Here is a 144,179-nt window from a genome sequence, read left to right as displayed (position 1 = left end):
CTATTCACAATTTCCAGGAAATGAAAAGATCCTAGGTGTTGACCAGCTAATGAATGGATAATAAAAATGTGATATATTTATACAATGAAATACTATTCAGGTGTTAAAAATAAGACTATAAAATGTTTAGGTTTGGTGAATCAACTTGATAACAAGCTAGAGTCATCAGAGGAAGGAGCCTCAGTTGAGGAAATGCCTTCATAAGCTCCAACTGTAAGATATATTCTCAATTAGTGGTCAAAAGGGGGAGGGTCCAGCCCACTGTGGGTGGTTCCATCCCTGGACTCGTGGTCCTAGGTTCTATAAGAAAGCAGACTGAGTGGGCCATGAGCAAGCAGGCCAGAAAGCAGCACCCCTCCATGACCTCTGCATCAGCTCTTGCCTCCACGTTCCAGCCCTGCTTGAGTTCTTGTCCTGACTTACTTCCTCCAATGATGGATTATGATCTGGAAGTGTAAGCCAAATAAACTCTTTCCTTCCCAACTTGCTTTTTGGCCATGGTGTTTTGTTGTAGCCATAGAAACCATAACTAAGGTGGCAGGTAAATATATGAAACTGGAAACAATCATCCTGAGTGAAGTACCACAGATTCAAAGGACAAACATGACATGTTTTCTCTCATATGTGGATATTAACTTTTACTCTTTAGATATGGGTGTTTTGTTTGAAAGAATCACAGAAGTTAAGAAACAAAGGAATGGGGTTGGGGATTTAGCTCAGTGGGAGAGCGCTTGCCTAAGAAGCGCAAGGCCCTGGGTTCAGTCCCCAGCTCTGTGGGGGAAAACAAAAAAAAACCAAAGGGGAAAAAAAGAAACAAAGGAATGAAGGAATCTTTCAAACAAGGGTAAATAGAATATGTTACAAAGGGAAGAAATGAGAATAGAAAGGATTAAAGGGGTTGGGTGGGAGGCAGGCAGGGTAGAGGAGAGAATTAGAGAAAGACAAATAACACTAAAAGCATTTTGAGGAAGCCATAAAGAAACCTACCAGAAGAGAGAGAGAGAGAGAGAGAGAGAGAGAGAGAGAGAGAGAGAGAGAGAGAGAGAGACTATAATGGGAGACAATGCTCCAACATGGAGAAATCAAGTTGACACTGATTTAGAAGTTCCATCCTTATTGGTTACCACTAATAATGCTAGAGGATGCTATTTCCTGTGGTTCTCAGCCTTCCTAGTGTTGTGATCCTTTAATATAGATCCTCATGTTATGATAATCCCCAACTATAAAATTATCTTCATTGCTACTTCAGAACTGTAATTGTACTACTGTTATGAATCATAAAGTATATATCTGTGTTTTCTCACGGTCTTAAGTGAGGCCTGCAAAAGAGTCTTTTGACACCCCCAAATGGGTGGAGACACACAGGCTGGGAACCACTGCTATACACACTGTGGGAGGAGAAAAGTAATCATCAGTCTCACCCAACTATGAACTTTACATGCTATAATAATGATCTATCTGGCAAGATATGCCCATTAGTGCAACAGTGGCATAAATGTTATGGGATTAACCATCCATTTTTGACTGGATCTAAGGCCCCCTTTATAAGGTGTAGCAAATATCTGGCACTGTTAATAAGACCAAGAACCCATAGCTAGACAGGTCATAGATCCTAACAGAGAGCCTACTACTATTATTCTGCTAAATGGATGCAGCATTTAAATAACTCTTACATTTTTGGTTGTGAGCCTAGCCTTTAACGGCTGAGCCACCATAGATCAGTGTATCATTCAACACTCATTAGAAAAGCTTAGTCTTTCAGTGGATGGTGATTACCACAGAAATCCACAACTGAAATCAGAGAATAAGAAACTGTAGAATATCCATCTGTAAATGAGGTCTATGCCACAACTCAAGGCCCAGGGATATTCCTGAGGGTTGGGGTGGAAAGATCATTAGAGCCAAAGATGGTGGATGACATAGGGCATGGAGTTTTCTACACATAAAAAGCATGCCTGCAGGAACTCAATGATTGTGGCAATATACACCAGATCTGAGAAAGCTCAACTCAGACAACTTCCCCCAAGAGGTGTGATGGGGTGGCCATGTAGTTAGTTCTACTCTTAGCTGAGCGTTAATTGACATTTGACAGCTGTTCAAAAAGGCATTCATTTTCTTTAATGGTGTAAGCCTTGATATATTGACCATACTCTAGGGTAGGACCACATCCACAGAGGTTAACCAATGCAACCTGAATTTGATGAGTTTAAAAAGGGAGAGTGCAAGAGGAAATGTAAGAAAGGGAAAACAAAAAAGTTGGATGAGTAAGAAGTTTGGTGAATCTGGGAGAAATAGAGGTGAACGTGATCAAAATACATTATATGGAATTTCCAAAGACTTAATGAACTGTTATTTTAAAAATATAAAATAAAACAAAACCAAAAGAAAAATATGAACCATCTCTCTGTTAACCCCAGGAAATACATACATCTCATCACCAAAATTAGATTTTACTTTAAGGTGAGAGAATAGAGAAAAGTATTACAAGCTAACAGAACCCAAAAGCAATCAGGAATTGCTCTTCTAATAGACTTCAAAGAAAACTACTCCAAAGAAATCAAGAAGGTCTTTATGCTGATTAAAGGCAAAAAAAAAAAATCAAGAGGACATTACAATTATAAACATACATGTATCAAATACAGGCACACTCAGTCTCATTAAAACAAATACTACAAGCTATAAGGTCACAGATTATGATGAGTAGTATTAACTGTCAACTTAACAGAATCTAGGATCAGGCGGGAGATGTGTGCATGCCTGTGAGGCAGTATTTTGATCCTTTTAGTTGAGGTGGGAAGACTCGCCTACTGTGGGTAGTATCAATTCCTTGTTGGGATCCTGGATTGTACAAATAGAGAAGGTGAATTGAAGTGTTTGCATTCATTCATTGCTCTCTTCTGATTGTGGATGTAATAAGACCAGCTGCTTCAAGCTCCTGCTGTTTTCACTTCCCTTAATGATGTACTGTATCTTGAACTCTGAGCTAAACTAAAAATTGTATCGATTAAATTCTCTTTGTTTAGAATATTTTGTCACCGTAACAGAAAAAGGAACTAAAGCGTAGACTAACAGCGTGTTTACACTGATAGGGGATGACTTCAATGCCTTCACCATCCTTACCCTTAGACACAGACATCTGAACAAAATGAACAGAAACATCTGAGTTAAATGTAATCAAAGGTCAAATGGACTTAATACATATCTACAGAAAACTCCATCAAAATACTACAAAACACATATTCTTCTCAGCAACCCATGGAATTTTCTCAAAATAGATCACATATTAGGACTCAAAGTAAGCCTCAAAAAGTATAGGAAATTTATAATAACTTTTTGCATTATATCTGACCTCAGTAGAATAAAGCTATATATCAACAGCAAGAAAAACTATAGAAAACATACAAACTCTTAGAGATTAAACAACAAAGTAGGGTATGATGACAGTGTAGTAGAAGAAATCAACAAGGAAAATTTAAAATTCTTAGAATTGGATCAAAATGGAAACCTATGGAAAAATAATGAAAGCAGTTCTATAAATACATACTCATTCATAAATTTTTATTTATAATATTTACATTACATATTATTTATTTATATTAAGTAATTAAAAATCAGAGGATACTCCAGTACATAACCATGTCCCTCACAGCCTTAGAGAAACAATAATAAGCCAAATCTAAAAGGAGTAGATGGACATAAATATTAAGATAGGACATGCTGAGTGATGGTTGTGCATGCCTTTTATCTGAGCACGCTGAAGGCAGAGACAGACAGATCTCTGTGAGTTGACGGCCTGCATGGTCTACAGAGAGAGTTCCGGGACAACCTGAGCTACAGAGAAAAATTCTGTCTTGAAAAATAAAAAACAACAAAAAAGTAAAAATTAACAAAAAAACAAAAAAAAACAAAAACAAACAAAAAAATAAAAAACAATGTGACTTAGAACCTAAGCCATTCCCCCACAGTTAAGGAAAGTCTCTTAGGCCAAGTGTATACCAGGGAAGTCCCTAAATGGGGATCCAGTAAGTACACTGAGTAAAGTTGTAAAGATGTATTATGCATCAAATTGGAGATCCCTAGATGTTGAAGAAGCCAGAGCCCTGGGATACCTGCCAAGAATTGCTACAGACAGGTGTAGAACTAGCCCAAGAAAGAGAAGTGCATTACAGTCAAAAAAGCTGAAAGGAGTGAGATTGGAAACACTGACTAAGTCAGTGTTTGAAGTTTGCCTTCGTTGGGTTTTAGTCTTGCTTTTAGTCTGGTATCTCCTCACTGTGTCCCCTTAGCTCCCCTTACCATGACCATGGTATGGTACCTTATATTCTGTGCTGTTGTATGCTGAATGTATGTAATTTGCTTTTTGATTTTACAGGAGTTTACAGGTAAGAGAATGTCATGAGACTCAGAAGAGACTTTAGACTACTTACCTGGGTTGTGATCATAGGACTTGTTAAGTTAGAATGAATGCATTTTGTGTTATGATATGGCTATAAGCCTGTGAAAGCTAGGGAGTTGAGTATGGTGGTTTGAAAGAGAATGGCCCCCATAGGCTTATATACTTGGATGTTTGGTTCCCAGTTGGTGGACTTTTAGGACAAGGAGACAGCTAGGTTGTTTCCACTTTCTGGCTATTACAGACTAAGCTGCCATAAACACAGTTGAGCTAATGTTGTGGTATGGTGAAATATATTTTGGATATACTCTCAGGAGTGCTGTAGCTGAGTCTTGAGGTAGAACTATTCCCAATTTTCTTAGAAACTGCCAAATTTATTTCCAAACTAATTGTACAAGTTTTCCCTCCCACCAGCAATGGAGGAAGATTCCCCTTCCTCCACATCTTTGCCAGCATGAGCTGTTGCTTGAATTTTTTGATCTTAGACATTCTGATGGATATAAGAAGAAATCTCCGAGTTGCTTTGATTTACATTTACACAATGTAATATTGCTCAGATATTAAAAAATGAAATTTGCAGGCAAATAGATGAACTGGAAAATAACTTCCTGAATAAAGTACCCAGACCCAGAAAGATACACATGGTATGTACTCACTTCTAAGTGGATATTAGCCATAAGGTACAGGATGACCATGCTACAATCCACAGACCCAAAGAAGCTAACAAGGAGTTCCCAAGGGAGGATGCTTGAATCTCACTGAGAAGAGGAAATAAAATAAACACTGGGGCTGAACCGAGGGAAGGAACTGAGTGTGAGAGATGGTCAGGAGGGAAACAAGGGGGATCAAGTGTTGGGAGGACAAAGGGAGAAAGAACTGGGAGACAGAACTGGGTTTGGAGTGAGCATCACTGGGACAAACTAGAAACCAAGACAATGTAAATGCCCAAGAACCTCAGACTCCTAGCAGTAGAGGAAATAGAACCTGAAAAGGCCATCTCCTGTAACCAGGCAAGACTTCCAGTGGAGGGATGGGGACACCAACACAGCCACAAAACCTTTGACCTGCAATTTGTCCTACCTACAAGATGTGCGGGGATAAAGATGAAGCAGAAATTGAATGGCCAACCAATGACTGGCCCAACTTAAGATCCATGCCATGAGAGAAAGCCCACTCCTGACACTATTAATGAAATTCTCCTATACTTCTAGACAGGAACCTAGCATGACTGTCCTCTGCGAAGTTCATCAGCTGATGGAAACAGATGCAGAGGCCCACAACCAGACATTGGGTGTAGCTGGGGAATCTTTCTTTTTCCTCACTAGTGTATTTATTCACTTTACATCCCGATCACTGCTCCCCTTCCTCCCAGGCCCCCCTCATATGATCTCTCCTGCTCCACCCTCCCCTTCTCCTCTCAGAAGGCGCCCAGGTATTCCTCCACCCTTGAACATCAAGTCTCTCCAGGGCTAGGTGCATCCTCTCCCACTGAGACCAGACAAGGCAGCCCAGTTTGGGGAACAGGATTTTGGGGAAGAAGGACTGAAGGAGCCAGAGGAGATTAAGGACACCACAAGAAAACCTACAGAATCAACTATTCTGGGCCCATATGGGCTCACAGAGACTGAACCACCAACCAAAGAGCATGCATGGTACTAACCTAGGCACCCTACATATATGTAACAGATATGCAGATTAGTCTTTATCTGAGACCCCTAACAACTGGAACAGGGACTGGTTCTGACTCTGCCACCTGCCTTTTGACCCCTTTCCTCTAACTAGGTTCCCTTGTCTAGGCTCAATAGGAGAAGCCTGCAGCAACCTGATATGCTAAGGCAGGTTGATATCCACCAGAGGCCTCCCCTTCTCTGAGGAGAAAGGAAGAGAGAGATGGGGGTAAGAGAGGAGAGAGGGAAGGACTGGGAGGAGAGGATAGAGGAGAAGCTGCTACCTGATCAGTATGTAAAGTAAATAAACTAAAAAAGAGAGCTAAATAAACAATCTCAGCTGAGGAATATCAAATGGCAGAGAAGCACCTAAAGAAATGTTCAACATCCTTAGTCATCAGGGAAATGCAATTCAAAACAACCCTGAGATTCCACCTCACACCAATCACAATGGCTAAGATCAAAAATTCAGCTGACAACAGATGCTGGTAAGGATGTAGAGAAAGAGGAACACTCCTCCATTGTTGGTGGGATTGCAAACTGGTACAACCACTCTGGACATCAGTCAGAAACATACCTGAGGACCCAGCCTACCACTCGTAGGCATATACCCAAAAGGTGCTCCAACATATAACAAGGACACATGCTCCACTATGTTCATAGCAGTCTTATTTATAATAGCCAGAAGCTGGAAAGAACCCAGATGCCCTTTAATAGAGGAATGGATACAGAAAATGTGGTACATTTACACAATGGAGTGCTATTCAGCTATTGAAAACAATGACTTCATGAAATTCTTAGGCAAATGGAATGAACCAGATAATAACACCCTGGGTGAGGTAACCCAGTCACAAAAGAACACACATGGTATGCACTCACTGATAAGTGGATATTAGCCCAAAAGCTCTGAATACCCAAGATACAATTCATAGACCATATGAAGCTCAAGAAGAAAAAAAGACCAAAATGTGGATGTTTCAGTCCTTCTTAGAAGAGGGAACAAAATACTCATGGGAGGAAATACAGGGACAAAGAGTGGAGCAGAGACTTAAGGAAAGGCCATCCAGAGACTTCCCCACCTGAAGATCCATCCCATATGCAGCCAACAAACCCAGTCACTATTGCTGATGCCAAGAAGTGCTTGCTGACAGGAGACTGATATGGATGTCCTGAGAGGCTCTGCCAGAACCTTGCTGATACAGATGAGGATGCTTACAGCTAACCATCAGAGTGAGCATGGAGACCCCAGTGGAAGAGTTAGAGAAAGGACTGAAGGAACAGGAGGGGTTTGCAATCCCATAGGAAGAACAGCAATATCGACCAACCAGACTCTCCCCCCACCCCGCCCCGAGGTCCCAGGGACTACTATAGAATGAGAAGCTTAATAAGTGAACATTTGTTTCTCACTGGTCTGTAAGTTAGAAGTTCAAGATTAGGATTGTCACATCATTAGATTCTGGTTGAGGGTCCCTTTCTTGTTTTATAGACAGATGTTGTATATTCACATTGTAGGAGGAGAAGTTTCTGTTCTCTCTTCTTCCCATATAGAGGTCTATTGTCATTCGAGAAGACTCTCCTTCCATTACCTAATTACCTCCTCTCCTATATTAGTCATCTTTGCATCACTATAATAAAAATATCTGACATCATTAACTTCTTTAAAAAGGTTTATTTTGGTTCATGGTTTGAAGGTTATAGTCCAAGATGAGGTAGACACATTTCTCTCTGCCTCTGTTGAGGTGCCAGAGAGTCACAGACAAGAAATATGGTAGAGCAAACTGCTAATATTATGAACTAGGGATCAGAGAAAGGGGAGGGAGCTCCCATTATCTCCTTTGTGAATTCAGCCTCATTACCAAGGGCCCTAAGTAATGTTCTACTGCCTAAAAGTCCAGAATGCCTCCAAATAGTGGGGATTGAGCTTTTCTGGGCATGTATTCCAATCAAGAGCATCTGGACTCCATCACATTGGGCCTTCAAAATAAGAGTTTGGAGGCATATAAGCATGTTGAAGAATTGTTCATTTGGCAGCATAATGATATATATCCCAAATAGAAAACTTACTCAAATTATAAAATTATCAAGATTTTTGTAGCTGTGGAGACATAGTTCTAAAGATCTTCTGTGGGAAACTGCTGTGTGACACTATTCCTGAGAAGATGCACACAAATATATTTGCCCTGTGCAGGGAACTGGTTACAGACAAAATCAATGGCACCACGAAAGTATAGCTTCATAGAGCAATGAGTTTTATTGAGGTCACGTACAGGAAAATAGGTGATGGTTACTTAGAAGTAGCAGGGGTGATGCAAAGGTTGCTGCATCACCAAAAGCCTACCCCAGCAAGGATGAAAAACCATGAAAGCTGCATGACTTGAAGGCAGCTCAGCAGGTTTAAACATCTCTTCCAGGCAGCTCAGCTGCTCTGAGCACCTGCTAAGCACTCCTTGCTGCTAATGGAACTTTGAGGAAGGTGCTCCTTGTACAGCCTGTCAATTTGGGAGACTTCCTGTTTCTTTTTAAATTTTATTTTTAAAGTTTTAGTTTGGGGTTTATATATTTATTTACTTTTTATATGAGTGCTTTGCTTGCATGGACATAGGTGCTACACGCATGCCTAATATTCACAGAGACCAGAAAGGGGTTTCAGATGCCCTGGAACTAGAGCTATAGATGATTGTGAACCACCACGTGTGTACTGGAAACCTAGACCTTCTACAAGAGCAATAAGTTCTCTTAACCACTAGGCTGTGAACACAGTCCCCAAAACCTCCAGAATCTTAAGGGACCTCCTTTAGAACATCTTGGGTCTTGAGGAGCTTCAGAGGAAATTGCTACATAGCAAGAGCATGACCAACTCATAGCTTCTACCCCACACCTGGGCTTCCCCCAAGAGAGAGCAACAAGCTCTTGCTTTCCCCAGATTACCACTACCTAATCACCAAGTGTGGTCAGGGCAATAGATGCCCATCTCTGCAAGATACAGAGTTATAACGAGCAATTTGGAGTCCGGGATTTCCTGTCTTCAGTACCTCCTCAGAACTATGTTAAATCTTGAATCTCTTCCTGCCCAATCTTCTCTTCTTTACGCAATATCAGACTTTTACTGTGACCTGCTTGGATTATTGGAATTCCTGTTTTATTCCAGGCACCTTTGTCTAATTTTTCCAGTCAGTAACTATGGAGTATGACTGATGCTGTCTTGACATCTGCATGACGAAGAGCCTAGACTTCTTGGTTTTGTCTCTGTCTCACTCACAGGCTCATGTTTTCTTATAAGAACCTAAGGCCACCTGCCTAGGGAACTGTCCTTAGTTGGCTGGACTCTCACACATCAACTAGTCTTCAAGACAGTCTGCCACAGACATATTCACAACCCAATGATATCTAGACATTCTTTAACTAAGATTTACTTTCCTGTCAGATGATTCTAGGCTGTCAAGTCAATAATTAATACTAATTCCCTACGGCCACTTAAGGGCTCAGGAGAAGACTAGCGGGCATTTTGTTTTTTGACAAAAGTGCAGAAACATGAAACTTAGGCTGATCCACAGCTGTGCTGGAGAAGGCATAGAGAAAGTGAGGAACAGACAAGAAGCCAAGAGTGACACCTAGGCTTCTTCTCAAGGTCCCACTCTTGTGATTGGATTTGGTCCCTTAAACTGGTAAGATATTCTCTCTCTCTCTCTCTCTCTCTCTCTCTCTCTCTCTCTCTCTCTCTCTCTCTCTCCCACCTCCCACACACTCCCTTCTCCTTCCCTCTCTCTCCCTCTTTCTCTCCTTTTCTCTCAAACACACACATGCACTTTCGCATTTTTTTTCTTTTTGTAAATTATGATTAAAAAGTTTACCAACTTTTTTTGGGAAACCCGATCTTGTTTCTTTTCCCCCCAGGCTGGTCTTGAACTCCTAGGTTCAAGTGATTTCTCCAGCCTAAACTTTCCCAAGTAGCTGGTATGAACTATTTGTAAGCCTGGACTAAAGCAGTATTGACTTCAGTCTGTGCAAACCCCTATTTAATCTGCCTGCTTTATACACATAAAACTGTAGGTTGTTCATTTGCCTGGAATTAAATTTCTGGATTTTAAGAATTCAGCAACCTAGTTTTCACAGGTCAAAGTGTTAATGGCCAAAAACCCAGCAAGCTAAGTTTGATCTGCTTTTAGCTTAAGGTTTCTTTATTTTAGCCTTAAAATTATATAAGAATTACTCTGGAAACAGAAGCAGGAGGGTTATAAATCAAAGGACAGCCTGGACTATATACCGAGTTCCAAGTCACCTTGAACTATCTAAAAGGCCTATCTCCAGTGAAAATAACAAAACCAAAATTCTATACCTGTGTGGATATAGAGTTTTTCATTTTTTTAATTATTAAATTCCCAGTAATCATTTTACACATAGTTAATTTGAGAAGTTGGTTTGGTTTTCATATATTGTTTATAACAAATTGATAAAAATTTTCCATTTAAACTACCAATACCAATAAAAGGAAATTACACTAAGTATGAGTAGTAGCTAATTTATTACATTGCCAACTTGTTCTTTGAGTCATTTAAATAGAGTATTTTATAACTTCATTTTAGATATATCTTTAATTATATGTGTATTTTAGCCAGGGCTCTCAAAGGAACAGAACTGATAGAGTGAACTAATGTGCATCTATATATTATATTATTATATTTATTAGAACATTGTATAGGCTGTGGTTCAAGAAGCTCTACAATGTGGTGGGATTGCAGACTGGTACAACCATTCTGGAAATCAGTCTGGAGGTTCCTCAGAAAAGACATTGAACTACCTGAGGACCCAGCTATACCTCTCTTGGGCATATACCCAAAAGATGCCCCAACATATAACAAAGACATATGCTCCACTATGTTCATAGCAGTCTTATTTATAATAACCCGAAGCTGAAAAGAACCCAGATGCCCTTCAACGGAGGAATGGATACAGAAAATGTGGTACATCTACACAATGGAATATTACTCAGCTATCAAAAACAATGACTTTATGAAATTCATAGGCTAATGGTTGGAACTGGAAAATATCATCCTGAGTGAGGTAACCCAATCACAGAAAAACACACATGGTGTGCACTCATTCATAAGTAGATATTAGCCCAAATGCTTGAATTGCCCTAGATGCACAGACCACATGAAACTCAAGAGAGATGACCAAAATGTGAATGTTTCACTCCTTCTTAAAAAGGGGAACAACAATACCCTTGGCAGGGAATAGGGAGGCAAAGTTTAGAACAGAGGCAGAAGGAACACCCATTCAGAACCTGCCCCACATGTGGCCCATACATATACAGCCACCAAACTAGATAAGATGGATGAAGCAAAGAAGTGCAGGCAGACAGGAACCAGATGTAGATCTCTCCTGAGAGACAAAGCCAGAATATAGCAAACACATAGGCGAATACCAGCAGCAAACCACTGAATTGAGAACAGGACCCCCATTGAAGGAATCAGAGAAAGGACTGGAAGAGCTTGAAGGGGCTCGAGACCCCATATGAATAACAATGCCAAGCAACCAGAGCTCCCAGGGACTAAGCCACTACCCAAATACTATACATGGACTGACCCTGTGCTCCAACCTCATAGGTAGCAATGAATAACCTAGTAAGAGCACCAGTGGAAGGGGAAGCCCTTGGTCCTGCCAAGACTGAACCCCCAGTGAACCGGATTGTTGGGGGGAGAGTGGTAATGGGAAGAGGATGGGGAGGGAAACACCCATATTGAAGGGGAGGTAGAGGGGTTAGGGGGATGTTGGCCCGGAAACTGGGAAGGGGAATAACAATCAAAATGTAAATAAGAAATACTCAAGTTAATAAAGATTAAAAAAAAAAGAAGCTCTGCACTGGCTGTCTCCTGATAGAAAGGCTAATAATTCAGTAGTTGTTCAGTCCACAAGACTGGTGTGTGAGAAGTCCCAGTCTGATGGAGTCCCAGGGAGGTCCTAGAGAGCTGCCAGTTGTCTGTCAATCCTTGTTAGAATCCTGAAGAAGTAGGTTCCAACAACAGCAAAGGAATGGGTCAGGATAGATGTGTTTGGCAGTGAGAGTGAGGGCAAGCAGATAGAAAGAAGAGCTTCCTTCTTTCATATTCTTTTACATGTTCTGCCACCAGAAGGGATGGTCTAGATTTAAGGTGCATCTTCTCACCTCAAATATTCCAGATGCAAGGTGGCTTTTTCCACCTCAAATAATACCACGAAGAAAAATAATCCCTCACAGGTGCACCAGGGTGCTTGGGTTTTAGTGAATTCCAAAAGTAGTCAAGTTAAAAACAAAAGTTAGCCATTAAAATGTATGTTTCTGTGTGTGCACATGAATGCAGATGTCCTTGGAGGCCATAAGAGGGAGTGGGATCCTCTGGAGTTAGGTTAACAGGAAAGTATGAGCATCCTGGTGTGGATGTGGAGACTGACGTTGGGTTCTGTGCAAGAGCAAAATGGGCTCTTTGCCACTGTTCTATCTCTCCAGCCTTCAGGCTTGATTTCTTGATCATATCGCAGAGTTCTTAGATGTCATGAACAGTCCTCCCCGTCCCCATTGGTGTTTAAGAGTAGTATTTTCTCAAATTTGTTCTGCATCCCTACTGTTCTGCATCTTCTGTATGATTAAGTCTATTGATCATATTTTCACCTCTAAGTTTGAGCCCAGTCAATAATACATCTTTAAGAGTAACAAATAACTGATCAGACCTTGAATCTCGGAGAGAGAGAGAGAGAGAGAGAGAGAGAGAGAGAGAGAGAGAGAAAAGAAAGGTTAAATAAACATCAAAGGAAGAGGAATTTTTTTCTAGTTCTAATTCTTCCTAATATTTGAATAATATTAAAAATATTTTCTTATCCTTTAGCACTGGATATGCATATAATATATTCACTAGCAAAAATGTTGAATACAATGTGAGGCTCCACAGCTTCAGAATAGGCTACTCTAAGCCTAAAACGTCACTGAAATGTTCAGGCTGTACGTCTGGCTAATTGTAGTGTGTGATACTTATTACATTTGCAAAATTTTTAAATAATAAAAGTTTATAGAATTAATTTTTAAAGTCAGTAGACAAAGTAAAACTATTCCTAAAAAAAAAAATAAGATAAAGAAAAAGAGAGGTCAGTGTGTAAAGGAAAATGGTTCAGTGTGAGAGCAGCCTGGAGAAGCAAAATGGAAGCAGATATAAACAATCTTCACCATGCATCCTTACATAGATAAAGGTTGTTATGAATATTCTGAAGAGATGAGTGTTACAGGATTTTGTGCTTTTTTTGATATTTATTTGTTTATTTATTTATTTTCTCCATCTTTATTAAATTGGGTATTTCTTATTTACATTTCAATTGTTATTACCTTTCCCGGTTTCCAGGCCAACATCCCCCTAACCACTCCACCTCCCCTTCTCTATGGGTGTTCCCCTCCCCATCCTCTCCCCATTATCACTCTCCCCCCAACAATCGGTTCACTGGGGGCTCAGTCTTGGCAGGACCAAGGGCTTCCCCTTCCACTGGTGCTCTTACTAGGCTATTCATTGCTACCTATGAGATCAGAGTCCAGGGTCAGTCCATGTATAGTCTTTAGGTAGTGGCTTAATCCCTGGAAGCTCTGGTTGCTTGGCATTGTTGTACATATGGGGTCTCGAGCCCCTTCAAGCTCTTCCAGTCCTTTCTCTGATTCCTTCAACAGGGGTCCCGTTCTTAGTTCAGTGGTTTAATGATGGCATTCGCCTATGTATTTGCTGTATTCTGGCTGTGTCTCTCAGGAGAGATCTACATCCGGTTCCTGTCTGCCTGCACTTCTTTGCTTCATCCATCTTACCTAGTTTGGTGGCTGTATATGTATGGGCCACATGTGGGGCAGGCTCTGAATGGGTGTTCCTTCAGCCTCTGCTGTTTTGATGGGCAATTGTATCTTATCAATTGGATCAGAAAAAAATGGTTCGGTGTGTAAAGGACCTTACTGAGCAGACATGGTGACCTAAATTCTATCCCTGGAACTAATAAAAAAAGGCGAGCTGGGTGAACTGACTTCATAACATTGTCCTCTGACCTGGCACACAAATTCTGTCTCCATCATGTTTCTCTTACACAACAAATTAACAAACAAACAATTGTTGGGAAGATAGCAAATTTAGAAAAAAAAAACAAAAGGGGAACTTGAAGGGCAACAAATTTTTTTTAAAAACTAAAAAATAGTAATACAAATGTATTAAGGGGAATAAAATTGAAAAATAAAAATTCTTTTAAAAGTATAAACACAAACCTAACCCTGCAGAGGTCTGCTACACGTGGGGGTGGGGATACTTCAGGGGCCCCAACTTCTCAGAGTAGAAAGGGAGGAGGGATAGGGGAGGTTCTTTTGGAGGGGGCAGTATTTGGAATGTAAATAAATAAATAATAAAATGTATAAGCACAGTTCTAAAAGCACAGTAAAAAGAAAAAGTAAGCACACAATGAGAGAGAGAGAGAAAATAAAAGGAAGGAGGTTCTGAAGGGAGGAAAAAAGAAGGAAAGAAAGAAGGAAGGCAGCCAAAGTGGTAGAGCAGCTTTCTTCTGGGCCTTTAGAAATCAGAAAATAAAAAGTAAGTAAGAAAGAAAGAAAGAAAGAAAGAAAGAAAGAAAGAAAGAAAGAAAGAAGTCAGAAACTAGCTGAGCATGGAGCCCCATGCTCAATAGTTCAATAGAATCAGTAGTTCAAAGGAGAGCCTTGGCCTATACAGATAAGCTCACAAGATAACTTGCATCAAAATATCATCAGGAGGGGAAGAGGAAGGAGACAGATGTAGGGAAGGAAGGGAACTAAAGACTGTCCCTAATATAGAGAGATAAGGAATGAGGTTAATCATTGAACTTCTGGACTCTTTTGTTGGTGTTATTATGTTGATAAGGGGTCTACTTTGTGGATCAAACTGACTTTGAACTTACATAAATCCTTCTACCCTATAGCAAGTGTTTGATGTCTTCAAGAACTGCCTTTGGGGAAGTCCCACACCGGCGGATCCCGGACCGCAGCAGCTCTCTGCTCCCAAACCCCGTGGGAGAGAGACCCCACCGCCTGATCAGGTGGGCACTCCTGAGGCTGCAGAGCGGAGGAGACCACCAACACTGCCCACCCCTGCCCACATCCCTGGCCCAAGAGGCAACTGTATAAGGCCTCTGGGTTCCCGTAGGGGAGGGCCCGGGAGCGGCAGGACCCCTGCGCCTGAGACACTGCCGGAACCTGAAGGAAACAGACCGGATAAACAGTTCTCTGCACCCAAATCCCGTGGGAGGGAGAGCTGAACCTTCAGAGAGGCGGACACGCCTGGGAAACCAGAAGAGACTGCACTCTGTGCACATCCAGGCGCCAGAGGAAAACACCAAACGTCATCTGAAACCCTGGTGCACGGAGGCTCCCGGAAGGAGCGGCACAGATCTTCCCGGTTGCTGCCACAGCGGAGAGGACTTAGGCAGTACCCCACGAGCAAACTTGAGCCTTGGAACCGCAGGTAGGACCAATTTTTCCCCTGCAAGAAACCTGCCTGGTGAACTCAAGACACAGGCCCACAGGAACAGCTGAAGACCTATAGAGAGGAAAAACTACACGCCCGAAAGCAGAACACTCTGTCCCCATAACTGGCTGAAAGAAAACAGGAAAACAGGTCTACAGCACTCCTGACACACAGGTTATAGGACAGTCTAGCCACAGTCAGAAATAGCAGAACAAAGTAACACTAGAGATAATCTGATGGCGAGAGGCAAGCACAGGAACCCAAGCAACAGAAACCAAGACTACATGGCATCATCGGAGCCCAATTCTCCCACCAAAGCAAACACGGAATATCCAAACACACCAGAAAAGCAAGATCTAGTTTCAAAATCATATTTGATCATGATGCTGGAGGACTTCAAGAAAGACATAAAGAACTCCCTTAGAGAACAAGTAGAAGCCTACAGAGAGGAATCGCAAAAATCCCTGAAAGAATTCCAGGAAAACACAATCAAACAGTTGAAGGAATTAAAAATGGAAATAGAAGCAATCAAGAAAGAACACATGGAAACAACCCTGGACATAGAAAATCAAAAGAAAAGACAAGGAGCTGTAGATACAAGCTTCACCAACAGAATTCAAGAGATGGAAGAGAGAATCTCGGGAGCAGAAGATTCCATAGAAATCATTGACTCAACTGTCAAAGATAATGTAAAGCGGAAAAAGCTACTGGTCCAAAACATACAGGAAATCCAGGACTCAATGAGAAGATCAAACCTAAGGATAATAGGTATAGAAGAGAGTGAAGACTCCCAGCTCAAAGGACCAGTAAATATCTTCAACAAAATCATAGAAGAAAACTTCCCTAACCTAAAAAAAGAGATACCCATAGGCATACAAGAAGCCTACAGAACTCCAAATAGATTGGACCAGAAAAGAAACACCTCCCGTCACATAATTGTCCAAACACCAAACGCACAAAATAAAGAAAGAATATTAAAAGCAGTAAGGGAAAAAGGTCAAGTAACATATAAAGGGAGACCTATCAGAATCACACCAGACTTTTCGCCAGAAACTATGAAGGCCAGAAGATCCTGGACAGATGTCATACAGACCCTAAGAGAACACAAATGCCAGCCCAGGTTACTGTATCCTGCAAAACTCTCAATTAACATAGATGGAGAAACCAAGATATTCCATGACAAAACCAAATTTACACAATATCTTTCTACAAATCCAGCACTACAAAGGATAATAAAGGGTAAAGCCCAACATAAGGAGGCAAGCTATACCCTAGAAGCAAGAAACTAATCATCTTGGCAACAAAACAAAGAGAATGAAAGCACACAATCATAACCTCACTTCCAAATATGAATATAACGGGAAGCAATAATCACTATTCCTTAATATCTCTCAATATCAATGGCCTCAACTCCCCAATAAAAAGACATAGATTAACAAACTGGATACGCAACGAGGACCCTGCATTCTGCTGCCTACAGGAAACACACCTCAGAGACATAGACAGACATTACCTCAGAGTGAAAGGCTGGAAAACAATTTTCCAAGCAAATGGTCAGAAGAAGAAAGCTGGAGTAGCCATTCTAATATCAAATAAAATCAATTTTCAACTAAAAGTCATCAAAAAAGATAAGGAAGGACACTTCATATTCATCAAAGGAAAAATCCACCAAGATGAAGTCTCAATCCTAAATATCTATGCCCCAAATACAAGGGCACCTACATATGTAAAAGAAACCTTACTAAAGCTCAAAACACACATTGCACCTCACACAATAATAGTGGGAGATTTCAACACCCCACTCTCATCAATGGACAGATCATGGAAACAGAAATTAAACAGAGATGTAGACAGACTAAGAGAAGTCATGAGCCAAATGGACTTAACGGATATTTATAGAACATTCTATCCTAAAGCAAAAGGATATACCTTCTTCTCAGCTCCTCATGGTACTTTCTCCAAAATTGACCATATAATTGGTCAAAAAACGGGCCTCAACAGGTACAGAAAGATAGAAATAATCCCATGCGTGCTATCGGACCACCACGGCCTAAAACTGGTCTTCAATAACAATAAGGGAAGAATGCCCACATATACGTGGAAATTGAACAATGCCCTACTCAATGATAACCTGGTCAAGGAAGAAATAAAGAAAGAAATTAAAAACTTTTTAGAATTTAATGAAAATGAAGGTACAACATACCCAAACTTATGGGACACAATGAAAGCTGTGCTAAGAGGAAAACTCATAGCGCTGAGTGCCTGCAGAAAGAAACAGGAAAGAGCATATGTCAGCAGCTTGACAGCACACCTAAAAGCTCTAGAACAAAAAGAAGCAAATACACCCAGGAGGAGTAGAAGGCAGGAAATAATCAAACTCAGAGCTGAAATCAACCAAGTAGAAACAAAAAGGACCATAGAAAGAATGAACAGAACCAAAAGTTGGTTCTTTGAGAAAATCAACAAGATAGATAAACCCTTAGCCAGACTAACGAGAGGACACAGAGAGTGCGTCCAAATTAACAATATCAGAAATGAAAAGGGAGACATAACTACAGATTCAGAGGAAATTCAAAAAATCATCAGATCTTACTACAAAAACCTATATTCAACAAAACTTGAAAATCTTCAGGAAATGGACAATTTCCTAGACAGATACCAGGTATCGAAGTTAAATCAGGAACAGATAAACCAGTTAAACAACCCCATAACTCCTAAAGAAATAGAAGCAGTCATTAAAGGTCTCCCAACCAAAAAGAGCCCAGGTCCAGACGGGTTTAGTGCAGAATTCTATCAAACCTTCATAGAAGACCTTATACCAATATTATCCAAACTATTCCACAAAATTGAAACAGATGGAGCCCTACCGAATTCCTTCTATGAAGCCACAATTACTCTTATACCTAAACCACACAAAGACCCAACAAAGAAAGAGAACTTCAGACCAATTTCCCTTATGAATATCGACGCAAAAATACTCAATAAAATTCTGGCAAACCGAATTCAAGAGCACATCAAAACAATCATCCACCATGATCAAGTAGGCTTCATCCCAGGCATGCAGGGATGGTTTAATATAAGGAAAACCATCAACGTGATCCATCATATAAACAAACTGAAAGAACAGAACCACATGATCATTTCATTAGATGCTGAGAAAGCATTTGACAAAATTCAACACCCCTTCATGATAAAAGTCCTGGAAAGAATAGGTATTCAAGGCCCATACCTAAACATAGTAAAAGCCATATACAGCAAACCAGTTGCTAACATTAAACTAAATGGAGAGAAACTTGAAGCAATCCCACTAAAATCAGGGACTAGACAAGGCTGCCCACTCTCTCCCTACTTATTCAATATAGTTCTTGAAGTTCTAGCCAGAGCAATCAGACAACAAAAGGAGATCAAGGGGATACAGATCGGAAAAGAAGAGGTCAAAATATCACTATTTGCAGACGACATGATAGTATATTTAAGTGATCCCAAAAGTTCCACCAGAGAACTACTAAAGCTGATAAACAACTTCAGCAAAGTGGCTGGGTATAAAATTAACTCAAATAAATCAGTTGCCTTCCTCTATACAAAAGAGAAACAAGCCGAGAAAGAAATTAGGGAAACGACACCCTTCATAATAGACCCAAATAATATAAAGTACCTCGGTGTGACTTTAACCAAGCAAGTAAAAGATCTGTACAATAAGAACTTCAAGACACTGAGGAAAGAAATTGAAGAAGACCTCAGAAGATGGAAAGATCTCCCATGCTCATGGATTGGCAGGATTAATATAGTAAAAATGGCCATTTTACCAAAAGCAATCTACAGATTCAATGCAATCCCCATCAAAATACCAATCCAATTCTTCAAAGAGTTAGACAGAACAATTTGCAAATTCATCTGGAATAACAAAAAACCCAGGATAGCTAAAGCTATCCTCAACAATAAAAGAACTTCAGGGGGAATCACTATCCCTGAACTCAAGCAGTATTACAGAGCAATAGTGATAAAAACTGCATGGTATTGGTACAGAGACAGACAGATAGACCAATGGAATAGAATTGAAGACCCAGAAATGAACCCACACACCTATGGTCACCTGATTTTTGACAAAGGAGCCAAAACCATCCAATGGAAAAAAGATAGCATTTTCAGCAAATGGTGCTGGTTCAACTGGAGGGCAACATGTAGAAGAATGCAGATCGATCCATGCTTATCACCCTGTACAAAGCTTAAGTCCAAGTGGATCAAGGACCTCCACATCAAACCAGACACACTCAAACTAATAGAAGAAAAACTAGGGAAGCATCTGGAACACATGGGCACTGGAAAAAATTTCCTGAACAAAACACCAATGGCTTATGCTCTAAGATCAAGAATCGACAAATGGGATCTCATAAAACTGCAAAGCTTCTGTAAGGCAAAGGACACTGTGGTTAGGACAAAACGGCAACCAACAGATTGGGAAAAGATCTTTACCAATCCTATAACAGATAGTGGCCTTATATCCAAAATATACAAAGAACTCAAGAAGTTAGACCGCAGGGAAACAAATAACCCTATTAAAAAATGGGGTTCAGAGCTAAACAAAGAATTCACAGCTGAGGAATGCCGAATGGCTGAGAAACACCTAAAGAAATGTTCAACATCTTTAGTCATAAGGGAAATGCAAATCAAAACAACCCTGAGATTTCACCTCACACCAGTGAGAATGGCTAAGATCAAAAACTCAGGTGACAGCAGATGCTGGCGAGGATGTGGAGAAAGAGGAACACTCCTCCATTGTTGGTGGGATTGCAGACTGGTAAAACCATTCTGGAAATCAGTCTGGAGGTTCCTCAGAAAATTGGACATTGAACTGCCTGAGGATCCAGCCATACCTCTCTTGGGCATATACCCAAAAGATGCCTCAACATATAAAAGAGACACGTGCTCCACTATGTTCATCGCAGCCTTATTTATAATAGCCAGAAACTGGAAAGAACCCAGATGCCCTTCAACAGAGGAATGGATACAGAAAATGTGGTACATCTACACAATGGAATATTACTCAGCTATCAAAAACAACGAGTTTATGAAATTCATAGGCAAATGGTTGGAACTGGAAAATATCATCCTGAGTGAGCTAACCCACTCACAGAAAGACATACATGGTATGCACTCATTGATAAGTGGCTATTAGCCCAAATGCTTGAATTACCCTAGATCCCTAGAACAAACGAAACTCAAGACGGATGATCAAAATGTGAATGCTTCACTCCTTCTTTAAATGAGGAAAAAGAATACCCTTGGCAGGGAAGGGAGAGGCAAAGATTAAAACAGAGACTGAAGGAACACCCATTCAGAGCCTGCCCCACAGGTGGCCCATACATATACAGCCACCCTATTAGACAAGATGGATGAAGCAAAGAATTGCAGACCGACAGGAGCCGGATGTAGATCGCTCCTGAGAGACACAGCCAGAATACAGCAAATACAGAGGCGAATGCCAGCAGCAAACCACTGAACTGAGAATAGGTCCCCCGTTGAAGGAATCAGAGAAAGAACTGGAAGAGCTTGAAGGTGCTCGAGACCCCAAAAGTACAACAATGTCAAGCAACCAGAGCTTCCAGGGACTAAGCCACTACCTAAAGACTATACATGGACTGACCCTGGACTCTGTCCCCATAGGTAGCAATGAATATCCTAGTAAGAGCACCAGTGGAAGGGGAAGCCCTGGGTCCTGCTAAGACTGAACCCCCAGTGAACTAGACTATGCGGGGAGGGTGGCAATGGGGGGAGAGTTGGGAGGGGAACACCCATAAGGAAGGGGAGGGGGGAGGGGGATGTTTGTCCGGAAACCGGGAAAGGGAATAACACTTGAAATGTATATAAGAAATACTCAAGTTAATAAAAAAAAAAAAAAACCTGCCTTTGGTCCAGTAGTTTATTTTGTTTGCACAACAGTGGCCTCTGCTGGCCACATTTAGTTCTGCAGTCCATGGGAGGGATATATTCTCCCAGTCTCTGGATATACTGGAGATGACGGCTGATATTCTAGCGGAGGTGTCTTCCAAGTGCAATAGGTGCAAAGGAAAGAAGCCAGAGCACGGAAATCTCCTTAGGTTGACCTGATGTACTTTCAAAATCCACTAAGCATTCATCACTCATTTGGAGGGATGGCTCTATAAATAGCAGGATGTCTGCTTGAGCTTCAGAGTTCATGGAGTCTACAGCACTGAACCTCAAAGCAAACTAATCTACCTGATGACCTCATGCTTAGGGATATCAAACTCCAAAATTGCCCCCAATTAATTTCACCTGCTCCTCAGCACCTATGTGTGTCACTGCCTGGGCTAAGCCTGCTTTCCCCTATAATTCTTGGTTTGTTGTTTTTATTTTATTATTACTCTTAGAGCATGCTGTTTTATAGAAAACATTACATAGATTTCTCATGCACAATGTTTCCACACCTTTATCAGAGAGACACATTTATTAGAATTGATAAGACTACAGAGACATGTCATTATCATACAGAGTCCTGGTTGATGATAAGGTGATGTGCATTCTCTTGGGTTTAAAGAAATATAGAATGATATGATATCATTATTGGAGTGTTATTCAGTGTAGTTTCACTTAAAAATCCTCTGCTTAGAGACCATAGGAAAAGTCAATCAATAACCGGCCCAACTAGAAATCTATCCCGTGGGCCAGCACCAATCCCTGACATAAGGATACTCTGTTAGCTTGCACACAGGAACCTAGAATAACTGTTTTCTGAGGCTTCTGAGAGGCTTCACCCAGCAGCTGACTGAGACAGATGTAGATACCACAGCCAAACATTAGATGGAGTTTGGGGACACTTATGGAAGAGCTGGGGGAAGGATTGAATGACCTGAAGTAGATATGAACTCCACAGAAAGACCACCAAAGCCAAAAACCTGGACCCTAGGAGCTCCCAGAGTCTGAGCCACCAACCAAAGAACACACAGGGCTGGAAAGAAGCCCCAGGTACATACAGGACAGACGGGCAGCTCAGTCTTTATGGCTGCCTTGTTTTGTCTAAGGGGAAGAAGCTGCTCCTAATCTGACAGAGATTTGGTGTGACAGGATCGGGGATACCCAGGAGGACCCCAACCTATCAAAGGAGAAGAGGAGGGGCTGGGGGATGGAGGCTGTGAAGGAGGAACTGGGAGGGGGAGCATCATTTGGATGTGGATGGATGGATGGATGGATAGATGATAGATAGATAATTTTAATTAATGAATCCTCTGCTTAGCTTATTCATCCTTTCTTCCCTCAACTTAACCACTGATAACCACTGTGAATATTTTTCAGTGTTTTGTTTTATTTGTTTTTCAGTTCTCTAATTTTTTTATATTCTGTATCACCATGCAGTAGGAAATTATACATTATAATTCCTTTGAAACTGGCTTCTTGGGCTGGAGAGATGGCTCAGTGGTTAAGAGCACTGACTGCTCTTCCAGAGGTCCTGAGTTCAATTCCCAGGAACCACATGGTGGCTCAAAACCATCTGTAATGGGATCCAATGCCCTCTTCTGGTGTGTCTGAAGACAGCTACAATGTACTCATATAAATAAAATAAATAAGTTTTTTAAAAAAATACTATGTAAGAGGAAAGAAAGAAAGAAAGAAAGAAAGAAAGAAAGAAAGGGAGAAAGAAAGAAAGAGAGGAAGAGAAGAAAGAAAGGAAGGAAGGAAGAAACTGGCCTCTTTCACCTAGCAGCATTTATTTAAGCTTCTGCCCTGACATTCGATGACACAACAGTTTTTTTTTCAACACTGAATAATATTCTATCATGGGTATGTACCATAATTTATTCATTCACATTAAAGAAATACTGGTCTTGTCCAAGTTTGAGTAAATATGAATAATATCACAAATTCCCATAGTCTGGATCCTGTGTGCTTCTTGTTTTTATCCTTTTTGGGTAAATACCAAGGAGCACAATTTCTGATTTTTATATAAAAATTTAGAAGAGTTGGCTTAAATTTGAAGGCAGTTGTACAATTTTATATTTCCCACTCATAAATTTAGTTCATCTCTGTATCTTAAAGTGCTTAAATGTCTTGGGCATTCAAGTGGACCTTTAGTGCACATCTCACAGGAAATGGGGTGAATGAATCTTGTGTTTGTTTCCCTCTAACAGAGCTAAGCACAACTCAGGTGTCTGAAGCTGACCCATGAGCCACTTCTTGGGAGTGTGTCTTAGTCAGGGTTTCTATTCCTGCACAAACATCATGACCAAGAAGCAAGTTGAGGAGGAAAGGATTTATTCAGCTTACACTTCCACATTGCTGTTCATCACCAAAGGAAGTCAGCACTGAAACTCAAGCAGGTCAGGAAGCCAAAGCTGATGCAGAGGCCATGGAGGGATGTTTCTTACTGGTTTGCTTCCCCTGGCTTGCTCAGCTTGATCTCTTATAGAACACAAGACTACCTGTTCAAGGATAGCACCACCCTCAATGGGCTGGGTCCTCCCGCACTGATCACTAGTTGAGAAAATGTCTTACAGCTGGGACTTATGGAGGCATTTCCTCAACTGAGATTCCTTTCTCTGTGATAACTTCAGCATGTGTCAAATTGACACATAAATCCAGCCAGTACAGAATGGTATTATCTTTCCAATAAGCCAATTTATAGCTCTTTCTCCTCAGAAAATCTTCAGTGTTGCAATAACTAATATGATAAGATAGCTCCTCACTTACTTGAAGGATGAGTAAAAGAACTGTGGGTTAATTAAAACTTATAAATAAGCCATAAAATTAGGGAAAGTTAACTCAAAGAAATTTTGAGCTGCTAGCAATGAACCCAGAGCCTACATATGCTGGGTAAGCACTCCTAACCCTGCTTCAATATTTTGTATAAATTAATCAAAAATAGTTTGTTTCCTTCTTAAAAAATATCTGTGTCACTTAGTCTGCATGCTTCTTAACAATTCAGAATTTCCAGTGTTGAAAGTAGGCAGATTCAGACAGTGAGCTGTACAGCATTGGTAAAGGAAAAAGTTGATGCTGAATGCTTACCTCTGGATGATGGTGGGGTAGCAGAAAGATCAGTTGAAAGAGGGATGCCTGTACCATGAAACCTAGTTCAAAGTCAGCATGAACAACAAAAGAATATCCGTGAGACTATAGCAGCCCAAACAACTTTCTATAGCCTGGTAATAACAATATGATGATTCTCAGGGAAACTGGATAGTTTCACCCATTCCTGCACATTTCCACATAACTCTCTGAATTCTGACTGCTTTTATTCTTCTGGCCAAAGTCGAATCTCAGTAGCCCAGCCTCCATGAAAGTTCACTTCATCATTAATCAGTTCTTGATATAGTCATCCATATCATCTTCTAAAATGCCATTGGATAATGCCATTTCTTTTTTTTTTTTAAAGATTTATTCATTTATTATATATAAGTACACTGTAGCTGTCTTCACATACACCAGAAGAGGGCATCGGATCTCTTTACAGATGGTTGTGAGCCACCATGTGGTTGCTGGGAATTGAACTCAGGACCTCTGGAAGAGCAGTCGAGTGCTCTTAACCGCTGAGCCATCTCTCCAGCCCGGATAATGCCATTTCTTAGCAATATTTGCGCTCTCTCTCTCTCTCTCTCTCTCTCTCTCTCTCTATTTAGCCAGGAATACAACACTGATTTCAGGCTGCTAGTGACTTGACGGGTTTTGTTTTGTTTTCTTTTGTTTTGTTTTTGTTTTAAGTAGGGCAGAAGGGACAGGAACAACGTTGGTATATATCTCAGACTGGCCTCAAACTCATGATCCTCCTGCATCAGACATTTAACAGCTAGAATGACAGGCATGAGCCATCATTCTCCCCCTCCACTGACATACTTTCCAGTTGAAGTTCACTATTCCCTCTCCTTGGAGAAGTGACTTAAAGATCCTTAGACACCATCACTTGCACTCCATAAGTAAAATGTGTAAGACCATAACTAATCATTTGTAGGGAGCTGCGACGTGCCGCGCCTCAAAGATGGCGCTGGTTTCTGCCTTCCACCCTCCCGACGGTGAGCGCTCCTTGTAGTAAACAAGTCCTTATTTGGCTATGCCTGCCTGGCCTGCTAGCTTCCGCATAGTGACAGCCTGTCTGCATGACCCACGTGGCATGTTGGGGTTGGTTGGCGTTGGGTACTTAAGCTGATGTAGGGCGTTCCCCGGGGTAGAAGATTGTATCAAGGTTCCTGAATAAACTGCTTGAAGAAGATCTCCTCTGGTCGTGTCCTCCTTGCTGGTCGAGGTTGGTTGCAACAATCATTAAATCCTGAATAATAGTTATTTCTTCTGCTTGGTTTTCAAAGATGCAATGCATTCATAATACATTCATATTTTCCTGTGAGGCTTTTATAAAAATCTCAATGGCCACATTTTCCCATGAAAAATCACAATTTCACTGCCTAGAATGAGTCTGAGTACAGCTGCGTTTTAAGTGTTCACACACTATGTGGGTACTAGAAACTGAACATGGGTCCTCTGGGTCCTCATCAAGCACTATTAACAACTAAACCACATTTCTAGACACAAGGCCTCTTTTACTTTTGAGACAGGGTCTTTTTCCCCACACTATATTTAAACATTTTAAATATATGCCCAACTGTCCTTGAAATAGAAATTCTCAGCCTCCCAGACATTGAGATTTAAAGTAACATTTCTTAATAAATATAATTATACATATCAAAAAATGAGCTGTAAACGGAGTCATGGCAAGCATTTTACCTACTAAACCATCTCCTCAGCTCTAAACTGATGATTTCATTAAAAGATATATTTATTTTATGTATAGGACTATACTGTAGCTGTCTTCAGACACACCAGAAGAGGGCATCAGATCCCATTGCAGATGTCCATGAGCTACCATGTGGTTGCTGGGAATTGAACTCAGGACTCTGGAAAAGCAGTCAGTGCCCACTGAGCCATCCCTCTGTCCCCAACTGATGCTTCTTGCTCAAGTCTATTTTTCTTTGTATGGGATTTTTGCAAGCTAAAATTTGTTGTTCTTCACCCACCATTAGCCCTCCAGAAAGAGGAGGAACACTGACGTGGAGAACCTTTCACTTCTGGCTGGGAAAGCACAGTGTCTGAGTTAAGCCTCAGTGTAGGGTTGGAAAATGAGGCTGACAGGAGAGAGTGGTGCTACTGCCTCCTTAGTTACCTCAGGTTACCATGACCTGCGGAGGAGCTGGAGGATTCTCTCTGATGCTCCTCTAGCACTCGCTATTTTCTCTCTTACTTCAGTGTATGTTGCAGGTACAAAAATCACCTCCTGCATAAACTAACATCTTATTTTTTAAAATGTTTTTGTGTGGCTACCAGATCTCACTATGTAGCCCTAGCTGGCTGTCTTAGTTAGGGTTTCATTGATGTGAAGAGACACCATGACTAAGGCGACTCTTAAAGAGAACAACATTTCACTGGGCTGGCTTACAGTTTCAATGATTCAATCTATTATCATCATGGCAGAAAGCATGATAGCCTGCAGGCAGACATGGTGCTAGAGGAGCTGAAAGGTCTACATTCTGATTCGAAGGCAACCAGGAACAGACTCTTTTCTGTTCTGGATGGAACTTGAACAATAGAATCCTCAAAGCCCGCCTATGGAGTGAAACACTTCCTCCAACAAGGCCACACTTATTCCATCCAACAAGGCCATACTTCCTAAGGGTGCCACTTCCCATGGGCCAAACATAATCAAACCACACACTGGCCTAGAACTCCTGTAGACCAGGCTGACCTTGAACATGCAGAAATTAAAAATGTGAGTGACCTTCATTGAGCTATTTGACTTTTTGCATAAGACACTATTTTCAATTAAGGCAAGAAGAAGAAAAAAAAAAAGCACTGACGAGACAGTTCACTTTCAGTAATCTGGGTTTTTCCAAACAGTGACATGACAACTAGTCATTATGAAATGGACACAGAGTTCCTCTTCAAGAAATGGAAATGTAGGTCAGGGCTCTGCTGACGTTTCCACTTGCCTCATAGGTAAAAAATCTGAAGCAAATGCTGACAGGCAGGCAGTGGGAAAGAAGCACAGCCAGGAGGGCAGCTGCTTGATTCTGAAGAGAGAAAGTAATGCAAAGAAATGAGAAGAGAGGTAAGGAGACCCTAATTCCTGAAATACTTGGAGACGGCTGTGCTTTTCTTTGGAAATAAGCAGGCCAAATTGCTTTCTTTTATGATTTCTGTGATTTTCTCACGTAATGCCACTGATGAACGATGAGTCTCTCGGACTGCCAGCCATCATACCTCTTTTGCTGCTGGCCTCTCTGGTGAGCAGTCGACTTCTGGTGAGGCAATTCTACAACCTCTTACAGAGAAATATGCTGTCACAAATTAAGAAAGGGTTCTCCATATTCATAAGCCACAACAGTATAATCGTGTGGTTTATGATATTTGATGAGCCATGAGTTGTGTTTTGAAGTTCTTTAATATGAAAACGGGGCTTAACTAAGTTGACCAAAGTAATAATAATAATAACTATTATTGAGTAACTGACTTATTCTACAACTAGACTGATGAATGGAAAGCAAGGCTCCCAGTGTAAGCTGGGGACAGTGTCGACAGTATTTCCATCGCGTGTCTCTTCTGAGGCCTAGAGATAAAAGGGCTCCCTGCACTTCTTTGCTTCATCCAAGAAGTGCAGGGAGCCCGGATGTAGATCGCTCCTGAGAGACACAGCCAGAATACAGCAAATACAGAGGCGAATGCCAGCAGCAAACCACTGAACTGAGAATAGGACCCCCGTTGAAGGAATCAGAGAAAGAACTGGAAGAGCTTGAAGGAGCTCGAGACCCCATATGTACAACAATGCCAAGCAACCAGAGCTTCCAGGGACTAAGCCACTACCTAAAGACTATACATGGAAAAAAAAAAAAAAAAAAAAAAAAAAAGAGCGGCAGGTCCACAAGTCCTCAATGCCTTCTCCAAACTTCACTTTTGGGGTTGGGGATTTGGCTCAGTGGTAGAGCGCTTGCCTAGGAAGCGCAAGGCCCTGGGTTCGGTCCCCAGCTCCGAAAAAAAGAACCAAAAAAAAAAAAAAAAAAAAAGGGCTCCCTGTAGGTTTGACTTTTCATAGTACATGCCTTTGCCTTATTCCAGTTTTCCTCACTTTCTACCCACTTATCTTTAGGACGTCTGAAATGTTCTGCTTTTCCCAACTTTTTTTCATCAAAAACTGGTCTTCCAGATAATGATGGGTATGAACCAGTCAGACATTAACTGAAGTTATAGCAGGGAAAGGAACTGCCTGATGAATGACAATAGAACAGCAGGAACTGCATTTTAACAGGGGTCTAGTGACCTCCGAAGTTAATCTGCCTTGAGGCTGGAAGGCAGACATTCTACCTTTATGCTCTGTTTAACTGCCTTTTGATGAACTTCCTTAGAGAATGCAGCCTCTGTCTGCCCTGTTTCTGTTCTTCTGAATGAAAGGATCCCATTAAAGAAAATAATTATGAGGAAGGTAATGCTCATCATCTCTGTAAAATGTTACAATATAAATATAAATATTTTTCATCTTTTTCCAGAGAGAAATGAGAGGTTTCTACTACATTTGGGACATGAGTCACGTCGCACTTCAGTTGCACGTGGTAATAGCCCTTTATGCGCTCTTCAGATGGGGTCATGGAGGTATAGTATCTTATATATCTGCCTAAATTTTTATTTAACAAATAGAACATTGAATTGTTATCCTTTTCAAGCCATTATATCATAATATCTGGAAAATACAAAAGTTATTAAACTGAAAAAAATTAATATGGAATGAAACAAACTAAAAATAACCCAACTTCCTTTCAAATGCAGGTTGTTCTCCCCCCATCCCCCAGATACCCAAATGGGCACTCTTCTGTCATACATGAATGTTTCCACAAAAGACACCATCTTGAGTTGAAATGTTCTATTTTGGGATTATCATTACTGTTAAGTAACTCAGCCAAAACTTGTATTCACTTCAGTTCTGAGAATTACTCATTGATGATTACAACAAGCTCTCTATTAGCTTTCAGTCCCTGTTAAACGCCATTGTTTTGCTGTTGTTATTTCTGTCTTATAACTCACAAAACCTTCAGTAAAACAAGTTTCTTTGACACCGCAGAAGTTCAAGGACGGGTATGGTTGGGAGCAGCTGTCTCCTGGGCAAGGGTACAGATAACAGAAGACAGAAAGTATCAACACAGCGTTCTGAAGAGTCAGTGACATTTTTCAGACTAGGTGATTCAAAATAGTAACAAACGTGTTTACTTTCTTTCTTTCTCTTTCTTCCCTTTTTTCTTTTTGCTGCTGCTGCTGCTGTAGTTAAATGTGAAATGCTTGACAAATTTGTAAGTCATTCTTTCTTGGGATCATATTGACTATAATGCTCATCTCTAGGCAGGGACACAATTATGTTGGAGCTATAGATGTAGATGTAAAATCTTTCAGCGAGATAACTGAACACTTCAGAGTCAGATTAACAGCTTTTCCACAAGGTTTAGGAGAAAAGATGCCATTTGCTTGACTGTTTATGCGTCCAAATGATGAGTACACGTGAAATGAAGTAAGATATGGTATTAGACGGTGTCTAGACTGTGATAGGACATGGTGTTAGACAGTATCTAGACTGTGATAGGACATGGTGTTAGACAGTGTCTAGACTGTGATAGGACATGGTGTTAGACAGTGTCTAGACTGTGATAGGACATGGTGTTAGACAGTTAGACTATGATAGGACATGGTGTTAGACAGTGTCTAGACTGTGATAGGACATGGTGTTAGACAGTGTCTAGAACTGTTGTTCACTCTGCAATGACTATTTTAATAGAATACAAGTGACATCTGTCCAAGTTTTCACTAGGATGGTGTTAATACATTTCAATAGCTTTACTGGCCAAGTGCAGAGGCACACATTTTAATCCTGACTCTCAAGAGGCCAAGATAAGAGAACTGCTGCAAATTTGAGGCTAGAGTGGGCTTCAGAATGAGGTTGAGGACAGCCTGGTACAAACAGCAAAACTATTCTGCCAGAAAATTAATCCTTAAATAAGCAAAAAGCTTTACAAGTATTTTTTCAAAGTGCACTGCACATTTCAACAATGAGTTAAACACTTCTAACCAATCTAATAACTGTATGTTAAGAAATTCAGTTAGCTGGCCAAGTAGTTCATGTATATATTATCATCATGCAGGAGACTGAGGCACTAGAATGGAAGTGAGTTCAAAACCAGCATAGGCTACAACGTGAGATCCTATCTAAAAAAGAAAGACAGAACAAAAGACAGAAGTAACAAGTTAACATGATCTACTCTTTTATAATCTGTGTTTGCCTCTCCCTGATCACCAACTTGCCTTCACTATGTTCTGAAAAGTCATTTCTAAAACTCAGGACATGTGATCAAATCTTTTGATTCTTTTCTATATATTCTAAAAATGGTTTCACAATGAGTCATGGAATTATGTTTTGTCTATATTTGAATTATCAAACTTATTTAAAATAGCCAGGTATTTCCTTTAAAAAGAGAAAGAGTACTTCACAAATCTGTCTGCCATCTTTACAGATGACTCATGCTGATCTACTCAGGGTTGCCCCCATTTACCTTCCTCCTCTGTCCATTTCCTCTTTCATCCCCATATTCTTCCTTTGCTTGTTTTTCTAAGACCAAGTTACATTTTGCACATGAGCCTTGAACTTGCTGTATAACACAAACTGACTTTAAAATCTCTACCCTCCTGCTTCAGTTGCCCAAATGCTAGGATTATAAGCATATGCTACCATGACCTGACACGTCTATTTCTTTTTAAGTATTTTTTCACATTGATTTATCTGTTTGTGGAACAGAGTGTGAGTCATGGCACAAGGGAAAGATCAGAGGACAATGTGCTCCTCTCTCTCTCTTTTTACCATGTGGGTTCCAAGGATCAAACTCATGTCCTCAGGCTTGGTAGCCATCTCACCCTCTCATTTCTTATTGTCTATTCCAGGCTAGCTTAAAAGTTATAATCTATGTAGCACAAGATTACAACTCGAGGTCCTCTTCCCTCAGTCTCTTGAGTCCTGGGTTTACAAGAGCATGTTTCTGGTTCCCAAGGACCAGCCTTAGTCTGGAGAGGAGTTCTTGAGAGCAGGGTGTCTGGGAGCAGCAAAACAAATGACTCAAAGTCAAATCATGGGTCCAAGATGGCTTTGCAGATTTCTCTCTCTCTCTCTCTCTCCCTCCCCCCTCCCCCCCTCTCTCTCTCTCTGTATGTTCTGCTTGAGAAGACAGCTTGTCAGATCATTCTCTGTGTTCTGTTCTACTGGTTTTCTTTTGCTATTCTAAAAACTCTCTGGATGGCTCATCTCTTACAGACCGAAAGCCCAGTCTTTTATTGACATATCAGTTCAATCTTAACCCCAGATTCTTTTTTGATTATCCCATGAATCAGCCATGAGCTGGTAAGATTTTCACATTTTATTTTCTACTCTTTTTATTAATAAGGATCTACCCCAGGGCCTCACAGTCAGGCAAGTATTAACACCAGGTTACACACAGCCCCAGCTCACACAGCCAGGTGATAGCATCCTACAGCCCCAACCCCTTGATTCTTAGAAAGATTCAGCAATCACCAGCATAGTCAATAAGATAGCTGAGTGGGGCCCTGCCCTGACATTACCATATTTAAATTAGTGCTGTCCCAGGCTAACCTTGAACTCAGGAATAAATCTATCTTTGTAAACTTAAACAAAAAAACTCAACTGGGTGGCATCTTGCCTTGTGGTCACCACTCTCTAAATCTCTTTATCTCCTTCCTTTGTATCTTTCTGATAAGCTGGCTCATAGTACAGTTGCTTCGCCTTTAAATCTATGAAGCTCCTTATACAATTCATATTGCATCCTTATATTTTACAGAGTTGAGAAATCATATATATTTGAACTCATATTTTCAGCATTCTTTCCCCAGCCTTAAAGGTTGTCCTGAAGGTCACAACATTCTACCATTTTGCTGAGATATAGACACACCCTTGCCCCTGGACTTGTGATGTCTCTGACTATCATTGAGTCATTAACCTTGGCAAAGAGGGCATTCCTCGAAAGAGGAACATGAAGACATGTATACTATTTTACCAGCAAACTTTACATGCACAGCAACCATCAACACTCATGGAGGTCCACGTCCTGCTGGCTCTGTTCTAGGGGCAGGAAACCAAGTCACAGTGTCCCTTACACATGGCCAAGTAGGACTCAGCATCTGGTTCTATTCCTATTGATGTTGTAATTATTTTACTACTATTTCCCCATTTAAATATTTTAATGTATGTGTAACTGTTACTTAAACAAAAATAAATCATAAACTATATACTCAATAAGCCAGCTCTTTAAGTTTTGTACTCCAAAGATGAAGGCCTTTTTAAAAATCAAATACTTATCTATTCTTATTTTAATTAGGTGTAAATATATTTTAATACAAGTATTTCCATGAAAAGCTAAAACAAATTTCATAAAACTTGTAGAGTTTTTTTCTAGGTAAAATTTTTTTGGTTTGTTTCGTTTTTTTGGTTTTTTTTTTTTTCCTCTTTTTCTTTATTAACTTGAATATTTCTTATTTACATTTCAAATGTTGGTTGGGGATTTAGCTCAGTGGTAGAGCGCTTGCCTAGCAAGCACAAGGCCCTGTCCCCAGCTCCAAAAAAAAAAAAAAAATTTCAAATGTTATTCCCTTTCCGGGTTTCCGGGCCAACATCCCCCTAGCCCCTCCCACTCCCCTCCTATATGGGTGTTCCCCTCACCCTCCCCCCATTACCGCCCTCTCCCCAACAATCACGTTCACTGGGGGTTCAGTCTTAGCAGGACCAAGGGCTTCCCCTTCCACTGGTGCTCTTACTAGGCTATTCATTGCTACCTATGAGGTTAGAGTCTAGGGTCAGTCCATGTATAGTTTTTGGGTAGTGGCTTAGTCCCTGGAAGCTCTGGTTGGTTGGCATTGTTGTTCATATGGGGTCTCGAGCCCCTTCAAGCTCTTCCGGTCTCTAGGTAAGATTTTATTTTATTAATATTTCATTCCATTTGACTTTATATAAATGACTTTAATGTTAGGAGAGGCCGGTGGGACTCTATCTCAAGGCAAGCACTGCTACTGAGTTTTGAGTTAGTTGTGTAGTGAAAGTAACACACTCACTGGATAGTGTTTGAGTCTCAGACATATGCAATTTAAAATAAAAATATTAACATGAAAATTAGTGTTGCTAACAACTTCCTGTATTTCTCATTGATTCACCCATTATTTGCTCCTTTCCAATGCTGAGCTTTTATAAAATCATCTTTTGTTTTACAACTTGCATTTCAACTCAACAATGCATCTCGTATCCTCTATACTGTTCAGTTAGTGTTGAATTTTATGTGGCTATTAAGTATTCTCTTATTGTCGTTGCAAGAGTAAAGCCATCAAGATAGTCACACTATGATGATAGAAGTAGATTTTATCTCAAACAAACAAACAAAAAAAAAAAAACATTCCCCATCCCCACAAACCACAAGAGATTGGTTGAATATCAAGACCACCGAGAATGATTGAGTATCAAGAGAATGGAATTGGACCCTGCCATGACCAGTATTATTTTGAGTCTCGTCTTTGAAAAAGTGCTGTCTCTTCATAATGCCTCCATTTTCTACCTTAAAGTAGAAAAGGAAATCATATTTGCTCTCTAACAATGAGCAAAGTTCAAAGGTTACATCCTGCCACTGGCCATCAGTGGAAACATGATTGAAAACATACAGCAGTTTGTCAGTTATTGTCTACTTATTGAAAGAATGAGTTTTACATGCAGTAGCATATTCTTCTAAACTTATTACAATATTTTACATACAATTGATTATTTCGTGTGTTTGTTTCCAGGAATTGCAACTATAAACTGCTCTGGTAATATGTGGGTTGAGCCTGGTGAAATTTTTCAGATGGGTATGAATGTTTCTGTATATTGCCAAGAAGCTCTTAAGAACTGCCGACCAAGGAATCTTCACTTTTATAAAAATGGCTTCAAAGAAAGATTTCATATCACAAGGATTAATAGAACAACAGCTCGAGTTTGGTATAAAGGCTTTTCGGAACCTCATGCCTCTATGTATTGCACTGCTGAATGTCCTGGGCGTTTTCAAGAGACACTCATTTGTGGGAAAGACATTTCCTCTGGATGTAAGTACTACAGAGTATCCTAATGGTTAACTGATAGCTGCTGGGCTTTTACATAAAAATGGAGGCAAATCAATAGAGTTTATGTATCAGATTGGTTTAAAAGTGGGGCTCAACCCAAATGTCTACAGAGTCATGTTGGTGAAATATGAATTATAGGGACTGGTGAGGCTTGTACAGAGAAAAATGATCATGGCTCACTGGGACAGCCACCACCCCTTGGGACTCAGTGTGCCTTGATCTGCTGAGTTTTCAAAAGAAGACAGAAGTATGGAGGTTTGATATGAACATCAAAAATTTTAAATATGGCAAATGTCCCCAGAGAACAATTTTCCCCCACTAGTCTGAATGAACACAGTCTATGTGAAAGGCAGCCGCGCTTTAGCTGAGATACTGCTCTTAGCTAAGAATGCCAGTATATACCCATAATCCAGCACTCTGAATGAAGAGGAAGGAAGATAGTGAATTCCCGGTCAACTCGAGCCTCGACCACAACAAAAAGTTTAAATGATACTCTTTCATCTGGTTTTTATTTGGCTTTTGTGTGTCTATTTGCCAAATCAATACCATTAATGTTTGGCTGATCCTATTAGATTTTTGAAGCTAAGACTCAGAGTGCATTTCAAAACTACTTCTGTGTTCTCACTATTACGGTCCCAGTGAGTAATCTTGGGGAATTTGCTTATCTGACCTCAACCTTCATTTTGTGGAATAAGAGAACCTATAAGCACTCTATTTCAATAATTTATTTGAATATATATTAAAAACTTTAAAATATGTTAGTGTTAAGTCCTTATAAATGCATGTTTTGATAAAATATAGGGAGATTCTCCAGATGGTATGGTGGTCTCTGCCTTTGATCCCAGCACATGGGAGTTCAAGGCTAGCCTGTTCTATATCAGGGATTCCAGACCAGCCAGGTTACACAGAGAGATTCTATTTCAATAAACAAATAACTAAACATACATATGGGAGTCTCGTACAATCTCCTGTTTCTTATCTTATAGCCCCTGTTATGAATTACCATTACTGTCATTATTAAGAAAAACTTTACTCAAATCAATCTCAACACATTCTAAATCAGTTTGTATTCACAATATTCTGAAGACGTGTAAGTTCCTGTACTGATTTGTACAAATATCTATGGACGTTTTGTTTCTTTTATGTATATGTACCTGTGATTATGTCTGTTGGGGTATGTGTGTGTGTGTGTGTGTGTGTGTGTGTGTGTGTGTGTGTGTGTGCGCGCGCGCGCGCGCATGTGCGCACACGCTTGGGCAGAGGCCCGAGATAAAACTTTGAGATTATTCTGAGAGAGTCTTTCACCTTGTTTTTTTAAATACCTGGCCTCATACTGTGACCAGAAGCTCACCAATTAGTCTGGCTGGCCAGTGAACCTTAGGAATCCTCCTGTTGCTAGGATTACAAGTTTATGGCACAATGCCAGGCATGTTATGTGGACACCAGGGAGGAACCCATGATTGCACAGCAAACACTTTTCTCACTAACTGAGCCATTTCCTGTCCAATTTTCACTGTTTTAAAGCAGAGAGTCATTCTCCAGTACAATTTTGCCATTGGGGCTCAAAGGTCAGAAGAGCTCCCTTCCCCCATACTTATGATAATATTATATGAAGTTCTTGCTTCTTCCTTGGTTCTAGAACATAGATAAGAAAAGCCAGACCAGCCCCCACTACCACTTGGCATTGAGACTGGCCACCTGAAAGCTAGGAGACTTTCTTGTTCTGTAAAAAGGCCACTGTCCTACTTAACTCCAGGCAGCTGACAATGCAGGCATGTCTCTCAAATGAGACAGCTACAGGATGGGGTGGAGGAGAGTTGGAAGAAAAAGTAAGTTTTAGACTTTAATAATGACCTTGCTATGTGCACTTTAAATTACTGAACTGAACAGTAAAAGGTGCCTACATTGTGAAAATCAAACCGTAAGCAGACACCTCATTTGATGTATGAAGCCTTGCCAATGTGTCCATATCATCCTCTCAATACGCCAGTGCTTCAGTTTCCCCTTTGGGGACTGATGTTTGAGTGGACATGCTATGTGATTTCGTCAGAGGGAAAGTGAGAAATCTCCACAAGCTTCAGGGAAAGGTGAGCTGTTAGTCTAAACGAGAGGGCAAAATTGATCTAACGTAAGTATCACCTTTATTAAAAGAAAAAAACAATCCAGCAACTGTGGTGTTCAGTTCCGAGTCCTCTTACAGTTCCTGAATGAAAGAGCACCTCATCCTGTAAACAGACAGAGGCTGTGATGGGGATCAAGCATGGTTTTATAAGATGGAACAAGAAATCAAAAGTTGCCACCATGTTACAGAGCCATTAAGATGGGACGTTGTTGAGGCTCCTATTTTCAGGCAAACGTGGCCTTAAATTTCAGTTTGTCACTCACTGAGCACCTATCCCTTCATTTTAATTTAAACTGCTAGTTTGTTTTCCTATTGAAGCACCTTCATCCAAAACAACAGCAAACATGTTTTTACATGATTTTCCTTAATATCCCTTCCCACTGCTGGAGTGCAGGTGACTGATAACTTGCTGCTACTCTCCTGCTGCTGGTTGAGAAGTTTCTGCCCAAGCCCAGAGCATTGGCAGGTGTTTCTTGTCAAGGCTCTTTCCATTCATTAGTTTATGGGCTGTAATTCCTCACAGAAACCTCAGATTATGAGTGTGCAAACTCAACTGCCAGGCAAGAATTTACTCAAACTCTGGGGTTCAAGCTCAATGTGCTTTTGGGACTGAGTTCTCAGCAAACTTACTTCCTATTAACTAGGTCAAAAAAGGGGGCCTTGAGGGTTTTGTGGTGTTCTAGAAAGCACATTGCTTTCACTGAGCTGCTTTGATACAGGATATTTGTTCTGTAAGCTTTACGATGCCAAGTAGTGGGCACTGTTTTGAGCAGAGTGATTGCAGGCATGCCGATGCATCACGGAAGGTGGAGAGCGAGTGAGTCAGTGCTTTCCCTGAAAAGATCCAGGTATTTCAAAGTCTCTCTAATGAGCAATTTCTGAAATATCACTATCACAATTTCCCCTGTAATCCACAATCTTAAACACTTCTTAGATTCTTATCTCTGCTAAAATGAGAACAAATTATGGGAAATGTGTTCAAATAAGGGTCATTGAAAAGTGTCAAATTAAATAAACCAGGTAGGTGACACTTCCACTTAACCATTTACTTAAATTTTTAAGCATTTTTTTTTGCCTTAAAGTTTTTCAGTCTTTCATCTTTATTTTTGGTGATGAAAGGATTCTTATCCACTTAACTCCTTAAATATTCATCTTCAGAGTTGTTCCTTGCATAATTAGCCTGGCCTGCACCCTCCTGCAGGTGCTCAGTGAGCTCCTGAAACTTCACAGCTCTCCAGCTTAATCTTGTCAGTGCCATCTTTTGAATTGCCATTCAATTCGAGGGATAAATTTCAGTGGTTGTTTTACATATGTACCAAAAAATATGCTAAGCACTAGAAATACAAAGTAAAGAGAACCACAGACCCAGCCCCTTCAAAAGATCTCAGTGACAAAGAATCTTTGGCTCAGCTGAATTAATTAGTCTCCTGGTAAATGATCAGGGAACATTCTAACAACCATAGCGAGGTGGGATAGGTGTGAGAGAAGAGAATCTGAATCCTCTCTGTGTGTTCAGGATATGCTCAAGATGTGGGCAACCATTTTTATTCTTGGATATTTATAATCTAGAATCAGATCATACAATGGGATGCTCCTCTCACAACTACTCTCTAGCTCTTTTTTTTTTTTTCTTTCTTTTTTTTTTTTTTTTTTTTATTAACTTGAGTATTTCTTATATACATTTCGAGTGTTATTCCCTTTCCCGGTTTCCGGGCAAACATCCCCCTCCCCCCTCCCCTTCCTTATGGGTGTTCCCCTCCCAACCCTCCCCCCATTGCCGCCCTCCCCCCATAGACTAGTTCACTGTGGGTTCAGTCTTAGCAGGACCCAGGGCTTCCCCTTCCACTGGTGCTCTTACTAGGATATTCATTGCTACCTATGGGGTCAGAGTCCAGGGTCAGTCCATGTATAGTCTTTAGGTAGTGGCTTAGTCCCTGGTACTCTCTAGCTCTTTACTCTGCTCCCCACTACACAGATCAACAATGGAATGTTTCTCCTGTGAACTTACTCTCTAGCTCTTCGCTCTGCTCCCCACTAACATACGTTGCTCACTTGCACATGTACAGAGTTGTCACTTTTGTCCTTTGCAGAGTTCATGCCAACCATGCATTTATACTCCTGACCATTTGCTTCATGGAGAAACAAAGTCCAGGGAGTTGACATTTGTCTTCTGTGATTTTTAAATTAACTGTGTTCTCTGCCAGAAAATAGCAAAAATGAAATGCCTATGGAGCCCACGAGCCCATCATCCTACCCATGACATAGCCCCACTATTAGAATCCACAAGCTCTCACAACCCAGAGTACAGAATGGTGTAAAGTACTGTTGCCATGTTTACCTCCTTCGAGTTCAAAGGAAACTTAACACATTTCCTCCACCTTGTGGGAATGCAAGTAAAGGAACTTAAGTTTCTCATTAGAACTTAATGCTACCACTCACCAAACTCTTACGAAGCACTTTTGTGTAGTCATCATTACTTCTTGACTTTTTTTTTTTTTTTTTTTTTTGGAGCTGGGGACCGAACCCAGGGCCTTGCACTTACTAGGCAAGCGCTCGACCACTGAACTAAATCCCCAACCCCCATCATTACTTCTTGAAAGTAGCTTTTAAAGAGAAAATTGAGTTGTACACATGTAAGAGTGCATGTGTGTGTGTGTGTGTGTGTGTGTGTGTGTGTGTACATGTGAATGTGTGAAGGCTAGAAGAGGACACTGGGTGTTTCCTCTCCACTCAAGTTTTCTTGGCCGGGCTAAAAGTCAAGTCAGTTATTCTCCCGGAGCTGGGTTTACAAATATACATTCCATTCCTAGCTCATTACATGGGTGATGGGAACTAAGTTCCAGGCTACGTAATTGTTCAACAAATGCTCTTAACCTCTCAGGCATCTCTATAGCCAAGAACACAGATTTTAAGAGTAAAGTTGATTATATTCAGCATACAAAAGTTAAAAAGCTTTCGTTGAGTAAAAATAGACATGCCTGTCAAGCCCATGAGTCCTTCACTCTGCTCCTGACAAGGTGTCTTTGAAGTTTCAGGATTTATCTTTCTCTTTTTCTCTAATGAAGATGCTACAGTATATCACTTTGTAACATACTTCTAAAGCCACTTTATCATATGCTCATTATTTAGTAATACATTTCTAATGACTTGTGCACAGGACATAGTGACTGATGTCCTTGGGCTGGGCTTGTATAGAGAGGGAAGCTAAGGAGACTGAAGAAAGTATTGCTTCTTATAGGGAAAAAAATGTTAGCAGACCAAAAAAAAAAAAATGAGGCCATGGAGAGGAAAAACTGAATAGGGGTGGGTGAGTGGGAGTGTGGGTAAGGATGTGGGAGAGCAAGAGAGAGAGCGTGCCTTGAAAGAGTTCTCTGAATACCAACCCTTAAAAAGGAAAACAACTTTTGATGTGGTGATGGTAAAATGTGCACAGTATAGTCTGTTTACTTTTGCCGTGTTTAAGGGCTTGTTTCAGTGCTGTTCACTGCATTGGCGTATATCTTCCCAGCACTCTCTTGCTAGAACTCTTCTTGCCACAGGAAATTATCTCATCCATGGACTTGCACACACTGCCTAACCGCACAGAGGGACACCACCATCATTCCACCTCTTTGTTTTATGATTTTGACTATTTTAGACACATCCTATAAAAGGAATCATGCAATCTATTGTGTCCAGCTTATTCGGTACACAGTATCCTCAGGTTTTACCCATATTATAACATTATTGGAAGTTTCCTTCCTCTTACTGTTAAATAGTTGTCCTTCCTGCATGCAAATAGCTAAATTTCAAAGGGAAAAGTAGAATGTATTCTCCATAAGAGGAAATAGGCTTCCAGGGCAATAGGACAAAGCTAAAGAACCTTTCACAGAACCTAGCCTTGAAGGAGAAAGTAGGAAGAGAATCAACTGCCACAGAGCTCAATAACAATGATGTAATTCTGATGGGACAGTATGGAGTTTCCCAGATAGAAAGTCACTGTCACTTTAATAAATGTGGCTTTGGTAGAGCTCTGCAAACTAAATTCTGAGTAAGTCAGAGAGGCAGGGAATATGGTTCAGTTGCCAAAGTGCTTGTCATGAAAGCATGGGGACCTGCATTTGGATCTCCAGCAACCACAGAAAAGCCAGGTAGGTGGATGCCTGACTCTAATACCAGCACTGGAGTGGCAGAGGAGAATCTCTAGGGCTTGCTGGTCTACCAGACCAGCCAATCCGTGAGCTTCAGGTTGAGCGAGAAAAACTGTGCCTCAAAACAAACACAAAAGCAATAACAATAGCAACAAGAATATAAAAAAGGTAAGATGGTTCAGTGGTTAAGAGCACATACTATATTGTACAAGTCCCAAGTTCAGTTCCTACAACCCCGATAGGACCATTTACAATAGCCTGGAACTCCAGATGTAGACGATTCAACATCCTCCTCTCGCCTCCAGAGACACCTGCACTCATCACAAATTCCCACACAAACATACACAGTTAAAAATAGAATAAATAGTTTTCCTTTCTTTAAAAATTTTTTATTAGATATATTTACTTACATTTCAAAAGTCATTCCCCTTCCCGGTTTCCTGTCCATAAGAATCCATTCCCTCCCCTCCCCATCCCCCTACCCCTAAACCCTCACCCATGAAGGTATTCCCCCTATACATCCCCCTTATTGCCCCCCATATTCCCCTGCACTGGGGGTCCAACCTTGGCAGGACCAAGGACTTGCCCTTCCACGGGTACCCCAACAAGGCTATTCTCTGCTACATAAGCAGTTGGAGCCCTGAGTCAGTCCATGTATAGTCTTTCGGTAGTGCTTTAGTCCCTGGAAACTCTAGTTGGATGGCATTGCTGTTTTTATGGGGTGGCAAGCTCCTTCACCTCTTTCAATACTTCCTCTAATTCCCCCCAAGAGGGTCCTATTCTCAGTTGAGTGGTTTGCTGCTAGCATTGACCTCTGTATTGGACATGCTCTGGATGTGTCTCTCAGGAGAGATCTATATCTGGTCCCTTTCAGCATGCATTTTTTTTAAGCTTCATCAATCTTATCAAGTATTGGTGGCTGTATATATATGGACCACATGTGGGGCAGGCTCTGAATGGCCAGTGCTTGAGTCGCTGCTCTAAACTTTGCTTCCATATCCCCTCCGATGGATATTTTTCCCTTTTAAGAAAGAGTAGGAGCATCTGCATTTTGGTCATCCCTCTTCTTGAGCTTCCTGTGGTCTGTGGTTTGCATCTTGGGTAACTGGAGCTTTTTGTCTAATATCCACTTACCAATGAGTGCATACTAAGTGTGTTTTTCTGTGATTGAGTAACCACACTCGGGATGATATTTTCTGGTTCATTCCATTTGCCTATGAATTTCATGAAGTCATTGTTTTTGATACCCTGAGGAGTACTCCATTGTGTAGATGTACCACACTTTTTTAATCCATTCCTCCGTTGAAGGGCATCTGGGTTCCTTCCAGCTTCTGGCTATTATAAATAAGGCTACTATGAACGTAGTGGAGCATGTGTCTTTGCTATATGTTGTAGCATCTTTTACGTATATGCCGAAGAGAGATAGAGCTGGGTCCTCAGGTAGTGTAATGTCCAATTTTCTGAGGGACCTCCAGACTGATTTCCAGAATGGTTGTACCAGTCTGCAATCCCACCAACAATGGAGGAGTGTTCCTCTTTCTCCACATCCTCACCAGCATCTGCTGTCACCTGAGTTTTTGATCTTAGCCATTTTGACTGGTGTGAGGTGGAATCTCAGGGTTGTTTTGATTTGCATTTCCCTGATTACTAAGGATGTTGAACATTTCTTTCAGTGTTTTTTGACCTTACAATAATCCTCAGCTGAGAATGTTTTGTTTAGCTCTGTACCCCATTTTTAATAGGGTTATTTGACTCTCTGGAGTCTAATTTCTTGAGTTCCCTGTATATTTTAGATATTAGCCCTCTATCGGAAGTAGGATTGGTATAAATCCTTTCCCAATCTGTTGGTTGCCATTTTGTCCTAATGACAGTGTTTTTTGCCTTGCAGAAGCTTTGCAGTTTTACGAGGTCCCATTTGTCGATTCTTGATCTTAGAGCATGAGCCATTGGTGTTTTGTTCAGGAAATTTTCCCCGATGCCCATGTGTTCGAGTCTCTTCCCCACTTTTTCTTCTATTAGTTTGCGTGTATCTGGTTTAATGTGGAGGTCCTTGATCCACTTGGACTTAAGCATTGTACATGGTGATAAGACTGAATCGATTTGCATTCTTCTACATGCTGAGCTCCAGTTGAACCAGCACCATTTGTTGAAAATGCTATCTTTCTTCCATTGGGTGGTTTTAGCTCCTTTGTCGAAGATCAAGTGACCATAGGTGTGGGTTCATTTCTGGATCTTCAATTATGTTCCACTGATATATCTGCCTATCTCTGTATCAACCCATACAGTTTTTATGACTATTGTTCTGTAATACTGCTTGAAGTCACGAATGGTGATTCCCCCAGAAGTTCTCTTATTGTTGAGTATAGTTTTTGGTATCCTGGGTTTTTTGTTATTCCAAATAACAAAATTTGCAGATTGCTCTTTCTATCTCTATAAAGAATTCAGTAGGAATTTTGATGCATTGAATCAGTAGATTGCTTTTGGCAAAATGGCCATCTTTACTTTATTAAACTCGCCAATCCATGAGCATGGAAGACCTTTCCATCTTCTGAGATCTTCCTCAATTTCCTTCTTCAGAGATTTGAAATTCTTGTCATACAGATTTTTCACTTGCTTTGTTAAAGTTACACCAAGATATTTTATATTATTTGGGACTATTGTGAAGGGTATCATTTCCCTAATTCCTTTTTCATCCTGTTTATCCTTTGAGTAGAGGAAGGCTACTGATTTGTTTGAGTTAATTTTATACCCTGACACTTTGCTGAAGTTGTTTATCAGATTAAGTAGTTCTCAGGTGGAACTTTTGGGATCACTTAAGTATACTATCATATCATCTGCAAATAGTGATATTTTGATTTCTTCTTTTCCGATCTGTATCCCTTTGACCTCCTTTCGCTGTCTGATTGCTCTGGCTAGGACTTTGAGTCCTATATTGAATAAGTAGGGAGAGAGTGGGCAGCCTTGTCTAGTCCCTGATTTTAGTGGGATTGCTTCAAGTTTCTCTCCATTTAGTTTGATGTTAACTACTGGTTTGCTCTTTATTGCTTTTACTATATTTATAAATGGGCCTTGAATTCCTGATCTTTCCAGGACTTTTATCATGAAGGAGTGTTAAATTTTGTCAAATGCTTTCTCAGCATCTAATGAAATGATCATGTGGATCTTATCTTTGAGTTTGTTTATATAGTGGATTACATTGATGGATTTTTGTATATTAATCCATGCCTGCATATCTGGGATTAAGCCTACTTGATCATGATAGATGATCGTTTTGATATGTTCTTGGATTCGGTTTGCAAGAATTTTATTGAGTATTTTTGCGTCGATATTCATAAGGGAAATTGGTCTGAAGTTTTCCTTCTTTGTTGAGTCTTTGTGTGGTTTCGATATAAGAGTAATTGTGGCTTCATAGAAGGAATTTGGTAGTGCTCTGTCTCTTTCAATTTTGTGGAATAGTTTGAACAGTATTGGTATGAGGTCTTCTATGAAGGTCTGATAGAATTATGCACTGAACCAATCTGGCCCTGGGCTCCTTTTGGTTGGGAGACTTTTAATGACTGCTTCTATTTCTTTAGGAGTTATGGAGTTGTTTAGATGGTTTATTTGTTCCATATTTAACTTCGGTACCTGGTATCTGTCTAGAAAATTGTCCACTTCCTCCAGATTTTTCAGTTTTGTTGAATATAGGCTTTCATAGTAGGATCTGATGATTTTTTTAATTTCTTCAGATTCTGTTGTTATGTTTCCCTTTTCATTTCTGATTTTCTTATTTTACATACACTCTCTGTGACCTCTGGTTAGTCTGGCTAAGGGTTTATCTATCTTGTTGATTTTCTCAAAGAACCAGCTCCTGCTTTTGGTTTGATTATTTCCTGCCTTCTACTCCTCTTGGGTTTATTTATTTCTTTTTGTTCTAGAACTTTTATGTGTGCTGTCAAGCTGCTGACATATGCTCTCTCCTGTTTCTATTTGCAGGCACTCAGAGTTATGAGTTTTTCTCTTAGTACCGCTTTCATTGTGTCCCATAAATATGGGAATGTTGTATCTTCATTTTCATTAAATTCCAAGAAGTCTTTAATTTCTTTCTTTATTTCTTCCTTGACCAAGTTGTCATTGAGTAGAGCATTGTTCAACTTCTACCTATATGTGGGCTCTCTATCATTACTGTTGTTATTGAAGACCAGTCTTAGTGCATGGTGATCTGATAGGATGCATGGGATTATTCTATCTTCCTGTATCTGTTGAGGCCTGTTTTGTGACCTCAATATGGTCAATTTTGGAGAATGTTCCATGAGGTGCTGAGAAGAAGATATATCCTTTTGTTTTAGGATGGAATGTTCTATAAATATCTGTTAAGTCCATTTGGTTCATAACTTCTGTTAGTTTCTCTATGTCTCTGTTTAATTTCTGTTTCCATAAAGTGTCCATTGATGAGAGTGGGGTGTTGAAATCTCCCACTATTATCGTGTAAGGTGCAATGTGTGCTTTGAGCTTTAGTAAGGTTTCTTTTATGAATATAGGTGCCCTTGCATTTGGAGCATAGATATTTAGGTTTGAGAGTTCATCTTGGTGGATTTTTCCTTTGATGAATATGAAGTGTCCTTCATTATCTTCTTTGATGACTTTTGGTTGAAAGTCAATTTTATTTGATATTAGAATGGCAACTCCAGCTTGTTTCTTCGGTTCATTTGCTTGGAAAGTTGTTTTCCATTTACTCTGAGGTAGTGTCTGTCTTTGTCTCTGAGGTGTGTTTCCTGCATACAGCAAAATACTGGGTCCTCATTACGTATCCTGTCTGTTAGTCTATGTCTTTTTATTGGAGAATTGAGTCCGTCGATATTGAGAGATATTAAGGAATAGTGATTATCGCTTCCTGTTATTTTTGTTGTTAAAGGTGGAATTACGTTTGTTTGTCTCTCTTTGGTTTCATTGCAAAGAAATTATATCTTGCTTTCTTTACAGTGTAGTTTCTCTCCTTGTGTTGGAGTTTTCCATCTATTACCCTTTGTAGGGCTGGATTTGTAGAAAGATAGTGTGCAAATTTGGTTTTGTCATGGAATATCTTGGTTTCTCCATCTATGTTAATTGAAAATTTTGCTGGATACAGTAATTTGGCCTGGCATTTGTGTTCTCTTAGTGTCTGTATGACATCTGTCCAGGATCTTCTGGCTTTCATAGTCTCTGGTGAGAAGTCTGGTGTAATTCTTATAGGTCCATCTTTATATGTCACTTGACGATTTTCCCTTACTGCTTTTAATAGTTTTTCCCTGTTTTGTGCATTTGGTGTTTTAACTATTATGTGATGGGAGGAATTTCTCTTCTGGTCCAATCTATTTGGGGTTCTGTAGGCTTCTTGTATATTTATGGGAATCTCTTTCTTTAGGTTAGGGAAGTTTTCTTCTATAATTTTGTTGGATATATTTACTGGCCGTTTAAGTTGGGAGTCTTCACTTTCTTCTATACCTGTTATCCTTAGGTTTGATCTTCTCATTGTGTCCTGGACTGCCTGTATGTTTTGGGCTAGGAGCTTTTTGCCTTTTACATTAATTTTGACAGTTGTGTCAATGTTTTCTATGGTATCTTCTGCCCCTGAGATTCTCTCTTCTATCCCTTGTATTCTGTTGGTGATACTTGTATCTACGGCTCCTTGTCTCTTCCTTTGGTTTTCTATATCCAGGGTTGTCTCCCTTTGTGCTATCTTTATTGTTTCTATTTCCATTTTCAATTCCTTCACCTGTTTGGTTGTGTTTTCCTGTAATTTCAGGGATTTTTGTGTTTCCTCTCTAAGGGCTTCTACTTGTTTACTTGTGTTTTCCTGCATTTCTTTAAGGGAGTTAATTATGTCTTTCTTAAAGTCCCCTATCATCATCCAAAAATGTGATTTTAAATCTAAATCTTGCTTTTCTGATGTGTTTGGATATTCAGTATTTTCTTTGATGGGAGAACTGGGCTCTGATGATGCTAAGTAGTCTTGGCTTCTGTTCCTTAGGTTCCTGCACTTGCCTTTAGTCATTTGGTTGTCTCTGGTGTTTGTTTGTCTTGCTGTTTCTGAGAGCAACTTGACCCTGCTGTAGGCCTCTGTGTCAGCACTTCTGTAAAACTGTTTTCCTGTTTTCCTTCAGCCTTTCCTGAAAATAGGTGTTCTGATTTCAGGTGTGTCGTTGCTCCCCGGAGACTGTCTGCCAGCTCTAGGTGCGGGCAGGAATCAAAGTGTCCTGCCCCTGATTGCACCCAGTGGGCACCGTTGGCACTATGTGATTCCCTCTTGGATCTGGACTGTGGGCAGAGGATATTCTCCTCTGACTTCTCAGGAATATCCACACTTCTGAGGGTCCAGCTCTCTCCCCCCACGGGACTTGGGTGCAGGGAGCTGTTTGGCCAGTTCAGTTCGGTCCTGGGCACAGATCAGAACCGCGGGTACCGGCGGCTGTCTGTTCCTATATCCCTGTGTCCAGAGGCACTGGGCAGTTTCCCCTTGGACCGGGGATGTGGGCAGTGGTGTGCAGAGGTGGCAGGCTGTCCTGCGGTCCCAGAATGTCTGCACTCCTGGGTGGTCAGCTCTCTTCCCCACGGGATTTGGGTGCAGGGAACTGTGGGATGGTATCAGTTCACTTCTGGGCAGAGCCAGAAACAGGAAGTGCCCTGACCCAGAGGACTACTGCCTCTGTGTATCCTGAATCCATCAGGCAGGTCACTTGGTAGCAGAAAAGTGGGTCTTACCTCTGCTCTCAGCTGTGCAGCGCTTCTTAAAATAATTATTAAAAAATAATATGAAAAGTAATGAAGAAAGATACTGAGTGGACTTCTGGCCTCCATGTGCACCAGAATTCTCACACATATAAATATGCAAATACAGAATATACACACACATACACCCATGTAAACATATTCCCCAAATAATTTTTTAATGTCTTGCTTAAAAGAAATGTGAAATGGAATCTGAGGGGAGATAGAATTGGAGAAGGAGGCTTGTTTGATTTGGATGAGAGGAATCTGAGTTTGTTAGTATCTCCACAGGAGAAGAAACTATAGAAAAATAATATTGTAAGGAGGAACTATGTTTGGTGTCAAAGTTGGCTACATTGTAAGGTAGCAGTAGTAGAATGAGGAGCCCATGGGTTCTCAGTGCCAAGAGGCCTAGTTTCCCTATGACACTGACAGTTTAACAGCTAGCTACTTTATCAAAAGCAGCTCTTTGTGATTCATTTTATTGCAGATCCACCAGATGCCCCCAGCAATATGACATGTGTCATTTATGAATACTCAGGCAACATGACTTGCACCTGGAACACTGGGAAGCCCACCTACATAGATACCAAGTATACTGTGCACGTGAAGAGGTAGGTTCTATAGCACTATCAAACATGAATTCTATTCCAGAGTGGATCCAGCCACAACCAAGACCTGCCTCAAATCTGAGAAATCTACCTTGGTTAGGAAACATAAAAATCACTCCTATGCTATTGCCATTTTCTGCAATTTTGGGACAACAAACTTTATGACTTCCTCATCCTTTTCTCTTGGTGGTAACTGGTAGCAGGCGCCTAATGGAGGTGCAGCCCACTTTAAACTGTGACCTAAATTTAAGCTTGTTCTCCTTTAAGGACCAGCATAATTTACTTAGCTCCTCAAATTTTCCATTCTTTATTTTTAAAATGGACCCCCACATGCAAGCTTGTTCTAATTTATTGAGTGATTCTGACTTTCAACTCATAGGATGATGTCAGGTCCTAAGACAGGAAATTCAGGGGAAGTATTAGTGGTTAAACATGACCTTTGAGTTTTAATTCTAATTTAGGTGCTATAACTCTAGCTGAATGGGAATTCAAGTTTCAGATAGGAAAGGTGGTGAAAGGAAAAATATGCCTTCCCATGGACTCCTTCTCCATGCCTCTGGGCAGAACCATGTGCCTGCCTATCTGTCCAGGTGGAGACCTGGCAGAAGACATTACAGAATAACTTTACTGCTGCCACCCAATGCTATTTGCCTGTTGCATCTATATGACCTCAGAGAGGTTGTTAGCCTTTGCTGGATGGCTCTCAGCCTCCTGTTAAATGAAGACAATTATGAAAGGAGTGATGAAATAAGAAGTATCTTAGCCCATTTATGTTACTATAACAAAATACCAGCGACTGGCTGATTGGTAAGAAATAGAAATTTATTGCATATAGACTGAGAAGTTTGAGATCAAAGTACCAGTAAAGTCTGCCAAAGGCCATTTCCCATAAGCAATATCTTCTAGGAGGCTTCCCATGAATGCTGGAAAAACAACTTCATTCCTTCATAAGGCATTGACATCATCCTTGAGTGTGAAGCCCTCATTACTTCACCACCACCTAAGAGCTCAGCCACTTAAGACTCTTGCACTAAAGGCTAAATCTTAAATATGAAAATGACCCATTGCTTAAGAGACCTGCTAGTTCTCAGCATGTGTATTTGGAAGGACATCAATCAGACTATTTATATCAAAAGTGATTAGAATATTGTGTTGCACTCAAAACTGACTGTATAAGTTGATGTGATTTGTCCTATACCAAACCTGATTAATACAGGAGTAAAAAGATTAGTAAAGCAGTAACAATCACAGAGTAATATATACAATTTATTTTCAGGTAATTTTGTACAAATCTAGAAAATTCTGTTAGATGTGTTCTAATAGGAATGATTAACTGTATAGCTGTTGCACTGAGATACTCAAAATTTGGGGGGAATATTTAAAGTCTGCAGTTCCAATCCTGAGCACTTTGGATAAGAAGTTAAACTCTAGATGAACTCTGGCAAACCCAGCCTGTATTTGGAATTGATGGTGTCCAGATCAATGTAATTGTGTCATATATTAAAGAAGAAACAATGGGTCTGAAAAGGTGACTCAGCAGTTAAGCACTTACAATTATTCCAAACACTTAAAGTTGATTCCCAGAAGCCATGTCCAGTGGCTTACAACTGTCTATAAATAAATCCAGCTCTCTATGGGTACCTGTACTCACAAACTCATATCATTTTACACACACACACACACACACACACACACACACACACACACACACACACAGAGAGAGAGAGAGAGAGAGAGAGAGAGAGAGAGATTAAAAAAATAAAACCAAATTCTTTAAAGAAGACATAAACATTAGAAAATTATAGAAAATGGATGTTTCTGCTAACAAATTCAAAGTGTACTTTCCAGTAAGCACAAAGGGAAACACGCATCTCATCATCTTCAAGCACAGTAGTGAACTGAAAGAAAAGCCTACACCTCTAAGAAACTGCCCAAGGGCCTTTTCCCTCCAAGACAAAATTGAGTTATATCGAATGCTGTGGGCAAGGTGGGAAGCAAGCAGCAAGCAAAATGCCTGTGCCGTCTTGGCCTCGTAGGGTATTTCCACTTAGCCAAACATCAAGAGATCAGCCCAGGCAAAGTTTCATTTCCAAATCATGTGCTTCCTTCTATGCACCAGTAAGATCATACTGACTGTAAAAGCCTGTCGCTCTGGCCCACCTGCTTGTTCAACAGAAAAGTAGCAATCTTTCAATGGTAGAGCCTTGCCTTACAGAACTGAATCTGTTGAATCAAGAATTCTCTTCCTCCCTGGCTTGTTAGTGATGCCCTCCACTAGACAGTTTTGTGTTGTTTTCCTGTGTATCACCATGCTGCTGGAAAAAAGACTGACCTGTGTAGCTAAGTATCTACTTACTGTTGCCCCCTCTCTCTTCAGCAGGCCCTGATGAATAGGCATTTTATCTTTGAAACTCAGTAGTGTCTGGCTGTGCCTTCTAATTGTAAATAGTTGTTGAAAAGAAATTAATTAATGGGGCTCTCAAAATGGTCCAGCAGTTGGAAATGCTTGTTTCCCATATTGACAACCTGACTTTGACTCTTGAGAACCACATGGTGGAAAGAGAGAAGTGAAATCAAAAGTTGGCCCCTGGCCCCCATATCATGGTATTTGTACCTGAGAGTATACACATACACTAAACAAATAACAAATGAAAAACTATTTAACAAATTCAACAAGTTTTAGAAAGAGTGAGGAATAGACGACGATAGGCCTCCATCCTGATAGGCCAAGCCAATTCAGCAAATATTTATTTCTGGTTTTAGGACTTCTGGGCCCCTGGTAAACCCGAGAAATTAACCTAAAAATTTCATAGAGGAAAAAGATATCAACAAGTCCGACAAGCTCATAATCATTTGGCATCCAATAGTTCCTCTTAGATGTCCAAAGTGAACATAAATCAAACATCAGGCTCTGCTTCCAATGGGTTAGGCTTGGAGACGAGCATTTTTAACTGCCGAGACCTATCTTGTAACCTGCAGCTCTCCTCACGATGTTTGGGTCACATCCTTTGTAACCTATGCATTTCTCTTTGTAAGACTTGAGGTCTCAGTATGTGTGGTAAGAAAATAAGCCACAAACCAGTTAAGAATGTGTATGTGGTTTTCTCTAACTGGAAAATAGTCAAAAATGTCCCACTTAACACTTACGCTTACCACTAAGCACAGCTACAGCTGTCTTACTTCCATGCTTGAATTCTTATTTAGCACAGGTTAGCCTATTTTCCAGTAAGTTCTCTATTGGTATACTTATGACCCCTCTCACTCCAGAAAGTATATGTCACCTATGGAAATATATAAGCCCAGGACATAATTTACCTTCAGATCCAAACTATATATAAACACTGGTAATCCCCAACACTTAAGAAGCCAAAGCAAATACTCTGGTTTCTCTTCAGATCGTAAGAAGCCAAAGCAAGGGGATTAAGAGTTCAAAGCCAGCCTGAGGCACAGAACAATCCTGTCTTAATTTTTTTATTTCATTTATATTCACAAAAGTGACATTATAAGTTCCTTTCCTTCTGATATAATTTAATGAGTCCTCTGTTAGGTACGAAGCCATCTACTCCTGGCTCTTTCTTCTCAAGCATCTGCCTTCATTTGTGATCACAGTGATGCCATCCTTCCTGTTTCACAGATGAATAAACTGAAGTGTATCAAGGCTAAGTAAATTGTCTCAGTCTCATAACTTATGAAGGGTCTTATCCGGGAGCTGAACCTCTGTCTGTCTCTAAAATCCACACTTCCTACAGTTAGCCAACATGATAGATACTTCTTATCCCACCCCACCACATGGTGCTCATGATGCCTTCACTGCTGGTGAAAGGCAAGAGGTGGTGTGGGGAGGCACGGGAACTTAAAGCCTAAGTTGCTACAGATTTGGTTCCTATACCTATAGCATGTCCCCAGTGACTGTGAGCCTGAGAGAGCCTTCCTATGGCAGAACGACGTTTCTGTGGTATTTTAATTCATGAAGGTATTTGTTTGGTTACAGCCTAAAGCTAGCTCCTCGTATCTATGCTTGTGCAGCACATCGCTTGCAGCAAATTCTGAATCTCATATTCGTGTCTCTGAGAGCATGTAACATGACTCAAGCTCTGATTCTTGCTGAGCTATTATAAACCTGCAGAAACTCAGGGGTTGCTGATTGGGCATGTCGTAAAAAGGCACCTAGAATGTAACCCTAACCATGAAATAACTGTAACTTAAACTCTTTTTTATGATCTCATGAAAGCAGTCTCCTGGAACAAAACAAACAAACAAACAAACAAACAAAAAAAAACCCCTCTGGCCAGTGGTTACCCCAACTCAGATGCTCAACCACCATAATTGGAACAGTAAAATGAAGGTGCAGTGTTTCCCCTAGCACCCATCCCCTATAAAGGGTAATGTGCAAATCTATGAAGTATTTCTATTTCTCAGAAATAAGAATTTGGGGACTGAAACATGACTCAGTTAATAGAAGATTGTCTGGCATGCACAAAGCCCCATGTTCAAACCCCCAACTTTGAATAAACTGGGTGAGGGAGTATATTCTTCTAATACAGCACTCAGGAGAATTAGAGGTTCAGGGTCACCCTCAGTGACAAGGAGTTTAAAAGCCGGAGCTACAGGAATCCCGGTCTGAAACCAGGCACAGTGTGACACTCTTTTAATCCCGCACTTAGGAGGCAGAAGTAAGCAGATCTCTGTGAGTACGAAGCCAACACTTGCCTCATTTGAATTATTTGTTTTTAAACATTCAGATCAAATGAAGTTTGGTTCATTTTTCAGTAACAGGTCAAGTTCTAAAATCAGGTGAAAAAGATAGCTTTCAAAGTTTCTGGAACAAGGAAACTAAATAAATATAACCTGTAGAGTTTTCGTTTCTTTTTGGTTTTTTGTTTGTTTGGTTTTTTTTAAATAGTTTGGAGACAGAAGAACAACAACAATATCTTGCCTCAAACTATGTTAACATCTCCACTGACTCATTGCAAGGTGGCAGAAAGTATCTGGTATGGGTCCAAGCTGTCAATGCCCTAGGCATGGAGAACTCACAACAACTACAAGTTCATCTGGATGATATAGGTAAGAATGAGAGTGGCTGCCTGTTGTCTATTACAAACAACTAATTTTGTATTGATGCACCACACAGTCTACATTTGAACAAAGGGCACCTAAAGTTCCTGCAGATTATAAGCAATCATTTTTATCCCATTATTCTGCCACCTAGGGCAACTCTACAATTGGACTTCTTTCTGGTCTCATCTCTAGATGGCTGTGATTTACAATTTTTTTTTGAACTTGGCTCCCAAGAGAGACTAAGAGAGACATGAAATTCACCTTAAAATAACTTGTCACCTTTCGAGAGCAGATGGGAAGAAACAAAGACTGTGCTCAGATATGATCAGACTTCTTTTGTAAAAGGCACGGCATATAAAAGATTATGCTCTGTTTGCTGTGTGTCGGAGAGGATTGTTTTCAAATACATATAGATTGCTCAGAATTGTATAAGCATCTCTAACTTCACCAACCAGAAAACTGTTAGCATGTTTTGCTTGAGATATTTTAGAGCCTCCCTTTTAAAGGTTATAATATTAAGTATTTTTATTAAGGTAATCTATACTATTCTTTTCAGTATTTATCTCTGACATGTTTTATAATGTGCCAGCATGATGCAACAGGAAGGGGTGGCCAAGGAGGTGACATTCACCTCCTCCCCAAGGTACCAACCATATATTGGGTCTACGATGAAATGAAGTTTGTGGCATGGGAAGGGGATGTAGGGAAGAAAGGGAACAGACAGGGACAGAAAGAAAGGAAAGAGAAAGAAAAGGTCAGCTAAGTAGGAACAGGTGATGGGGGGCATGAGGACTGAGAGGGGTGGAGAGAGATCAAAGAAACAGGTGATATTAGGACCAATGTTGGGCTTTAAATCTCAGCCCATGCCTGGACAAAGCACACCAAACCAACATGGTTCCATGTGGAGGTTTATTGAGAGAAGAAGAATAGAAGGAGAGATAAGTAAAAGAGGACGGCCATGGGCATGTGGGGGTTGGGTGGGGAGAGAAGGGACAGGGAAGAGGGCAAGAGCAGAGAAGAACAAAGAGAGAGCAAGAGGAAGTAGGAGGAAGAGTAGGGGAGCAAACAGCCCCCTTTATAGTCAGGCACAGCCGGCTGTTGCCAGGCAACTAACTGTGGGGCGTAGCATACCTGGTTGTTCCCAGGTAGCTGTGGGGGTGGAGCTTAGACAGAATACCAACATTCCCCTGTTTTGGTTTAATTAAAAAAGAAAAATTAGAAAAGCAATGGTGGAGCAGGAATAGGGTCATTATGATCTCTGACTACTTCCTGCTTGCTTTGGGGTGACATGTCTCTAGGGAACCTAGAAAAATGGGTATAGGGTGTTTGTCCAGTCTTAGAGCTGACTATTTCCTTGTTGTCTGTGGAACCATCTGAGGATAGGTCAGAAGGAACAGGTCCAATAGAAGAGTCTGTGTCTGTGAGGGGAAATTGGACATCTGGAGGTTGCTTCTCTGGAGCTGTCCTGGGTGTAGTAAATGCCTGGACAAGATGCTGGAACACACACACACACACACACACACACACACATATATATATCCAGCGGGGACCCAGTTATTCAGGGTCCCAAAGAGGCTTTCTACCTGTGGGTCAATGGGGGTGAAGAGAAGAAGGAGACCAAGCAAAATTTCCGTCTCGTTTATTGAGAGAAATGTACAGCATTTAAAGCTCTGAGGCAGGAGTAGAAGCGGGAACTGAAGCTTAGGGTGGGAGAGTATTGGGAAGTGCCCAAGGATATAGGGTGAATCACTAAACTGCAAGATATCCTCCTTAAACAAAGAGGCAGCAGTCTTCTGGGGACATGTTCTTTGAAAAGGTCGAACCCTTCTCAGGAATCTGCTCAGGGACATCCGGTGTTTTGCTCAAGCTGAAACATCCTGTGATTGCTCCCAGGGTCTTCCTGGGAGAGGCTTTTGTCCAGCAATCTCATAATCTTACAGCAGTCACCTTAGGGGTGAGCTTCTGTGGCCATGCAGCCCAGAGTCACGTAGCCACCTTGAGCTATGCAGTCACAAAGCGGCCAGGCCCAAATCCAATACGGCTCCCTACATCTTTATATAATAGGTAGAGAATAAGATTAAGTGTATTTGGGAGAAAAGAATAATTTTTTCTTAGATGTACATTTGAAACCCAGAGGAATCCCACCCTTTGGAATAGGTAATAAGTGGGAACTTTAGGCAGATGTACTTATTTGAGTGGAGTCTATTTGGTCCATGACAGGTAGGTCTGAGTGGCTTATACGTTTACAAAAGAGATAACAACATGAGTTAACAACATGAACATTCTTTAAGTTAAGCTTTTTGTGGAGTAGAAGGAAGAATTTGTCCTTCAGAATGTGTCCTGCATGTCTTAAAACAGTTTTCCACATCAAAAAGACAGAGAAAGCAGTTTCCAGATCCTATAGAGAGGTTCTGGACCTTGCAGACTAGGAGGTCTACCTGAGAAGCTGGTAAAGGAAGCAACATGTCTGTGTTAGTAGGTTGGCTGGCTAGAAGAAGCAGAAGGGCTGCTAGCGAGCTTGAGTTTGGGTGGAACAAAATAGAGGCTCCCAACTTAGCTAGAAGATCCCTTCTCAATAAGGGGACAGGGCATGTTGGCACTACCAAAAAGGAATGGGTGAGAGATACACCCCTAAAACGTGTAGCTAATCAGTGGGGTTTGGTGAGGAAGGTAAGGTTACCCCTTACCCCAATAATGGGGAAACAAGAGAGAGAAATGGGTCCCCAAAAGTAAGTTAGGACAGAGTAAATAACCCCAGTGTCCAAGAGGAAGGAGATGGGATGCCCACATACCATAATGGTTACCCAGGACTCTGCTGGTGATGGCAATGGTCAGGTCCAGGGAACTCAGGTCCCTTCAGTCGTCCATAGCCAAGCCTAGGAGATCAGCCAGAGGGTTATCTGGATGTCCCCCTGTTCTGTGCAACATGAGGGCAATCGACAGCCCAGTGTCCCTCTGGATGGCACCTAGGACATGGCTCCTTGGCTTGCAGAAGTTAGGGAAAACTCTTACCTAATTCCTTGTTGACCACATCTGTAACAGGAGCCTGATGGTCTCTTAGTCTTAGAAGACCACCTTAGAAGTTCAGTGCAGTGGCTGAGGCTGATCGGACAGCCTTTGCCAGTATATGGTATTTTAGTCTGCAAGCTTTCTTGTCTCTCCCATGGCACACCTCAAAGTCTAGTGCCCAAACTTCTACCTGTGGAGTTAAGGGTCCCCTCTCTAGGTTTTTAAATTGTCTTTTATGTCAGAGTAGCTCTGGGAAAAGAAACAGGTCATCAGAAGTTGTCTACCTTCTGGGTTTTCAGGGTCTAGTATTGTAGTAAAGCCTTTGTAAGAAGTTCTAAAAATTGAATTGGGATGGGTTTTCCTGTTTTTCCTAAATGACCACATACAGTTTCTCAAAATTCACTGGAAAAAAAAAAAACCTGTCCTCAGATCCAGCTGTGTATGTTTATCTGCATGTATTCTCACCTGCTTCCCAACTCTCCAGCGTTCCTCCAGAAGTAAATTATTAGTAAGGATCATATGTCAAGACAGGGTGGGAATGAAAAATCTGCAGAGCAAGGGAGAAGCACAAGCGTGTGTGCACAGGTGTGCGCACTGGCGTGAGGGTGGCCATGTGAGCACGCTGGAAAAGACTGTTTTTCTCAAGGCTATGGCAGGCTGAGCACAGGAGCAAAGTCCTGGACAGAAAGAGAGAGCTTGCTTGCACGCAGGTCTTAGCAAGCTAAATACCTGGCAGGATGCAAGAGGTGGGGGCAGACTCTCTTTTTCTGCCACTGAGAACCAGGGGCTGCAGCAGCAGGCAGAGCACAGAAGCCCCACTTGAGAGAGTGTGCCAAGTGTAGGGGTCGCAAGCACATGGGAAAGCAGGTCTCATAGAAAGAGTCCCTGGTAGACGAAAGGGACGGTGCCAGACCTGCCTTTCACAGGGTGCAAACCAGGAGCTGCAGCAATGAGGACGGGAGGAAGGGGAGGCCTGGGGATGGAGATATTGTTTTCTGGCTAGTGTAAATTAGACTAAAACTTCCCTGGAAATGGGAACAGGTGACACAGACCAATAGATCCGTGGATGAGAATAGGGATTATTAATTGCCCCTACCAGTGCTGGGGCTACATTTAGAGCCAGTGCTCCTGAGCCAGAGAGCAGTTTATCCAGACCTGACCTGGCATTTTAAACTATCTCAAAAAGAGGGAGGAAAAAGCTCACCCAAGGGAAAATGTCCTAGAATGAGGGTCAATGAAAGGATCCATACCCAGGGGCAGCACAGGGGTAGCTCCAAGCTCAAGAATGCTCCCCTGAGACCATGTGTGCACCATGGAAAGTCAAGCTGTGAGATAAAGAAAGCACACACAGGTTGAGTATGTACCACTCACCAGCACATGCTTGAAGAGCGCACTCTCCTTGGCAGGCAGCTCTAAGCAGGGCGTCACAGTGATGAGACCTTCTGGACTGACAAGCCCGTACCCAGGACACAGGTTACCTCAGTGGGTGCCACGGGAAGCGGAAACACAAGGAGGGGTTAGAGTGAAGGTATATGAATGTTCAGGCATAAAGAGTCTCTTTCCAGTTACCAGACTGTTGGCAGTAATTGTGAAGATAAGATACCGTAAAATTGAGGAATTTCTAGTAGCAGGAGAAGAGGGATTGTGTGAATGGGGAGGACCTGTCTAAGCAGCAAGAGCTGGCACAACATGGTGAACCACGGAGGGCAGCAACTCACGTGATGGAAGTCTTGAGTCCCACAGCAGCCAGCAGGTAGTAGAGGTGGTCAGATGGCGTAAATGGCATAGCAGAGGCAGCAGCTGCAATTGAATTCGGGTGATGGGCAAAGAAGTGGCACGCATCTCCAGTACTCCTCGCCACAGCTGGCACGAGCACCCAGCCCAGGGTGAGCAACCGTGACCACAACCCAGGCCCAGGGTGGGCTGAGGGTAGGCGGATACTGCGGCAGAAGTGTGCCACTTCATTTCTCCTCACCACAGCCCTCACGAGCGAATGGCCCAGACACAAGATGGGAAAGGCCTATCATCTGCCCCACTGTCATCAGTGGCTGGGTGCCAGGCCATGTAGGCATATAGAGATCAATCTCCATGTATGGACCACCAATGTTAGTACCAATGTTGGGGTTTAAATCTCGGCCTGCAATTCAAAAACTCATCAGATCCTATTACAAAACTTCAACAAAACTTGAAAATGCAGGAAATGGACAATTTCCTAGACAGATACCAGGTACAAAGTTAAATCAGGAACAGATAAACCATTTAAACAACCCCATAACTCCTAACAAAATAGAAGCAGTGATTAAAAGTCTCCCAACCAAAAGAGCCGAGGATCAGATGGGTTTTGTATCAGACCTTCATAGGAGACTTCATACCAATACTGTCCAAACTACTCCACAAAATTGAAACAGACAGAGCACTACCAAATTCCTTCTATGAAGGCACTATTACTCTTACACCTAAGCCACACAAAGACCCAACAAAGAAAGAGAACTTCAGACCAATTTCCCTTATGAATATCGACGCAAAAATATTCAATAAATTCTTGCAAACCGAATCCAAGAACACATCAAAATGATCATCCATCATGATCAAGTAGGCTTCATCCCAGGATGTATGGATGGTTTAATACACGGAAAACCATCAACATAATCCACTATATAAACAAACTCAAAGATAAAAACCACATGATCATTTCATTAGATGCTGAGAAAGCATTTGACAAAATTCAACACCCCTTCATAATAAAAGTCCTGGAAAGATGCAGAATTCAAGGCCCATACCTAAACATAGTAAAAGCAATATACAACAAACCAGTAACTAACATCAAACTAAATGGAGAGAAACTTGAAGCAATCCCACTAAAATCAGGGACTAGACAAGGCTGTCCACTTTCTCCCTAGTTATTCAATATAGTTCTCAAAGGCCTAGCCAGAGCAATAAGACAATGAAAGGAGGTCAAAGGGATATAAATTGGAAGGGAAGAAGTCAAAATCACTACTTGCAAATGATATGGTAGTATATTTAAGTGACCCCAAAAGTTCCATCAGAGAAACTATTAAACCTGATAAACACCTTCAGCAAAGTGTCTGGGTATAAAATTAACTCAAACAAATCAGTAACCTACCTCTACTCAAAGGATAAACAGGCTTAGAAAGAAATTAGATAATCAACACCCTTCATAATGGTCCCAAATAATATAAAATACCTTGGTGTGACTTTAACCAAGCAAGTGAAAGATCTGAATGACAAGAACTTCGAGCCTCTGAAGAAAGAAATTAAAGAAGATCTCAGAAGACAAAAAGACCTCCCATGCTCATGGATTGGCAGGATTAATATAGTAAAAATGGCCATTTTACCAAAAGCGATCTACAGATTCAATGCAATCCACATCAAAATACCAATCCAATTCTTCAAAGAGTTAGACAGAACAATTTGCAAATTCATCTGGAATAACAAAAAACCCAGGATAGCTAAAACTATCCCCCACAATAAAAGGACTTCAGGGGGAATCACCATCCCTGACTTCAAGCAGTATTACAGGGCAATAGTGTTAAAAACTGTATGATATTGGTACAGAGACAGGCAGATAGACCAATGGAATAGAATTGAAGACCCAGAAATGAACCCACACACCTATGGTCACTTGATCTTTGACAAAGGAGCTAAAACCACCCAATGGAAGAAAAATAGCATTTCAACAAATGGTGCTGGTTCAACTGGAGGTCAGCATGTAGAATAATGCTAATTGATCCATTCTTATCACCTTGTACAAAGCTTAAGTCCAAGTGGATCAAGGTCCTCCACATCAAACCAGATACACTCAAACTAAAAGAAGAAAGAGTGGGGAAGAGTCTCAAACACAAGGGAACTGGGGAAAATTTCCTAAACAAAACACCAATGGCTTATGCTCTAAGATCAAGAATTGAAAAATGGAACCTCATAAAACTACAAAACTTCTGTAAGGCAAAGGACACTGTCATTAGGACAAAATGGCAGCCAACAGATTGGGAAAAGATCCTACAATCCTACATCTGATACAGGGGTAATGTCCAAAATATACAAAGAACTCAAGATGTTAGACTCCAGAGAGCCAAATAACCCTATTAAAAATGGGGTACAGAGCTAAACAGAATTCTCAGTTGAGGAATTTCAAATGGCTAAGAAGCACCTAAAGAAATGTTCAACATCCTTAGTCATCAGTGAAACGCAAATCAAAACAACCCTGAGATTCCACCTCACACCAGTCAGAATAGCTAAGATAAAAAAAAAAAAAAAAAAACCCTCAGGTGACAGCAGATGCTGGTGAGGATGTGGAGAAAGAGAAACACTCCTCCGTTGTTGGTGGGATTTCAAACAGGTACAACCATTCTGGAAATCAGTCTGGAGCTTCCTCAGAAAAATGGACATTCCACTACCTGAGGACCCAGCTATACCTTTCCTGAGCATATACCCAAAAGATGCTCCAACATACAACAAAGAAACATGCTCCATTGTGTTTATAGCAGTTTACTTATAATAGCCAGAAACTGAAAGAATCCAGATGCCCTTCAACAGAGGAATGGATACAGAAAATGTGGTACATCTACACAATGGAGTACTATTCAGCAATCAAAAACAATGACTTCATGAAATCCATAGGCAAATGGAATGAACTAGAAAACATCATCCTGAGTGAGGTAACCCAATCACAGAAAAACGCACACGGTATGTACTCATTGATAAGTGGATATTAGCCCAAATGCTCAAATTACCCAAGATGCACAGACAACATGAAACTCAAGACAGATGATCAAAATGTGGGTGCTTCACTCCTTCTTTAAAAGGGGAACAAAAATATTCATAGGAAGCCACAGGGAGACAAAGTTTAAAGCAGAGACTGAAGGAATGGCCATTCAGAGCCTGCCCCACATGTGGCCCATACATATTCAGCCACCAAAACTAGATAAGATGGATGAAGCTAAGAAGTGCAGGCTGACAGGAACCGGATATAGATCTCTCCTGGGAGAGACAACCAGAGCGTGTCAAATGCAGAGCTGAATGCTAGCAACAAACCACTGAACTCTGAACAGGACCCCCGTTAGAGGAATTAGAGAAAGGACTGAAGGAGTTGAAGGGGTTCACAACCCCATAGGAACAACAATGCCAACCAACCAGAACTTCCAGGAACTAAACCACTACCCAAAGACAATACACATGGAGTGACCCAGGGCTCCAACTGCATATGTATCAGACAATAGCCTTGTTGGGCATCAGTGGAAGGGGAAGCCCTTGGTCCTGCCAAGGTTGGACCCTCACTGCAGGGGAATGTCAGGGGGTGGGAGGTAAAGGGGTGGATGGGGAGAACACCTGTGTGGGGAATGGAGGGGACGGTGGCTTATGAACAGAAAACCAGGAAACGGAATAACATTTGAAATGTAAATAATGAAATATATCCAATAAAAAAATAAATTAAATCCCAGCCTGCGCCTGGACAAAGCACACCAAACCAACATGGTTCCAGGAGGAGAGGTTTAATGAGAGAAGAAGATTAGAAGTGGGGATAAGTAAAGGAGTCCAGCCATGGGCACATGGCAGGAAGTGGGGAATGTGGAGAGAAGGGACAGGGAAGAGGGTAAGAGAAAAGAAGAACAAAGAAAGAGCAAGAGGGAAGTAAGAGGAAGAAGGGGGGCAAGCAGCTCCCTTTACAGTCAAGCACAGCTGGCTGTTGTCAGGCAACTGTGGGGAGTAGCATACCTCGTTGTTCCCAGGTAGCAGTGGGGTTGGAGCTTAGACAGAATACCAACAGGTGAGAGGGTGACAGATTGGCCAAACAGTCCTTTTATAACAAACCAGGCTTGTACCTGACAGTTGCTAGGTAAATACTGGGAGGAACCTAGAAGAAATACTAACAATCTTAACACGTGATTGTTTATTCCCTTGTTAATTTACACTACTCTTGATTTTCAACCATCATAAAATATACTATCATGAGCTACTTTGTGGCAAAATCATCATGAAGTTCTTCATTTTATAAATTTGGTTAGTATAGAAAGAAATTGGATTCATTAAACATTTTCCTGTCTGTATGTATTAAGATATATGTACACATATATACATAGAGAAATTAAAAGATGTAATACATATATGTATATACACATATACATTCTTTGCCCTTATTTGTTTGTCAACTTGACACAAACTAGAGGCACCTAGGAAGGAAAACTTCATTTGAAGAATAGCCTTCATTCCTGTCTCTTCAAGATTTTATAATATTGTGAGGTTCCCATTAGTCAATAATTGTCTTACTTCACACTGGACTGGAGATTTTTTCAGAAAACCCTTATGCCAATATTGTGAAGCGTTTTCTTATTTATTTCCCTAACAGTACGAGAATTCTAGACCTTTTATTGAGATCTATGGTTCATTTGAAGTAGGTATTTGTGCATAGTGAGACACAAGGATCTGGTTTTATTTTCCATGGGTCACACTCACTCTAACCTAATGGGTGTGGTGAATGTGTTTGAGGGAATGAGCAGTGTGCATGAGTGTCAAAGTCTCTGACAGTGTCCGGTGCAGTGCGAGGAAAAGAAATTGAAGTAAATGCTGATATAGTAAACCGACTTGAAAATATAAAAGCAGGTTTATTTGGGAACAGGTCCCTGGTGGGTTCCCCAATCTCAGATAATGAGGCCAATGAAGTAATCTTGCATAGAGACAGAGAGAGAGCAAAGGAGGGAAGACAGAGAGACTGGGGGGAGGGGGGGCAGGGTGGCAGAGGACAGAGATGCAGAGTTGGGTAACTGGTTAAGGACACCAGAACAAGGGAATGAGGTGCTTATTTTACATATCAAAGCAGACCTGTCCTCCCAGCATCCCTCAGCCCCTACCTGGCATACCTGGTCCCCAACCCAGGGGCTAAGTTGCCCTTCCTCCAGAGGGTCTCCCTACATAATCCAGACATTTTATGCTCTCTCTCTCTCTCTCTCTCTCTCTCTCTCTCTCTCTCTCTCTCTCCTCCTCCTCCTCCTCCTCCTCCTCCTCCTCCTCCTTTTTCTACTTCTTCTTCTTCCCTCCCTCCCTCCCTCTCTCTCTCAATTAATACAATAAGATTTCTTTAATTTATCTTTTCTGCTTTCCTCATTTCTATTCCTTTAATGTCTGCCCTGATCCTTGATTAAAATGAGTGCAATAAGATACCAAAATAGCCACCCCATGGGTGAAAAGGGAAGGTTTATCCAAACCACCAAGACTATCTTTCAGGAAAGCCAAGAGAAACCAGGTTGGGGGAGAGGGAGTTGATGATGATTGTTTCCAGGATCTTAAGGAAACAGGTACCTGGGAGGAAGAGAACCTATGAGATGGGTGGAGGGCTTTGACTTGTATAACAGGTACCTGTGAGTAGAGACTGAAGGAGCTAGAAGCTAGTTTAGACTTTGCGATGCTAATGGGCACCACAGGCATGTGTTAGGGAAGAGCCAGAGATAAGGAGAATGATGATTGTAGCAGACACTGTTTTCTCAAGTCCCTGAGGGAATGTTGGCTTTTGTCTAAGTGCCAGACTTTGAGAAAAGGGATTTCTTGTGACCAAACAATTTTAATCATTGTTGTCCATCTATTACTTTGAAGTTTGGCTTGATGTGTTCTCAGGGCTCCATGGTGCTTCATTAAGTTATTGATCTGAGAATTCATTAGAGGTGATTACTGTGCAATTTATAATTTTTGTAGGAGTCATGGTGTATTGTTCTTGTATTCATATCTTGGGACTTGAGCACCTGATGTAAGCAATTGTTTGGACATTTTGTCATTTTTGTCCTTTAAATGGAAATGTTTGCAGTGTTCAAAAGTGCACACAGCAGTAAGGCTTCAGCCCTTTCTCTGTTAACATTCAAGGAATCAGGCTCAGTCTTCACGTACACTTTTGAAAATAAAATACCGTTTGCAATAGAATCTCTATTACAGTGTAAGTATGCTAGAAACATAAAGTAATAGTTAAATAACAAGAGAATTCAACCTTTAAACTCCAATTAAGTACAACATTGGTAGTATGGTATGCATTACAGAATTAATGACTTCATGAATGTCTGGAAAGAAAAAAGCAGAGTGAGCCTAGTGATTGGTATTCTGATAGACAAAAGAATCAAGGGGGAAAGTAAATAGAAGGGTGAATAGTAGAGACAAGAAGGAATGAGCCAGTCCTTAAAAAAGGCAAAATGAAAGAAAGAGGTAAAGACATACAACCAGAGAGAGGGAGGGATGGAAGGATGGAGGGATGGAGGGATGGAGGGATGGAGGGATGGAGGGATGGGGTATGGAGGGAGAGAGACAGAGACAGAAACAGAGACAGGGAGGGAGAGGGCAGAGAGAACCAGGTTACCTAAAGTCTCTATGTTACTAATACATAGAGACACTGCAATAACCTACCTTGTAATCTTTAGGAAAGCCTATCAGAGGGAAAAAGGGAAGACTAGAAGAAAAATGAAAGAAAAACACTAAAAGGAGACAGACTGTTTCTAGATACTAAATAAAGAAAGAATATATAAAAAGGAGTATAATCGTTTGAATGAGAAAACTCTCCCATAGGCTCGAGTATTTGAATACTTGGTCCCCACTCAGTGGTGCTATTTGGGGGAGTGATACAGCCTTCCTGAAGGAAGGATATCGCTTTGTGCAGACTTGGAGAATTTACAGCTCCATCCCACATCCAGTTTGCTCTCTTCCTCACATTTGTGGTTGAAGATGTGATCTCTCAACTTCCTGTTCTGACTACCTGATACCATGCATTCCTGGCGTCATGAACTCTCCCTCTGGAGCCATAATCCCCAATAAGCTTTCTTCTATAAACTGTCTCAATCATGAGTTTATTGGGAAAGTAGAGTTTGAGTACAATCTCTCCTGCTTGCTGGAGAGACTTTCACAGCATTCCTTTCCAAGCTTCCAGATTCTGTTACACTTCTAGGCATGGAATAGGTCCCAGATACTGGTCACACCTTTGTGTGATTCCTCAAAAGTTCAATTGGGAAATCTGGTCTAGACCTTAGGCTATTTGCTAAATTCAGGCATGCTGTTTGGAAGCTGTGTTCTCCTGCAGACTCTGTCTCTATTTCCACATCATTGAATACCATGAGGTTCTGATGCAAAATTTCCTCTCTGCAATCTAGAAGTTTTCTGCTGGCCAGGTTTTAGCTCATAGCCCTTTGGCACTAGTTCTCAGCTTCCTGAGAGTCCAATATTATACATAGTCTTTGGTTTAATCTTCAAACCATTTTGTAAAAAAAGGTTATAATTTGTACAGAAAGAACCTGAAGATTGAGACATTACAAAATTTAAGATTGCAGAAGGAAATATCTTATTTTAATATCTTTGATTCAATCCCTTATTCCTTAGCCTCTTTTAGAAAAATAAAAGTACATTACAGTGTGTTTGATAACTAATAAGAAAAGGGTTGTTAAAAAGATCTCTTAGGATTCAGCATGAATACCCTTGGGGGATCACTAAAGCCTTCTATCATAGCTAATATTATAACTTCTCAATTAATGGCAAATTAATTATCTCAAATAATAGACTTTTCTAAGAATCAATCTTTCCTGTCTTCTCATTATTAGATTTTAAAACATAAACAGGTGACTATGATGTTGTACAATAACTTTATATTACTACACATCGTTAGTAATTACATGTCTATTCCCAGCACATAACCAATATATACAATGTGTACAAAATATACCATATTTCATAAATTTACATTTTGAGGTAAGATACAGTAAATATAACCTTTTCCTTAAATATGTTCCTTTGGGGGCTGGAGTGACCACTCCAGCAATTAAAAGTGCATAGGGTTCTTACAGAGGACCCAAGTTCAATCCCTAGCACTCACACTGGGAAGCTCACATCAGCTATAACAGCTGATCATGTCATTTCAATTGGGTTCCTCCTTAGGAACAAAAGATAATTGGTAATAGTTTTACTGTTATTGTAATTATGATCTCAATATCATCACCTCCATTTAATGATTATGTGCTGTATGTATTTCAAAAACTTAGCACACATCACATTTAATTTTGAAAACAGTCATACCATATGATGTGTTTATAAAAAAAAATAAAGAGAAGGGAGATATGTTCTATGGAAGTGTGGTGAGGTGTGGGGGAAAGGGGTGCCTTTGAGGGCCCATGCTGAGGAATCCCTTTCCCCTGAGGAACCAGACATATGCTGGAATAGTACAGAACAGAATTTATGCAGGGAAAGGGGAGGGGAGTTAAGAGGGTAGGAGAGGCAGAGAGAGAGAGAGAGAGAGAGAGAGAGAGAGAGAGACAGAGAGAGACAGAGAGAGACAGAGAGAGACAGAGAGAGACAGAGAGAGAGAAAAAGGAGTAGAGAAGTAGAGGCCAGCCATGAGCACTTGGAGAAGGGGGGAAGGGAATGGGGAGAGGGGAGAAGGGAAGGCAAGAGCAAGACAGCAAGAGAGCAAGAGGGGGAGGGCAGGGCAAGCAGTCCCTTTTATAGTGTCAGGCATGCCAGGCTGTTGCCAGGTAATTGTGGAGCAGAGCTTAAACAGAATACTAATAGTAGTACTGTCTCCATTTTATAGATGGGTAACTGAATAACAAGGTATTGCAAGTTCAATGCATCTTTTTATGAAGCTGAGTATAGAAAAGTCTTCTGCAAGCAATCACCACATAATTAGCTTCATATTTGGCTCTAAGAATATTAGAAAGTGCTGAGCAGTGATGGAAGCAAAAGCAGGCAGATCTCTGTAAGTTCAAACCCAGTCTGGTGCACAGGGTGAAACCCTGTCTCAAGTATCCCCCCAAAATGTGGAATGCCTCTGCTGAAATATGGGGCAGCAAAATAAATTTAGACATAGAAAGAGAATTTTCTCCTGCCAACTACTGTGAACACTAATTCTATTGTCTAAACGTAGGTTATCATGCTGGAAAAATATGAAAAACTATAATATGATTATCTTCTTTAACACAAATGGAATCTAGATATGTAATATCTATGACTTAATCATTTTCTGATAGTGGAATATATGGTGGAAATGTTTGAAATATAAGTGACAAAAACCATAGATTCAACAGTTAAGTTTTATCTTTTACTGTTTCTTTTCAAAATGTTAAGTTTACTCAAAACCAAAGGTTACTTATCTGTTGCAATGCTAAAACTCTTCTGCTACTGTAGTGATTATTTTTCTATTGCAGTAGTAAAACACTATGACCAAGGCAACTTATAAAGAAATAATAGTTTAATTGGGGCTTACGGTCCCATAGGTTAGAGTCTATGATGGTGGAGCAAACCCATGGCTGGAGCAGCACCTAAGAGTTCACATCTTCATCCGCAGGAAGAGAAAGCTACTATGAAATGGCAAGAGTCTTTTGTGATCTCAAAACCCACCTCCAGTGACACACTTCCTCCAAAAAGCCACATCTTCTAGTTCTCTCTCAAACAGACACTAACTGGGAAACAAATATTCAAAAGACTGGGGCTTATGGGGGCCATTTTCATTTAATCAACTACATTCTATTCCCCCCTCCAAAAAAACCAGCTGTCTTGTGGCCATGTCATAATGTAAAATTCATGTAGTCCAACTTCAGTGTCTCCCTAGTCTTGCATTCTCAGCACTGTTTAAAGGTTCAAAGGTTTTTCTTAGACTCAAGGTAATCTCTGCTGTGACCCTTTATAAAAATCAAAAACAAATTACTTACTTCTAACACATAATAACATAGGATATACATTTCCATTCCAAAAAGGAAGATGGAGACAAAATGAAGAAATACTGGACCAAAGCAAAGCTGAAATCAAAAGGGCAAACACCAAATCCTGTAGTTCCATATCTAATGTAAAATATCCTAGATGGCTCTGCCCTTCCGGTACTGCTGCGTGTGACATCCTTTTCTCATTTAGGCTAATTCCACTGCATGTTTAGAGATTATCTCCTTAGCAGATATTGCAGTTATCTGGAGATCTTCAACACAATTTGAGTTCACTTTCACAGCTTCAGCCAAAGGCTTCTCAGGGTCTCTTACCCACTCAAGGCCTACCTGCCCTACCACACATTGCCTAGCCTCACTGATTCTTCTTAACCATGGAGGGAGTTTCCATAACCAGCTGAACCATGTGGATGATACTGTCAAGTTCACCCACCCTCTTGGGAAGGAGCCTGTCTCCCTCACATTTGTTGCCTCTTTCATTGGCTTTTCCTTTCAAAGGTAGAAGTTTAGCTGGGGTCATCCCCTGAGGACACCCTGCCCTTTATTCCACTGCCGATCAGGCATTGCCTTAATTTCCCCATGTCTTCCAGTACAACGTGACTGTAATACTCTTTAGCTCCTCATACTGTACATTTTGTTATTTCTTGCTCCTTTACGTTATCGACCTGTATAATATTAGTAATCTCCACTTGAAATATTCAATATTAGGCTATCTTAAAATCATCTTTTACAGAGAAACTAATCACACTACTTTTCAATTTAGCCTCAGGTAAATTCGTAGGGCAAGGGCAGAAGGGAGACAGATTCTTTGCCAAAATGTCCCAGGAATGGTCTTCAACCCACTGAAAGTCTTTGCTTCCCTCTGAAGATCCTTGGGCTATGGCTTCACAATCTGTATAACTTTCATCATCCAGATGAAAGCTTTTACCTGCTGTTTCTGCTGCCTGAGATCCTACTAGAACAACTCACTAATCCATGCCTACAGCATCCACACACTTTTCAACACAAAAGTCCCAACGTGCTCCAAAACCCACTCTTGGTACCAAATATTGTATTACTCACTCTTTTCTTGCTGTAGTAAGACACTATGACTAAGGTAACTTAGATAGAAGTTTGATCGGGCATGTGGTCCTAGACTATTAGACTCTATGATAGCAGAATGAAGGCATGGGGCAGCAGTAGGTGCAGCAGCTGAGAACTTGTATTTTGATCCACAAATAGATGGCAGAGAGAGATAGGTTGAAATCGAAAAGGCAAAATTCTTTGGAAATCTCAAAGCCTTCCCCCAGTAACTTCCTCCAACAAGTGCACATCCCCAATCTTCTCTGAATTGCCACCAGCTGGAGGCCAGTACTTACAGAGGACATCTCATCCAAATCATCACAGGCAACATTTGCATTTCTAAAACATCTAAGCATATATTTGCTTCCTCCTAAGAATAGCTGTTTCTGCAAAAGCTCCTGATAACCTACATAATAAGTAAGCTAAGGGACACTTTAAGGATGGCTCATTATACTCAGACTTAGCAGTGCAATGTGCATACACATGCCATTGTAAACTATACGTGAATTCAAAGAGGATGGCAAGACGTTTCAAATGCAAAATGCAGGTGACCATATAAATTGCTTTGGATCAATTACCTTTGCCTATGGGGTTTAGTAAAAAAAAGTAGAATCAACCCAAAACTGGCCAGACAGCTGATAAACAGATTTTGTGCAGGTTTTTTTTTGTGTGTGTGTGGGAGGTTAGGGTTCTGACAGAGTTTGTTGTAAGCAGTCTGTTATCATACACATGACCATGAATTTCTTCTTTCTATCCTTACCCCATCTTTATTTACTTATTTTTTTGTTGAGATGGAAACACAGTTATTATATATTGATTTTGATAAATTTTACAGAGTTCAGAAGGCTTAATTCAGAATGGTACTATTCTGAATGCCCAAGCCAAACTCAAGTGGGAGACAGGAAGAAGAATACAATTTATAGCCTGATAGTACTTAAAATGATTTTAAGTGGTCTTAGAGACCCATGGGTCTCTAAAACAATACCTTCCCAAAGTGTATTCTATGAAGTTAAAAATGAGTAACTTCTTAGAGGATATTAAGTTTGAGCAACGGTTTCTGGAGCCTAGATGCAGGTTTGATTTGATAATGTATCTAACAAAGACTAATGCTTTCACCTTTATATAGAAGAAATGAAAAGTATCAATATTATACTCTGTGTTCAGATAAATTTACAAGTGTTTGTATAGCTTATAAGTGTGACTATTCCAGTCACTACTCAATTTCTTATAAAACAATTACAATGTGACCCATCAGGATGCACGACAATTTGCAAGAGAATTTGTTTGTTGCAATGGAAGAACAAAATAAGTTAGCAACAGATGTAATATTCTTATCTCATTATTATCCAGATGAGTGCTTCCTTATTATACAATAGAAACAGTATGCAAATTGTTGTGCATCCCGATGGGTCACCTTGTAATTGTTAATGAAAAGGTATCAATTTCTCCCTGAGGGAGTTTTTAACAACTAGTATTTTGTTTCTTTTTCTAGTGATACCTTCTCCATCCATCATTTCCAGGGCTGAGACTACAAATGCTAATGTGCCCAAGACCATAATTTACTGGAAGAGCAAAATTATGACTGGGAAAGTATTCTGTGAGATGAGATACAAAGCAACAACAAACCAAACATGGAATGTAAGCTAAGTTTTTGTTATTCCTTAGTGTATGAGGAAATTCTTTCCAGAAAGTCCAGTCAGAGTGGACTTAGGCAGGGTCAGCTTCTCACACATTTAACTGATATGATATTTGAACTACTCTAGTTTCAGTGGTTACTGTATGCTTCTAAATGGGGTTGTTTTCTGACAGTTTTCTTCTGCCTTCTGTAAATTGCTAAAGAGGCTGAATTTGAAACTAAATGGGATCTTTTGTAGTTTCTTATGGTTGTCTTTTAGGATGAAATTTACATCAGCACTCACAAATATAAAACTGAAGCATTCTATGCTGAAATTTGACAGTATGGGGGGTGGGAGTGATTCTGTAAGCTACACTTAGAGATCAATTTTTAAAATGAAACGCATAATCCAGGAGCTAAAGCAATGGCTCAGTTATTAAAGACAATGTTACTCTTGAAGAAGACCATAATTTGGTTCCCAACATGCATATTGCGTAGCTTATAATCCTGTTTTGGCCCCTACAGGCACCTGAACACATATGCGCATACACACAGACATACAGAGGCATAAAACAAATCATTATGTGGTGTACAAACTCAAAGATTTATTACTAGTATAAACTTTAATCTGAGATAACATTAAGATAAAAGTGAATTTCTGAACGAACTAACTGTACTTACATACTAAGATTAAATTCCAAGTATCTTAGGAGAAGCACAGTTTGCAATCATTTTGGTTGCAAACAGTTTGGTTTGCAATCAAAGCTTTTAGGGTACAAGCTGGGTCCTGGAAGCCTCAACAAGCTAAGCTTGGTCACTTGTCTCTAACATACTGAGAGGCAAGTCAAAGTGAGCATGTGGGCATGTGGAAAGCAGAGAAGAGTCCCATTGAGTGTGGTCACAAAAGGGAAAACCAAAACCTAACCAAAACAAACAAGTAAAGCATTCAGTGACCCACCAAGTCTATCTTCAGGGTACTGACATGAGGTTTAGGTTTAAATAAAAGGCAAGAGGCTGGCATACTTACCCAGTCCTTGTCTAGGTGTGAACTCAATAACTACCAGCTTAGCTCTTTTTCTCCAAGGTGGTCTCACAAGGTACTTATTACTTAATGTGTACTCCTCAGGAGATTACCTATACTCCCAGCTGTGCCCTGCCCTTCACTGGGGCATGCCCTTATATGGGTGACAGACTGGTTCTGGGTAGCCTTGCTGTTTCTAGAGTAGTGTTACCTGAGAAGAAACAAGGAAAACAACTTGTCTCTGCCTTCATTCAAACAAACTACAGGAGACAAATGGACCTGAAATGAAAGTGACGTATGAGCTTTCTCCCGCTTCTAGTTACCTTGTAGGCCCAAGTCAGAAGTCAGTGCTTTTTAGCAAAAGCAGCTTCTATGTGTCTGTTTGAGGCTCACTAATAAAATCATAACATGACAATACCTGTGAGCAATAAGTATATTAATTGGAATTACTCTGCCCTAGGAAATGGTTCCAGTTTGGCTACATTTGAAAAGTGTCATTTTATTATTTTAAAATACAAAAAATTTCCATATCAGTCAGATAATTGAAGACTGTGTGAATGTCTGTAAATTAGAAACACACTATCAATAAATAACTTGGAACAGGTTTTCAGAGGTTTTCTATCCTCTGGTTGAAATTCACTCTCTGTCCCCACCTAGTGCCTGTGGGATTGGGAGCTAGATAGTGGCTTTTAAGTTTTTTTGTTTTGTTTTGTTTTGCTTTTTTTAAAGTATTACTGTACAGCCTAGATTGGCTTGGCATTTTCAACCGTCTGTCTCTAGTTCCCAAATACAGACATTACAAATTTACACTACCATGCCCACCTTTAAAAGAAAAAACAAACAGAAAAACCCTGTACATTTACTTTTGGAGAGCAGAGCGCATGCTCTAGAAAGGAAACATGCAGGAAAGAAGACAAACGCAGGCATCTGTTCTCTCCTTCCATTATGCAGGCCAGAAGTCATCAGACAGACCTAGTGGTGCGTGCACCCTTACCTGCTGTGCCCTCTTGTTGCCTTTAATCTCTCTTTTCAAAACAATCTCTATCAGATGTTAGAAATGCACAGTTCTCAGAAAGCTACCCATTTGGGAGCTCAGAGAACCAAAAGATCTATCTTCTGTCCACACAAAAAAACATAGCTCTCATCTTAAAGGAAATAGGGGGTCATTTATTCTGAAGCCATTTTAAGTAGCAATGGCCCCCAAGAAACAGATTTAGGTTACCCCAAATTCCAATGTGGATACAGTTTCATGAAGTTTTATAGTTTTAGGGTAAAAAAGTCGTAAGTCAAAGCAAGTTTAGAATATATTGGTTGGGAAGCTTTTCTATATGCATGACATTTTTTTTAGCTCTTGGGTTGGTAGAAGCCAGTGGTCTGCTAAGTTAACAGATTCCAAGAAGTTTTATTGTTGTTTGTTTGTTTTGGATTTCTTTGTTCTTTTATCTGTCAGTCACAGATCTTAGTTCTAACACAGAAATGAGCAAGGGATGGCTGTTTCAACTAGAACTAGCCCAAGACAATTAGCTTCTAGACCTGCAACATTCCAACCTCTCCACTGTACTACAGTTCCAACCAATCAATAAATCAATCAATCATGACATGGCTTCTTTTCAGTTTCTCCTGTTAACCAAGCATCACAATTTGGGCACTTGGTAGTATATATATTTACTAACTATAGGGTACCTCATGGTTAAGAAGGCTTACTAGTAGGATCTGATCTAGATGAGACTTAGTAGTAGGCAGGACACCATCTTCGGATCAGAGAAATAGCTGGCAAAGGGCATTAGGAAAGAAACTTCTAGATTATACCAACAATGATCTGATCATAGTCATGATCCAGATCTGCCTTACTGTTTTACCCTCTCAGTATCTGACATACCAAGTACATGTGACATAGGATGCTATACCTAAAGTTAAGTTATGAGGAACACAGTCTGGCCTAATGAAATAAAGATTACAGATGAAACAAACATTTTAAAAATAACCAAAATGTATCTTTTTTAACAAGATTGGCTACATAATTGCTTCTGTATTTATATCTATGAGCTATCTTACTTATATTTAAATGGGTAGAAATAAAAATTAAAGAGTAAGTATAGTATTGTCCCTTTTTATTTGCAAATTATGTAATTTTCTTAATTAAATTTTAAATTTTAGCTAATTGTCCAATAGGTCATTTGAGGTATTAATTAAACCAAGAAAGATCAGTGTTTATGGTTCAGTATTGTTATCATTAGAAATTGATGTGTTTTTTCCATAACTTGGATAAAAAGAGTTACCCAAATAATTGGATATCTCTAGTGAAAGTTAATGGAGTTAAATTTTAAGTTGAAAACTAGGAGGTTTTGTTGCTGTTTTATTCAAATTGTAAACACTAAAAACATTTGAATCTTTTAAACATTAGTTTTGAATAGGGTAGGGTTTAAAGTAAAAAACCAGTCATAACAAAAAGGCATGATCAAATAGAAGGAGCTAATATTTTTATTTAACTTCATTAAAACCAAGATTAGTGTTATTTTATCATTTAGAAATTAGATTATTAGATGACATTAACAAAAATTAAAAATCTAATTACAAAAATTTAAGAAACATAAAAGGTGAGGAAAATGTTAGTAACTTGGAAGACTTGATTTTCAGTGGTGTTGGAGATTGGTATCCAGCATTTTCAAAGTTCACATGAAAGTATTCTCAGATTGAAAATGTCCACATCCTCCCAGAAGTGAATTACAATTACATGGAACCAGACCTGAGTTTTAAAAGCAGAACGGAATCTTTGATGTGATGTCTTTTTTGTTTTATAAGTTGGTGAAATCATCTCATCTTTAATTCTCTGAGACAGACTTTGTAACTAATTTTGAATTTTAATTATCATAGTTAAGGATTTTACAATGCTATGTGTTATGTTTCTTTAATAGATCAAATTTTAAACACAGATTTAAATATGTGTTCATTAATACAGTAAAAATAAGTATGCATTGGCCTCTAAAGAGAAACTTTTTATGGTTAAAGCAATGACTGATTATCTAAAAAGCAAAGACTTTGTCCATTGAGAAAATATTTAAAAATTAAAATTTAATCATAGGTTTTAAATGTTTCTTTACTAAAAGGGTATTAAAAACAAACCAATACTTAAGAAAACACTGCTGCAAAACATCAAGTACTAAATTTATCTCAGTGTGTGGAATTAACTTTAAATAATTTATAACCTTTATATTATGTAACTTACATACATGTTTTAATGAATTAATTAGTCAGTTAATTATTAATTTAGTTTACATTACAAGTAAAGTTCCCCCTCTCTCATCTCCTCCCAGTCCTTCCCTTCCCACCCCTCTCCCCAACCCTCATCTATTCCTCCTCTGTTTCTCTTCAGAAAAGGGGAGGCCTCCCATGAATATCAACCAACCCTAGCATATCAAGATACAGTAAGACTAAGTTCATCTTACCTCTTGAGAGTAGAGGAGGCAGCCCAGTAGGAGGAAAGGGTCCCCAGCAGGCAACAGAGTCAGAGATAGCCATTGTTAGGAGTCTCTTATGAAGACAAAGCTACACAACTGTTACAGATGTTCAAAGGTCCAGTCCCATGCATGCTCCCTGATTGCGGTTCAGTCTCTGTGAGATCCTATGGGCCCAAGTTAGTTGATTCTGTAGGTTTTCTTGTAGTATATTTGACTGCTCTGGCTCCTACAGTCCTTTCTTCCCCTCTTCTGGAAGATTCCCCAAACTCAGCCTACTGTTTGGCTGTGGGGTCTCTGCATCTGTTCCCGTCAGTTGCTTGGTAGAGGATCTCTGATGACAGTTATGCTAGGTTCTTGTCTGGGGTTCTGGGTGCCCCTGTGGCCTCCAGGAAAGCAGCCAGAGTTGTGGTCCTGAATATGGACCCCAGAGGCAACGTATTTCTTCCTTTCTTTCTTTCTTTCTTTCTTTCTTTCTTTCTTTCTTTCTTTCTTTCTTTTTAGCAGCCTTTTGAAGCATACTTTAATCTTTTTTTTTCTTTTTCTTTTTTAAATTTATTTAATACTTAATAATAATTCTTTGATTTCCGGGCAAACATACCGCTCCCCCCTCCCCTTCCTTATGGGTGTTCCCCTCCCAACCCTCCCCCCATTGCCGCTCTCCCCCCAACAGTCTAGTTCACTGGGGGTTCAGTCTTAGCAGGACCCAGGGCTTCCCCTTCCACTGGTGCTCTTACTAGTATATTCATTGCTACCTATGAGGTCAGAGTCCAGGGTCAGTCCATGTATAGTCTTTAGGTAGTGGCTTGGTCCCTGGAAGCTCTGGTTGCTTGGCATTGTTGTACATATGGGGTCTCAAGCCCCTTCAAGCTCTTCCAGTTCTTTCTCTGATTTCTTCAACGGGGGTCCTATTCTCAGTTCAGTGGTTTGCTGCTGGCATTCGCCTCTGTATTTGCTGTATTCTGGCTGTGTCTCTCAGGAGCGATCTACATCCGGCTCCTGTCGGTCTGCACTTCTTTGCTTCATCCATCTTGTCTAATTGGGTGGCTGTATATGTATGGGCCACATGTGGGGCAGGCTCTGAATGGGTGTTCCTTCAGTCTCTGTTTTAATCTTTGCCTCTCTCTTCCCTGCCAAGGGTATTCTTGTTCCCCTTTAACAGAAGGAGTGAAGCATTCACATTTTGATCATCCGTCTTGAGTTTCATTTGTTCTAGGCATCTAGGGTAATTCAAGCATTTGGGCTAATAGCCACTTATCAGTGAGTGCATACCATGTATGTCTTTCTGTGATTGGGTTAGCTCACTCAGGATGATATTTTCCAGTTCCAACCATTTTCTTACGAATTTCATAAAGCCGTTGTTTTTGATAGCTGAGTAATATTCCATTGTGTAGATGTACCACATTTTCTATATCCATTCCTCTGTTGAAGGGCATCTGGGTTCTTTCCAGCTTCTGGCTATTATAAATAAGGCTGCGATGAACATAGTGGAGCACGTGTCTTTTTTATATGTTGGGGCATCTTGTGGGTATTCCAGACTGATTTCCAGAATGGTTGTACCAGTTTGCAATCCCACCAACAATGGAGGAGTGTTCCTCTTTCTCCACATCCTCGCCAGCATCTGCTGTCACCTGAGTTTTTGATCTTAGCCATTCTCACTGGTGTGAGGTGAAATCTCAGGGTTGTTTTGATTTGCATTTCCCTTATGACTAAAGATGTTGAACATAAAGGGAATAACACTTGAAATGTATATAAGAAATACTCAAGTTAATAAAAAAAATAAAAAAAGGTAGATTAAAAAAAAAAGATGTTGAACATTTCTTTAGGTGTTTCTCAGCCATTCGGCATTCCTCAGCTGTGAATTCTTTGGTTAGCTCTGAACCCCATTTTTTAATAGGGATATTTGTCTCCCTGCGGTCTAACTTCTTGAGTTCTTTGTATATTTTGGATATAAGGCCTCTATCTGTTGTAGGATTGGTAAAGATCTTTTCCCAATCTGTTGGTTGCCGATTTGTCCTAACCACAGTGTCCTTTGCCTTACAGAAGCTTTGCAGTTTTATGAGATCCCATTTGTCGATTCTTGATCTTAGAGCATAAGCCATTGGTGTTTTGTTTAGGAAATTTTTTCCAGTGCCCATGTGTTCCAGATGCTTCCCTAGTTTTTCTTCTATTAGTTTGAGTGTATCAGGTTTGATGTGGAGGTCCTTGATCCACTTGGACTTAAGCTTTGTACAGGGTGATAAGCATGGATCAATCTGCATTCTTCTACATGTTGACCTCCAGTTGAACCAACACCATTTGCTGAAAATGCTACCTTTTTTCCATTGGATGGTTTTGGCTCCTTTGTCAAAAATCAAGTGACCATTGGTGTGTGGGTTCATTTCTGGGTCTTCAATTCTATTCCACTGGTCTATCTGTCTGTCTCTGTACCAATACCATGCAGTTTTTATCACTATTGCTCTGTAATAATGCTTGAGTTCAGGGATAGTGATTCCCCCTGAAGTCCTTTTATTGTTGAGGATAGCTTTAGCTATCCTGGGTTTTTTTGTTATTCCAGATGAATTTTCAAATTGTTCTGTCTAACTCTTTGAAGAATTGGATTGGTATTTTGATGGGGATTGCATTGAATCTGTAGATCGCTTTTGGTAAAATGGCCATTTTTACTATATTAATCCTGCCGATCCATGAGCATGGGAGATCTTTCCATCTTCTGAGGTCTTCTTCAATTTCCTTCTCCAGTGTCTTGAAGTTCTTATTGTACAGATCTTTTACTTGCTTGGTTAAAGTCACATCGAGGTACTTCATATTATTTGGGTCTATTATGAAGGGTGTCGTTTCCCTAATTTCTTTCTCGGCTTGTTTCTCTTTTGTGTAGAGGAAGGCTACTGATTTATTTGAGTTAATTTTATACCCAGCCACTTTGCTGAAGTTGTTTATCAGCTTTAGTAGTTCTCTGGTGGAACTTTTGGGATCACTTAAATAAACTATCATATCATCTGCAAATAGTGATATTTTGACTTCTTCTTTTCCGATCTGTATCCCCTTGACCTCCTTTTGTTGTCTGATTGCTCTGGCTAGAACTTCAAGAACTATATTGAATAAGTAGGGAGAGAGTGGGCAGCCTTGTCTAGTCCCTGTTTTTAGTGGGATTGCTTCAAGTTTCTCTCCATTTAGTTTACTGTTAGCAACTGGTTTGCTGTATATGGCTTTTACTATGTTTAAGTATGGGCCTTGAATTCCTATTCTTTCCAGGACTTTTATCATGAAGGGGTGTTGAATTTTGTCAAATGCTTTCTCAGCATCTAATGAAATGATCATGTGGTTTTGTTCTTTCAGTTTGTTTATATAATGGATCATGTTGATGGTTTTCCGTATATTAAACCATCCCTGCATGCCTGGGATGAAGCCTACTTGTTTATGGTGGATGATTGTTTTGATGTGCTCTTGGATTCGGTTTGCCAGAATTTTATTGAGTATATTTTGCGTCGATATTCATAAGGGAAATTGGTCTGAAGTTCTCTTTCTTTGTTGGGTCTTTGTGTGGTTTAGGTATAAGAGTAATTGTGGCTTCATAGAAGGAATTCGGTAGTGCTCCATCTGTTTCAATTTTGTGGAATAGTTTGGATAATATTGGTATGAGGTCTTCTATGAAGGTTTGATAGAATTCTGCACTAAACCCGTCTGGACCTGGGCTCTTTTTGGTTGGGAGACCTTTAATGACTGCTTCTATTTCCTTAGGAGTTATGGGGTTGTTTAACTGGTTTATCTTTTCCTGATTTAACTTCGGTACCTGGTATTTGTCTAGGAAATTGTCCATTTCCTGTAGATTTTCAAGTTTTGTTGAATATAGGCTTTTATAGTAAGATCTGATGATTTTTTGAATTTCCTCTGAATCTGTTGTTATGTCTCCCTTTTCATTTCTGATTTTGTTAATTTGGACACACTCTCTGGGTCCTCTCGTTAGTCTGGCTAAGGGTTTATCTATCTTGTTGATTTTCTCAAAGAACCAACTTTTGGTTCTGTTGATTCTTTCTATGGTCCTTTTTGTTTCTACTTGGTTGATTTCAGCTCTGAGTTTGATTATTTCCTGCCTTCTACTCCTCCTGGGTGTATTTGCTTCTTTTTGCTCTAGAGCTTTTAGGTGTGCTGTCAAGCTGCTGACATATGCTCTTTCCTGTTTCTTTCTGCAGGCACTCAGCGCTATGAGTTTTCCTCTTAGCACAGCTTTCATTGTGTCCCATAAGTTTGGGTATGTTGTACCTTCATTTTCATTAAATTCTAAAAAGTTTTTAATTTCTTTCTTTATTTCTTCCTTGACCAGGTTATCGTTGAGTAGAGCATTGTTCAATTTCCACGTATATGTGGGCATTCTTCCCTTATTGTTATTGAAGACCAGTTTTAGGCCGTGGTGGTCTGATAGCATGCATGGGATTATTTCTATCTTTCTGTACCTGTTGAGGCCCGTTTTTTGAGCAACTATATGGTCAATTTTGGAGAAAGTACCACGAGGAGCTGAGAAGAAGGTATATCCTTTTGCTTTTGGATAGAATGTTCTATAAATATCCGTTAAGTCCATTTGGCTCATGACTCCTCTTAGACTGTCTACGTCTCTGTTTAATTTCTGTTTCCATGATCTGTCCATTGATGAGAGTGGGGTGTTGAAATCTCCCACTATTATTGTGTGAGGTGCAATGTGTGTTTTGAGCTTTAGTAAGGTTTCTTTTACGTATGTAGGTGCCCTTGTATTTGGGGCATAGATATTTAGGATTGAGAGTTCATCTTGGTGGATTTTTCCTTTGATGAATATGAAGTGTCCTTCCTTATCTTTTTTGATGACTTTTAATTGAAAATTGATTTTATTTGATATTAGAATGGCTACTCCAGCTTGCTTCTTCAGACCATTTGCTTGGAAAGTTGTTTTCCAGCCTTTCACTCTGAGGTAGTGTCTGTCTTTGTCTCTGAGGTGTGTTTCCTGTAGGTAGCAGAATGCAGGGTCCTCGTTGCGTATCCAGTTTGTTAATCTATGTCTTTTTATTGGGGAGTTGAGGCCATTGATGTTGAGAGATATTAAGGAATAGTGATTATTGCTTCCTGTTATATTCATATTTGGATGTGAGGTTATGTTTGTGTGCTTTTCTTCTCTTTGTTTTGTTGCCAAGATGATTAGTTTCTTGCTTTTTCTGGGGTATAGCTTGCCTCCTTATGTTGGGCTTTACCCTTTATTATCCTTTGTAGTGCTGGATTTGTAGAAAGATATTGTGTAAATTTGGTTTTGTCATGGAATATCTTGGTTTCTCCATCTATGTTAATTGAGAGTTTTGCAGGATACAGTAACCTGGGCTGGCATTTGTGTTCTCTTAGGGTCTGAGCATACTTTAATCTTAACATCATAATTAGAAAATTTAGCAAACATCATCTAAAACACAGAAAACACATAGTACAGTAGATATCTAACAGTTATAGACACAGATAAAGCACATTACTAGTTTTTGTTGTCTTAAACAAATTTAAAGAAATAACTTGTTAAAGATTTAAGTTTTTATAACAGGTTCCTTGAAATGCTTTCTGTTAGAAAAACCATTTACATTTTATTAGTGTTTACGAGGCATACAAAGAAATATAAAATATGACACTTATAAATTTATTATTATTTTAAGTAAAATCAAAGATGAATAGTGTTTTAAAATGTATCATTAGTCTGCAGCACATTAAAATGTAAATTCTAATATGCTTGTATTAGACTGAAAATACGTTTTTAAAATGCAAATTTAAAAAAATACATGTTTAAAGTTCTCTTAAACAGGCCTGCCTAAAATAAGGATCTTAAAAACTCTGTTTATTTGTTTGTTTTTAAAGACACAGTAGTGATAAAAAGTATCCTTAAAGTCCTTTCAATGTTGGCATGTATTTATTTATTCACACATATGCAACATATCTAAAGACACAGACATAGCTGGTGAGAAGAAGCTTTGGCTGCAGAGATGGCCAATGAGAACTTCAGTACTGTGGAGCAACTGAAATGTTGCACATCCAGAGGCTAATTGCCATATTTGGGGATGGTTCTAGCCCTCAGGAACAACCATTCTGTGCCCACCTCTGTGTCAGGAGTTTTAGTTCATACTTCTTCAGGATACCAGAGTTAGCATGCTTTTATAGTAAGTCAAAACAAAGGCAATAAGTCATTCTCAGATTTAATTTTGTCCCTCTGGTCAACTTTGTGTTTTCTTTTTTTTTTTTTTTTTTTTTTTTTTTCTCGGAGCTGGGGACCGAACCCAGGGCCTTGCTAGGGCCTTGCTCCTGCTAGGCAAGCGCTCTACCACTGAGCTAAATCCCCAACCCCAACTTTGTGTTTTCTTATCTGCTGTTTTCCCTCACTATGACCTCTGTGTAAGAGGATGGGGGGGTTCCGATACCCTCAAGGTCATTGAATGTTATATTCCTCCCAAGTCACTGTATGGATTGCATCTAGGTTAACTCAAAACTGCTAGCAGTGGTGCTGGGCTTTTTACAACATATTCCTACAGATATCTTTCAAATTATAAAGTATACATGTGCCCTTATAGTATAGAACATTGTGTAATGGCATTCCCTGGAGAGAAACAATAAATACCCATACTAATGGGGGAGGGAGTAAGAGACAGATTTATTACAGATTGATAATAGTTGATAGATAGATGATTGTTAGATAAATGATAGGTATGTGTAGATAGATGATAAATGATAAAAACATAGATGATATAGATAGATAGATAGATAGATAGATAGATAGACAGACAGACAGTAGATAGATATATAATAGACAGATGATAGATGATAAATAAATACATAGATGATACATAATAGAGAATGAGAGAGAGAAGAGAAAGAAGAGAGAGAGAAAGTCTATTCACCCCAGAAAGGGAACTCATGACAAATCAAATGAAAGATTACACTGATGTCCAAGTCTGTGAAACAATGAATTTTTATTGGGATTCCTAACAGGAATATGAGTAAGGAGTTACCCACAGGAGTAGGGATGACTCAGAAGCAACTGCATCACCATAAGAACCAACATTGGTCATGACTCATTGAAAGCATACACCCTAGGGCTCTCTGCACAGCTTTCAGGTACCTCAGTCTTTATGTGGCATGCAGCTGCCAGAGGCCCCTCCCAATCAGCTGTTTACTTGTTTTTTTATGCTGGGGAGGAGCCCTGGAGAATCATCCAAGTTTCTGTTCTCTTGGTCATCGAAGTGACTTTTTGTTTACCTCCTAAACTTCATGAGCCTTCCCTCCCCGATGGAGGAAATTTTTCTGAGGAAACTGCTACACAACCAATGTAAAAGTGCCTCTATCTGTCTCTGACATCCCCGTCATATACATACTCTCTTGTAATTCTCACAACAGTCCTTTGTGGCAGGAACTATTAACTCTAGTCATTATATAGATGAAATACAGCCTGGGTGAATAAAGCCAAGTGTTACCAAATTTACATAGTTAGGAGTTAAGGGCCTCTCACAAACTTTATTGCTCCAGGTATCCAGTGAATATTCAGAAAATAAAAACAACAGGTTTCAATCCAAATCCCACATCTCATCCCTTCTACCTACTTCTAAAATCAAGCTACCAATAAAAAGAAGGCAAATTGAATCACCATTCCTTTCTATGATTTCCCAGTCAAGTCAAAAATAGCCAAGGAGAAGCTTTATTTTATATTTTCATTTAGGTCATGCCTCCTTGTGGGTATGAGTGGGAAAAAGTGGACAGTTGAAGGGGCGTCACCTTTCACCTCAGTTCTGGGGTGACACTGCCTTCATCAGATATACCGAGAGGGCAGTAGCAGGCAGCTATCTAAGGAATACCTTGTGGCTCAGATCACAGGCTGTGAGGCAAAGCTGAGTTCTGCTTCCAAACTGTACAACCTACAGCAACCCCTTTTCATTGTGCCTTCTTAATCCTGTGACTAACATAGGAGTATAGTGTGTTAATTGCAAAGTTAGTGGATGCCGCCATCTGAGTGCTTAATGATGATACATTCTGAGACATTTACCTAAGAGAATGGTAGGCCAAATGCAAAATTTAGGACAAAAGGCTGTTAAAGGTGGTAAGAAAGCTCAAGAAAATATAGGGTATAAACTACAACATTCTATCTCTCCACACTCGAGATATTCTGATCAGCCATGATGTAAGAATTTGCAAGATCTTTAATATAGCTTCCTCAAAGAACTTCAATTCACAATCTCTTCTTGGATTCAGAGACTGGGTCGAGTCCTATAGTGAAGATTTAAGAAAGTCAGAAATAGCAATAGGAAAATATACCAGCCACAGCCTAGTCCAAACTACAAAATAATATCAGACCTCCGATGTTGGCTCTGTCTACATGAGCGATGTCAATAACAGAAACACATTTGTGGATTTCCATATCAGAATTTATTGAATAACAATAAATATACAAGTTCGTGTACATTCACTTCATTGGCTTTAGTTTACCAGGTGTAAATGTCTTATCCTGACAGGGAATTGTCCCTCCCTTTGGCTACTACAATATTGAAATAAGATGGTGGAATCCAGCCCCACCCAGGGATCACTTACTGGGAGAAAGAAAAGACCAGGATCCTAGTCTGAGCCAGAAAGGGTATTTTGAATCACTGAGAGAGATTTCACACCAAGTTCAGACCATTTTGAAGGACAGACTGGAGCCATGAGAATGGTAATGGGTGAATCACACTTTAGCCAGGACTACATAGTTATACACACCTTTTGCCCCTTATTTGAACCTAAATTTCATGTCAGAGCCCCTAAAATGTACTGGACTGTCTTGACCTCCTTCCAGTGTGGTCACACTCAATTAATCCCCTCATCTTTCTTTTCATCATTACTTTGTCTTTTTAATTGACCCATTGTAGATGAGTGACAGAGCTTATTAGGGATAATTATTAGGCTAATTAGTCCTAGTTTATTAGGGCTGCCAGCCTTATGTAGGCTATTACATAAAAAATTGGTAATAATTTTGGCAAGCCATGGCCATCAGGATAAAAAAGACAAGACACATTCAGAGTGTGCAGCAGTTTTGAATGAGAACTGTTTGACATAGTGTCTGTATCTGAACACTTAGTCTCCTGTTGGGGTGATGTTTGGGTAAGTTTAGGTAGTGTGCTAGAGGAAGTCTGTCACTGGGATTTGAGGTTTCAAATCTATATGTAACTTTCATTTCACATTTCTTGTTTCCTGCTTGTGGTTCAAGATGTAAGTCCTCAGCACCTTGCTCTAGCTGCCATGTCCCCACTCTGCATCATAGACTCCTATCCCTCTGGAACTGTAAGCCCAAATAAACTCTTCAATAAGTTGCCAAGGTCATTGTATCATAAATTAGGAGACTATAAAGAGAAATTTATTTCATGGCTCAGTACCTGAAACTAAGTGAATGTCTGCAATTCTTACAAATATTTATCATAATGGAGTATTATTTCTAAAATCAAAATGATCAAGAGGCTAGAAAGATGACTAGGTAGTTAAGAGTGCCAGTTGCTTTTCCAGAAGACCCAGGTCTAACTAAAATAAAAGTAACCAAGAACATAGTATGTCCTTGTCCTGGTTATGAACAGACATCATGACCAACAACATTTAATTGTGGCTGGCTTGCGGGTTCAGAGATTTAGTACATTACCATCAAGGCAGAAACACGGTGGCATCCAGGCAGGCATCATGAAGGAGAAGCTAAGAGTTCTATATCTTCATCTGAAGGCTGCTAACAGAATACTGACTTCCAGGCAGCTAGGACTAGGGTATTAAAGCCCACTCCCACAGTGACACACCTACTCCAACAAGGCCACACCTACACCAACAAGGCCATACCTCCAAAAAATGCCATTCCCTTGGCTTAGCATATATAAACCATCACAGACCTAAAGAAGTAAAGGCAGTGGATAGAAAAGTTAAATTATAGAAGCAATCAGGTCACAATGCAGTATTGCTTTGCATTTTCCTATAACAAAATTGTTTTCTCTACATACCCAATACTTTTAGTGAAAAAGATAAAAAAATAAGAATTTTTTTCAGCTAAATATAGTGAAAAACCTGATTATTTTTCAATGTGAGGACTTGCTTTAATAAGTAAGATAGTAGGCCTGGGTGAGAAAACAATCATAACCAAAACATAAGTAATGTAAGAACACAATGTTGCTACCAGTATCCTGACCAAAGGTGATTAAAGAAGGATACAAAGTTGCTACCTTATCCTGACCAAGACAATAATGTAAGGATACAATGTTTCTACCCCTATCCTGGCCAAGACAGCTTGACATCATTTTATCATTTAGTAATATATCAAGCAAATTTTTAAATATTTAAAAATATAACAGGATTTAAGAAATGTAAAATGTAGTCCTTTCCCTCCAAACTAGAGGAAATTTCCTTCCAAATTAATACATATCTTCATTTTTCAAGAGCTTGTGCAAAGATTTTATAATCAACTTTAGAATTTTAGTTGCCATTTTCAAAAAACCCTTGTCACAGTGTATGTCTCTTTTAACTAGAGATGATGCCTGTTGTTTTCATTAAATTTTTTGAGAGAAACTGAGTACTTATTTTAAAAGTGACAATAGACTTTTTTTGTAAAAGACAGCTCTTAAAAGAAAGCCAAACACTAGTTAGTTTTGACATTTTATTAGTGGACATTGTTTACTTAAAATATTGATTGGTACAATTCTTTTTTTATATAATGGAATAAATTATAATTAAATTTAAGTAGTCATTGGCTCTCTAGCAAACTGAAATTTAACATTTTAGATGGTTAATCTGATTTTTATAAAAAGATAAGACATTAAACAGAGCTCAAATTTTAATAGCCTTTAATTATTGAAACCAGCTGTTATAACTGTATCTTTTTTCTTCAAATTTAACTACCATAACCTTTCCATAACATACTTTGACGTTTTAATTTATTTTTAATCTATTTCTATTTTGAAACAATTCTTTACCTAACCATAAAAATACCCTTTTCATACAAAACATTTCCTTTTTGCTAAAATTTTCTTTACCAAAAGTATACTTTATTATCCATAGATATTTTTCATATGAGTTTTTCTTGTTTTGTATTATTTTCAAAAATCTAGAGAATACTTTTTTGTCAATAAATTATATTTCAAATGAAAACTAAGAAAATCATATTACATCATAGGAATTAATTATTGTCTGGTGGTTTGAATATGCTTGGCTCAGGGAGTGACATTATTAGGAAGAGTGGCCTTGTTGAAGTAGGTATAGCCTTGTTAAAGGAAGTGTGTCACTATGGGCATGGGCAGTGAGACCCTCCTCCTAAACACTTGGGAGCCAGTCTTCTCCTAATGGCCTTTAAATGAAGACCTAGAACTCTCAGCTTCTCCTGAACCATGCCTGCCTGGATGATGCCATGCTCCCACCTTGATGATAATGGACTAAGCCTCTGAAACTGCAAATCAACCTGTTATTAAGAGTTGCATTGGTCATGGTGTCTGTTCACAGCAGTAAAACCCTAACTAAGGCATTATCCAAAATACATCATAAAAGAGGAATTATATTTTTGAAGTAAATAAAATTAAGGATGTCTATTAATTACAAGATGTCTCTACTTTTTATTATAAATTGTTTATGTGCATGTACATATTAATATATATACATTCATTCACATGTTTACATTTTTGAAATCAGCCATATAGTATTTAAAATGTAGTAGCCATGGATCTTGTCTCCGTCATTTGGAAAATAGACATTATAGGTCATAGAAGACAGATTAAATAAAACCCTTAGAAACAAATATGAAATCTGACCAACACATGACAACACACTGAAGTAACATGTAACACAGTACGTTTAACCACTGAGAAGGCAAAGGGTTGAGTGACTGGTTCTGTATGAAGTTTTCAAACAAGCATGTCAGGAAAGAGGCCTTCCATCCCCAGGGGTTCCCCTCCTCCCACCAGTCTCCTATTTAAATTTTTTCACTTTGTGTATTTTGTCAGTTGAACATAAACTAGCATTTTCTTAAATGTAAGTTGAAAATGAGGTTGGTAAAAGGTAGGCTGTTTGGAACAAGATAGCACTCTGTGGGTCCTACTATAGCTTGTCAGGGTGAAACGTGGTCTCACTTTGGTCAGAAGTTAGCATAAAAGGAGAAGTGGACTCCCCATTCTAGAAATATTGAGACTATGAACCTGCTTTGGTCTGGCCAGCAGGAGAAACTGCAGGAGGTGGCTGGTCCATGTTTACTAGAAAAGTAGTGGTGGGTTCTGTGATGTGCAACCCTGGAGATGGGGTGGGGCACTTATAATAACCCACACAAGAAAGGTACAGACAACTACACTGATTAAGCCAATTAAAGGTATACGAGTCCTTTGTTGGCCAGTGACCAAGAGCAGTCTCATGCCTCAAAGAATTTTGGTGCCGAAGCTCAGGAGTACAGCATTTTTTAAAGGCAAAAGTCACAAAGACCATCATTTACATCATAGTTAGATGAGGGTAAGAGTAACCTTGAAACGTTAATTTCTGGCAGAATATAGTGATTAATTTAGACAGAATAACAATTATTTTTTATTTATACCTTCCTCAGTTATTTTAGTTTATGATAAGTCTGTATATAAACATTAATTATTTTGGTTAATACATCTGGACCAAATGGTTAAGGCCATGGAAATCTCAAATGTGCTACCAAGGTAAATGTGACTATTGTGTGGTAAAAAACCAAAAACTGTCTAAGAAAACACAAAACAGAGTCAGGACAAGATGGCATACCTTAATCATGTCTTACCTGAATGGATGAATATAGGCAGCAACTACATGGGGAGCATGAACCAGGTCTAAGAGAAATCAGGAGGCTTTTAGGAAGATGCCGGACGGCCAGAAAGTACCAAGTTTGAGCCACCACGTGCCAGAGGAGACAGATAAAACTCAAGTATGACACTGGAGAAGCCAGAGGTTTTGTCATCAGAGCAAAGCAGAGAGTCAGGCTAGGAATGAGGCCAGCAGTTGCAGAAAAGTTGCAGTCTCCAACCAGCTGGAGGAAGCCACTTTCTGGATAGGGAGCTTTTGTGTGGAGAATATAGCAAAGAAAAGCAGAGAGGAAAAAGAGCTCTTTTAGAGGTAGAAAAAAATATTTGCTACAGGAATAGTTAAACCTTTTGCCACTATGCTGTACAAAATCTAGGTTTGTACAAATGTTTACATCGAGGGAACAATGTTTATGCCATCGAAAGCCATCCTTTTTGTTTTTCTGTTAAGAGATGATATTATAAAAGAAAATTGGTCATTTGGATATGATCCCTCCCCACCCAGGTTAAAGCATTTTGAGAAAAGGCAGCTGAAAGGAGAATCCTAGGCAGACAAGAATGGGCAAGAATGAGCTGTGTCTATTATGAAGCTTGGTGAGTGAGTCAAGCAAGTGGAGACAAGTGAGGGAAGCCTACCCGCCCTGCTTCCTGATCTCCTGCCAAAAGTGTGGCCAGGACACACCCGGGAAAACAAACTGAGTTTGGGCATCCCCAAAACTGAGCATTGGGCTCTACCACAAGCTCGAGGAGGCACCTGCCTTAACATTAACTTTTAGTTGGTTGGTCCACAGATAGCAGTTGTCCCAAAGATAAATTTTACCAAAGGAAGATAGGGGCCGCTGTAGGATGTGGAGAAGCAGCAGTAAGATAATGGGGCCCATGGAGTCCCAAAGGGCATCTGTTTCGGCTGAGCCCCCTCATGGGTTTTGGCACCATTATGAAAGGCTTCAGGTTAGGAGCTCAAGATGCACATTGAGGGAAATGAATTGTCTGGGAGATGGACGTCCTGTCTGGGTAGAGACTTAACATTCCATTTATGCTGAGTCAATCACTTTGGCTAAGGCACTTGTTCTTAACCTTCCGATTCAAGAAAGGTGAACTCTGAAAATGCAACAGGAAGGAAATAGGAAGTAGCTCAGGAATATTTTCAGAGTTGTGCACACACATTCATACATACTATACAGTTTATATAAATCTCCATTAAGAGCCAATTTAACAATTTAGCATCTGAGTATTTTTTCTATTTTTTTCATAAAAAATAAGGTATTTTCATCATTCCGGGAAATTACTCATATAAATATTCAATATTCAATTCTTGCCCTGAATTCAATCTCCAGCACCAAGTACCTGGGCAACTGTGCATCCCAAAATCCATACTACTGGGAGGTGGGGACAAGATGAACCAGAGCTCAAGATTATCCTCAGCTACATACTGCTTGAAGGTAGCGTGTACTTCATGAGACCCTAACATAAGAAAGAAAAAAATTACAAAGAAAAAATATGAAACCCCCCTATTCCCCTTTGGGGGACACCTATTCCAAAGTGTAAAATGTAAGCAAGTGATAAAGTCAATCAGTTACAGTTCAGAATTTCTGGAGATTTCCAAGCTTGTCAAATATAAACCATTATGGTTCATTTATAAACCTGCATTGCTGTGTGTTTTATACAGTGTTCTGCTTTTGCTTGTTTTCTCTGGCTCTAGGAAGTGCCCAGACTCTAGTAGGCACCTCACAGGTCTCCCACCACATCACTTCAATTCCATTGTGTGTCCATTTTAGGTTAAAGAATTTGACACCAATTACACATATGTGCAGCAGTCAGAATTCTACCTGGAGCCAAACAGCAAGTATGTATTTCAAGTGAGATGTCAAGGAACTGGTAAAAGAAACTGGCAGCCTTGGAGCTCGCCCTTTGTCCACCAAACTCCCCAGACAGGTGGGTATGATCCAATACTGTGTCCTCTGCAGCTTTCCTTTTGCTCTCTCTTTGCCAAGCATTCTTTCAGCTGGCCTGCTACCATTGAGAGAAGCTATTCCATGGAGAATGATAACATTGAGATCAGCAATCATTGAAATGAGCTTTCTAAATTGACAATTTGTGAAATGCTTTAAACCACCTGTTAAGCCTTAGGTTTCAACACATTCACCCACATCGCTTCCCACAAAGGGTTTTTGATGCGACACACCATTGGGGTGACAATTCTTACTGATTTTCCATCAGTCTTTGTTTTGGAAAGTATCATTGAGTAAATATACATGTGTGTGTGTGTGTGTGTGTGTGTGTGTGTGTGTGTGTGTGTGTGTGTGCATCACCAAAATATAAAAAAATCAAATAATGTGAATAAACACTACCACTATACTAAAAGAACCAGAAAGAACTAAGAACACTTAATCACAGGATTAATGGCTTCTCAAAAAGACCTCGCTAATACATATTTAAAAGATCTCTTTCCTATAATTAATAATTACTTATACATACATTGAATCATGCTACACAAGTACGTCTTCTTAGTGAAATATATTTTAATTGTAAGCAAGTGATAAAGTCAATCAATTATAATCATTATTATATTCTATAATGCATCCTTGAACCAGAGGTATGCATAGTTTATATGCCAGGGATTTTTTGCTTCCCAGAAAGAACACATCTGACTCAATTATGCTCACATTATTAAAGACATCATTCTTACTGTTAACAGCTTGATAAATGTGATCTGTGATTTCAAGTAGTAGAAGCCAGGCAAGCCAAGTTCTTTTGGCGCCCTCTGATGTCCAAATCTTAGAGCTACATTATTAAGGAAATAATTTTCAAGTTATCAGTTCTCTCTTTTTGAAAGTTAAGTTTTAATTTATTCTGTCTTAACTTGATATTGGTAAAACTTCTTGAGACTTTACATAGAATATAAAATAGATTTATTTTGTAATTAAATTATTTTTAAAATTTTATTTTGGTTTTATGTATATGAATATTTTGTTTGCATGTTTGGATGTTTGTGCCTGATGGATTACTTCAAACTGGAGTTATGGATGGTTGTGAACCACAATGTGGATGCTGGGAATTGAACCCAGATCCTCTGGATGAGCTCTTAACTGCTGACACATCTCTCTAGCTCCAAGTAACCCGATTCTTTTTAAATCAATACTCAAATGAGTATAATTAAGCACAATTTACTTGAGTTAGCAAAGTACTGATCTCTATAAGCTTGTTTTCTACATTCACCATATTTGGATGTGTAACCAGCACCAATTTGCAAATGTATAACCTGAATCATGGTTTGATGGACAGCACATTGCTTGTGGGTCTTTGCGCTGGGTTGCTCAAATGCCGAGTATCCTCACCACTGCTCAGCAGTCTCATCTTTGTTCTCGGAGTTCAGTTCTGTCAAAGTGGAAGAGCAGATAATCTGGCCCCTCTACAGGTTAAGGGTAAGCCGACAAATGGTATGCACACGTGTGCGTGTGCATGTGTGCATGTGCACGAGTGCCTGGTTCATTAGTTTAGACAGAGTATCATTCTGTAATACAGGCTTGTCTTTAGCTTGTGGTAATCCTCCTGCCTCAGCCCTCAAAATGCTGTAATTACAGGTATTTGTCATTGTATCACAAATGTTTAACGACAAAGGTTCTCCATCTAGCATAGAAAGGAATAGGAACCTACACAATCTGAGCTTAAAAAGTTTCTTACTTCATCAGGCAAAATTTCACTTAAAAGGCAAAATAGTAGCCAAACTTAAATATTTATGCATTCCACATATTAGCTAAAAGGAGCCACAGTTCATTCTTTTGTATTATATCCTTTCTGTGATACATTAAATGAGAAACAGTGAAAATACCAGAGAAAGTAAAAATATTAAAACTCAATTATTTTTTTGCAAACACAATATATGTTTATTTATTATGTGCTTAGAAATATGTACTACTGGTGTGTTATATTTCCTACATTTTCTGATTGCTACTGCAGTTTGTTCTAGTTTTCTTATGTAATCTACCTGGCTGAGATTTTATGGCCACACATTATTCTTGTTTGTAGACATACTATGGTTTATATATTCATTTCCTCTTTTTTTGAGATTTTTTTATGTATATGGGAGTTTTGCCTGTATATGTCTGTGTACCACATGCATGCAGTACCTATGGAGGCCAGAAGAGGGCATTTGATCCTTTAAAATTAGAGTTAATATGCATGTAACATGTGGATGCCGTGAATACAGCCTGGCTCCCCTGGAAGAGCAGACAGTGCTCTTCACTGCTGAGCCATCTCTCCATTTCCTTATTTAAACAAAATTTCAGCTCCTTCATTTCATCATTATCAGTAAGCTTTTAAAAACAGATTGCATTTAAACATTTATCTCTTATATCTCAAAAAGAATTACTAAATTAAGAGTTAGGCAGATTGGTGCTGGGAAGATAGCTTGGTGATTAAACTGCTTGTTGTGCAAGAATGAGAACCCACAAAAAAGCCATGTGCAGCAGTGTGTGTCTGTAACCAGTGTGTTGGGCAGAGACCAGCAGATCCTAGCTGCTGACTAGCCAATCTAGCCCATCACTCTGAGTTCCAGTAGGTTGAGTAAGAGATCCATGTCTCAGAAAAATAAGGTGAAGAACATAGAATGTAAGCCTCAGGCTTCCACATGCAACTACATGAAAGTTTCCTCACATACACAAGCACACACTCATACACACAGTTAAGCATGTACATGTATATCACACACACACACACATACACACACACACACACACACACACACACACACACACACACACACACATACATTACCCGTACAGAAAGTTAAACACACACATACAGACCACACACAGATTGAGCCACTCATGGTGGGAGGGACAAAGAGGGGGTAGGGAGGGAGGAAGAATTAAGTACATTTTAAGATGCATGTTGTCAAAATGAATTTCTTTTATTCTGTTGGTAATTTGACACTGTAGTTATATCATTTCCATTTTTACATCTCCTTTCTATCCCCTCTCTTTCTCAAATTCATGACCCCTTCTTGTACAATTATATATTTAAAATTCTACTGGGGTGTGTGTGTGTGTGTGTGTGTGTGTGCGCACGCGCGCGCACATATACATGTCCATCCTGAGACCATTCAGTGTTGTACTTAATGTATTTCCTTGGAGTTGACCATTTAAGACAGAGAGCTAAGGAGCTTACCTCAGAAAACAACTAATCCTCCCTTCCTCAAAAACCACTGCTTGCCTGTGGCTCTTCATTTAGGAGTGGCATCTTGTGAAATTTCCTTAATCCTCGCTGGCACATCAATGTACTGGTTGTGCAGATCTTATTTTGGTAGCCATATTGTTGAGAGACCATGGAAGCGGACCCTGTCTAGAAGACACTATCTTGCAGCAGACATCTTGGTCTTCTGGTTCTCATAATCTTTCTCCTCCCTTTTCCACCATGTCTCCTGTGCTTTAGGTATTGGGATTGTGGTGTAGAGATACTGATTGGGACTGTGCACCCAATAGTCACCCGGTCTCAGCATTTGGACCAGTCGTGGATCCCTGTGGTAGTCTCCATCTCTTCTGAAAAGAAATTTCTTTGATGAGGGCCATGAGCTACACTTATTCTGTGGTTCTAAGGATGAGTGTTTAGAAATAGTTAGAAGCTATATTGACTTAGAAAATTATAGTAGTAGCTGCTAAAATGTTTGTTTTAGCAAATCCCAATGTACTTTTCAAAGAATTCATAAAAACAGTTTATTCTTGTTAATTAAGCATTACTTATAATGGCAGACATTGTAAGTGCTTAAGAATGACAGTAAGTAAAGGACCTGGAGAAGTTTTATTGTAGAGAAGATAGAAAAGAATAATTACATAGCAAACTTCTTTGCCTTATAAATACAAATACAAATAAAAGCAAGAAGAAGCAGTCTACCCAGATGAAAATTGACATGATTTGTGACTGGAAAGAAAGAAATTCCGTTGCACTCAAATTATTTTGGTTTGCTTGATAATGAAGGTCTTTTTCAACAGCTAAACTCCAAGTAATTAAGAGTTTATTTTTAAGAAAGTACACTCGAAGCAATAACACCCCTTCCATAGAGGATTTTTCTGATTTATTTTCTAAAATTATTACTTGTATATCACTGGTTTCCAAAATTTTATCCATCTAGGACACAGGCATTTCTTGGTATTGCTGCTCTCTGAAGAGAGTCTTTTCCTTGCCTTTAAAGTCTGTTCTTGGGCAGTGGGCATGGATGCACACTCCTATCACATGGGAGGCAAGAGCAGGAGAATTTTGAGTTCAAGTCCAACCTATGCTATGTAGTGAGAACCTGCCGATGAATGAAAGAATGAGAAGGATACAACAGCCAAATATTGGTCTGAAGTTGAGCTATTGGTCCAGTTATAGAGCACTTGGCTGCTTAGTTTCAGTCCTCAGGACTGCCAACTATAACAATAATTGAACGTTTAAAAAGAACACCCACCTCAAAGAGAAACTGAAACAGCTCATTTATAGTAAGAGTTAGATGGCTAGCATGACATCATTTCTTTTTTACTTTTACTGGAAAGCAAAGCTTAAAGGGGGTGGGGGAGACAGTCACTTCCTCAGAATAGAAAGTCAGGTTTTAGCACACCCACGGGGGAAGGTTTTCTGGTTAGACGGACATTCTCCTTCATTCTTGCATATTCTCGAGGTCACTTAATAAGACTTGGTGTCTTCAGAATATTAAATAGTAGCTAGCATTTCTTGGCTATTAGTATGGGTAGGGCCCTGTGTAAACATTTTACCTATGGATTGTCCTTTACTGCCATAGTCCAATAAAACCAGCATAATCATTGTTTCCCATGTGGATAAAAGCAATGAGGCCCAAACACTTGTGGAACATTACAAAACTGAATAGTCAAATCCTGGCACACTCAGTCTCTGGGTTCCAGAACAGCTGTACTGCTTGCCTTCCCCAGAGACCTAGGAATAGGCTGCATCAACCCGTTCCCAGCAACTTGTCTATATGCTCTAAACATACCAATAATAAAACCATGCCAACAGGTTTTCTTTCTAATGGAGGACTCACTATGAAAATGCACAAATGAGAAAATAATAATATGCCATCAACTCCTTCAAACCTTGTCATGACTAGATGATGAGGAAGCAGGGTTAATTTGAGGTGACGATAATGAAATCACGGGGCTCCAAATATCTAGAGATGGAATCAGGAAGGTGGTGGTCTGAGAGAAGAAGAAGAGAGAAAAAAAAAGAACACATGGGAAAGGTAGACGTTGTTCAAGGATAGTCATGCTCAATTCATGAGTTTTCTAAGCTGGTTTCAGTTGAGTAAATTATCTCAAGTCAGTGTTTCTCGGAGCCCTGAGCCAGTAGCATTGGAAATATCTGTGCGGATCCCGGAACCTCTCAGTCCCTGACACTTCTGTAATGAAGTGTAAGAACCAGTGTTCTAAACGACAAACAAACCCTTCAAGATAGAAAAAGCTCTGGGTGTAGTGGCTACTACCTGTAATTCCAGACGGAGGCACAAGTCTCACCAGGACTTCGAAGGCAGGCTGGACCTCATAGTGAACTCTAAACCAGCCTGGACTATGAGAAATGAGAATATGGGAAATGAGACCCATCCTCCCACCCCAACAATAGAGAGAATTACTAGTTACCAATCATCCCAGGTTTAGTTTCCAGCTCTCGATGTTCAGTGTTCCCAGCTTTTTCTTCAGTTCCTGAGCTAACTCAAACAGAAGACAAACAACACCATCTAACCAAACGCACGGGAGATGGTGCTCTGAACAGAGGTGCCTGATTGGGTTTTCAGGGACTCAAGCATCTCGCTTACATAAATAAATGATGAACTCCCAAGGCCATACAGTCATCTACTACACACAATCTGCCATTTCTACACATATTTTTAGAGTTCTTTGTTCTCCTTTCTATCGTTTATGCTTACTTTAATGATCTTCTCATGCACACTGGGTTTATCTGGGCTCTGCTTGCAAAAGACAATGGAGGCGCTGCCTCTGTGCCTTCAGTGAGATCGGTCAGCTAGGTTCCCAGGTATTATGGAAGTGGACTTTGTAGGAAAGCCTGAGGAAGAGTCGACAGTTCTGCAGCCTGGTCATTGGTGGAAGTGTTTTTGAAAGCAGCACACATTAGCAAGAGACCTTGCAGTCAGACTGGGGCTCTGTTGCATAGTGTCTTCAATAAAGAACACCCAGCATAGATTTAAAAAAACAAAAACAAAAACGGGAAAAACAAGTGTGGAACCCAGTTTTAGTAATAACAGGCTTCAGTGAATATTTGAGAATTTCAACAATTCTCTGTAGTACTCTCTGTCTACTTTCCTGGGAGTCTGCCCACCTAGGCATTCTTAGCAACCCAGGCTTTGTGCAGGTTCGTGCCCAGGAATAGGGCCCATGCGACTGACTCTGCCACATCTGGTTTTGTATGGCCGTTAGGCCTCAGTGAGACTCAGAACCACTGAGGGCTTCTAATCCACCAACCTGGACAGCTGCTGTAGAAACCCCTGCGGTCTCTAAACACAGAAAATACCTGAAATGAGAAGGACAATTCGTCAATAAGTTGTAGGAAACCAATACTGAAAACCAAGTCATTTCCCTGAACACTGCTCTGCTGCACAGGCCTCTCTGTAATGGAAAAAGGCTCCAGTTTCATAATCCTTTTATGAAGTTAGAGCGCCAAAGGAAAAGCAGTAATTTCATAATGACTAATATAGTGCTTAAACTGCAGCTTTCAGTAGAAGTTTCCCAGAGAAGACAGACACCTATTTGGATGGTTTTCCAGAGGAAGGCAAGTGTGAGCAAGCTGTGAACCTCATTTCTCTTTGTTCCTGTGAAGTTACTGGCTGTGGCATCACCAGCTCAACTACTTAGGTGCTCATTAGTTCTTCAGGATTTTTCGTGCATAAAGGAGGAGAAAAACAGATTAATAGAATCCAATGTATGTGCTATTAAGTGTAATGCAAATTTAGTAACACTGTACAAAATGTGCTTTCCAAATTTTCCCTCATTTATAATTAGAGATTTGTCATTCACACATGAAAGATGGATTATAATTTGTAGATTCTTAGTTAATAAACTATGAGGCAAACACAGTGTTCCTTGAAAGATGAGCCATTTTAGACTTCTTATTGAGGTTTTTACCTTTTGGTCCTGCCTCCAGTAAACCACTGTGCTTCTTCCTATTAAGTAACAACTCAAGAGTTCAGAAGGCCAGAGAGACTGCTCTGTGGGTGGGAGTGTGAGCTGTTCTTCCCAAGGGGCCACTAGTCTATTCAGACTTAAGCATTGAGCCCCAAAACAAGGCTAGACCTTTGAAGAATCTTTGATAACAAATAAAATTTCTTATCTCTAAAATTTTGACATGCTTTGACTTCCAACCCTCATCTCTATGTGGTCCACATGGCTTAGGGAATTTTCTCTCTTTTTTTAAAAATTTATTTTATTTTTTATTGGATATTTTATGTATTTACATTTCAAATATTATCTCCTTTCCCGGTTGCCCCATCCCCCATCCCCCTGATTCTATGAGGATGCTCCCCTTCCCACGCACCCACTCCCACCTCACCACCCTAGCATCACCCTACACTGGAGAAACCAGTCTTCACAGGATCAAGGGCTTCTCCTCCTATTGATGCCAGACAATGCATTCTCTGCTATATCTGCAGCTGGAGACATGGGTCCCTCCGTGTGTACTCTTTGGTTGATGATTTAGTCGCCAAGAGCTCTGGGGGGGTCTGGTTTGTTGGTATTGTTGTTCTTCCTATGGGGTAGCAAACCCCTTCATCACCTTCAATCCTTTCTCTAACTCCTCCCGTGGGGTCCCTGTGCACAGTCCGATCCTTACTTAGGTGCAAGCATCCTCATGTGTATCAGTATGGCTGTGGCAGAGCCTCTTAGGAGATATCCAAATCAGGCTCTTGTCAACAAGCACTTCTTGACATCAGCAATAGTGACTGGGTTTGATGTCTGTATATAGGCTGGATCCCCAGATGAGACAGTCTCTGGATGGCCTTTCCTTCAGTCTCTGCTCTACTCTCTGCCCCCATATTTCCTTTAGAAAACAGCAATTCTGGGTTAAAATTTTGAGAAGTGTGGGTGGCCCCATCCCCCAACCTTATCCTCTGTATATGGTCTCTACAGGTTCTCCTTCCCTTCTGTTGGGCATTTCAGCTCATTTCATCCTTGTTGGGTCCTGGAAGCCTCTTACTTTCCTGGCATCTGGAACTTGCTGATGGCTGTTCCCACTTCCTCATCCCTGATTGCAACACACCTCTGTTTAAAATTCTGACCCCTTTGTATATCATCCCCATCTCCTCTCATATCTAATCCTGCCCCCCTACTCCCCTTCCCCTCCTTTCTTTCTCCCAAGTTCCTCCCATCCTCAACATCCCATGAGTATTTTGTTCCCCCTTCTTAGAAGGAGTGAAGCATCTACATTTGGGTCTTCCTTCTTCTTGAGCTTCATGTGGTCTGTGGGTTGTATCATGGGTGTTCTGAGCTTTTGGGCTAATATCCACTTATCAATGAGTACACACCATGTGTGTTCTTTTGTGATTGAGTTACCTCACTCAGGATGATATTTTTCTAGTTCCATCTATTTGCCTATGAATTTCATGAAGTCATTATTTTTAATAGCTGAGTAGTACTCCACTGTGTAGATGTACCACATTTTCTGCATCCATTCCTCTGTTGAAGGGCACCTGGGTTCTTTCCAGCTTCTGGCTATTATAAATAAGGCTACTATGAACATAGTGGAGCACATGTCTTTGTTATATGTTGGGGCATCTTTTGGGTATATGCCCAAGAGTGGTATAGCTGGGTCCTCAGGTAGTACTATGTCCAATTTTCTGAGGATCCTCCAGACTGATTTCCAGAATTGTTGTACCAGTTTGCAATCCCACCAACAATGAAGGAGTGTTCCTCTTTCTCCACATCCTCACCAGCATCTGTTTTCACCTGAGTTTTTGATCTTAGCCATTCTGACTGGTGTGAGGTGGAATCTCAGGGTTGTTGTGATTTGCCTTTCCCTGATGACTAAGGATATTGAACATTTCTTTTTTTAATATTTATTTATTTATTATGTATACCCCATACAGCTTTCTGTCTGCATGTGTGCCTGCAGGCCAGAAGATGACCCCAGATCTCATTATAGATGGTTGTGAGCCACCATGTGGTTGCTGGGAATTGAACTCAGGACTTTTGGAAGAGCAGTCAGTGCTCTTAACCACTGAGCCATCTCTCCAACCCTGAACATTTCTTTAGGTGCTTCTCAGTCATTCTATATTCCTCAGTTGGGAATTCTTTGTTTAGCTCTGTCCCCCATTTTTAAAAATTTTTTATTAGATATATTTCTTTACTTACATTTCAAACGTTATTCCCCTTCCCGGCTTCCTGTCCATAAGCCCCCATTTTCCTCCCCTCTCCCTCCCCCTCCCCCATATGGGTATTCCCCCTATACATCCCCCTAATTGCCCCCCATATTCACCTGCACTGGAGTCCAACCTTGGCAGGACCAAGGGCTTCCCCTTCCCCTGGTGCCCCAACAAGGCTATTCTCTGCTACATATGCAGTTGGAGCCCTGGGTCAGTCCATGTATAGTCTTTCGGTAGTGGTTTACTGCCTGGAAGATCTGGTTAGTTGGCATTGTTGTTTCTATGGGGTTGCAAGCTCCTTCAATTCTTTCAATACTTCTTCTAATCCCCCCCCCCAAGAGGGTCCTATTCTCAGTTCGGTGGTTTACTGCTAGCATTGACCTCTGTATTGGACATGCTTTTGATATGTCTCTCAGGAGAGATCTATATTGGGTCCCTTTCAGCATGCATTTTTTAGCTTCATCAATCTTATCTAGTTTTGGTGGCTGTATATATATTGTCCCCCATTTTTAATAGGGTTATTTGGTTATCGGGAATTTTCATGAATAGCATCTTGTTTTCCTTTCTCTTATTCATTGCCACAACAAGATGCCTGTGTTCATCTTCCTTTTTCTCTGTAAACTTACAGTGGAGGAATACTTGAATTAAGAGAGTCCCATAGCAGTGTCTCTGCATACCTTACCATCGTTAATATACATCAATGACATAATCATTAGTCCATGAAATAACTCTTAATCTGGCTTAGTCTTCCAGGTGTCCTGCTGGTATACCATTGTTTCTTCCTTGGGCTTCTGATGCCTGCCTGATATTCTACGGTCAGTGTCTTCACTTTACCAATCAGTACTTATATACCAAATTTTTGCCCTTGGTCTGATGGTATTGAATTCCACCATCACAGATTTACCCAGAGATGACAGCATGTAAATACTGTTACACAGTTAAATTATTAAAATATTAGCAAGATGGGAACCAAAAGAAGACATATATGTGTGTGTGTGTGTGTGTGTGTGTGTGTGTGTGTGTGTGTGTGTGTGTATATATATATATATATATATATAATAGTAAGGGTGGAAAAGAAGACTCCCTTTTTCTTTGACTCTTTTTTTTTAGTTTTGGAAAGAAATAACATAACAGCACACCTGTCAGCTCTGATCTAAGTTCTTATAATGCAGTCCTTAACTGACACAAAGACTGACAAAGGAAGAAATGAGTAAAACGATCTCATAGATCTTTGTGTTTGTCGCTAAAGAAGCCCACTTATAGAAACACTGCCTTGAAAAATATTAGAGATAAGGAGCTCAAGGCATATGGGGAAGGATCAACAGATAAGGGAAGGACATCCATGTGCAATGACATTTGTCCCAAAGCTATAGTAGTAAGAATTTGAAGCCAATTTAAATGTCCAGCCTAGCAATAGAAAAATGTTTTTGAGACTTTAATTTATGAAAAACACGGTGCTAGTGCTTTAGGTAAACTGTCTCATTGTGGTAGTTTAAATGAGAATGGCCCCTACAAGCTTCTATGTTTGAATGTTTAGTCTCCAGTTATTGGAATTGTTTGGACATTAGAGGTGTGGCCTCTTTGGAGGAGGTGAGCCCAGAGCTATCTGATTCTCTTTTTCCTGTCTCTCCTCTGTACCTGCAGCTTGGAGGTCAGATGTGAGATCTCACCTACTAATTTAAGATCCATACCTGGCTCCTGCCACCATGGTTCCCACAATCACTCTCTGAAAATGTCAGCAATTCCTCAGTTAAATGTCTTCTTTTATAAGCTGCCTTGACTGTGGTGTCCCTTCACAGCAATAGAACAGTAACCAAGACATAAAATTTTCTGAGTGAAGCATTTTACTGGAAAGAGCACAAGTCACAAAGACAATTAATATTTGCCTGGGATTAGGTAATCCTAAGTGGTGGAGCTAGGACCTGAACTGCTTTATGTGTGAGTCAACAGTCTGTATTCAAAAACGCTTCTCAACAGGCTCGTGATTGAACTGATACTGTATTGTATGAGCATGATCAGTATTAATAATCCTAAGTGTGTTTTGAGTAATTTTAATGATGAAATGCTCATTGTATAATGCTGAATGAAAAAGACACACAGCAACATTATTAAAGCATATGGTCTCCAATGAAATACTGATGTGGAAACAACACTTAATGACTATTTAGAATAAGTGTCTTTACTTTTTGAAGTTTTGTATGCTTTCCATAATCTTCTGCACTCTCCATGCTTCCCACAATTAGTGTTTTTAGTGAATGATCAAGAAAACTATCTGGAGAAAATAACCGGTCGGCTGAAGATCGAAAGAATCAGTGCTCAGTGCTTTAGCTCCATAATACAGACTGTGCTGTGATCAAGAGCCCCGTGAGGCCAGGCAGTGCTGACACACTGTGACTTGTCCCCAGAGAAGCAATGCTCTCTTTTGGGTCCAGACTGCTGCCCGGGCCACCACCCTGAACTGTCCTGATGCGAGAGTGAAACTCATGAGACTAGTGACGAGTACAAAGTCAATCTAAAAACTAGGTGAGAAGTTCCACTCTTCAACTGCCAGGTGACTGACGTGCAAGTTAGTGACATAAGTCTTATCTCAACCATTCAGTAAACGACATGCTTAGTGAGGAAGAAGTTTTAGCATGACTGTGAGGCTCAGCAGAGAGCACATGAGATCTACTGTGTCACCTGAAACACGCTGGAAGGTACCGAATGTTTGCTTTACGGTGATGACAGTTTGCCAGAGGTGGACATAGAGTGAAGAGCTAGGGAGATCATTTGGCACTAACCCTAAGAAACAAATAGAATACATTTTTTCCAAAACCAGTCCTTTGGAGTGGATTTGGTTAATTTAGCCTGGTAATTGTTGGGCTAAAGAGTATGCTCTGCTTTTGCCCCAGGATAACTGTTCTTATTGAAAACGGTCTAGCTTGTTTCCAGACACATTGTCTTCTAGGAGGATCACTCTTACTTTCAATGTCAGTATATGTAAACTATGTCAAAAAAATCTTTCCAAATTAGAAATTATTTGGGTTTCTGAATATCCTCAAATATATCCTGTGAAAATATGCTAGTCATACAGTGCAGGACCGAATTGTCCAGCTATTAGCAGAATCCCACAGGTAATAAGGAAATAACAGAAATAGCATGAGGCTTTACAGCATGCCAGCTAATGACCTGGTGGCTAAAGCTGTCATAAACAATATTTTACACCTGTGAAAGAGTCTATCTGTGCGGCATTCTATTTGTGAGTGTTTTCATATTTAGAATACCTAAAAGTACTACAAAATATTAATATCTGGTGAATAAAGAGGGTAGAGTTGGGTTATTTTTTTTTTGATTTTTTATTTTTTATTAACTTGAGTATTTCTTATATACATTTCGAGTGTTATTCCCTTTCCCGGTTTCCGGGCAAACATCCCCCTCCCCCCTCCCCTTCCTTATGGGTGTTCCCCTCCCAACCCTCCCCCCATTGCCGCCCTCCCCCCATAGACTAGTTCACTGGGGGTTCAGTCTTAGCAGGACCCAGGGCTTCCCCTTCCACTGGTGCTCTTACTAGGATATTCATTGCTACCTATGGGGTCAGAGTCCAGGGTCAGTCCATGTATAGTCTTTAGGTAGTGGCTTAGTCCCTGGAAGCTCTGGTTGCTTGGCATTGTTGTACTTTTGGGGTCTCGAGCCCCTTCAAGCTCTTCCAGTTCTTTCTCTGATTCCTTCAACGGGGGTCCTATTCTCAGTTCAGTGGTTTGCTGCTGGCATTCGCCTCTGTATTTGCTGTATTCTGGCTGTGTCTCTCAGGAGCGATCTACATTCGGCTCCTGTCGGCCTACACTTCTTTGCTTCATCCATCTTGTCTAATTGGATGGCTGTATATGCATGGGCCACATGTGGGGCAGGCTCTGAATGGGTGTTCCTTCAGTCTCTGTTTTAATCTTTGCCTCTCTCTTCCCTGCCAAGGGTATTCTTGTTCCCCTTTTAAAGAAGGAGTGAAGCATTCACATTTTGATCATCTGTCTTGAGTTTCGTTTGTTCTAGGCATCTAGGGTAATTCAAGCATTTGGGCTAATAGCCACTTATCAATGAGTGCATACCATGTATGTCTTTCTGTGATTGGGTTAGCTCACTCAGGATGATATTTTCCAGTTTCAACCATTTGCCTACGAATTTCATAAACTCGTTGTTTTTGATAGCTGAGTAATATTCCATTGTGTAGATGTACCACATTTTCTGTATCCATTCCTCTGTTGAAGGGCATCTGGGTTCTTTCCATTTTCTGGCTATTATAAATAAGGCTGCGATGAACATAGTGGAGCACGTGTCTCTTTTATATGTTGAGGCATCTTTTGGGTATATGCCCAAGAGAGGTATAGCTGGATCCTCAGGCAGTTCAATGTCCAATTTTCTGAGGAACCTCCACACTGATTTCCAGAATGGTTTTACCAGTCTGCAATCCCACCAACAATGGAGGAGTGTTCCTCTTTCTCCACATCCTCGCCAGCATCTGCTGTCACCTGAGTTTTTGATCTTAGCCATTCTCACTGGTGTAAGGTGAAATCTCAGGGTTGTTTTGATTTGCATTTCCCTTATGACTAAAGATGTTGAACATTTCTTTAGGTGTTTCTCCGCCATTCGGCATTCCTCAGCTGTGAATTCTTTGTTTAGCTCTGAACCCCATTTTTTAATAGGGTTATTTGTTTCCCTGCGGTCTAACTTCTTGAGTTCTTTGTATATTTTGGAAATAAGGCCTCTATCTGTTGTAGGATTGGTAAAGATCTTTTCCCAATCTGTTGGTTGCCGTTTTGTCCTAACCACAGTGTCCTTTGCCTTACAGAAGCTTTGCAGTTTTATGAGATCCCATTTGTCGATTCTTGATCTTAGAGCATAAGCCATTGGTGTTTTGTTCAGGAAATTTTTTCCAGTGCCCATGTGTTCCAGATGCTTCCCTAGTTTTTCTTCTATTAGTTTGAGTGTGTCTGGTTTGATGTGGAGGTCCTTGATCCACTTGGACTTAAGCTTTGTACAGGGTGATAAGGATGGATCGATCTGCATTCTTCTACATGTTGCCCTCCAGTTGAACCAGCACCATTTGCTGAAAATGCTATCTTTTTTCCATTGGATGGTTTTGGCTCCTTTGTCAAAAATCAAGTGACCATAGGTATGTGGGTTCATTTCTGGGTCTTCAATTCTATTCCATTGGTCTATCTGTCTGTCTCTGTACCAATACCATGCAGTTTTTATCACTATTGCTCTGTAATACTGCTTGAGTTCAGGGATAGTGATTCCCCCTGAAGTCCTTTTATTGTTGAGGATAGCTTTAGCTATCCTGGGTTTTTTGTTATTCCAGATCAATTTGCAAATTGTTCTGTCTAACTCTTTGAAGAATTGGATTGGTATTTTGATGGGGATTGCATTGAATCTGTAGATTGCTTTTGGTAAAATGGCCATTTTTACCATGTTAATCCTGCCAATCCATGAGCATGGGAGATCTTTCCATCTTCTGAGGTCTTCTTCAATTTCTTTCCTCAGTGTCTTGAAGTTCTTATTGTACAGATCTTTTACTTGCTTGGTTAAAGTCACACCGAGGTACTTTATATTATTTGGGTCTATTATGAAGGGTGTCGTTTCCCTAATTTCTTTCTCGGCTTGTTTCTCTTTTGTATAGAGGAAGGCAACTGATTTATTTGAGTTAATTTTATACCCAGCCACTTTGCTGAAGTTGTTTATCAGCTTTAGTAGTTCTCTGGTGGAACTTTTGGGATCACTTAAATATACTATCATATCATCTGCAAATAGTGATATTTTGACCTCTTCTTTTCCGATCTGTATCCCCTTGATCTCCTTTTGTTGTCTGATTGCTCTGGCTAGAACTTCAAGAACTATATTGAATAAGTAGGGAGAGAGTGGGCAGCCTTGTCTAGTCCCTGATTTTAGTGGGATTGCTTCAAGTTTCTCTCCATTTAGTTTAATGTTAGCAACTGGTTTGCTGTATATGGCTTTTACTATGTTTAGGTATGGGCCTTGAATTCCTATTCTTTCCAGGACTTTTATCATGAAGGGGTGTTGAATTTTGTCAAATGCTTTCTCAGCATCTAATGAAATGATCATGTGGTTCTGTTCTTTCAGTTTGTTTATATAATGGATCACGTTGATGGTTTTCCGTATATTAAACCATCCCTGCATGCCTGGGATGAAGCCTACTTGATCATGGTGGATGATTGTTTTGATGTGCTCTTGAATTCGGTTTGCCAGAATTTTATTGAGTATTTTTGCGTCGATATTCATAAGGGAAATTGGTCTGAAGTTCTCTTTCTTTGTTGTGTCTTTGTGTGGTTTAGGTATAAGAGTAATTGTGGCTTCGTAGAAGGAATTCGGTAGGGCTCAATCTGTTTCAATTTTGTGGAATAGTTTGGATAATATTGGTATGAGGTCTTCTATGAAGGTTTGATAGAATTCTGCACTAAACCCGTCTGGACCTGGGCTCTTTTTGGTTGGGAGACCTTTAATGACTGCTTCTATTTCCTTAGGAGTTATGGGGTTGTTTAACTGGTTTATCTGTTCCTGATTTAACTTCGGTACCTGGTATCTGTCTAGGAAATTGTCCATTTCCTGAAGATTTTCAAATTTTGTTGAATATAGGTTTTTATAGTAAGATCTGATGATTTTTTGAATTTCCTCCGAATCTGTAGTTATGTCTCCCTTTTCATTTCTGATTTTGTTAATTTGGACACACTCTCTGTGTCCTCTCGTTAGTCTGGCTAAGGGTTTATCTATCTTGTTGATTTTCTCAAAGAACCAACTTTTGGTTCTGTTGATTCTTTCTATGGTCCTTTTTGTTTCTACTTGGTTGATTTCAGCTCTGAGTTCGATTATTTCCTGCCTTCTACTCCTCCTGGGTGTATTTGCTTCTTTTTGTTCTAGAGCTTTTAGGTGTGCTGTCAAGCTGCTGACATATGCTCTTTCCTGTTTCTTTCTGCAGGCACTCAGCGCTATGAGTTTTCCTCTTAGCACAGCTTTCATTGTGTCCCATAAGTTTGAGTATGTTGTATCTTCATTTTCATTAAATTCTAAAAAGTTTTTAATTTCTTTCTTTATTTCTTCCTTGACCAGGTTATCATTGAGTAGAGCATTGTTCAATTTCCACGTATATGTGGGCATTCTTCCCTTATTGTTATTGAAGACCAGTTTTAGGCCGTGGTGGTCCGATAGCACGCATGGGATTATTTCTATCTTTCTGTACCTGTTGAGGCCCGTTTTTTGACCAATTATATGGTCAATTTTGGAGAAAGTACCATGAGGAGCTGAGAAGAAGGTATATCCTTTTGCTTTAGGATAGAATGTTCTATAAATATCCGTTAAGTCCATTTGGCTCATGACTTCTCTTAGTCTGTCTACATCACTGTTTAATTTCTGTTTCCATGATCTGTCCATTGATGAGAGTGGGGTGTTGAAATCTCCCACTATTATTGTGTGAGGTGCAATGTGTGTTTTGAGCTTTAGTAAGGTTTCTTTTACGTATGTAGGTGCCCTTGTATTTGGGGCATAGATATTTAGGATTGAGAGTTCATCTTGGTTGATTTTTCCTTTGATGAATATGAAGTGTCCTTCCTTATCTTTTTTGATGACTTTTAGTTGGAAATTGATTTTATTTGATATTAGAATGGCTACTCCAGCTTGCTTCTTCTGACCATTTGCTTGGAAAGTTGTTTTCCAGCCTTTCACTCTGAGGTAGTGTCTGTCTTTGTCTCTGAGGTGTGTTTCCTGTAGGCAGCAGAATGCAGGGTCCTCGTTGCGTATCCAGTTTGTTAATCTATGTCTTTTTATTGGGGAGTTGAGGCCATTGATTTTGAGAGATATTAAGGAATAGTGATTATTGCTTCCCGTTATATTCATATTTGGATGTGAGGTTATGTTTGTGTGCTTTCATTCTCTTTGTTTTGTTGCCAAGACGATTAGTTTCTTGCTTCTTCTAGGGTATAGCTTGCCTCCTTATGTTGGGTTTTACCCTTTATTATCCTTTGTAGTGCTGGATTTGTAGAAAGATATTGTGTAAATTTGGTTTTGTCATGGAATATCTTGGTTTCTCCATCAATGTTAATTGAGAGTTTTGCTGGATACAGTAATCTGGGCTGGCATTTGTGTTCTCTTAGGGTCTGTATAACATCAGTCCAGGATCTTCTGGCCTTCATAGTTTCTGGCGAGAAGTCTGGTGTGATTCTGATAGGTCTCCCTTTATATGTTACTTGACCTTTTTCCCTTACAGCTTTTAATATTCTTTCTTTATTTTGTGCGTTTGGTGTTTTGACAATTATGTGATGGGAGGTGTTTCTTTTCTGGTCCAATCTATTTGGAGTTCTGTAGGCTTCTTGTATGTCTATGGGTATCTCTTTTTTTAGGTTAGGGAAGTTTTCTTCTATGATTTTGTTGAAGATATTTACTGGTCCTTTGAGCTGGGAGTCTTCACTCTCTTCTATACCTATTATCCTTAGGTTTGATCTTCTCATTGAGTCCTAGATTTCCTGTATGTTTTGGACCAGTAGCTTTTTCCGCTTTACATTATCTTTGACAGTTGAGTCAATGATTTCTATGGAATCTTCTGCTCCTGAGATTCTCTCTTCCATCTCTTGTATTCTGTTGGTGAAGCTTGTATCTACAGCTCCTTGTCTTTTCTTTTGGTTTTCTATATCCAGGGTTGTTTCCATGTGTTCTTTCTTGATTGCTTCTATTTCCATTTTTAATTCCTTCAACTGTTTGATTGTGTTTTCCTGTAATTCTTTCAGGGATTTTTGCGATTCCTCTCTGTAGGCTTTTACTTGTTTATTAATGTTTTCCTGTGCTTCCCTAAGTGTGTTCAGGTCTTTCTTGAAGTCCTCCAGCATCATGATCAAATATGATTTTGAAACTAGATCTTGCTTTTCTGGTGTGTTTGGATATTCCATGTTTGTTTTGGTGGGAGAATTGGGCTCCGATGATGGCATGTAGTCTTGGTTTCTGTTGCTTGGGTTCCTGCGCTTGCCTCTCGCCATCAGATTATCTCTAGTGTTACTTTGTTCTGCTATTTCTGGCAGTGGCTAGACTGTCCTATAAGCCTGTGTGTCAGGAGTCCTGTAGACCTGTTTTCCTCTCTTTCAGTCAGTTATGGGGACAGAGTGTTCTGCTTTCGGGCGTGTAGTTTTTCCTCTCTACAGGTCTTCAGCTGTTCCTGTGGGCCTGTGTCTTGAGTTCACCAGGCAGCTTTCTTGCAGCAGAAAATTTGGTCTTACCTGTAGTCCCGAGGCTCAGGTTTGCTCGTGGGGTGCTGTCCAGGGGCTCTCTGCAGCGGCAGCAACCAGGAAGACCTGTGCCGCCCCTTCCGGGAGCTTCAGTGCACCAGGGTTCCAGATGGTCTTTGGCTTTTTCCTCTGGCGTCCGAGATGTGTGTGCAGAGAGCAGTCTCTTCTGGTTTCCCAGGCTTGTCTGCCTCTCTGAAGGTTTAGCTCTCCCTCCCACGGGATTTGGGTGCAGAGAACTGTTTATCCGGTCTGTTTCCTTCAGGGTCCGGCGGTGTCTCTGGCAGGGGTCCTGCCGCTCCTGGGCCCTCCCCCACGGGAGCCCAGAGGCCTTATACAGTTTCCTCTTGGGCCAGGGATGTGGGCAGGGGTGAGCAGTGTTGGTGGTCTCTTCCGCTCTGCAGCCTCAGGAGTGCCCACCTGACCAGGTGGTTGGGTCTCTCTCTCACCGGGTCTGGGAGCAGAGAGCTGCTGCGGGCCGGGATCCGCGGGTGTGGGACTTCCGGTAAACACAGAACGTGCCCGGTCCTAGAGAAATTCTGCTTCCGTGTGTCCCAAGCTCACCAGGCAGCTTTCTTGCAGCAGAAAATTTGGTCTTACCTGTGGTCCCGAGGCTCAAGTTCGCTCGTGGGGTGCTGCCCAGGGGCTCTCTGCAGCGGCAGCAACCAGGAAGACCTGTGCCGCCCCTTCCGGGAGCTTCAGTGCACCAGGGTTCCAGATGGTCTTTGGCTTTTTCCTCTGGCGTCTCAGATGTGTGTGCAGGGAGCAGTCTCTTCTGGTTTCCCAGGCCTGTCTGCCTCTCTGAAGGTTTAGCTCTCCCTCCCACGGGATTTGGGTGCAGAGAACTGTTTATCCGGTCTGTTTCCTTCAGGGTCCGGCGGTGTCTCTGGCAGGGGTCCTGCCGCTCCTGGGCCCTCCCCCACGGGAGCCCAGAGGCCTTATACAGTTTCCTCTTGGGCCAGGGATGTGGGCAGGGGTGAGCAGTGTTGGTGGTCTCTTCCGCTCTGCAGCCTCAGGAGTGCCCACCTGACCAGGTGGTTGGGTCTCTCTCTCCGAGTTGGGTTATTTTTATCTCACGCTTCTTTTTCCTGTTACAATTCCTTCATCATAACTTTTGCTTTTAAAATAAGAAATTTAAGTATGACTTATAAAGAAACTAACTAGCCACTTGGTGGCAGTATAACATGGAGAATGTGTGGCTTCATTTCAGTCCTTTGCTAAAAAATATTTTGTCATAGACTTGATTTCTTCTCTGATAGTTCTGTTCATAAGTTATTTTGCTCAGATATCTAATTCTTTGTAAAATTACCCTCTCATAATTAAGCACCTCTTTTTAATGACTAGTTTAATTTAAAAGCGTGTAACTCATTGATTTGAAGCTATGATAACAGACTCTAAAGGGAAATTATATCTACTCATTAAGGCTAATAAATGTGAAATATAGTTATTTTCATATGATAGAAGTTAACAACCCAGTGAAGTTTTCATTGCCAAATCAACTGTAGTTTATACAAAAAATTATATTATCTTGTAATAAAAAGTACAATTTATTATTTTTAAATAACAATGATAGTTTTCAAATAATAAAAGTAAAAGTAAAAATAATATCAACATATGTTGTAAACCTCTGCCTTTGCCAAAGAGAAAATTATGCTGCATTTTAATGTTGTATTTCTGCTTTTAAAATTCTGAAAACATGTAGCTGCAAGTTCTTCTTGTGTTGTGAGAATGATCATTGCTCTTCTACATGAGCAAACCTGGCTGCTGGCCATGACTGCATAACCTTCCCCAACTTAGAATTTAGTAGAATCACTTGCTATGGTGCAGAAGAAACTTAGCAAACATTGAAAAGCTCCAAACAATTTCTTATTGCCATAACTCACAAGAAACGCTTTCCTCTTTCTGTCAAACACAAGACAGACCTTACAGTTTCCTGATGCTTTCCTCTTCTAAATTCCCCAGCCCATAGTTACAGAAAACTGCCCTTAAGTTGTCAGCATAAAGATAGCTTTTTCAAAAATTCTAAAGGTCTAAATAGGAATCTTTTCTTTGATTACATGTTGTCCGTTTTTAAACAAATGTCCCACGAATTGCACTTTATCCAATAAGCCTTTTGGCGACTTGACAACAGTAATATCTCAAGTGGTGTAAGTCACTTTTTCAGAAGGTGAGTTTAAAAAGTGACACAGGAATGGCTGGACAGCTGGAGTCTGAGGGATGCTGAACTTAGATCCTCCTTCAGAGCTATCTTCTGTCAAGGTTGAGGGTTGTGTCCATGAAGTCACCTTTGGCTGCTCTCGATTATTAGGAAGCAGGAGATGGGCAAGCTTGCTCTGGAACGCTTCTGAATTCAGGCTTAAAGTAAATTAACTGCCAAGCCTTCTTACCTCACCCAATTCTGAAGCTTTCATTACTGGAGCCCTGAAAGTGTACTGGCTGGACAGGACTGGCCAAGAGCCACAGGAGCAGGAAAGTAGAACAAAGGAATACTTAGCTACATCTCACCTCTGTATTACAACCTCGAAATATCTGCTCTTAAAAGTTCATCTTAGTGCAGCCAAGCCAGAGCCTGTCCAAAGGCAGAGGTGACACAACTTAAACCATCAAAGAAGTTTAGGCTTCTTAGCATCACCAATTTGAAGAAACCAAGTAGGGACAAGTTATTGTGCATTTTTGTGACAGGGTGGAATTTTTATCTTGGTATCTGTCTTGGTGTTTGTTGCCTAGAAACCAGGAGAAATTGCTAACCACACTGGTATTTTAAAGCCTGGTGTAGTTTTTTAACTATCCATGCAGAAGTTCCTCCTTTGAGATGTAGTCACTGAAAAGGAAATAAGAAAATGTACACATTTGAGACCTTGCTTTATTTCACCCTCTGAACCTATCAATCACTTCCAAACAAGAGAAGACATCTCAGGAAAGTGAACCATCTGAATGCTAAGACCTAAAATGCTGACAATCTTTTTTGTTTTAAGCTTCCCAGGTTACATCAAAACCACCCCACGAACCTCAGAAGATTGAGATGCTCACTGCTACAATCTTCAAAGGACATTCTACTTCAGGTAAATACACATACACATACACATACACACACACACACACACACACACACACATACATGCATATATATGTATATATATGCATGTATATTCACACACATGTATATTCACTAAAGCCTCCTCAGCTTCTCAGCAGATAACTTCCACACCAAAATGAATGCATCAGCATTTCTTAGAAAAACAACAGCAAACTACTTTCTATGGGAAAATTCTTGATTAGTTTCAAAATGTGCTTACACTGAATGCACCCAAAATAGTTCAGAGGTGCCTGTCTGCTGTGGTAGTGAGGTGGTTATGTTGCCATTTCAGTAGACTCTGGGTCTCAAGTCTCAAAAATATTTTTATAAAAATATGCCACCTCCCCACCAGGTGCTAGGATTGTATATACATCATCTGTCAATCTCAAGAGTAACCTGTTGAGATAAATGCCATGAATCTATTTTATAGGTGGGAAAGCTGAAATTCAAGAAGGTTAAAAAATAGTTAAATGTACAAAGCTGTTAGAAATAATGCAAATATTACTCTTTTGATTTCCCTTAATTTCTTTGTGTTTTGTTTTGTTTTGTTTTTAGACAGGGTGTCACATTATAGCTCAGTTCCAAAATGTCCTAAAACTCCCAGCAAGCCTCCTGCCTCAGCTTCCCAATGCTGAGGCATTATGGGCATGAGACACCACACTCAGCCCTATTCTTTTATGTACACGAGTCTGTGCTCTTTCCCTTAGATGAACCAGCTCCCATTTTGTTTGCTAGTATGGCTTGATGTGTTTTTTTTTAAATTTATGGTCACATCTAAATGTTTTAGGCATGTAAAAATGTTAGATAAAACTTTACAATGGGCAAATATAACCATAAATTGAAATTTGACATAGGAAAACTTGAAGCCTGACTATTTCACTAGTAAACTATTTACTTCATGGCACAAAAATCTAACAGGTCTTAAATAAGAAAAATTTCAGGACACATTGATATTGCACTTTTTCTAGCTTATCCAACAAATGTGTGTTAAATAACTATGTACTAAGTACTGTTCTGAGTAATGAGAAATTAACAATGAAACAAATGGACGAAGCTGGACATAGTGGTGTATGCCTATTATCCTATGCAAGGAGGAGGTGGAAGCAGAAAGAACAATAGTTCAAAACCTAAGATATAGAGCAGGTTGGAAGCCAGGCTGGGTCACATGAGACCTTGTCAAAGAAGGGGGCATGGAGAGGGGAGAGAGGAAGGGAAGGAGGAAGAAAGGTAAGAAAAAAGGACGAAAGGAAGGAAAGAAGGAAGGGGGGAGAAAAATAAAACCTTTGTTTTCATGAAGCCTCTATTCTAGATAGGTGAGAAAAACTATTAACAAAACAGCAAAATGAAGCAGGAAAAAAAACACCTCCATACAGATTCCTAATTGTAGACAATCACGTTGAAATTTCCGTGAAAACTTTGGAGGCTGGGGACTCATGGCTGCTCCATTGGACAGACAGTGCTGTGTCTTATGAAAAATAAAATGTGAATCTCAAAAGTTTATAATTATTCACCAAGGTCATTGAGCTGATGAATGGCAGAGTTCATTTTGGCTCCTGGTCCCTCTTATCTCCTTGTACCATTTCTCCAGGCACCATGTTTCTTGATGGTCCTTTCTCTAATTCTATGCTCTAATGCTCAAGGGTGTGTGCAGCAGCTTGTAACCTCATTAGTTGCCTAGAAAGTTCAATAATATAACTCTTAGGAAAAATATGAATTCCCTAGTCTGAGAATTTGAAGCAAACTAAAGTTCACAGTCCTGTCTGGCAGTTGAATTTAAAGATGAGAAAGAACAGCCTGAAGATACCCAAGTGAATGGAGCAGAGAAGTGACTAGTGTGAGGCCAGTAGTTCCCCAGTGCTATTTTAAAAAGAAGTGGGAAAGGGAGGTAAGGGTTGAAGAAGAAAGGAAAGATAGCAGCTATTCAGCATGGCCCCACAACAAGTTCCAAACTGATAAGTCACATCTAAAATATCCTCTGGATGGAAAACTCCCTGTGTTGGGGAAGAAATGTGATGGGCCTATGAATAATGCATGTTGGATAAGCTGTACTAAGAGACCTAAAGAGTAATTCAACTTCAAAATGTAAAAAAGGTGTTTTTTTAAAGGGTGCAAGATGTGGTGATTTTGATTTCTTTCTTAAAGCATATATTGTTCTAAGTACTATTACTGCTTTCTCATAGGTAAAGTTTCATTTTGAAGAATGCTAAGAAGACACAGATAAATTTTGCCTCACAGAAAGCTTGCAAAAATTGATCATAGTTGTGACTTTGGCCAGCCTTAGACATTGTCCCAGCAGTTGGGAATTCTCAGCTGTCAGACAAACCAAATGAGGTTTATCATGACACATACTAACACAGACTATGTCTGTGTGAGTTGACCACATTTGCTGAAGATGCATGTCTAGAAACCCACTGACCTCAGATGGATGTGGTCCAATTTCCTCACACAGAAGATAGTTTCCTGGGGTATACAGTCAGGCAATCTGGAAAGGAAATCACTTTGTAGTCCTAGGTGAAGGTTGAGTCTGCTTCCCCTTCCTTTGAGATCAGTGACTGTCACTTTAAACATAGTAAAGAGAGAGCATTGACGTGGTCATCACACCGACACTAATGCCCAGTTAAAATTACTTTTCTTTTTAGATAATAGTCAAGACATTGGACTTTTGTCGGGAATGGTCTTCTTGGCCATCTTGTTGCCGATTTTTTCTCTGATTGGGATATTTAACAGATCACTTCGAATAGGGTAGGTTTCTATAGTTTCTGGTTCCTGGTTTAGGCCATACATGTGTGCTATCAAAACATAGTCAATTCCATTAGTTAATTTTAAAAAAAGCTTTAACATCTTTATTTTGAAAAAGAGAAATTATTGTATATGTATAATGTGTGACTAGGAGAATGTGCATATGTCACAGGGTATGCATGGAAATCAGAGGACAGCTGTGTGGAGTTGGTTCTCTCTTCCTACCTTTATGTGAGTTTCAGGAATTAAACTCAGACCATCAGGTTTGTGCTGCGAGACCTTTACCAGCTGAGTCCATTATCATCATGGTGGGAAATATGGAGGCACGCCAGCAGACGTGGTGCTGGACAGGTAGATGAATGTTCTATATCTGGATCCGCAGGACGTGTACAGTGACACAGTGTCCAGGCTGGAGTTTCTGGACCTCAAAGCCCACACCCTAGTAACACACCTCCTCCAACAAATCTACACTTATTTCCAACAAAGTCACACATCCTTATAATGCCTCTCCCTACAGGGCTATGGGGGGGCCATTTTTATTCAAACCACAACAGCAACTAAAAATCAGTAGTAATAGCCTGTGTTGTCTTAGGAAAAGAGCTATCTATTTTCAAGCAACTTCTCCCAGTATGGTATTAGTAAAAGTCTATGCTTAACTGTTCAAAATGATATGAAAAAGGAAAGGCCTTTGCCTTTCTAAATGTTACCAGATACATTTGATATTTCTAATATATCAGTAGACTAAAGTTGTTTAATGCTGCAGTTTTCTAGTACATATAATTATACAAAAATTTGGATGCACAAGAATATTCACTGGTTTCTGACTTAGACTATATATGTGGCCAACCAGAAATTGGAAACCAGTTTCTTTTCTTTTCTTGCTTGCTTGCTTGTTTTGTCTTCACTAGTTACATGAGATAATTTTTTTTATCAAAATGTAAAATCAAAATGAAGAAGAACTATTTTAAGCAAGCTAGTCTATAAATTGTATCAATCTAATATGTATATAGGCTTTTCCCACAGAACTTAAGCAATATTTCAAATTTTAAATTATATATTAGTAAGCATAACCCTAGTAGCTTTTCAAACTGGACAAACTTGCTTGTGATTTTGCTTGGGATGTATTAAAATTTAATTATCTACAAAGACTCTTGAAATGTCTTAATGTTCAAATAACGTCTATTAAAATGTCAGTATTTATCACCCAAAGATATTCTATATATTTTGAAATTTTAAATAATAACCATTTCATTACTATAATTAATGTAACCCAAAAAATTTTAGTTAGCAATAATACATGAGAAAATAGAACAATTCATGGATAATTTAATTGTATAAGTTCTAATTTTAAGAAGATATAAAGGGGTATGGGGAGATGGTCTTTCAGTAAAGCACTTGCTTTGCAGGCAAGAGAACTTAAGTTTGAGAGCTAGAACAAAAGTTAACAAAAGCTATAGGAGGGTTGTTACTTATTTATAATCCCAGTGCTAAGAAAACAGAAACAAGCCAATCTGTGAGGCTCACTTGTCAAGTTCCAGGTCAATGATAGACCATGTCTTTAAAATAAGGCAGATAGAACCTAAGAAATGATACCCAAGGTTGTCCTCAGACTTTCACATATCTATAGATCCACATACATACACACACACACACACACACACACACACACACATTATATACATATATATATATGAAAATAAACACTCACGTTTAAAATAGAAAGAGGAAATAGTTCTAATATAAGTATTTAACAAAATACAGGCCCTGTCATTTAATGCAATTAAACATTACTGATAAAAGCCTGATGTTAGAGTCAGAACTAAAATGGAGGTAAAAATCACATTTTAAATATGTACAGATTATACACATTAGAGAATAAGACTGTTACCCACAATGCATCAGTGTCCCATTAAGGAAAGAACTAAAAGCACTTCCCTTGGAGTCATTTAACCAAGAAGGAACAAGTCCAGACTTGAATCTCTACTTCATACTCCCTCTACCTTTGAACCTCATTTGTCTATTGTATGAGTATGAACCTATACCTGCCTGAAGGCTGTCTTGTGGCTCTATCTGTCCATGTGTCTGTTTGTGTGTGTGTGTGTGTGTGTGTGCGCGCACGCGCGCGTGTGTGTGTGTGCGCGCGTGTGTTTATCCCTTTGTGTATCTGTCTATGAATGCTGTGTCTCTCCTTCACAAAGGGCTTCACTCTTTATTTATTGAACAGCACAGAAAGCATCACATGAGGAGTGGGATGCTTTACAGAAGTCACTAACACTTATGTAAGAGACTAAGTCCCTGGTTCCAACTGATTCCAACTGACTCAGAAAACAAATACCATTATTTATCAACTGATATTCATACATGGCTGCTTTCAACCTTTATATAGATTTAGTAAGTGTCTTTCAACTTCTGTATTTCCTGGTTTCAGCAAATGAAACACATCCATTGTCTGGGTCAGGGGCATGGAACATAATTTAAGATTATAGTCATGCGTTCGCTTGGGTTGTAAATGTTGATTACATGGGAAATCCCAGGCAAGCAGTCAACTGCTATATTGTCCTCTTAAAGGCAGATTAAACAAACTGAGTACACAGTAGGCTAGTAGTCCTAAGTCATAGGTGATCTAGAGGTTTATTATTAACTCTGGATGTGAGATTCAGCAAAAGTTCCAGTCTTTTACAATGGAGGATATTTTCAGAATATTGCATCATTACATAAATATAATGACACTAAGAGTAGATACATGTTTAAAATATATATGTAAAAATGCCTGTACATTACATCAGTATGCTATGTGAAAACATCCCAGTAGCATTGAGCCCTACCTTGGTCTAATTATAAACATAGGAAGAATGTCAATTAATTTTTAGAATTGAGTCATAAAAATTGTATAAATATATGTAAAGAAATTATTTTTCCCTAGTGTCAATCAAGGTCAAAGGACTTGCAAAGTTCACTTGGCCATTTTGGTTGTTATTTAATAAATGTGTTTAGAGAACCTATTAAAACAAAAAACAGGTCTTACTTGTTTTTCACAGTCTCTTCTTGTGTAAAAACATACCACAGATTGGTGTGGTCTTGTCTACATCCCAGGTACAACCTGTTTGCACAAATGAGTTTGCACAGTCAAGGTAAAAGGTGCTCTTATACACGAAGATAGCACCAAGAGGAACATTTCACAAGATATCAAGTCGACTTCTCACTGAATGATTATTAAAAACATATGGAACTTTTGCTTCATGAGGTTAAGTTGTACTCCATTTAGCTCTGTTCATCGCCTATGATTGCCTGCATCAATTTTAAAGAAATGTTCTGAGAAAGAGTGATGGTTTTGCCTTTAATCCCAACACTCAGGAGGCAGAGACAGGGGTTCTCTGAGTTCAAGGCCAGCTTGGTCTGCATAGAAAGTTCCAGGACAGCTAGGGCTACACAGTGAAACTCTGTCTCAAGAAAACCAAAAGAAAAAGAAAGAAAGAGAGAGAGAGAGAGAGAGAGAGAGAGAGAGAGAGAGAGAGAGAGGAGAGAGAGAGAGAAGAGAGAAGAGAAGAGGGAGAAAGGGAGGGAGGGAAAAAGGAATGAAGAAAGGAGAGAAAGAAGGAAGGAAGGAAGGAAGGGAGGGAGGGAGGGAGGGAGGGAGGAAGGAAGGAAGGAAGGAAGGAAGGAAGGAAGGAAGGAAGGAAGAAAGGAGCTGCTTCTAATAAATCTTTTTGTTTTCTAGAATTAAAAGAAAAGTCTTACTGATGATCCCAAAGTGGCTTTATGAAGATATTCCCAATATGGAAAATAGTAATATTGCAAAATTATTACAGGTAATCAAACAGCATCAAACAGAAACTGACTGGTGTCCAGTGTGATGGGGTATGCCAGTAAAACTAGAGTAGGGAAGGCTGAGGCAGCGGGATGGTGATTTCAAGGGCCTGAGCTATATAATAAGACCTTGTCAAACAAATAAGCAGGGGCTAGAGAGGCAGCGCAGTGGGTAAGAGTACCTGTTGCTCTTGCTGAGGTCCCAAGTTCAATTCCTAGAACTGACGTGGTGGCCCACAACCATCCATAACTCCAATTCAGGAGGATTCAGTGCCCTTTTCTGACCTCAACTACTGTACTGTATACATACACAATAGATATATATATAATAAATCTATAAATAAGTTATATATTTATATAAGTATTTTATATATATAATTTTTCCAGGAAAAGAGGAGTTCACAGGATAGGCTAGGGATGCTGGGGGTTGGAAGAAACTTTGACAGCTACAAAGCAGAGAGAAAATATGGGAAGATGAGGATTTTCTCAAGAGAAAGTATTCTAGGCAGACAGATGATGTGAACTCAAGTACAGAGGGTACTGTTGTGGTAACTTCTTATCCCAATAAGCCTGTATAAAAAACACACAACCCAGTTATTATATTTATATTTATTCTCTCCCCCCCCCCACCGACCTCCAGACCCACCTTTCCCTTCCATTGCCCAATCATTTGTTCTAGCCTTTATTTAGAATGGGGAGAAGGCTGAGTGAGATCACCTCAGTATGTGATCTACTTCTCATCAGGGACAGTCAGCCCCTCTTGATGAAGCAGAATTAACATCAAAATACAAACAGCACTGAGGCAGCCCACAGCATCTCCCCCCCTTTTGTCCAATTAAAAGGTTCTTTTTGTCCAGATAGATTGAACATAACCATAACAACTATGTAAATTATAAAGCATGATTTATAATTAACATCTATTCTATCAGTTTGTCAATTTAAGTACTCTACCACCTATCCTAACTAAAAATCTCACAATTTTGTATTTGAGTTATATTTTGATTTTAGCTTAAGCAGACCATACCTATTTATAAAGCAAATACATGTGGCTCTGTTTAAAGTCAGGTGAGCTCATGGTCTATTGCTGTGAATAAACACCATGACTAAAAGCAACTTGGAAGGAAAGAGTTCATCTTACAGCTTGCCATCTATCACCCAGGGAAGGGAGGACAAAATATAAAGGCAAGAACTGATGCAGAAGCCACGGAGGAGTGCTGCTTACTGGCTTGCTTTTCATTACATATTCAGTGTGTGCTGTCTTATAGCACCCAGGACCACCAGCTCAGGGGTGGCACTGCCTACAATGATCTAGTCCCTCCCGCATCAATCATCAATCAAAACTAAATGTACCACAGCCTTGCCCACAGGTCAATCTGCGGCTACACCATCTCAACCCTCTTCCAAAAAGACTGGCTTGTACCAAATTGACATAAAACTAGTCAAAACACTCACTAATCAATTTAGCCTAAATAAATCCACATCTTCTGAACAAAGGATTTGCAAGATAAAATAAAAATAAAGAAATAAAAAATTTAAAACTTAAAAGGTTTTAACCAAGAAATATATTAAGCCATGGATTATTCTTAGTTCTCTCTTTGGGAGACCGACATAAAGATTTAGAAGAGACCAAAAAGACAGAAGGAGGAAATCAGCAAGGAGATAAGCACTAAGGTAAAAGGAAAAGGAAAGGAAAGTTGGAAAAAGAAAGTTTCAGCCCCAACTCAATCATTCAGTCAATTCTTTTAAATGATTTTTAGGGTTTTATTTTTTTTTTGAGGGGGGGTGTTGTTGTGACTGTAAAATGAAGTAATGTCAGTGGAAGGGGAAGCCCTGGGTCCTGCTAAGACTGAACCCCCAGTGAACTAGACTATGGGGGGAGGGCGGCAATGGGGGGAGGGTTGGGAGGGGAACACCCATAAGGAAGGGGAGTGGGGAGGGGGATGTTTGCCCGGAAACCGGGAAAGGGAATAACACTTGAAATGTATATAAGAAATACTCAAGTTAATAAAAAAAAAATGAAGTAATGTTTTTCCCCCTAGGAAAAAAGTGTATTTGAAAACGAAAATGCCAGCGAGCAGGCCCTGTATGTGGATCCTATCCTTACAGAGATAAGTGAAATCTCTCCCCTGGAACACAAACCCACAGATTACAAAAAAGACAGGCTCACAGGATTCCTTGAGACAAGAGACTGTCCACTAACAACATTGTCTACCAGTTCTTCTGTTGTGTATATTCCTGATCTCAACACTGGATACAAACCCCAGGTTTCAAATGTACCCCCTGAGGAAAACCATTTCATTAATAGAGATGAAAGAGACCCTATGTCCCTTGAGGCCACAGGTGACCACTTTGCCAGATTGAAAACATATCCCAACTTCACATTTTCTGCTTCAAGTATGACTTCACTAAGCAAAACACTAATTCTTGATGAATTGAGCCTCGTTTTAAATCAAGGAGAATTCAATTCTCTTGACATACAAAACTCAAGACAGGAGGAAACCAGCATGATTTTGCAAAATGACTCACCCAGTGAAACTATCCCAGTGCAGACTCTGCTGCCTGATGAATTTGTCTCCTGTTTGGCAATCGGGAGTGAAGACTTGCCGTCTATTAACTCTTACTTTCCACAGAACGTTTTGGAAAGCCATTTCAGTGGGATTCCACTCTTGCAAAAGTAGACTATGCCATCAAAGTCAATGTGAGAAGCTGCCTTTCAACTGCAAGCCAATGCTTCGCTCAAAAAAAGTGTAAAAAAGTGTAATTACACTGCCGTGACTCCAGGAAGGAGCTCCTCTCACTGGCAAAACAAAATAAAACAAAAACAATGAGGTGCTTGTTCCCTTGTTTACTCATTTGTTTGTTTTCATTTCAATATTCCCACTTAGGACAGGAGCTCACGTAGCCCAACTTGACTCACTGTGTAGTTGAGGATGGCTGAGCTCCTGATTTTCCGGTCTCTTCTTCCCAAGTGCTAGGATTAAAGGGGGGAACCACCAGAACTATTTCTTTCCTACTTCTGTCATTAAATTGTACACAGCAGCTCTGTTTATATAAAGGACAAATATTGCAGAATACATAGTAGTGAAATAAATGTAGAAAATGGGTCTCTAAAAATCAAAACATGAGTATTTCCTTGCAAAGGCAGAAACAATTTTAATTTTCATCTAATATTTAAAATTCTCCTGAGTAGATAAGATCTAGAAGCAAACAAAAGAACAAGTGACAGCAGAAACAGAGGACAGCAGCTAACTAGCATACTTGTTCATAGTTCTTCAACCTCTTTCCTTGTTTTAGATTCAAAGGTTGTAAACTGGTGGTGGTGGGAACCATGGCCCTCCTTTCTTCATTGAAGAGTGGGGAGTGGTGGGCTTCATTCTGTGGCAAACATCAATATTTATTCTAGCCGAATCCTCCTGAGGTAGGAGGCACAGGATGGGCAAAACAAGGGGTTTGACTGTTATTGTCAACTGTGTGTTGAGTACCTCATAAATCTATCCTGAAAACAGCTATGAATCTGACTCTGGAATAGTGAGTATCCACTATATCCCACAGATATGTCTGTGGCAGACATTGTGGGCTGGTCACTACATGACTCTGTTTACCATTTTCTTTTTTTTTTCTAATAAGACTAAATTTATTCAATACCCTAAGTAAAGTTTTGATTATAAGTATCCAGCAGTATAAAAAGTACAAAACAGATCTGTAGATTTCTAATATATTAATACAAAGTGCATAACCACGTATGCTTTTTTCTTTTTCTCATTCTACGAAGCTATTCTGCTCCAAAATAGAACAACCAGTTAAAATGTACAAAGTTTACCCCCTAGTGGAAATTCTGTTGTCTACCCTAAAGTATATATGTATTCGTTGTATTTTCCGTAATCTAAACAGAATGTTTTGTGCCACTAACGCAATGCAAATGTTAAATGTCTTGACTTGTAGATTGTCTTGACTTTGCCTTATTATTCTATAAAGGGAGACTGACAATAAGGAAAGAGGTGGGTCAGGTTTGAGAGACAATGACGAGACAGATTTGTTTGTTGGCTCATCTGGTATATTGTAGAAGACATTTTTATAGGCCACGTCGCGTCATTGCAATCATAAATCTAATGTGTGTGAAAAGCTTTTGTTCAGTTAAAAAGACGACAGCAAAGAGTTCTTTGCTCTTTCATAAATGTTTCCGCCACAGTGCAGTGCGTGCCTCTTGCCCCAGGTGGTCTGAAGCATGCAACAGTCTTTGTTCTACGGCCTCTCCTCCCACCACATCCCTGCTCAGCACAGGAAAAACTTTTTTGTAGCTAGCTTACAAAGTAGCAGGTTTCTTTGTGGCTTTTTCGTTTATGCTTAGTTTTGGTTGACACCATGTCCTTGCCCCATGCACAACTAAGCCTACCCACCCCCGTATTCCCACTTGTGCTTACATAGCATATTTGATCTATTGCCCTCTCCACCCCTCTCCCCTGAAGGTGTCATTTTCCCCTCTCAAGGGCCCTTTACTAAGTTCCTGGTGCATGTGCATGCACTACACACACACACACACACACACACACACACACACACACACACCTACAAATGCACGTAAAATATTTAGAACCAGGGCTCCACATATGAGAAAGAACATGAAGTGTTATCTTTCTGAGCATGAGTTACTTCATTTCATATGATGTTTGGGAGATGAAGAGACAGCAGTGGATACTGCTCCTACCTGAATGCCTTTCCTGTATCCGTGTTGTTTGGTTCACAATTGCTCAAGCTCCAGGGGATTGGGCAGCCTCTGAGAGCACCTGTACTCATGCACATATACCCCTATACAAATAGACACATAATTTAAATATATATTTATAGAAAACAATATATATTTGCTAGTGCATTCATTTTCCTGCAAATTTTATAACTTCTCTTTTCTTTGTTGCTGAATAATATCCCATTCTGCATATATATGAACTACATTTTCTATCCATTTATCAGTGAATGGACATCTAGACTGGTGCCACTCCTTGACTACTGAGAGTAGAGTAGCAGCAAATGATGACCAATGTATCTCTAATGAGTGTACTTTGGGTATAGACCCAAGAGTAGATTAGCTGGGTCATAGGATAGATCTATCACTAGGTTTCTGGGGAATCCCCACACTGTTTTCCTTGGTGTCAACACCAGTTTACACTTCCACCAGCAATACACAGGAGTTCGCCTTTCCCCACCCTCTCACCAGTATTTGTTTTCTCGATAATAGCCAGTCTGATTGGGGTGGGGTGGAAGCGCAATTTCAATTTCCATTTCCCTGACATAAAATTGTGTTAAACTCTTAAAAAAAAAAAGTATCGAGCTCACTGCTCCCAAACCCCGTGGGAGATAGAGCTCACCACTGAGACAGGTGGGCACTCCTGAGACTGCAGAGCGGAAGAGACCACCAACACTGCCCATCCCTGCCCACATCCCTGGCCCAAGAGGAAACTGTATACGGCATCTGGGTTCCCTTGGACAAGGGCACAGGAGCAGGAAATCCGCTGCGTCTGAGACACCAACGGAACCTGAAGAGACCGACCAGATAAACAGTTCTCTGCACCCAAATCCCGTGGGAGGGAGAACTAAACCTTCAGAGAAGCAGACACGCCTGGGAAACCAGAAGAGACTAACTCAGCCCACATCTCTCCAGAGGAAAACACCAAACACCATCTGGAACCCTGGTGCACGGAGGCTCCCGGAAAGGGCAGCGCAGATCTTCCTGGTTGCTGCCTCGGCAGACAGCACATAAGCAACACCCCACGAGCAAACTTGAGCCTCGGAACCACAGGTAAGACAAACCTTCCAGCTCCAAGCGACCTGCCTGGTGAACTCAAGACAGAGGCCCACAGGAACAGCTGAAGAACTGTAGATAGGAAAAACAACACGCCCGAAAGCAGAACACTCTGTCCCCATAACTGGCTGAAAGAAAACAGGAAAACAGGTCTACAGCACTCCTGACACACAGGCTTATACGACAGTCTAGCCACTGTCAGAAATAGCAGAACAAAGTAACACTAGAGATAATCTGATGGCGAGAGGCAAGCCCAGGAACCCAAGCAACAGAAACCAAGACTACATGGCATCATCGGAGCCCAATTCTCCCACCAAAGCAAACACGGAATATCCAAAAACACCAGAAAAGCAAGATCTAGTTTCAAAATCATATTTGATCATGATGCTGGAGGACTTCAAGAAAGACGTGAAGAACTCCCTTAGAGAAACACAGGAAAACATTAATAAACAAGTAGAAGCCTACATAGAGGAATCGCAAAAATCCCTGAAAGAATTCCAGGAAAACATAAATAAACAAGTAGAAGCCCATAGAGAGGAGTCACAAAAATCCCTGAAAGAATTCCAGGAAAACACAATTAAACAGTTGAAGGAATTAAAAATGGAAATAGAAGCAATCAAGACCGAACAAATGGAAACAACCCTGGATATAGAAAACCAAAAGAAGAGACAAGGAGCTGTAGATACGAGCTTCACCAACAGAATACAAGAGATGGAAGAGAGAATCTCAGGAGCAGAAGACTCCATAAAAATCATTGACTCAACTGTCAAAGATAATGTAAAGTGGAAAAAGCTACTGGTCCAAAACATACAGGAAATCCAGGACTCAATGAGAAGATCAAACCTAAGGATAATAGGTATAGAAGAGAGTGAAGACTCCCAGCTCAAAGGACCAGTAAATATCTTCAACAAAATCATAGAAGAAAACTTCCCTAACCTAAAAAAAGAGATACCCATAGGCATACAAGAAGCCTACAGAACTCCAAATAGATTGGACCAGAAAAGAAACACCTCCCGTCACATAATAGTCAAAACACCAAACACACGAAATAAAGAAAGAATATTAAAAGCAGTAAGGGAAAAAGGTCAAGTAACATATAAAGGCAGACCTATCAGAATCACACCACACTTTTCGCCAGAAACTATGAAAGCCAGAAGATCCTGAACAGATGTCACACAGACCCAAAGAGAACACAAATGCCAGCCCAGGTTACTGTATCCTGCAAAACTCTCAATTAACATAGATGGAGAAACCAAGATATTCCATGACAAAACCAAATTTACACAGTATCTTTCTACAAATCCAGCACTACAAAGGATAACAAATGGTAAAGCCCACCATAAAGAGGCAAGTTATACCCTAGAAGAAGCAAGAAACTAATCATCTTGGCAACAAAACAAAGAGAATAAAAGCATACAAACATAACCTCATATACAAATATGAATCTAACAAGAAGCAATAATCACTATTCCTTAATATCTCTCAACATCAATGGCCTCGACTACCCAATAAAAAGACATAGATTAACAAACTGGATACACAATGAAGACCCTGCATTCTGCTGCCTACAGGTAACACACCTCAGAGACAAAGACAGACACTACCTCAGAGTGAAAATCTGGAAAACAAATTTCCAAGCAAATGGTCGGAAGAAGCAAGCTGAAGTAGCCATTCTAATATCAAATAAAATCAATTTTCAACTAAAAGTCATCAAAAAAGATAAGGAAGGACACTTCATATTCATCAAAGGAAAAATCCACCAAGAAGAACTCTCAATCCTAAATATATATGCCCCAAATACAAGGGCACCTACATACGTAAAAGAAACCTTACTAAAGCTCAAAACACACATTGCACCTCACACAATAATAGTAGGAGATTTCAACACCACACTCTCATCAATGGACAGATCATGGAAACACAAATTAAACAGAGATGTAGACAGACTAAGAGAAGTCATGAGCCAAATGGACTTAACAGATATTTATAGAACATTCTATCCTAAAGCAAAAGGATATACCTTCTTCTCAGCTCCTCATGGTACTATCTCCAAAATTGACCATATAATTGGTCAAAAAACGGGCCTCAACAGGTACAGAAAGATAGAAATAATCCCATGAATGCTATCAGATCACCACGGCCTAAAACTGGTCTTCAATAACAATAAGGGAAGAATGCCCACATATATGTGGAAATTGAACAATGCTCTACTCAATGATAACCTGGTCAAGGAAGAAATAAAGAAATAAATTAAAGACTTTTTAGAATTTAATGAAAATGAAGGTACAACATACCCAAACTTATGGGACACAATGAAAGTTGTGCTAAGAGCAAAACTCATAGCGCTGAGTGCCTGCAGAAAGAAACAGGAAAGAGTATATGTCAGCAGCTTGACAGCACACCTAAAAGCTCTAGAACAAAAAGAAGCAAATACACCCAGGAGGAGGAGAAGGCAGGAAATAATCGAACTCAGAGGTGAAATCAAGCAAGTAGAAACAAAAAGGACCATAGAAAGAATCAACAGAACCAGAAGTTGGTTCTTTGAGAAAATCTACAAGATAGATAAACCCTTAGCCAGACTAAGGAGAGGACACAGAGAGTGTTTCCAAATTAACAAGATCAGAAATGAAAAGGGAGACATAACTACAGATTCAGTGGAAATTCGAAAAATCATCAGATCTTATTATAAAAGCCTTTATTCAACAAAACTTGAAAATCTACAGGAAATGGACAATTTCCTAGACAGATACCAGGTACTGAAGTTAAATCAGGAACAGATAAACCAGTTAAACAACCCCATAACTCCTAAGGAAATAGAAGCAGTCATTAAAGGTCTCCCAACCAAAAATAGCCCAGGTCCAGACGGGTTTACTACAGATTTCTATCAGACCTTCATAGAAGACCTCATACCAATACTATCCAAACTATTCCACAAAATTGAAACAGATGGAGCACTACCGAATTCCTTCTATGAAGCCACAATTACTCTTATACCTAAACCACACAAAGACCCAACAAAGAAAGAGAACTTCAGACCAATTTCCCTTATGAATATCGACACAAAAATACTCAATAAAATTCTGGCAAACCGAATCTAAGAGCACATCAAAACAATCATCCACCATGACCAAGTAGGCTTCATCCCAGGCATGCAGGGATGGTTTAATATACGGAAAACCATCAATGTGATCCATTATATAAACAAACTGAAAGAACAAAACCACATGATCATTTCCTTAGACGCTGAGAAAGCATTTGACAAAATTCAACACCCCTTCATGATAAAAGTCCTGGAAAGAATAGGAATTCAAGGCCCATACCTAAACATAGTAAAAGCCATATACAGCAAACCAGTTGCTAACCTTAAACTAAATGGAGAGAAACTTGAAGCAATCCCACTAAAATCAGGGAATAGACAAGGCTGCCCACTCACTCCCTACTTTCAATATAGTTCTTGAAGTTCTAGCCAGAGCAATCAGACAACAAAAGGAAATCAACGGGATACAGATGGGTAAAGAAGTCAAAATATCACTATTTGCAGGTGATATGATAGTATATTTAAGTGATCCCAAAAGTTCCACCAGAGAACTACTAAAGCTGATAAACAACTTCAGCAAAGTGACTGGGTATAAAATTAACTCAAATAAATCAGTAGCCTTCCTCTACAATAAAGAAAAACAAGCCGAGAAAGAAACTAGGGAAACGACATCCTTAATAATAGACCCAAATAATATAAAGTACCTCAGTGTGACTTTAACCAAGCAAGTAAAAGATCTGTACAATAAGAATTTCAAGACTCTGAAGAAAGAAATTGAAGAAGACCTCAGAAGATGGAAAGATTTCCCATGCTCATGGATTGGCAGGATTAATATAGTAAAAATGGTCATTTTACCAAAAGTGATCTACAGATTCAATGCAATCCCCATCAAAACACCAATCCAATCCTTCAAAGAGATAGACAATACAATTTGCAAATTGATCTGGAATAACAAAAAACCCAGGATAGCTAAAACTATCCTCAACAGTAAAAGGACTTCAGGGGGAATCACTATCCCTGAACTCAAGCAGTATTACAGAGCAATAGTGATAAAAAACTGCATGGTATTGGTACAGAGACAGACAGTTAGTCCAATGGAACAGAATTGAAGACCCAGAAATGAACCCACACACCTATGGGCACTTGATTTTTGACAAAGGAACCAAAACCATCAAATGGAAAAAAGATAGCATTTTCAGCAAATGGTGCTGGTTCAACTGGAGGGCAACATGTAGAAGAATGCAGATCGAGCCATGCTTATCACCCTGTACAAAGCTTAAGTCCAAGTGGATCAAGAACCTCCACATCAAACCAGATACACTCAAACTAATAGAAGAAAAACTAGGGAAGCATCTGGAACACATGGGCACTGGAAAAAAATTCCTGAAAAAAACACCAATGGCTTATGCTCTAAGATCAAGAATCGACAAATGGGATCTCACAAAACTGCAAAGCTTCTGTAAGGCAAAGGACACTGTGGTTAGGACAAAATGGCAACCAAAAGATTGGGAAAAGATCTTTACCAATCCTAAAACAAATAGAGGCCTTATATGTAAAATATACAAAAAACTCAAGAAGTTAGACCGCAGGGAAACAAATAACCCTATTAAAAAATGGGGTTCAGAACTAAACAAAGAATTCACAGCTGAGGAATGACGAATGGCTGAGAAACACCTAAAGAAATGTTCAACATCTTTAGTCATAAGGGAAATGCAAATCAAAACAACCCTGAGATTTCACCTCACACCAGTGCGATTGGCTAAGATCAAAAACTCAGGTGACAACAGATGCTGGTGAGGATGTGGAGAAAGAGGAACACTCCTCCATTGTTGGTGGGATTGCAGACTGGTAAAACCATTCTGGAAATCAGTCTGGAGGTTCCTCAGAAAATTGGACATTGAACTGCCTGAGGATCCAGCTATACCTCTCTTGGGCATATACCCAAAAGATGCCCCAACATATAAAAATGACACGTGCTCCACTATGTTCATAGCAGCCTTATTTATAATAGCCAGAAGCTGGAAAGAACCCAGATGCCCTTCAACAGAGGAATGGATACAGAAAATGTGGTACATCTACACAATGGAATATTACTCAGCTATCAAAAACAATGACTTTATGAAATTCGTAGGCAAATGGGTGGAACTGGAAAATATCATCCTGAGTGAGGTAACCCAATCACAGAAAAACACACATGGTATGCACTCATTGATAAGTGGCTATTAGCCCAAATGCTTGAATTACTCTAGATGCATAGAACACATGAAACTCAAGACAGATGATCAAAATGTGAATGCTTCACTCCTTCTCTAAAAGGGGAACAAGAATATCCTTGGCAGGGAAAAGAGAGGCAAAGATTAAAACAGACACAGAAGGAACACCCATTCAGAGCCTGCCCCACATGTGGCCCATGCATATACAGCCACCCAATTAGACAAGATGGATGAAGCAAAAAGTGCAGGCCGACAGGAGCCGGATGTAGATCTCTCCTGAGAGACACAGCCAGAATACAGCAAATACAGAGGCGAATGCCAGCAGCAAACCACTGAACTGAGAATAGGACCCCCGTTGAAGGAATCAGAGAAAGAACTGGAAGAGCTTGAAGGGGCTCGAGACCCCATATGTACAACAATGCCAAGCAACCAGAGCTTCCAGGGACTAAGCCACTACCTAAAGACTATACATGGACTGACCCTGGACTCTGACCTCATAGGTAGCAATGAATATTCTGGTAAGATCACCAGTGGAAGGGGAAGCCCTTGGTCCTGCTAAGACTGATCCCCCAGTGAACGTGATTGTTGGGGGGAGGGCAGCAATGGGGGATGGTGGGGAGGGGAACACCCATAAAGAAGGGGAGGGGGAGGGATTAGGGGGATATTTGCCCGGAAACGGGAAAGGGAATAACATTCAAAATGTAAATAAGAAATACTCAAGTTAATAAAAAAAAAAAGTATGTATTCTTTGGACAACTTCCTGTAAATTTCCTAAGCTTGTTCTTGAAATCATGTTGTTTGTTTGCTTTTTAAGTTTATGTATGTGTCTGGGTATTTTGTACACATGCACGACTGCATGTCATGTGTTTATAGTGCCCATTGAAGCCAGAAGACAGCATTGGATCACCCTTGGACTGGAGTTACAAATGGTTATGAGTCACCATGGCACTGCTAGGAATCACACCCATGTTCTCTGAAGAGCAGTTAATGTTCTTACTCACTGAGCCGGCTCTCCAGTCCCTCATTCGTTTGCTTGTTATTTAGCTATTTTCTTCTTTTAATATTCTAGATATTAATCCCCTATCAAAAGTATAGCTGGCAAAGATTTCTCTCCCATTCTGTAAGCTGTCTCTTTCCCTGATTAACTGTTTCTTTTGCTGTACAGAAGCTTTTGAACTTTGTTAGATCCTATTTCAGCCTTTCTGCTGGGTCACTGGAATACCCTATTAAATAAGAGTCCTGCCTAGAGAAGAAATCAAGAAAGAAAGGAAAGAGAAAGGAAGGAAAAAGGAAAGGAAGAGAGGAAAGAAGACAAACCTTGGAATAGACCTAACAGAGGAAATGAGGGGCTGGGTATAAAAGCGGAAGCCTTTTCCTGTAGCACATTCCTGACTGCACTGAGTGAAGGCTTTGATACTTTTGGAGTTCACTTTTGTGCTGGGTAAGAGATAAGCATCTCATTTTGTTCTTGAACATGTGGATATCTGATTTTTCCCAGTGCCTATTGTTGAAGAGGCTGTATTTTAGCATCTTTATAAAAAAAAATCCCATACTGCAGCTCTGTTCTATTCCATTGATCTACAAACACCATGGTCTTTTTATTACAATAGCTCTGTAGCATAACTTCAAGTCAGGTACAATGATATCTTTTTGCTCAGAATTGCTTCAGTTATCTGGGGTCTTTTGTGCTTTGATATAAATTTTAAGATCGCTTTATACTTTCTATAAAAAATAATATTAGGATTTTGATTGGATTGTGCTGAATCTGTAGATTTCTTTGGTAAGAAGGCCATTTTCAGAATATTAATACACCTGATCTATAAATACGTGAGGTTTCTCCATCTTCTCCTGCCTTTCTTGATTGTTTTCTTCAGTTTTTGAAATTTCCTTGCCAAGGGCTGTCACATCTTTAGTTAGGTTTATTCTGAGGCATTCTGCTTCTTGGTTTGTTGATTTGTTTGCTTTCCAGTCTATTGCAAATGGGATTGTGTCCTTGATTATTTTCTCAGTATACCTGTCACTAACATATAAGACAGTCTCTGATTTGTGTCCGGTCTACCTTGCAGAAGGATTTATCAGCTCTGGGAGTGTCCTGGTAGATTCCTTTGGTCTCTTATGTGGAGCATCATGTCATCTGCAGATAGAGAGAGGCTGCCTTCCTCCTTTCCTTTACTCATCCTTCTATGTGCTTGTGTTATTGCACTGTGATTTCCAGTACTACACTAAGTACAAATTTTTTTGAAAAGGTGTTATCGCTTATTTTAGTGGAATGGTCCTAAGTTTTCCAACATTTAGTAAACTTTTGGCTGTAAGTTTCTTGTATTTATTAAGTTGAGATATGTTCTTCCTATTAAGTTTCTTTGGGACTTTTATCAAAAGGGGATGCTGAAGAGATAACTCAATGGAATGGTATTTGCTGCTCTTGTAGGAGATCAGAGTGTGTTTCCAGCACCCACACTAAGTGTCTCATACTCACTTGTAACTTTAGCACTAGGAGCTCCAAAACTCTATTCTGTCTTCAGCGGGCACCTGCATGTTCATATATGGTAAGTGTGATTCAGGATATATAAGCCAAACAAACCCTTTTCTCCCCAAGTTCCTTTTGATCACAATGTTTCATTACAGCAATATTAACTCAAACTAAATCACCAGGGAAGAACATACCAACTGATTATCAAATATCAAGTGGTAGTCAGCTCTAAAAGCAAATATATAAATAATATTATATAGATTGAGCAGATTTCATTGACATTTTTAGAAATATCTATGTATATGTATATATATATGCACAGTGTGTACATATGTGTGTGTGTGATGAAAATTAAACAAAAGGAGGTCATGAATTTGGAAGAAAGCAAAGGGGAATGTTCATGGGGAGGAAACATATTTTCCTTTATCTATCTATCTATCTATTTATTTATTTTTCTGTTGCATTTTTATTGGATATTTTTTATTTACATTTAAAATGTTATCCCCTTTCCCAGTTTCCCAGCCATAAGTCCCTATCCCATCCCCCTCACCTTCTTCTATAAGGGTGTTCCCCCTCCCCAATCATCCCCCCTCCTCCCCCCCCCGACATTCCCATACACTGTGGGGGTGTCCAACCTTGGCAGGACCAAGGGCTTCCATTGGTGCCCAACAAGGCCATCCTCTGCTACATATGCAGCCAGAGCCATGGGTCAGTCCATGTATAGTCCTTGGGTAGTGGTTTAGTCCCTGGGAGTTCTGGTTGGTTGGTACTGTTGTTCTTATGGGTTTGCAAGCCCTTTCAGCTCCTTCAATCCATTCTCTAATTCCAGAGGAGACATTTTTGTTGAATATTTTCTGTTGGCTTTTCTCATCCCCAATGACCTGGAAATTGAAAGTGTACCTACAACATGAGCAATACACCTGCTACTGCCCCAATTCTCGTGGTAACTTCAACTCTGTTACAACAATGATGCTTGGCAAGGAGTCAAATGCTTTTTTTCTGTAATTCTTTTAACATGTACCTATTGAATTATTTTGTACTTAGAAATGGCGTCACCATTACCATATAAATCTGAAGTGGAAGTCAACACAGAAAAATTCTTGAGTAAAGTCATAATTCTCTCTCCATTAACGGTACCACCCACATCATCTCCAGTCTTTGCCTGAATCCTGTATTTTCTGTATGTTCTGGGAACAAGTATAAACTATGACATCAATCCATTTTGCTCTAGAGTATATTATTAACTTCTTTTCCGTGAGTCTCACAGTATTGTAAGTTGATGATCCTCAGTGGAAATATCCTGCCATTTGGTGTGGTAGAGGAGAAGGAGAAAGGGGGGAAGTGGACCTCAAGACACCACGAAGAAAGAGTAAGGGAAGAGATGCTGAAACATGATGGGAAAGATGCTGAAACTGGATGGAGTACCCTGCTCTGTACAGTGTTACAGCGGGTAAGGAAAGTAAATTATTTCCTGCCCTAATACCTTCTTCTTTCTTACATAGGACCAAAAAAATGGAGTCACAGATAGTGCAGTAGGACCATTTCCTGAACTAGTCATGTGTGTGTGTGTGAGGGGTGGTCTGGGTGTGCACTTTATTTAGAGTAGAGTTTTTGTAAAAATAGAGTAGAAATAATATGGAAGAAACAATAAGGTATGCGGCTCTTAGAAAGCATGTGTTTCTGGGCTGCACTCCCGGTACATTCCCAGCTTCTTCTTCTCTTATATTTTCAATTATCCTTTTTTCTTTAATAGAGGAACTGCTTGTGACTATGGCATGGATCACATTTTTGGAAAATGTGCTTTAGCAGTTTATCCTCTTTATCAAACGCAATCATTTACAAGGAAAGCAAACTTCCTTCTGAGAACACGTTGGAGACCATGTTTAGGCCTCCCCTTCTCCAGCTGTTAGCTACATCCACTTCTGAAGCAGCATGGAGAACCAGATTTGGGCATTTCTTTTCCGCTCTGTGGACTGAGTTTAGCCTAGAGAAGCCTGAACCTCAGGGCTAAACAGAATTCTTTACCTAATGTCAAGTAGGCCAGTCCAGAAGATTCATCCAGAACATCCCCAAATTTCTCTGTGCCATGATGACTGAGCAAAAGGGGCTTCTCCCTCAGACAGCTAGCAGAGGCAGACTGTAGGCAGAGAGGACCTCACTGCTCTCCAGTTACTTGTGATTAGTCTGGCTTTGTTCACGTTTGGACTCTTTCTGAGATCACTGAACATAAAATATTGTACTGTGAACATAATTAGATTTTATAAACTCAGAGATTATGGAGTCCTGCTGTGGCTTCTCTCTGTGTGAAGTAATTATGCAGAGTTGTGCTTTTAAAGCAACTGTTACTCACTTGGCAGACACTATTGATTTAACATATAAGAGGTGACTAAAAATAAAGCAGAGTGCTCTATGAGCTAAAGGCATGACACTAATATAAAGTAATTATGTTCCAATTCATGGCTGGACTGTGTACATTTTCTGTGGATACCTCAGTTAGCAGAGAATTGCAGAGAGCTAGCAGAGGCTGGACAGAGTGCTACTATATATCCTTCTCACTACCAAGATTAACCATTAAATCCCAATTAATGTTTCGTGTTAGGGCTCTTTTAACCATTTTACTAATTTCATAGTCATCCTAACTCAGGATAGTGACTCTCAACCTTGCATGTGTAGATTTCCCATCATTGCTGTGGAGAAACACTCCATTTACCCCTATGCTCAAAAATACAAGCTATAGTCTGGTTTTTTTGGGGGGGTGTGATTTGCCTTTAGTAAATGTTAAGAATGTGATCATAAATGATCCATTTTTACTCTGAGCAGTAAGAAGATTCTGGATGAGTTGTATAACAGAAAAAGAAAAAGATAAGTAAAACAACACGAGGCTAAGCAACAGTTTTACAAAAACTCCATTCTTTCCTGAGATCGTTGTCTCAAGCCAAACAAAATAAAAACAAACCTAAAATTAGCTGCTCTCTCTCAGAGCACAGGAAGGAAATCATGAATAGTACAACAGGGCCTGAGTGTGAGGTGTGGAAGTCAATGAGCCTTCTCTTTCACTTCTCTTCAAATCCTGCTCGAAAATTTGTTTGTCCAACTTTTTCATTTTTAACTGTGTTTATACTCAATGGGTTGCAGCACCACCTTTTCATAGATGTACATAATGTAATCCTTTCATATTTACCCCCTGTTATCATTTCTTATCTACCTGCCACTCCTGTTGTTTCTTTTCCTCATCCCTACTGGTCCCCATCTACTTTTATGTCTTTTTTTAACGATGCAACAAGTTTCATTAGAGTCATTCAAAGAAGCATGAGTGATGGGTTGTCTACAGAAGCATTGGCAACTAACCAGTGACTACCCTACTTAAGAAAATGCCTACATTCCCCAACAATCATGTATACATACATATACATGTATATGTATATATATATAAATGTATGTATGTATGTCTTCAAGGATGGTGAGGCCTCGTGAGCTCCTCCAACTCAATATCAAAATGGTCTGCCTAATAGCTTTACTATAAAAGGTAAAAAGGAAGTATAACAGTAAATTAAGGAGTAAATGTTTTATTTTAGAACTATACAGTTATCATAACAATGCATCTCAAACAATGTGAGTAGTCATATGTGTGTGTGATTGAGCTGTGATCTCACTACTGTACCCCAGCTAGCCTCAAGCTTCTAGGGCAAGCAATCCACCTACCACAGCCTATGGGGTAGCTATAACTGCAGGTGTTGCCACCATACAACATAAACATGCATTCCCAATATGCAATAGGAAGACAGTGGACATTAGAAGCCCGGTGAGATGAGTAGAGTTCTGTCCTGCCAGGACTTAGCACTGTGGTTTCTAGTATTCCTGAGGATTTGATGTATGACCTTCAGATAAGGTCATATTGTCAGCAATAAAAGACAAAGAGCTCCACACTGTCACCATCAGCAGTCTGGGCAGCTCAAATCTTTTAGGGACCCTCACTTAGAACTAACCTGGATTTGTGGTATCCACACAGAAGAGAATTTTAGGCATAACACTCCCAAAGTATATTTGGAGGTTTTATTAAAGACATATTTGTGAGGTTGGATTGTTTTGTTTTGAATTTTATTTATTGTTATACCAATCAAGTGGGTGGTATATATCGTGGTGTGCATATAGAGTTTGGAGAACAACTTTTGTGGAGTCAGCACTTTCTTTCCACCCTACGGAGATTCTGGGAACCAAACTCAGGTCATTAGTCTTGTGTGACAAATGTTCCACCTGCTTAGCTACCTCTTTGACCATAAGCACAAATTAATATAGGGTTAAACATGAGGTTTAGGAGAAAGAGAGGCATTCATGAGGAAAATAGAATACACCGTCACTGGTGTGTACTACCTGAAAACGAAGGAGAAACAAGACCTACCCAAGTACAAGTCCAGCCTCCTCAAGAGAGAGTTGATTGAAAGTGAAGCATACCCAAGTGTAGGCACGAGCTCCTCAAGCTAGCATTACAATTAATGTCTTGCCATTAGTTCCATTTACCATGTTAGTGGTCCTCAAGTTACATCTCAAACACTTTTGAGGAACATTTTTTCTAATAGAAAATACAAGGGAAGTTGAGCTCTCATTTTACTCATTTAGGATTCAATGCAGATTTAGTCTGTCTCTGTCCCTGAAATTGGAATTCATTCATATTTCATTAAAAATAATGGAATTTTAAGAAACCACCAGATGCCAAGTATTTACAGGTTTGCTTTCTCTAGTAATCTGTACATGCTGCCTTCAATGTACCAACCTGTAGGATGTTTTTAAAAGAACACAAGAAACCTTGTGATAGGAAAGAAGGAACTCAATGATGCCGAGCATTACGAATGATAAATGCAAATGCCAAAGAGAAGCCAGAAGCATCCTGTGACAGATATAATTGCTCACTGCCTCAGTGTTCAGTGACTCTAAAAACACATTTAAAAGTTCTTAAGTTGAATCTTTTCCATTTTTTTTGTGGGTGCATCAAACTTTATTGGTGGTATTGAAAAGAACAGGGCTCCCTAAGCCTTTCCCATTATTGTGGGGATCTGGGATGAAAACTGTGAGGGAGATGCTCAGTGTTGGGAGCTGAATTGAAACAGAGAGCTATGGTATGATGGCCATGGGGTTGCCCAGAAATTCATTCCTGCTTCCCCTGATGCTGCTACGGTTGTTGGCAAAGTCCCAGAGCTGAACTGGAAGCTCACTGGTATGGCCTTCCATGTCTCTACTCCCAATATGTCCATCATGGGCATGCCAGTGACCCTCCTGGAAAAAGCTGCATCCAAGGTACCCTAGGCTACTCTGAGGACTAGGTTATCTCCTGCAACTTTAACAGTGACTCCTGCTCTCCCATGTTTGATGCTGGGGCTGGCATTGGTCTCAAAGACAACTTTGTAAAGTTCAATTCCTGGTATGACAATGAATATGGCTATAGTAACAGGGTGATGACCTCATGGCCTCCATGACCTTAAAGGACCATAAACCTCAGCAAGGACAATCTTCCCATTCTCAGCTTTAAATGTACCATTGAGCTTGGCATAGGTAGAGTCATACTGGAACATGGAGACCATATAGTTGGTGTCAGTGAATGGGGTCACAGCAGCAATCTCCACTTTGCCAGATGAACTGGCAGCCCTGGTAACCAGGTTACCAATATGACCAAATCTGTTCAGTCTGGTGGTCCATGTCTGTGAAAGGAGACTGACACTGTATAAGAAGATGAAGCCATCTCTGGAACAGGGAGAAACAGAGAGATGAATAGTTTCCATTTTGTCTCTTTGTTTCAGGCCCTCATTAGCAAAGCAAATTCAAGGAAAACATCTTGAATTCTAAATTCAACTAATATCAATCATAAGTGGACTAATTGCTTTCTTCCCTTAAATTAAAGACAAACAAGGTTGTTTTTTTATTTCAAACTTGCTACATGTCCACTGTGTGAAGTTGGGTACTTATTAGCATCCTTATCTCTGGTTGCTCTTTTTCCGTGACAGGCATACAAATTCTGGTGTGTCTTGCTCCAAATGTTGCTAAGTTGCTTACTTCTTTCTTGAAACAGTTTCTTCCCTCCAAGGACATCACATATTGATGTTTCCTTTCTTAGACCACCTCGTCTCTGTCTCCTTTCACAAATTTTCTTCATGCCCTTGTCACTGAAGCACTGACAGTCTATTTCCCTCTTGTGACCTTTCGATTCTTGTGGCTTTACACACTATCTAAATGTTTAAAAATGGGTGGATCCAAGCTCTCTCCTCAACTCCACATTCATATATTCAGCCATCTACTTGTCATCTCCACTTTTGCATCTCAGAGGCAGATAAGGCCTCATGGCTACCCTGTAGGGGAGCAGTAACTGGTCCGTTCCACAAGCTTCAGCATCTGAACATAACAGTGACAAAAGACACATTAAGAAAAGAAAACACGAGACCCTGTGAGAGAGAGACCCAACCGCCTGGTCAGGTGGGCACTCCTGAGGCTGCAGAGCGGAAGAGACCAACAACACTGCTCACCCCTGCCCACATCCCTGGCCCAAGAGGAAACTGTATAAGGCCTCTGGGCTCCCGTGGGGGAGGGCCCAGGAGCAGCAGGACACCTGCCTGAGACACCAGCGGAACCGGAAAGAAACAGACCGGATAAACAGTTCTCTGCACCCAAATCCCGTGGGAGGGAGAGCTAAACCTTCAGAGAGGCAGACAAGCCTGGGAAACCAGAAGAGACTGCTCCCTGCACACACATCTCGGACGCCAGAGGAAAAAGCCAAAGACCATCTGGAACCCTGGTGCACTGAAGCTCCCGGAAGGGGCAGCACAGGTCTTCCTGGTTGCTGCCGCTGCAGAGAGCCCCTGGGCAGCACCCCACAAGCGAACCTGAGCCTCGGGACCACAGGTAAGACCAAATTTTCTGCTGCAAGAAAGCTGCCTGGTGAACTCAAGACACAGGCCCACAGGAACAGCTGAAGACCTGTAGAGAGGAAAAACTACACGCCCGAAAGCAGAACACACTGTCCCCATAACTGACTGAAAGAGAGGAAAACAGGTCTACAGCACTCCTGACACACAGGCTTATAGGTCAGTCTAGCCACTGTCAGAAATAGCAGAACAAAGTAACACTAGAGATAATCTGATGGCGAGAGGCAAGCGCAGGAACCCAAGCAACAGAAACCAAGACTGCATGCCATCATCGGAGCCCAATTCTCCCACCAAAACAAACATGGAATATCCAAACACACCAGAAAAGCAAGATCTAGTTTCAAAATCATATTTGATCATGATGCTGGAGGACTTCAAGAAAGACATGAACACACTTAGGGAAACACAGGAAATCATTAATAAACAAGTAGAAGCCTACAGAGAGGAATGGCAAAAATCCCTGAAAGAATTCCAGGAAAACACAATCAAACAGATGAAGGAATTAAAAATGGAAATAGAAGCAATCAAGAAAGAACACATGGAAACAACCCTGGATATAGAAAACGAAAAGAAGAGACAAGGAGCTGTAGATACAAGCTTCACCAACAGAATACAAGAGATGGAAGAGAGAATCTCAGGAGCAGAAGATTCCATAGAAATCATTGACTCAACTGTCAAAGATAATGTAAAGCGGAAAAAGCTACTGGTCCAAAACATACAGGAAATCCAGGACTCAATGAGAAGATCAAACCTAAGGATAATAGGTATAGAAGAGAGTGAAGACTCCCAGCTCAAAGGACCAGTAAATATCTTCAACAAAATCATAGAAGAAAACTTCCCTAACCTAAAAAAAGAGATACCCATAGACATACAAGAAGCCTACAGAACTCCAAATAGATTGGACCAGAAAAGAAACACCTCCCGTCACATAATTGTCAAAACACCAAACGCACAAAATAAAGAAAGAATATTAAAAGCAGTAAGGGAAAAAGGTCAAGTAACATATAAAGGGAGACCTATCAGAATCACACCAGACTTCTCGCCAGAAACTATGAAGGCCAGAAGATCCTGGACTGATGTCATACAGACCCTAAGAGAACACAAATGCCAGCCCAGGTTACTGTATCCAGCAAAACTCTCAATTAACATAGATGGAGAAACCAAGATATTCCATGACAAAACCAAATTTACACAATATCTTTCTACAAATCCAGCACTACAAAGGATAATAAATGGTAAAGCCCAACATAAGGAGGCAAGCTATACCCTAGAAGAAGCAAGAAACTAATCGTCTTGGCAACAAAACAAAGAGAATGAAAGCACACAAACATAACCTCACATCCAAATATGAATATAAAGGGAAACAATAATCACTATTCCTTAATATCTCTCAATATCAATGGCCTCAACTCCCCAATAAAAAGACATAGATTAACAAACTGGATACGCAACGAGGACCCTGCATTCTGCTGCCTACAGGAAACACACCTCAGAGACAAAGACAGACACTACCTCAGAGTGAAAGGCTGGAAAACAACTTTCCAAGCAAATGGTCAGAAGAAGCAAGCTGGAGTAGCCATTCTAATATCAAATAAAATCAATTTCCAACTAAAAGTCATCAAAAAAGATAAGGAAGGACACTTCATATTCATCAAAGGAAAAATCCACCAAGATGAACTCTCAATCCTAAATATCTATGCCCCAAATACAAGGGCACCTACATACGTAAAAGAAACCTTACTAAAGCTCAAAACACACATTGCACCTCACACAATAATAGTGGGAGATTTCAACACCCCACTCTCATCAATGGACAGATCATGGAAACAGAAATTAAACAGTGATGTCGACAGACTAAGAGAAGTCATGAGCCAAATGGACTTAACGGATATTTATAGAACATTCTATCCTAAAGCAAAAGGATATACCTTCTTCTCAGCTCCTCATGGTACTTTCTCCAAAATTGACCATATAATTGGTCAAAAAACGGGCCTCAACAGGTACAAAAAGATAGAAATAATCCCATGCGTGCTATCGGACCACCACGGCCTAAAACTGGTCTTCAATAACAATAAGGGAAGAATGCCCACATATACGTGGAAATTGAACAATGCTCTACTCAATGATAACCTGGTCAAGGAAGAAATAAAGAAAGAAATTAAAAACTTTTTAGAATTTAATGAAAATGAAGATACAACATACTCAAACTTATGGGACACAATGAAAGCTGTGCTAAGAGGAAAACTCATAGCGCTGAGTGCCTGCAGAAAGAAACAGGAAAGAGCATATGTCAGCAGCTTGACAGCACACCTAAAAGCTCTAGAACAAAAAGAAGCAAATACATCCAGGAGGAGTAGAAGGCAGGAAATAATCAAACTCAGAGCTGAAATCAACCAAGTAGAAACAAAAAGGACCATAGAAAGAATCAACAGGACCAAAAGTTGGTTCTTTGAGAAAATCAACAAGATAGATAAACCCTTAGCCAGACTAACGAGAGGACACAAAGAGTGCATCCAAATTAACAAAATCAGAAATGAAAAGGGAGACATAACTACAGATTCAGAGGAAATTCAAAAAATCATCAGATCTTACTATAAAAACCTATATTCAACAAAATTTGAAAATCTTCAGGAAATGGACAATTTCCTAGACAGATACCAGGTATCAAAGTTAAATCAGGAACAGATAAACCAGTTAAACAACCCCATAACTCCTAAGGAAATAGAAGCAGTCATTAAAGGTCTCCCAACCAAAAAGAGCCCAGGTCCAGATGGGTTTAGTGCAGAATTCTATCAAACCTTCATAGAAGACCTCATACCAATATTATCCAAACTATTCCACAAAATTGAAACAGATGGAGCCCTACCGAATTCCTTCTACGAAGCTACAATTACTCTTATACCTAAACCACACAAAGACACAACAAAGAAAGAGAACTTCAGACCAATTTCCCTTATGAATATCGACGCAAAAATACTCAATAAAATTCTGGCAAACCGAATTCAAGAGCACATCAAAACAATCATCCACCATGATCAAGTAGGCTTCATCCCAGGCATGCAGGGATGGTTTAATATACGGAAAACCATCAACGTGATCCATTATATAAACAAACTGAAAGAACAGAACCACATGATCATTTCATTAGATGCTGAGAAAGCATTTGACAAAATTCAACACCCCTTCATGATAAAAGTCCTGGAAAGAATAGGAATTCAAGGCCCATACCTAAACATAGTAAAAGCCATATACAGCAAACCAGTTGCTAACATTAAACTAAATGGAGAGAAACTTGAAGCAATCCCACTAAAAGCAGGGACTAGACAAGGCTGCCCACTCTCTCCCTACTTATTCAATATAGTTCTTGAAGTTCTAGCCAGAGCAATCAGACAACAAAAGGAGATCAAAGGGATACAGATCGGAAAAGAAGAGGCCAAAATATCACTATTTGCAGATGATATGATAGTATATTTAAGTGATCCCAAAAGTTCCACCAGAGAACTACTAAAGCTGATAAACAACTTCAGCAAAGTGGCTGGGTATAAAATTAACTCAAATAAATCAGTTGCCTTCCTCTATACAAAAGAGAAACAAGCCGAGAAAGAAATTAGGGAAACGACACCCTTCATAATAGGCCCAAATAATATAAAGTACCTCGGTGTGACTTTAACAAAGCAAGTAAAAGATCTGTACAATAAGAACTTCAAGACACTGAAGAAGGAAATTGAAGAAGACCTCAGAAGATGGAAAGATCTCCCATGCTCATGGATTGGCAGGATTAATATAGTAAAAATGGCCATTTTACCAAAAGCAATCTACAGATTCAATGCAATCCCCATCAAAATACCAATCCAATTCTTCAAAGAGTTAGACAGAACAATTTGCAAATTCATCTGGAATAACAAAAAACCCAGGATAGCTAAAGCTATCCTCAACAATAAAAGGACTTCAGGGGGAATCACTATCCCTGAACTCAAGCAGTATTACAGAGCAATAGTGATAAAAACTGCATGGTATTGGTACAGAGACAGACAGATAGACCAATGGAATAGAATTGAAGACCCAGAAATGAACCCACACACCTATGGTCACTTGATTTTTGACAAAGGAGCCAAAACCATCCAATGGAAAAAAGATAGCATTTTCAGCAAATGGTGCTGGTTCAACTGGAGGGCAACATGTAGAAGAATGCAGATCGATCCATGCTTATCACCCTGTACAAAGCTTAAGTCCAAGTGGATCAAGGACCTCCACATCAAACCAGACACACTCAAACTAATAGAAGAAAAACTAGGGAAGCATCTGGAACACATGGGCACTGGAAAAAATTTCCTGAACAAAACACCAATGGCTTATGCTCTAAGATCAAGAATTGACAAATGGGATCTCATAAAACTGCAAAGCTTCTGTAAGGCAAAGGACACTGTGGTTAGGACAAAACGGCAACCAACAGATTGGGAAAAGATCTTTACCAACCCTACAACAGATAGAGGCCTTATATCCAAAATATACAAAGAACTCAAGAAGTTAGACCGCAGGGAAACAAATAACCCTATTAAAAAATGGGGTTCAGAGCTAAACAAAGAATTCACAGCTGAGGAATGCCGAATGGCTGAGAAACAGCTAAAGAAATGTTCAACATCTTTAGTCATAAGGGAAATGCAAATCAAAACAACCCTGAGATTTCACCTCACACCAGTGCGATTGGCTAAGATCAAAAACTCAGGTGACAGCAGATGCTGGCGAGGTTGTGGAGAAAGAGGAACACTCCTCCATTGTTGGTGGGATTGCAGACTGGTAAAACCATTCTGGAAATCAGTCTGGAGGTTCCTCTGAAAATTGGACATTGAACTGCCTGAGGATCCAGCTATACCTCTCTTGGGCATATACCCAAAAGATGCCTCAACATATAAAAGAGACACGTGCTCCACTATGTTCATCGCAGCCTTATTTATAATAGCCAGAAAATGGAAAGAACCCAGATGCCCTTCAACAGAGGAATGGATACAGAAAATGTGGTACATCTACACAATGGAATACTACTCAGCTATAAAAAACAACGAGTTTATGAAATTCGTAGGCAAATGGTTGGAACTGGAAAATATCATCCTGAGTGAACTAACCCAATCACAGAAAGACATACATGGTATGCACTCATTGATAAGTGGCTATTAGCCCAAATGCTTGAATTACCCTAGATCCCTAGAACAAACGAAACTCAAGACGGATGATCAAAATGTGAATGCTTCACTCCTTCTTTAAATGAGGAAAAAGAATACCCTTGGCAGGGAAGGGAGAGGCAAAGATTAAAACAGAGACTGAAGGAACACCCATTCAGAGCCTGTCCCACATTTGGCCCATACATATACAGCCACCCAATTGGACTAGATGGATGAAGCAAAGAAGTGCAGACCGACAGGAGCCGGATGTAGATTGCTCCTGAGAGACACAGCCAGAATACAGCAAATACAGAGGCGAATGCCAGCAGCAAACCACTGAACTGAGAAT

General features: G+C 40.1%; 1 protein-coding gene across 4 annotated transcripts; it reads left to right on the top strand.

Moving 5' to 3' along the window:
- The first annotated feature begins 27,558 nt into the window (after positions 1-27,558).
- Il23r (interleukin 23 receptor) lies at positions 27,559-121,088 on the top strand. 4 transcript variants are annotated; one of them, XM_039108697.2, is made up of 11 exons: positions 27,559-27,657; positions 29,090-29,192; positions 34,413-34,709; positions 48,196-48,319; positions 53,220-53,380; positions 70,628-70,773; positions 89,787-89,943; positions 111,597-111,683; positions 114,337-114,439; positions 118,155-118,245; positions 120,283-121,088. In XM_039108697.2, the coding sequence occupies exons 1-11, from the start codon at positions 27,646-27,648 to the stop codon at positions 120,919-120,921; spliced, it is 1,920 nt and encodes a 639-aa protein (XP_038964625.2). In that variant the 5' UTR covers positions 27,559-27,645; the 3' UTR covers positions 120,922-121,088. The 4 variants fall into 4 exon arrangements, 2 of the variants coding, with proteins under 2 accessions (XP_038964625.2, XP_063143036.1); XM_063286966.1 differs by lacking the exon at positions 120,283-121,088 and adding an exon at positions 118,631-119,019; XR_010066178.1 differs by lacking the exon at positions 114,337-114,439 and having other exon boundaries at positions 120,283-120,419.
- Positions 121,089-144,179: the final 23,091 nt, after the last annotated feature.

This window comes from Rattus norvegicus, chromosome 4, assembly GCF_036323735.1.
Source record: "Rattus norvegicus strain BN/NHsdMcwi chromosome 4, GRCr8, whole genome shotgun sequence".
Lineage (NCBI taxonomy): Eukaryota > Metazoa > Chordata > Mammalia > Rodentia > Muridae > Rattus > Rattus norvegicus.
The sequence above is the reverse complement of the archived record's forward strand: the minus strand, read 5'-3'. Positions and strand labels throughout refer to the sequence as shown.

What these genes read in the sequence shown, in the direction of transcription:
- Il23r (XM_039108697.2), top strand. An exon ending in AACAGATCACTTCGAATAGG is followed by an intron (nt 114,440 to 118,154) that starts GTAGGTTTCTAT and finishes TTTGTTTTCTAG; the next exon opens with AATTAAAAGAAAAGTCTTAC. An exon ending in ATATTGCAAAATTATTACAG is followed by an intron (nt 118,246 to 120,282) that starts GTAATCAAACAG and finishes TTTTCCCCCTAG; the next exon opens with GAAAAAAGTGTATTTGAAAA.